The sequence below is a fragment of the Marmota monax genome, unplaced genomic scaffold (assembly GCF_021218885.2).
Source record: "Marmota monax isolate L192 unplaced genomic scaffold, Marmota_monax_Labrador192_F-V1.1 WCK01_AAM20220418_F8-fsc00017, whole genome shotgun sequence".
In the NCBI taxonomy this organism is placed as follows: Eukaryota; Metazoa; Chordata; class Mammalia; order Rodentia; family Sciuridae; genus Marmota; species Marmota monax.
The window spans coordinates 19,088,752-19,210,647 of record NW_026695241.1 but is presented as its reverse complement, the minus strand read 5'-3'; the positions used below and the strand labels follow the sequence as shown (position 1 = coordinate 19,210,647).

Below are 121,896 nucleotides of genomic sequence, written 5' to 3'. Positions count from 1 at the left end.
AAGGAGTACCTAAGTTGGGGAATGTTGCAATTTAAAATAGGGTGATCAGGGAAGGCCTTACTAGGCCTTTGAGCTAATTCTTACAGATAGAAAAGAAAATTATTGAAGTTATACCTTAATGGGGTATAGAGATTCCATCACTACCAAGTTGGTCTCTAGAGATAGGGCTCTGGCACCTGTTTTTCTAAACACCCCTCTCATTAGATTCAGTTGCTCATCAAGTTTTGAAATGTCTTATAATAGGGCTTCTCTCTACTCAGGGTGAGTGCTGTTCCTCTTTTATTTCCAGGGAGTTGGGGAGTTGGGCATGAAGTTCTATAGACTGACTAGAAGGTGGTGGAGGGATAGCTGTGAGACGACAAGAAATGGACAGATCCAAAGATGAACCCCTTCTTCCTCATATGGTGTCAAGAAAGAAGGGAACAAGTGATTCATTGGCAGATATCTCAGGCTGTCTTAGATTTTTGGCACCTTATGTTGCTTCAGATTAAAATCTTACAGAATATCCTCGCCAAGAAGCAGAGTAAGTAAGTAAAGGATCTTAGAAGCCCTCTCATTACAAGTGAGGAAACTGAGGTCCAGGAGGCTCTGCCCTGACTGCATAGTTATTAGCAGAGCTTGGATGAGAACTTGACTCTTCTGACGTCCTTGCCCGTGTTCTTGCCATTACTAGGCATGCTAACTCATAATCCTACCCAGTAATCGTGTGAAATGAATGCGTGAATCTATTAATTTGCTGGATATTTAAGAAATGTTCACAATTCAGTTTTAAGGATGCTACTCCCATTTCCAAGTCCTCCTTTTTTAAGGACAAAGCCATCCAGGCCTTACCCCCAAACTGGGGATATTGCTTGTTTTTAGAGCCACAAGCCCATCTTCAGTGAATCTCAGGGAACAGTGCCAGGGACCTGGCCAGTAGTGTTGATTTGGGGATCTTTTATGAAGTGTGAGTCAGTGAAGACTCAACTTGACTGTTGGCCTAGTACAATGGCTGGCACCCACTAGTACATGCTGGAGAAAAATACTCCTACTGTAATCTGTCTCAGCTGCTCAGCACTCAGGTTATTTTCCTCAAATTACTTCTTTGTGCCTCAGTGTCCTTCATTGTTGAATAGAAATATTACTGCTACTTGCTTTGTGGGGTTGTTGAAATTAAATGAGATCACCCAGGTTCTTGATATTTTGGTTCAGCCTCTCCATAAACTTCTTGAAGACAGATATTATATATATTGCATTTTCTGTAATTCATTATCAAACATTTATTGCACTTGATTTCATCTGTCAAATAGAAACAATACAATTTATTTTGCTTCCCACAAAGGGAGGCCACTGGGATTACAGGTTGTTATGCCCCTCACTTGAGCTAATAACTCTGAAGGCCCTCTGTACCTAGAAGGGATACAAATGGAAGGGATCAGAGTAGTAATTACTACTTTTAACAGTAATGCTTTGCACTTACCAATGTATTTAAACAGAGTTACAAATGTAGACAGTTACTAAGCACAACCCTTTTTCACTGTCTCACAGGAGCAGTCTTAGCGGGAGCTTTCTTCTGTAAATCAGACAAGGTAGGCTTAGGAAACTTTAAATTGGAGGGTGGCCTGAAGAATCCAGGAACAACGCGGCGGTCCCTTTAAATATTGGAAGGGCGGAGTCGTCGTCAGGGACGCGAATGGGACGCTTGGTTTCCAGGAAGTGACGTCATATGGCCGCGGAGATGGACGAGGAGCTGGACCTGGGCGAGGAGCGGCGCCGCAGCTCGGCCTTCTCCGTGAGGACCGAGGCGGGGGGCTTGGACCAGAACTCGGCGGGTGGGGAAGAACAGCCCCGCTGGACCGGGGCCGCTGAGGCCCGGCCCGGCGCGGGCGGGACAAGTCGAGCCGCACGGGGTTGCGGCCCGGAGGAGGCGTCCAGTTCGCCCCGCCCCCGGGGGTTGCTTTCTTTAAAATCCCCCAAATAGAAAACAGGTCCTGTCCCCGCTGGCCTCTGGGACCATGCGAAATCTCTGCGCCTCGAGCCCCAAGTGCGAACTCACCCGGACCGGACAGATCTGAGGGTGACAGGAGGGTCCCGGCCAGAGTCGCACTTATACCCATGCTCAGGTTTTCCTTTGGCACTTCTCACCCCAGAAGTTCTTGTAAAAGCCGCCCCGTTTTATGCACGCAAGGGAGGAAGCCAGGGCCTCTCTCCCTGTAACCCCCCTGGGGAGGCGGGCGCTACCTCACTTTTCCTGTGGGGAATCAAGACTTTATAACGTATGGGATGGTGGTGAGGGGTGCTCGGGCCCTGAAGTCAGATGGAGTATAAAGCTGTTGGTAGGTTTTAAAAAATTATCTCTGAACCTTGATGGTAAGCACTTGACATTGCAGGGCTTGGCATGTGCTAAGTTATCAGAAGAGATTAGCTGCAGTTGCCTGAAGCTGGGATTTACCCATCAAAACCTAAATTTAGTGTTTTTCTTACTCCATCACAACCCCCAGCATGCTTTTAAAATTAGTCAAGATTAAAAAGATATCACTGGATGTCCTCCACAGGGCCATAGAGGAGCACTTTTCTGAGGGAGGCAAATTGGTCTGGAGTGAAGCAGCCTGCTTGACTAAGTAGAATGAATATTAGGTCACCAGGCCTTTTTGATACATGAACTTTTTATGAGGGAGGGGGTACCAGGGATTGAATTCTGGGGCACTCAACCACTAAGCCACATCCCCAGTCCTATTTTGTATTTTTATTTAGAGAAGGGTCTCACTGAGTTGCTTGGCACCTCTCAATTGCTGAGGCTGGCTTTGAACTCTCCATCCTCCTGCCTCAGCCTTCTGAGCCACTGGGATTACAGGCGTGCACCACTGTGCCCGCCTTGAAATATGAACCTGTTTAATACGTGGATGTGAATGTGGTTATTTCTTCATTCTTTCCATGAATGTCTGAGCCCTACCATATCTCAGGTATTGTCCTAGATCACAGCAGTGACTAAAACATTGTGGAACTCATGTCTTTGTGTGGGAAGATGGAACCCAGACTATATATATAAACAGGTTATAAAGTGGTGTTCTATCCTATGGATTTATACAGCATTTTTAAAAAGTTCAAAATCTTAAAAATATTTTACAGTTATTAGAGAGACTATTTGTAAATAGCATTTAGAGACAAGATCATTGAATTTTTGTTTTAACACAGTCCCTGTATTTATGTAGTATGCAGTATTCAGATACCTGACACTATGACAAATGGAAGAGGGAAACCATGTCTGAAGGGATGGAATTGTCTGCCTTGAAAAGAAAGTGAGCTGCTTACTATCAGAAAAAAATGTTTCCATCCTCCCTGAAACCTAAACCATTGACATTACAATTTGAAGCATGAACCCTGAATAAGAATTCTGATACAGCAACTTGAAACTTCTTTCTTCATTCTTAGAACATTCTCAAACAAATCTCAGCTTGGCACAGGGAAAAGACCCAGGATTTGAAGTCAGAAGACTTCATTCTTGGACTTATGTCTGCCACTTAATACTGGGCCTCAGTTTCCTCATTTGTAAAATGGCATCTGTCCTAGCCCCTGCCCACGTTATTGTGAGAATCAAGCAAAGCCACATTAAATGAGATCTACAAGTGCCTATATTAATAGTTTTTTAAAAATAAGCAATCAAAATGATATGTATTTCAACACTCACTAGTGTGTCTCCAAGTCTTTTTGTGTATTGGGAAGTGTTTGAGACCAGAACCTCCACCCGAGGAGGGTCTTGGGAAACACCTGCAAATGGTGCATTTGATGACTCAGAATTTTAAGGTGCTCTAATTTTCAAAGTTGATGTCTCAACATTCTTGCAGTAGACTTCCCTTACTGTCTGTAAATGCAAATCCATTTAGTGTATATTTCAAAGCAAATGTTTTCTATATTTCTCTGGCATTAGTTGCCATGGAATTTAGAATTTTTTCCAGAAGCCTATTTAATAACTATTTTCAGCTGTGATATTAGGCCTTCATAAAATTCTGCTTAGGAACGTGGAAGCCATGGCCACCCCCTCTATGACATTAAGTCATGTGACATGGGGTCTCTGCCCAGTCTACAGGCATTTCTAACTACATTTCTTTGAATGGAAAAGTGATTTTGCTTTTGCAGTCCTCATGGCTATAAAAGAAAACCTCATGAGCAATAACCTGTGAATGTCCTGTTCCCCTATCAAGTAGAATGGATCTCAGCTGCTTTGCTTTAAGGTCAAAGATTGTTCTCTACCATAACATCCTAAATCCAGTCCTTGCTTACCTCCCCAGAATTGTCATCCTCATAGTGGTTCAAATGACATTTGGCCAGCAGTGCCCTTCATCTCTCCTTATAGGGGGCCAAGATGGGTCGCCGAGCTCAAAAGGAGCCAGCTCAGGCTGAGAATCACTTCAGTGACAGGAATGCCTCGGTGACTCTGACCAGTGAGGTAAGTGCCAAAAACGAGAGAGAGAGAGAGAGAAATGTGAAGAAATGCAGAAATGCAAGTTATGACTTAGTGATTCCTTAATGAGCAAGGATTCTGTATTCCACATTTCTTCTTCAGTGCCAGCCCCTCCTTTAATCTGGATATGGGAATTCCCATCCTTGACATTTGTCCCATTAGTAGCAAATGAAATGGCCTTCTTTAAGGCCAGACTGGTTTCTGTACATTTCTTCATAGTCTTAGTATAGAATTTTTTATGTTAGCTTAAACAAGGGACTGTGAAGTTTCAAAATGCAGTAGAAATATGGGTTTTTATTTCTCCTGAATGAACACTAGTGAGGCATGCTGGTGACGAAAGGGTGATGACACAACTGGACATTACTCTCAGCGGTGACCTATACTTTGTGCGGTTTTCAGGCAGGAAGAGGATCATTTAATGGACTTAGTTTCCTGGAAAATTTTCTGAGTGGCCTGGGATTATGGGAAATTACCCAGCTTCTTCATGGAGGGTGGGTCACCCTGAGGAGTGGTACGTTTTAATGACCAGGCACTATTTTGGGCAGTTGGCTCACAGTCCCTTTTTATCTTCCTCTGTTTGACTTTCAAGAGTCAACCCAGGGCCCTCCATTCTGTTAGCTGTCCCCTAAATTCTGCAAGTTAGGGCTCCTTCCTTTTAATTCCATAGTACCTCCTCTGGGGAAGGTCACATTCTGTGTTAATTATCTTATATGTGTCTGTCTGTCCCACCAGACAGAGTTCCCAGATGGTAGGACCCCTGACTTCTGAGTTGCCGGATTTGTAGATACAAGATAGGTTTACAGCAAATGAGGGACCCCTGCTGAGAAACCTAATAGGCCAGGCAGGTGCATGAGCAAAGTGTGCCAGGTACCCAGCACAGACATGCTGTACTGATATGTCAGATCTGCAGGAATATTCTTCATTTTCATAAGGAATACATTCCACTGACACCTCTAAAGGGGTAACCACTGTGTAGCTGAAGCTGGTCGATGCTAGGGGAATGCAAGATCAATATTGCCAGATCTTCCAGAGTTATAAGACATGCTGTCAGTCTAAAGTGTTACATGAAAGCAGCAAATTTTTAGAAATTAGCAACTGAATATGGAAATATAAAGTCATTGTGTGGGCTCTAGATTGGGCCAGAGGATGATCATTTTGTGACTTTGGCCATGATACCATATTAAAGTACTCTCATAAGATGTGAGTAGGAAGCTGGTGAAAGCAGACTTGTCAGAACCCAGCCTGGATCTCTGGGCAGCTTGAACTGCAGGAGTGTATGCAGCTGACCCTTCAGAGAAAAAAAGAGGAAGCAGGGAAGGGGTTGCAGGAAGCCTCTTCTTGCACAGGAGTTTAGGCGGATCCATTCTGAAAGCAGATCCTTCATTTATTTATCGAACAAGTATTCATTGAGCTTATTGTATGCTGGGTATCAATTTAGGACTTTGGTATACCTCAGGGAACAGAAGTCACAAGATTGTGCTGCAACAGAACTTACGTTCTCTCCATCATTGGCAACCAGAAAGACTAATTAAAAGTCTCCTTTATTGTGAAGGAGGTTATAAGCACTGTCATGGTAAGGTGAGAGAGCTGTGACAAGCCAAGGTGTCCAGGAATGTCTTGATGGGCCCTTGAAGGTGACCCTTGTCCCAGGTGGGCTCTAAGGCTGAGGTCATGGGCACTGCTCACCTACCATCTCCTTCCCTGGTTTCCCAGCTGAGAATCAGTGCACTGAGAACACAGCTTCACAGTCAGTGGCCTGAGCCCTTCAGGGTTCCAGCCTTTCAGGAAAACCTACTTACTTCCCCAGAGACATTTACCTTTTTATTTTTTTATTTTTTGACTCTGGGAGCACATGATTCAAAATCATTCTGTTCCTCATCCAGCTAGTGACCCTGAAAGCAAAATGCCAGCAGAATTCCAGGATCCCTTCTCTTCCTGGGTTAATCAAGGATTTAGGCAGCCTCCCAGGGGGCCAGATGCACTGGGCTTTGTGGGACTTTGGGGCTGTTTCTTTCTAAAATTAGATCCTAGGACTTGTGTGTGTGCCCATTTACATTCCAATTCTGAGTATACTACTTGATGTATTTATTTTTGTCCTCTCACTGGATTAATTGTCTGTGAAGATATCCATGAAAATGTAAATGTGGTACCTGGGAGCCGTCAGACATACTAGAATGAAGTGGGAATTAGTTTCAAACAAATAGTTATTTTAAAGTGAGGTTGTAGCATTGGGAACCCTGGTGAAGGAAGCAGAGAGAACACAGGACTTGGCATCAGGAGACCAGGGCTGAGTCTGGGCACTGCTAACCCTGGCCACATCCCCAGCCTGCACATGGGAGTTATTAACTGGACATATTGCTACATCCTAACATTGGAGTTTCTTGGTAAGGGAAGAGTGGCCATTGAGTAGGCAATACAAAACTCATGACAATTTTTAAAAATAGAATTTATATGTAGAGTTGGTTTTTTTCCATAGATAAGAAAGAAAAGACTTGTTTTTAATGGCTTAAAAAATTCACATTCCTCTCTTTAAGTTTTTAAATTTAAAGTTGTGTGGAGTTCAGTGAAAGCATTATATGTTCTGGATTCCAGGATACCTGTTTGAGTTGTTCAGGTAACTCCCTCCTCTACCTTTTCATCCCTTCGACTACCTCCTTAACCGCAAGTGCTTTCTGCCTACAGGATACTGGTGGCTCCCCCCAGGTAATTAAACTATTCCTCTGCCTTGAGAGAGGATGAAAGGTCTCTTGATTAGTTGGTCATTCTATAAACTTCAAAGAACTGTTTAATTTCACTGAAGTACCAGGTAGAGGAGCCCTGTGGATTATTTTAATAGCTCAGAGTTGGAGATACAGGTAAAGTTCTTAGCATAGTATGTACCAAATGGACCCCCCACCCTATTCCCAAGAAGTGGTAAGCAATAAGATAGCTTAAGACTCCACCTTTGTGTATGTGGTAGTAGCTGGCGGGGTGGGAGGGACCTGTCACACAAATCAGGCTTGGATCATCAGAAGCATAATTCAGTTAGCAATTCAGCTTGTCAATAATCCATGTTATTGAGGATTTTTTCTGGAAGATAGTTATAATTCCTGTCTACAAGTCTACAATATCAAACTTTCTCCAGGGAAAGCAGCTCTGAGAGTTACACTGGAATCCCCTACCTACGCCAGCGATTCTGTTGATTTGGATGATTCTGCTCTTATATAGCTCTTTCAGGGAAACACCCAACATTCTCTACCATAACGTTACATTATGCTTTATGTGGACAGAAGTAATCTTGGGCGAAGCCTGTCCAGGGCAGGCTTGTCATTGAACGAGCATTCCTCACTAGGCTCCAGATCCCTTTTTGGTTTCGCTTTTATTTTGTAGATGATCCTTTTGTTGATAATTATAACTATAGCGTACTCTGGAGCAGTGCAGACTCTCTGTGAGACACATGCAGCATCCTAGTGAAGCCTCAGAGGGCTCACCTAGTAGGTGTCGTTGTCATTTTACCTGTGAGCACACTGGGACTGGAGAGATTGGGTGATGGGTCCAGTGTTACTCAGCCAGTCTCTGACTCTGTCCAGGTAAATGCACAGGCTGTCAGTGCAGAGGTTTTTGGAGAGAGCAGAGAGACTTTGGGTTACTCTCTTGGAACCTTCTGCAGTGGGGGGGAGTTCTCATTTGATCACCCTTATTCGTCCAGTTGTAGAGAGCAGTGTTTGAGTCACAGCTGTCCCCCCTACCCCCATTCCCTCAGTTTTCCTCCAAGGACGCAGAACTGAAAGTTAGCCAGATTCTCTCGAAGGAATCTGAGAAATGCTGCTGGACTCATGTTCCCAAATTAGGCCAACTTCCTCATCCCCCGGCAGCTTCGCTCAGCCTGAGCGCCTGGGTGCTGTGCAGTACGTCCCTCACCCTCTGCCTGTTCCCTGACTGGCCTGCCAGCTGGGCAGTTATTTTCAGCCCAATAGGGTTATCTGCTGACCCTTTTTGGTGACATTTTTCTTCTTTCTCACAAAAATAACTCTCTTGATTGGTCACATTTTTCAGCCTTTTTCGTAGCTTCTCTCCAATCAGCCAGATTGAATGATGCTTCTGATAACGTTACCGGAGAGGGATGTGGGGAATTTGATATGGAGCTGTTCATAAGGAATGTGTTTTCCACACTTCATATTTATGTCAGGCTTTGCATGCTTCAGTTTTTGAACTCTCCCTTGGGGTGGGCAGATGTACATCACTGACCCAGCCCCACGGCCGGCCACTGTGTGGGAGGGAATGTCATGTCAAGGAGAGAGCCTGTAATTCTGAGTTGACACCTCAGATTCTCTTTCAGCACTGAGCCTGGCTCTGGCTCGGGCTGGGTGCCCCAGGACAATGCACTTTCTTGTTGGCTTCCTCCATGTGCCAGGGTGGACGCTACAGAGCACTTTAAGAGTCTCTTCCTCACCTCTAGGTTAGATGTATGAAGAGCTGAGGCCAGTGCTCCAGTTAGTCAGTTATTGTTGCCAGGATGTCACTATTGTTGTTATTACCTAATTTGATAAGCAGAAAAGATTATCATTCTGTATTTATTCCCATCTCTGCCCATTGCTAGGTGTATCTCCTGGCAAGTTTCTCAACCACTCTAAGCCTGGTGCCTCATCTGCTGAATGGAGATAATAGTTGTACTTATGTCACAGGGTTGTTGGAGGATAAATGGGAGAATGTATAAAGCTCACAAAACAGTGCCCAACACATGCTAGCTATTATCATCATTATGTGTATCACACATGAGAATAAGAACATATTACCAATTTATCCTAAATTTGCAGTTCTGTTCAAGATACAGAGATAATTGTATTTCATAGAACTAACTGGCCCTTAGGGCCAAAAGCATTTAGATAAAGAATCCTTTTGGTGAGATTCTGTGGGCCATGTGAGACCTGTTTTATTTGTCTCCTCTATTAACATCAGCCAGTTACATGTCCATCTTTACAACCCACTGTCTGTGTAGAGGTTGGAAGACTTTCCAAAATATAACCCTTAATTGTTGACTTGTAGTCTCCTATTGTTCTCGGGGCGGATAAGTAGAAAATGAGGAGGGCAGGAGAGACCTTTGTGATCTTAGAGTCTTTGGATAGACGGTGGTATTCATTAATTTATTCACTTTGAAAATGGGGTTAAAGTTTTCTAGGTGCCAAGCATTGTGCTTGGAAAGGTAGCAATTGAGTGATCAACCAGACATGTTCTCTGCCTTCCGCAGCCTTGATCTAGGGGCCTACAGAGAAGTGAGTGCCAGGTGGAGGGATCATGTAGATAAAGGAGGACTCACAGTGAGCCCTGTTAGTCTCATGGTCATCCACAAAGGCTGTTCAGGAAAAAACCATGCTTTAGTTGAGACTTGAAGGGTGAGTAGATGCTAACAGGGGAAGAGTCGGGAAGAATATTCCCAGTAGAGGGATGAGCTTGTGCCACATTCTGGAGGCAAGGGAGAGCATGGAACAACTGACCATACAGATGATGAAGTGGGGCTTGTCAGTGATTGTGTTTGAAACCAGCCCCTTTGCCATTATGCTCCTCTCTGTGCTTGTGTTTGCTAGTCAAGAAAACCTCTGAGATGTGCTCAAGAATTTCAGATCCTATTGTCATACTGAAATTTGGAATTTGGTTGACTTCTGTTTGGAGTGAGTAGACTACTGGCTTATGTTGAGAAATCTTTTCTTTTTTTTGGTTTTGAAATGTTTCATGGTAATCATACTTGTGTGGTGATGAAAATTGATTTCCATTTAGGCAAGGATCCCAGAGCAAAGACATCTCAGAATCTATGACTGTAAATAGCATTCTGCTAAGGGGACCAAGTGGAACTAGAGAAAAGGTTTGAGCCACTGTGATCACGCCTGGATTGCAGTGGTTGCCTGGTAACTGGTGTCTCCTCTCAATTCCCTCCCTCCTGAAGTTCAGCTAACATACTCTTATAACCATTTCACATTCAAAATCCCTTCATGGAGCTGGGCATACAGTTTAATGGTATAGCACTTACCTAGTATGCATGAGGCCCTGGGTCCCCAGCACCACAAAAAAGGGGGAAAAAATCCTTTAATGGATACTTACCGTACATAGGATACAAAAATTTCAAACCTAAATTTGGCTCTGTGTGGTATGGACTTTCCCTATATCTCTAGCTTCATTTCATAGCTGTCAACATATTGTAATCGAGCTAAGCTCTTTGCCTAGTTCCCTAGGTACTTATCCTAGTTCCCTAGGATAGTATAATTCCATAGAATAGAAGAGTTCACTAAATATACATCCACATCTTTGGTGGACTGACTCCTACTTATTCTTTGGGCTCAGCTTTACTTAAAAAATATTACCCTCTCTTGTGGAGAACAAGGAACACTTTTACACTATTGATGGTATTGCAACTTAGTATGGAAATCAGTATGGAGATTCTTTAAAAGACTAGAAGTAGAACCACCACATGACCCAGCTACACCACTCCTCAGGGTGTATCCTAAAAAATTAAGGTCGTCATACTACAGTGATACCTGTTTACCCATGTTAATAGCAGCCCAATTCACAATAACCAAATTATGTAAGCAGCCTAGGTGTCTGTCAACAGATGAGTGGATAATTAAAATGTGGTATATATACACAGTGGAGTTTAATTCAGCCATAAAGAAGAATGAAAGTATGTTATTTGTTTTGAGAGCATTAAGCAAAATAAGCCAAACTCAGAAAGTTGATCAAGAGTCATGTTTTCTCTCTGTATAAGCTAGAGAGAAAAAAGTAAAAGAAAGGTTTGGGAGGGGGGCAGGAGCTCATGAAAATGGAAGGGAGTCTAGTAGAGTAGAGGAAAGGGACCAGGAGGAAGCAGGGGGCTCAAACGAGGAGGAGGGAGAGGAAAGACTGGGAAACCACACTGACTGAATTATAGTGTTGTATTGTGTGCACGTATAACAATTAATTGCATTATTATATATAATTATAATTCACCAATTAAAAACATGGGGGGAAAAAGTTTAAAAAAAAGTATTACCCTCTCATTTAAATTAGGTCACCTTATTATACTCTTGTAGTATTTTGTCATTTTTTTTCTATCACCCTAACTAGTGTGTAATTACATTTGTGTAATTGTTTAGGCCCAACTCCAACACTGATTGCAAGCTCCCAAAGTGCCTGTTCTGCTTCCCCTGAGCCTGATGCTTGGCCAGTACCCGAAGAAGGTACTGGCCAAGTGAATGAGGAATAGGTGCAGAAGGGATGATGGGTTGCATCCAGGGGAGGTGCCAGTTGGAGGTGCCTATGAGACCCCCACCAATAGGGGATGCCCAGGAGGCTACAGTGTGTGGGACTCAGGTGTGCTGGGCTCCAGGCTGGAGGGTTGGAAGTCGTTAGCATTGAGGTGGTTCATGCAAACCCAGTTCTCTGCTTGAGTTTGTAGAATAAGCAAAGAGGCCTTCTCACAGAAGGTGAGGAATGGACAGAGCTGAGGCTTGCCCACATTTAAGGAACACTCGGCCAGAGAATGGATCATAGAAAGAAATTGAGGTGGAGTGGCAGACAGGAGGAGAAAGCCAGGACCCTGTGGTGTGCAGAAGCCAAGGGAAGTGAATGCCCAGATGGATGAAGGGGTCAGCAGTGTTTCACGCCCCCTAGAGGGACCAGGAAGGCAGTTTATTGGATTTAGCAATGGGGGGTGAAATGAATGAGTAGGAATTTTCTGACGAGAGGGAAGGGCAAAGGACATCTGTGACAGTGGGCAGGGCCCATTCTGAGGTAGGCCCCAGTGGTGGGAAGGCAGAGCATGTTGATGCCCCTCAACAGGCTGGTGCTGATACCCGGAGAGCACGTAGCTGGCTTGATCCAGAGTTTGGAGGATTCTAGGGGAGAGTAAAGACAGTGGGGTTAGGCACAGTGGGATGGACCTCAAAGTAGGCTAGGGTGACAGGAAAGGAAGTGACACCAAGAGCAGGTCCTCGTATATTTGGGGCATGGTGAGCAGTTTAATGTGTTTGCATATAGGTCTATGTTCCAGGGAGCAAAGTCGGGGTTTGTTTTACATTGTAGGAAGCCCACAAAGATTTTAAACAGAGGGTGATATTATTGAGTCTTTTTTTCCTGCAAAGATCAATCTGGCAGCTATCTTGGAGAACAGTCTAGAAGACTAGTCTAGAAGAGCTTGTTGGCAGGGAGATCAGTAGAATGCAGTTGGAGCAGTCATGAGGGATGGTGCAGTATGGACCAAGGCAGTGTTCCCGAACGTGGCATTCCCAGACTGTCTTTTTTACAGTTTTTGGTATCCACATACCACTTACATTATTATTGACTTAAAAAAAAAAAACCTCTCCTTATATTATTAAATAAATTTATTTTTAAAAGGAAACTTTGTCAGTGAACTCACAGATTGTGTTAGGTATTTCAGAAATGAAGCAGTTCCAGGTTATAATTGGGTTTGAAAAAACAGCACAGTCATTGGTGTTTAAAGGGTCAGGGAACCATGGAGCTAAACATCAGACATATGATGAGCTAAACATGAGCTAAACATCAGTTCATATGATCAGTGACTTTGCTTAGAATGATGAGACTGTGGAGAGGGAGCTAGATGCCCAGTTTTTGACCAGTACGTGCTCAGGAAGTTGTTAGTGACAGGAATGAAGAAGAGAGCTGGTTTGGCTGAATGGTATATATTTTAAAATGAATATTCTGTAATAGTTTGGAAGAGTAACAGTCTAGAGGGACTTGAGGGAGTGAGGTAGGAGTAGGGTCTTCGGACTCTGGGGTTTATGGGGATAAGAAATGAGCAGGCTTCTACTTGAAAGACCTCCAAGAGCAATGCTGTCCAAGGGAAGGCAAGGACCTGGAGGCAAGGTGCTGGGAATGGAGAATGTGGAATCTGCTTAGGAACCATAAGAAAGCCTCATTGAAATCATGAGCTAGGCTAGATTTCTCATTCTGCACATGTCAATAATTATCAATAATTACTGAGAAGGAGCAGAATGATAGTAAAATATTATTTTAATAGTGATGCTTTGCAGGAGAGGGGTACTAAGGTTGAAAGTCATCAGTTATAGACTAAAACATTTCTGTTCACATAATTTTACTCAGTATAATAGAGAATTATGTCACTGTGTTTAAATGATTGCTTTTACATTCCATTTTAGTTCCTTTATTGGCTTTTTGGGCATAGCTTCTTATATAATTTTTATATAAGAGTGGTTACTCTAGAGATTAGCATAGGAATCCTTAACTTACCACCAGTTACTCAGGGTTAATATTGTACCACTTCACACAGAATGTGAGAATCTTACAACAGTGTAAGTCCATTTATCCCAATCCATCTTTTGTGCTATTGATGTCATATATTTAAAAAATACCTACATTATAAACATCACTCTGACAATTGTCATTTTTACTTTAAATGCAGAAATTTTACCATTTATGTTGTTGATCCATTTCTATCAGTTATCATTTCTCTTTATTTTATTTATTTATTTATTTATTATTGGTTGTTCAAAACATTACATAGTTCTTGACATATCATATTTCACACATTTGATTCAAGTGGGTTATGAACTCCCATTTTTTCCCGTACACAGATTGCATAATCACATCGGTTACACATCCACTGTTTTACATATTGCCATACTAGTGTATGTTGTATTCTGCTGCCTTTCCTACCCTCTGCTATCCCCCCTCCCCTCCCCTCCCCTCCCATCTTCTCTCTCTACCCCATCTACTGTATCATTTCTCTTTAGTTTGAAGAACTTCCCTTAGCATTTCTTGAAGAATAGGTTTGCCAAGAACAACTTTTCAATTTACTTTATCTGAAAATGTTCTCATTCTCCTTCATTTTGAAGAATTTTCTTTGGATATAGAATTCTAGACTGAGACTTTTTTCTTGCGGAACCTTAAAGATTGCCATTCCTTTGACCTCTGACCTTCACTGTATCTCATCGTTATTCACCTATACGTAAGTCTTTTCTCACCCCTCTGGCTGCTTTAAAGATTTTCTCTGTTTCTGATTTTCAGCAGTTTGACTATGACATATTGAGGTGTGATTTTCTTTGTATTTGTTCTTTGGAGATTTGCTGAGGTTCTTACATCTGTAGGCTGATACTTTTTACTAGATTTAGGAAAAGGCTATTATTTCTTCAAATAGCTTTTTGCCCCATTTTCTCTCTCCTTGTTCCTGGCACTCCAATTTTTATATTAGATTGTTTGAAATTGTCCCATAGGTTTGTCCTGTATTTTTTTTTTTTTATTCCAGAAGTATTGTTCATTTTGTTCCCTCTTTTATCTTTTTTTTTCTCTCTCAGATTGGATATTTTCTGTTGATCTGTCTTGATTATTTCTTCTGCTGTCTTTAAGCTACTGTTAAGCCCATTGAATTTGTCATTTCAGATACTATATGTTTATCTTCTAAATTTCCATTTATTTTTCCTTTCATTTTTTAATACATTTTTTTAAGTTTTTGATAGACTTTTATTTTATTTATTTATATGTGGTGCTGAGAATTGAACCCAGTGCCTCACACATGCCAGGCTAGTGTGCTACCACTGAGCCACAACCAGCCCCAGCCCTCCTTTCATTTTTTAATATAGAACTTCTTTTCTCACTTAGATTCCCCATCTGTTCCTTGGTTGTAACTATGTTTTCCTTCAAGTCCAGATTCCTCATCTGTTCATTTATTATGACTATCTTTTCCTTCAAGTCTTTGAATATATTTAAAATAGCCTTTTTAAAGCCCTGACTCTTAGTTCTAACATCTGGGTCAGTTGAGGTCAGTTTTTATTTTAACTGTGGGTCACACTATCCTTTGCTTCACAAGTTTAATAATTTCTGTTTGTGCACAAGGCATTGTGGATGGTGCATTGTAGAAACTCAGATTATGTTATCTTCCTCCAAAAAGTGTTTTCTTTTAGCAGGTAGTTAAATTATTTGTGGATCTCTCAAACTTTTGGAGGCTTGGTTTTAGGTTTTGTTAAGTCAGGTCTACTTTGGTTTTACATTTGGTACTAGAGCAGATTCCGTCATCTTGGGTCGTGGTCTTCTCTCCGAAGGTGTGACCCTCCTGGGATTTTAGTGGTGTATTCAGAACACATACCAAGTGCCTCTAACCTGATGAAGCTCAAACTCCAACCTGTCTCCCCTTCAATGAGCAGCAATTGAAATCTCAGTCTCTGCTCAAATTTTGTTGGTCTTTCAGCAGTTGCTTTCCCGGAGTCTTGTCCATGCATATGCAGTTGTAAGTGTTGACTAAGGGTTTTAGGGGACTTTTTAAGGCAGATTTGGTGCTTCTATACATCCTGGGATTTCCTCCGTTTTCTATCCTCTCTGGTAGCCTGAAGCTTTTGTTCTCAAGCTAACTGAGGATTTCTGCTAGATTTCTTCTTCCTTTTTTTTTTGCAATGTTTTGGATCAAACTCGGGACATCACGCATGATACTAGGCAAATGCTTTTCCACTGAGCTACGTCCCCAGCCCTTCTGCTTGATTTCTAGCAGGCCATTTGTCACCCAGACTGGAGTGTGCACTTGGGGGACAATCCATTCAAACACTGATTTTTTACCCAGTGTATTACTTTTCTTTCAAAGATCAGATCCTTCAATTTCTACCTGCTTTTGTTTGTCCTTCAGTGCCTTCAAATAATGGTTTTGTGTCTCTTGTTCAGAGTTCATAATTCTAATCTGTCTGAAATTTGTTTGTAATTTCAGATATTATATGTTTAAATAAGTCCCCATTACCTGCCAATTGCTTTTGGATTTTTTCAGAATACACTGTGGTTTTTTTCAAGTTGTAATATTGGTGAGAAAAGAATGAGTCTGGTTGTTGCAGACAGATGGTATCAACATTCTCTTGAGATTAATGACAGAGACATTTGGGTACATCAGTTACTGAGTCAGAAAGTATTCTGACATTAGTGGTGCCCTTGATGATCAGCAACACAGATGCAAAAGAGGCCCAGAGTCCAGGAAAAAGTCACCAGGATGTAAGCATCCATTCAGACAGATGCCATGCTGAGCACTCTGAAAAGCTAATCTAAAAAGTCCTCTAGAGTTGAAGAGATTGGCAGTGTGCGATTTTAATGGAAAGAGCTCTTCCTGTGCAGCCTCCTGCTGAGTAGTAAAATTCATGGTTTAAGGGACAGAAAGTGGTTCATGCCTTTTGTGACTGGCCATTGTCACCTGGGAATAGTAAAGGAGAACTGGCCTTCAGCCTTTCTTATTTGAGGAATTAGACTTTTGGCTTGGACTGATTGAAAAGCTAAAAAAAAAAAAAAAAAAAAAAAGAGAGACTGTACCATGTTTATCACTGGTAAATGAGAAAGTATTTACCAAAATAAGAAAACAAGGACAATGTAATAAGTTTTTCATGAACTAAATTTATTGGATTTAGAGGCCATTCCTTATCCTGGTTTATGTCCTTTATAATTTGGGGAGATTGGGAAGAATCATTCTTTAATGAAGTGATAGTGAGAAGACATGGTGGTGTTTTTTGTTGTTGTTGTTGTTTTTTGTTTTTGTGACCAGGAGTTGAATCCAGGTGCACTTAACCCCTGAGTTATATCCCCAGCTTTTTTAGTTTTTATTTTGAGACAGGCTCTTGCTAAGTTGCTCAGGGGCTCACTAAGCTGCTGAGGCTGGCTGTGAACTCACAGTTGTCCTGCCTCAGCCTCCTGAGCCCCTGGGATTACAGACGTGTGCGACAGCTCCTGGCTTGAAATGGTGGTTTTTAAAAGAGGTTTTTAACAAAATAAATTAAAAGTTGTTAACTCTACACAGCTATCCATACCCTACTCCTCACCTCTGCAAACAAAAATTTATGTTTTGAAATATTGACAAGTTCATGAAATCTAGAAGCTTGAGAACCAGTTCTAGAAGTGTAAAAAAAAATTTTTATTGATCATTGGGGCCACTTTTGAAATGGTGCCTAGTAGGGCTAGTGAAATGTGTGCTGATTTGCCAGCCTTGACCTTGCTCTGTGCTTACAGCGTTTTCTCTTTGGGCTCTCACAACTGAAGCAAGATGAAAAATAGCCATGTGAGACCTGCAGCGTCCTGGGTCCCACCACATGGTGGCATAAAATGAAACAGAGCCTGGCCTCTCAAGGTCTCACAGGATGGGGGCCACAGCCCACGCATTAATAGTTCTTTTGAGCTAGCCCCACTCATCTCCGTCATCACCCTCGAGGAGTCTGGTACGAGATCAGCCTCTTAAAGCATCATGGATACAGCACTCTTCTGCTGCTCTCAACTCGCTCCAACTTATTCTGCTCTGGACTTGGTTGAGGTAACAAGTCTAGACTGTGCTTATACAAACTCATGAAGTCACAGGTGCCAGGAGGGGTTGCTGCTTAGGGTGCTAAGAATTCACAGCCTGACATCGTGCACATTTCTGACTACACACATGCTGGATTAATTTTAACAAATAGAAAGGAGTTAAGAGAATGACAAAAATGTGTAGGTTTTGATTTATGATGAAAGTTGAAAAGAATGTTTATGTTGGCTGAATGGCAAAAAGTGTGGGGGACGGGGCGCGTCTTTAGAAGTGTCTGGAAGGTATGTAGACCCAAGAAGAGGAAGAGAGGAGAGCTGATTTAGAAGGGCCCAGGGGATGAAATTGAGATCAAGAGGTTGCCATCCAAGATGGGAAAATCCAGGGTGAATTTTAAGGTTGATTTTCAGGACTGAAATCTGTTCTCTTCAATTCAGCCTCTCTAGAAACTGCTGACAGCCCTAACCCACAAGTGACACAGAGCGGGCAATTCTGTGCTGAGACACCAGGCTTGGGTCCTTTTATTTTACCATGTTTCTGGGGAAGGGAGACACCACCGGAGCATTTGCCAGACACTGTGGCTGTCCCAAGCCTCACATTTATGTCCCAGTGAGTGCAGGAGCTGTGGTTTCCTTCTCTTCTTTTGCATTGGGGAGGAATACCAGGGATTGAACTCAGGGGCACTTGCCCACTGAGCCACATACCCAGCTGTATTTTGTATTTTATTTAGAGACAGGGTCTCACTGAGTTGCTGAGCATTTCACTTTTACCGAGGCTGGCCTTGAACTCGAGATCTCCTGCCTCAGCCTCCTGAGCTGCTGGGATTACAGCATGCTGCACCCAGCTCTTTCTCTTGATTGGGCAACTTTAAAGGGTGTCTCTCTCTTTAGGGAATGTAGGCTAGATAAGAATTAGATCCCTTGGCTGAAACAATGTGCAGGACAGCCCAAATAAAAGACTTTACCATGTTTGACTACCAGAAGTTTCCCTTTGTCTCAACCCTAGGCATTAAGCCTTTCTTCTCTGAAGTCTGCATGTTATTACTATTATTATTTCTGATGATGATAATAGGCACTATCATCTCCATTCATTAAATGTCTCCTCTGAGCCAGGAAGTGTCACCGGGGTTTTCAGTAGACCTCCAAAGGACTCATTATCATTTTCATTTTACAAATGAGGAAAAAGAGGCTTAGTGAGGATGTGACCAGCCCAAGGCTGTGCAGCTAGAAAGGGGCAGTTCTAGATTTGAACCCAGGACTGTTCCCATCCCCTTTTTCCTCCCTGTCCCCAATTCCTGCACCTTCAGGAACTACAGCTTTCCCATGCTTGCTTCCCACTTGTACGCTCCCTTCTCCCCTCAAGTTAGTCCCTGGTTCTCAAAAGCTACTGTCCTGTGGGTGTGAGGAGTCTGGCTTGTGACATGCATTAAGGACCCAGTAACTTTCAAGTGCACAGATTTATACTGTAACCAGCCCTGCACAGTCTGGCACAGCGCTCCAGCTGTCACAGCTTATTTTTGGCATCACTTTCTAATCCTGACTCTGCCCTTAACCCTTCTCTCAGTGTCAGCCTTACCCACAGGGTAAGGGTTAGCCCAAGCTGCTTTCTCGTTCACCTGTCTTATTGAATGTATCTATACCATCAGTAGATACTCCATACTTTGTATCTTGGACTTCCGAAGTCTTCTCTCCACATCAAGCTGGATGGTACCGATCTAGGCTATCTTGTTCTTCAGAACTTTGTTCCAACCCAGATTGATTCCTCTGTGGCTGTGGATCCCATCCAAGCCAATGCTAGCTGACACATGCTAGCTGCTGGGAAGTCGTGACACCTCAGCTGATCCAGTAAAGATCTACCATCAGACTGGTCTGGGTTTGAATCTTTGCTCTACTGTTTACAAATGATGTGATTTTAGGTGAGTTAACCTCTAAGTTGCAATTTCCTCATCTGTAAACTTGGTATGTAGTTGTGCCCACCACATCAAGTCATGGGATTCAACAAAGTAATCTTTCTAGAGCTTTGGTGTAGAGCAAGCCCTCAATACGCGTTGGCCATTATTATCATTATTAACTGTGAGTTCGTTAACACGCGCTGTCTCACTGCCTAGATTGGCTTGCCGGCCTTTGATCAAGTCTCTGTTTTCTTATTGCTCTCTGTTGCCTTGACTTCTCTCTGTTTTGTTCCTGTTTCCTTCATACCCATTCAAATGTCATCATTGGCCTTTTTTTTTGGCTTAAGTGCCCTCTCCTGTCTTTAAAATACTACAAATCATAGGCTTGTAGAACTATAGAATTGTATGATTGGGAAGAATCCCTGCTGCCATGAAAAACCCAGTGTCGTGGGCTAGTTATTCATAGAGCTGGGTCTAGATGCCAGATTACCTGGTGTTCTTTCTACCACATTTTTTCCTTACCAAAACTTCACAATGTGTGTGTAGACAATTAAAATACCATCTGCAGCGAATTGCAAGGGATGAAGCGGGAGGCACTTCCATCTACGAGCACGTTTCCCATCTTTCCTGTCATAGCAGGGTTCTTAAGACCTGAGGTTTTGTGTGTAGAGTTATATTCTGGTGCTGAGACTTCTAGGAATTCCTGACAATTAAGTGGAAATTGTCTTCCTATTCAAATAGTTCTTCACTCGAGTGATACACCCATCAAAATGGTGCCCTTCTTTACACCAACTCTGCCTTTTTTCTCTTTTGTTAACCTAAACTTCATGCATCTACTTTCTTTCTTATTCGGCTCATCTTTTCACTAATATTAGAAGAGGAGAAAAAAATAGTACAGTTAACAGCATACACTCATCCCCTAGCTTGAACTGTTACTAGCGTTTTGCCTGAATTATAATTTACACAATATTTAAAAATATAATTGTTATGTTTTATGTATAATATTTTTCTGAGTTATTTCCACAAAGTTACAGATATCATGTTACTTAAACACTTGAGCATATTTCTCCAAAAAAGGACACTTTCCTAGGAAAAAAATGCCACACCTAACAATATTAACAATTTCCTAACATTATGTTATGCAGTCCGTATTCATTTTTCCCATTTGTACCCAAATGTCTTTTATAGGTATATATTTTTTTTAATCCAGGATTCAATCAAGAATCACACCATGGGGCCTGGGTCGTAGCTCAGCTGTAGAGCGCTCGCCTAGCATGTGCAAGGTGCTCAGTTCAATCCTCAGAACCACATAAAAATAAATAAATAAAATAAAGGCATTGTGTCCAACTACAACCATTACATTTTTCTCTCTTACAGTCTCTTTTTACTTTAGAGTAGTAGTCCCCCAACCACCACCACCTTTTTATGGCATTGAGTTTTTGAAGAGATTGGGGTACTATTCTATAAAATTTCACACATTCTAGATTTGTCTTATTCTTTCTTTTAAGTGTCATTGAATTTATTCCCCTCTCACCTGATTTCCTGGAAGCCTTAATTAGATTCCAGTGGAACACTGCAGTCAGAGTTTTTCCTGGATGGCACTGTATACTTCAAGGGATGGATGTCACTTCCCTTCATTAATGCTTGCTGCTATGTCGGATCTTTAGGGTAGGGTGATGATATACATCTCCCTGGCACCTCATATGTGATACCTGGGACAGTTCTTTGTAACTATTAGAATGCCCACTTCTTCCCAATCTTTCACCTAACACTTTAGCATCCATCCATGATCAATTTGTATTAAGATGCATCCATTTCGACTTGAGAGAATTGGGATTACTCACAGGGATTCGTTGAAAGCTCAGATGATCCGTTACCTTCCTTAACCTTAAATCTACTGTGGGAAGACTTGGGTGAGATCCAGGGTTTGGGGCAGGATGAATAAACGGGACAGATTAGAGGAGCCAGTGCCAGCCCCTGTGTGGTCTGCACCCATTAGTAAGCATCTGTCATCTGTCTTCTGGATTAAGAAAGGGAAGCTTGTGTTTAGTTAGGAGTCCAGGTTTGAATGTGGGAGTTGTCTGCTCCCTAGAAGCTGGAAGCTATTTAGGTGCGGCATTAGTGCTGGATCCTGCTTAACTAAATGTCTTTCTGTGGGGAATTTATGCGAGTGCTGGAACTGGCTTTTTGAAACAGGTTGCTGTTTGGATTCAGAGCTCTCGGCTGGTTCATATTTTGGGGGTGGACAGGGGGATTTCTCCAAGACTCCTGAGAGTGAGGGGGAAGTTTCTAAACTCAAAAGGCTCCTTTTTTGGCACTGCCAGCATCTTTTCTGTGTAGGCATCTTAAGAATCTGGGGGAACCATATAAAGATCAGAAATAAGTCTGGCCTGAAAAGCTCCCTCTGACACGGTCATTCCAGTTGGTTGAATCCCGGCCCATTCGGATGGGACCATATAAAGAGGCCATTTCCTGAATTTCCCGCGCTCTGCCTCGCACAGGCTCCTTTTTGTAGAGAGCTGGTATTTCAGGACCGCGGTCACATGCTCGCAGCTCCTCACTCGCCCACGTCCCTGCCCCTGTTTATTTTTGGAGCAGCACATTTTTGCCTCTCTTCAGGAGCTATGCAGGGTCCTGCCCCCTCCGTCCATCGGGCGGCAGCCCCGGCAGGCTCTGCTCATTTCCCACACTCCGAGACGTGACTCCGCTTTCAAGAGAGAACAGAGGGATGCGCTGCGAGGGCTACGTCACCCTTCCTATTTCTGTCCCTCTTGGTGTTGCATATTTTAAGACTCCTTCTATTTAAAAAAAAAAAAAAGTTGGGGTAATGTTACCTGGCAGTAAATCAGCCAGAATTGGAAATTGTTTCTCCAGCCGACATCTTGGGGCTGTGCCCCTGGATCTCAGAAGCAGAGTCATTTAAAGAATAAATCAGTGCTTTTCTAGGGTCGGGCCTACTCTTATTTATGGCACTTAAGGTCATTTGAGCTCTAATCTTATCTAATTTTCCCCCCTCTCCTCCCTATTACAGGGATAACAAATCAGTTTCTTCCAAAGCACACCCTGAAACTAATTGGCAGTGTGCCCCCAGGTGTTTGGTTCTGGAGATGGGTTCCAGGAACAAAATGCCCTGTTACAGCCCTAAAGATTGTATACAGAGAATGTGAGCACACAAACCCAAGAAAAATAAGCCCTGCATTTGTGTCTCTGACCCTACCAGAAAGGGAAGGACCCTGTCTCAGATGGAAGGGTCCCTGACTAAAGGGTTTTAACTTCTCATCAGTCCAAAAGGGACCTTTGAGCTGGTGGTGGCATTCAGGCCCCTGCAGGTCCCCAGAATCCTGTTTGCCACCTCTGGGAAGAGAAAGCACAGCAGTTGTGGCAGCTAGAAGGAGTCACCACAGTGGTCTGGTCTAGGTGTATGTCCTGTGTTTCAGACTGCACCAGGGAGGGAGTCCTGGGACTCTCTTGGGAACAGAGCTAACAAGGTGTCTAGACATCACCAGAGTTCCTAAGGAGAGCAGCCAGGCATTCAGGGGCTGACCAAGCTAAAGGAACCACCAGACCTTTTTGATGACATGACCAAGAACAGCGTCTGCTTCTGTTTCAAACAGGTCGTTTGCACTCAATTTCAAACTGCCGCATTATGATCTTGTTACATCAGCTTCCACTTAAGGCCTGTAAGTAAAAGTAATGGATGTTGAAGGGCTCAGCCCAGCGGTTTTTCCCGGGACCCCCACCACGATGGTGATGAAGTACGCGCTACCCCTGGTCCCACTCTACCCTTGGATCCAGTTGCTTTTGGAATGCTTTCTCCTTTACCTTTCCAATCCAGGGCAAGACCCAGTTCCCATAAAGCTTCTTTGGCCTCTCTTCTTGTCTGGACTTCCCTGGTGGGTAGAGTTATTTTTAGCTTTTGGTCATGCACTGCAAGCTGTGTGCAGGCTCATCAGAGCGCTGCTTTAATGATGCCCCAGGAGAAAGTGGCCCCGTAAAGTCCTCCAGGGTGACAAGGAAACTGCAGAAGTCAGTAGAGCTGCCCTGTGGCTGAGAGACTCCACCTCAGCTTCACCTTTGGACCCTGGAGGGGCCTTTCCCTGGAATAATGCCAGGCCTCCCTCCCTCCCTCCCACCTGCCACCTCCATTGTGTCCTCCTGGATTTCAGATTGATCCTGATCCAGTCACAGAGTTCACCTACCTGGTACTCCCTGAATTCTACCTCTCCTTGACCTCATTACTGAGTAACATTTGGGGACAGGGTGATGTCGTCTTTTTTTTTTTTTTTTTTTTTAGTTAGGACAGTGCCAGACTCCATAAAAAGGGAACAAAGTTGAACTCTAGGGAAGAGCCTTTATAATTTGGCAATAGTAATTAATTAAGCCTGCGTCATCCAGCCAGGGCATCTGTATGTAGACATGACAGAAACATTTCCAGTGTTTACAGAAACATTTCCAGGCCTAGGGCCCAGAATTCTAAACCATGAGCGAACGGAAGGATTCCCCATCAGGAGATTGACATCTCCCTAGATGCCCCCGCCTCACTTTGCAGAGAGCTAAGTTCTGCTTCTCTCTCCCCATCTCCCCCTGCCTCAGTGCCCTCCTGAGGCTTACTGGCAGTGGGGTAGGGTAAGCAGAGAGGATCCCAGTAGTCTCTAGCATGTTTCGCTCAGGATTTTTTTGTACCTTTTCTGGGCTTCCTCTCCTAGGAGCTCTTGATGTTTGGGGGAAATGAAAATTAGCAGCCTACACAATTTTTATAATATTATGTCAACTCTTGAAGGCATCTGTCCTTAGTAAAGAAAACTTCTGATTTTAGAACTAGTTATTAAACTGTACCAGATATGAAGGAGTGACTTGTATGTGCTGAGCTTTTTGCAGCTGCCAGCACCATTTTGTAATGGGGAGAAAATGAAAGAAAATGTGGCTTTGTGTTTCCTAAAGCAGAGAGGACTTTCACTCACCCTCCAGTAGCCATGGCTTCCTAGGATTTGGTTCAAGGAGACAAAGCAGATCATTTTGGTTTTTAGACTCTTAGGGAGCGCTCTTCGTCAGTCACGTGACACCCATTAGTAGAGTAACTACAAGATCAGGCCAGACATAAAGGAGTCTTTCCTCGCCCCCCCCCACCCCCGAATGATTGCATATTTTACTACACATGGTCTACTCTGTCCCATGTGGGTATAAGTAATAATGATGGCAGTGATCATGGGAAAGCTAGAGCTCTTATTATGTCCAGGCACTGTTTTAAGCTCTTAACATCGAGTCACTGATTGAATCCTCCCCAGTTTTAGGGGTTACTCGGTGCTCTTCCTCCATGCTGCCTAATCTTTTGCAATCCCGTCCCAGTTCAGTCTCTGCTCCTCCTGTTATCATTGTAACACACCCTACTATAGAAGGTAGAGGTGGTGTTAGGATTCACACATGCCATCTCCTGTTGTGGACCCTTGGCATTGTATAGATTGGGACACTCCCCACATCGTGGCACCATGGATTTTACTTGGATTCCTCTGCCCTTCCCAACATCTGGAGCAAAGAGAAGAAGGCAGAGGATCCTGGTACTGGGAATCTAGTTCAGGAGCCACACACCCAGGTGTCAGTAAGTGAACGGGACTAGGGCTAAGGCGGATGTGCTTTCAGTTTGCACACTGAACACGTAAGAAAGATCAACACGCTCCCATTTTTCTCATTTCCCATTTTTTTCAAAACATGTAACATAGTTTTCATTTTCCCACTTCAGGTGTTCGTAGGAACAAAGAGAGAATTCTATACTGAGAGAGAAAGAATAGCGCAACGCAATAATAATGGATGGCAGTGTCACTTAAAAGTAAGGAAGGAGACAGAAAGGGAGGGTGGGACCTGTGGCAAACTGCAGTACACGTGTCCTGCCTAGAGGGGGCAGCTCCTGCTCAACCCAAGCATTACTGGATATTCCAGTTTTTCATAAGCTGGAAAGTGACTTTTTTATGTGGAAATCTTCCATATTATAAACGGTAGCCTAAATTTAAAACAAAAAATTGTGTGGCCAAACAAAACATGGCTATCAATTTATGACATTACTTACATTATCACGAGATGGACCTATCCTTGGGTAAAGTATAGGATATTATTCACAAAAGCACAGGAAAGATAACTGCAGGCCAGACTCAGGGGATCTCAGTGTAGTTCAATTCACTTTATCATTTTGTCTCCCCAGCACTGTACCTTGTGCATTGGAAGAGTTCCAGACAGGGTCCTTGGATTCTGCCTACACCCAGCTCTGGCTTGTGGCGTTCTTAGGTTATTCGGATTCTAGGGTCCTTTTAGTTCCAGTGTGAGCCACCTCGCCTCTGTGCTTCAGCTCCAGATTCCTGGGACAGGGAATCCAGCTGGTTCTGATTGAGTGTTGTACAGCCCTGACTCAGTCAGTTGTGCAAAAGTGAAGGGGAATTATGGGATAGAGGGCTTCCCCTTCCAGCCTATGGATGGAGGATTATGGAGTGACTAGGGAAGCAGTGGTATAATCAGTTAGTACATCTTAGAATTTCCCTCCTGCATGGTCAAACAGTAGCTGGTTTCCACTTCAATATTTGTATTGTTGCTGAGGTATATGGGAGCCTTCAAGCAGCTCTTGTCTGCCTTTGGCATAGAGAGCTTCAGTTTGTTTTCTCTGAAGTGCTACTTACATTCCCAGAGGCTAAGTAGATGCAGGCATCCCAGGATTTGGATTCGCAACAGTGATTCCAGCAGGCTGTGGCTCAGGCAGCCTGTACACAGAGTACATGTACACAAGTACATGGAGCCTATCCTCGGCAGGCTGGAGCGCTACTTGAGAAGCAGGAAAAAAGACATATCTTGGTATAAAATTAAAATATCAAAAGTATAAAGGTGTTAAGGCACTTTGAAGGGGATATTCACTTTAAAAGTTCCAGGTGTGATTTTAAGCCACTTTAAAAAAGAAGGCCTCTGTGACACACAATGTAGTCCAGGGGTCAACAAACCATGTCCTTCCCTCCAAACCTGGCCCATTGCCTGTTTCTGTAAAGTGTTCTTGAACCTCAGCTACACTCCTTTGCATGCTTATTCCCTATGGCTGTTGTAGTTGCACCAGAAATCATGAGACCCACAAAATTTAAAAAAATGTGTTTTTATAGCCCTTTGTAGAAAGTTCCCCCACTTCTCTTCAGTCCTTTTATCAGTGTACCTCCTTAGACTGAGAGCCACAGTTATAATTCTATAAATTTCTCAGAAAAAGAAAATTGACAATTTCAGAAACCAGTCTTGGGAAAATGCTGAGCAAGTCAAACTAGGCAATGTTCTTTCTTGTTTTACCCCCCTCAAGCGACTCAGTGGATTGGTGGTTGTGCCCTTGGTATTTTCAGTTAAAACGTGCTGGACAGGAATTCATGCACGTGGGTTTCTGAATGTGTCCATTCTAGGCAAATAGACTTTGAACCCACGAATTATGTTTATGTCTTCGAAGCAAGGCTCAGTCATGTCTTTATTACTTTCATATGTACTCTACCATTTAATTCCTTATTGCTGACCATTTTGGTTGTTTCCAACTATACATTGAAGCAGCATTCATGTTCCTCTGATTATTTCCTTGGGATAAATTCCTGGGATTAGAATCACTGGCTAAGAAAACAGGAGCAGCCTGGAGCAGACCTCAGTGTTACAGTTAGTCTGTGCTTGGTATACATAGGGCCCTGGGTTCCAGCCCCAGTGTACACACACAAGTGTGAGCATTTTTAAGTCTTTCAGTGCACATCTGAGAATTGTCCTCCATGAACCCTGTGCCAGTTTATCTATCCACCAGGAAGCTCTGAAAACACCCAGATTTTCATAGTAAATTAGAAAGCTTACTATATATTTTTATTCATATACATTTTATTTTTGTATTTTTCTCAGGGAAGTGCTTTGATATGCTGACTGTTGGTTTAGATGACCTGAACCTCAGCCACATTTGAATGTGCACATCGAGTGACTGTCATTTTGGCTTCTCTTTCATCACAGGCTCCCCCTCCCAAGCCTCCTCGCAGGCTGGGCGGCTGGGCGGATGATTCCATGAAGGCGTCAAAGTGAGTACCAGCAACTCCTGGGGGTGGGTGGCAGTGGGCCGGTGGGACGGGGGTGTCACTCCTAAGTTGTTGCTTTATTTTTTTGTAGCAGCTTTATTGAGATAGTATCAATTCACATACCAATCATTCACGCATCACAGAGTGCAATGTGATCATTCTTCGAAGAAGCATAGAGTTGTGCAACCATCATCACAGTTAATTTTAGAACATTTTTATCACACCACTTAAGAAACCCTGTATCTGGTAGTAGTCAATTTCCATGTCCCCCATGCCCCCAACCTCCCAGCCCTTGGCAGTATCAACTTCTGACTCTGATTTGCCTGTTCTGGACATTTCTTATCAATAGAATCATACAGTCTGTGGTTCTTTTTATGCCTTGCCTCCCTCTGGGCATAATGTTTTCAAAGTTCATTCATATGGTAGCATTCTGTGTTCTTGACTTTCTAAGCAGAATGGAATTGCCTGTTAGTTATTGTGGGTGAATTCTGTAGTTTGTCCACCCCACACTGTTCATTCACAGAGAATGGTACAGGTGTACTGCCGCAGTCCGGCTGCAGCAGAATAACTGGGGGATGACGAGCAACTTGTGTAGATTGATACAGCAGGAGTAGGAGCCGTTTATTGTAGGACAGGAGTGGTATATATACATTCCACATAGCTTATCTTAATTAGCATAAACTAGATACATCGGTCAACCAATAAGGAACCTCCGCACTTAATGGCTCGCTGGCTTTACTTCACAAACCACTCCGTCTGGCATTTTGCCAGGCGCCATCCAGACTTGTTTACAGACTCTAACAATTCTCTGGGAAAATGCCAGGAGCCATCCTGACTTGTTTACAGACTCTAACAGTGTACCACCACCCTGCCTAGAAGATGTCTTGTGTTTACTGTAAGCTGTTGCTGCAAGCAGCACAAGTATTGATGCTATGACCATCCAGTATTATCTCATCGACCTATCTTCTTGCTTCAGAGTTCCTGGGAAGAATAATCTAATGTCAGAGTGAACATGGCAGCACTATCTGAGCAGCATGGGGCTTGCATTGTGGGGCTGAGGATGCAGATTCCATTATCGCATAGCTGGATGGTGTTGAGCAAGGTGTTTACCATTGCTGAGCCTCTGGATGGACGTACTAGTGCTCCCTATGTAAGGATAAGGATAAGTATAAGGGATAAGGATTGAAGAAAATTATGTATGCAGTGAGAATGTGGCTTAGCCTTCCGGCCTTTCTACTGCTTATACCAGAGGCTGATCTCTTGTTCTGTGTAGAGAGATGGCAGAGTGTGGTGGTTGAGAGGCGCAGGTTTTGGAACCAGACTGTATGGTTTTAAATCCTGTCTGTGCCATTTGTTATCTCAGAGACCTTGAACAAGTGTTTTAACCTATCTGGCCTCAATTTCTTCATCCCTCCAATGAGTTGCAGGACCTTCTACAGAAGGATCTGTTTGGGAGAAGCAATACCAGGTCAAGAAAAGCAAAGGTTATTTGAGTATCAGGAATCTTCCTTAACTGCAAGTTCCATTAAGAGCCTTAAGAATAGGCGTATCACTTTGCCAAAGTCTTAGCTTTTGGTGTTAAGGATTGGACATAACTATGAATGAGATACTCTGGAGCTACTATAAGCATCTGGGAACGCTCGTGACCTAGAGTGGCAACCGGCCCTCTTGGACCATCTAGAATGAATATCCATGTCTCTGAAATAATTTCAGAATCTTTGTTTTGAGTGAGAAGAGAGCAGTCCTCCAACTTGCTTCCACATGTCCTTCCTGCATTCCTCCCACCCTCAAAAGGGCAGGATTTGCCTGCTGATCCAGATATGGCAGTTATCATCTCTCCTGTTTTCCCCACAGGAAGCAGCATCACAATAAGTTTAAAACTGTGGACATCTGGTTCAGACTCACCTAGGTTAAAATTCAGGTTTCAGCACTTAGCTACCTGTATAAACTTGGGGAAATTACTTACCCCTATAAAGTAGCAATAATAATACATTTTGGGAAGAGTTATTCTGAGGCTTGAACATATGATAGAGGAAAAGCACTAAGTGTGATGCTAGTACCTGTGATTAACAGTGGTGCATAAGAAGGTAATAATGCAGGCCTCTGAGCTCTGCAACTGTAAAACATGGAAGTGTCATATAATGTGGTTCTAGAGAGTGGCCTCTAGAATATGACATGATGGCTGCTACCTTTAGCCACTTCTGTTAGCCTCTGTGGATTTTTAGGGATTTTAGAGCAGGTAGCTTCCAGACTGAACAGGTTTCCACTGCGGTGAGTCTTTGTGATTCCTTGTGGTTTAATCCATCTCTCAGTTTACCTAGGCCAGTCTGACACCATGAATGCTTTGTGAAGGCTGAGACTTTTTCTGGTCCTTGCCTTTCGTCCCATTTTATAGATGCAATGAGTGCAGTCATAGGTTCCTATGAGTTGGAGGGAACCAGTCTAAATGTCTGTTGGTTCAGAGTCCAGTTCTAAAGGCAAGATTACATATCATGTTGGTCCTTAATCCCTTGCACTAAGTCTTAAATGAAAGGTAAGCCAAAAAAAACTTTTTACCACATCATTGGGATTCTTTCCACATCAGTTTCTCTTATGATATACACAGGAATATATTTTATTTTTCTCAAAGAATAGACATTAAATTTCTTTCCAGTTGTCGCTTTCAAAATAGCACTATTAAAATTTTGTTCCTGTTCTTTCTACCCTTTCCCCTTACTTCTTCCAGCACCTCTCCTCTACTTTTCCCCCCTAAACCATTTGAAAGTAAGTTGTAGATGTCATGACATTTTACCTCCAAATATTTCAGCATGCATCTCTTAGGATTCAGAACATTCTCCAGATAATCACAGTATCATGAACTCATCTAGGTCATTGCATAGTGATTTAATAATATTTGATACATAGTTTATATTTAAATTTCCCCACCAAAGTGTCGTTTATGGGTCCTGGACCCAGTCAGAGTTCATACATTGTATTTGGTGCTTGTCTCTAGTCTCTCTTGACCTCAGCGCAGCCCCTAGCTTCAGCACGATGTTGCCCTTTTGAGGAATGCAGGCCAGCTGACTTGTAGCATGTCTCACACTCTGCATTTCTCTAAATTGTTCATGACTAGATTCAAGTTGAAGGTTTTTGGCAAGAATGAGTGATACTGCGTGCTTCTTGGCATATCAAACTGGTTCTTTATTGGTGTTGCTGAGTTTGATAACTTGGCTTAGGTGGTGACCTTGAGAACTCTCCAGTGTGAAGTTTTCTTTTTTTTTTTTTTTCCTTTATGATAATTAGTAATCACTGTGGGGTGCCGCTTTGAATTCTGTTCTCTACAATCTTTCACCTAGTAGTTTTAGTATCCATTCATGTGAGTCAGTCAAAGATTGCAAAATGTTAATTTTCTAATTCCATCATTTATTCTATATCAATTACAGGGTTTTTTTGTTTTGTTTTTGTTTTTTAATAAAGAAGAGCTTTCATTATTCTCTCCGAATTACCTTTTTTTTTTTTTTAATTGTAGACCCATGGATTTTATTGTTATTCATTGTGTTGTAGTTCATTTCCATCCTTTTTTTCCCATAATAATAATGATTAATGCTCAGATTGTCCCAGGTTAACCATGGAACTCCTTCAGGGTGGCCTTTATTCCTTTGCTATTCCTTATTAGTGTTTGAGCACCTGCTTGCTTTCTGCTACAGTAGTCATATTCCAAACTTACTTTGTATTTTCTTTGTCTAGTCCTTGAGTCAGCCACTGCTCCAAAGAGCATTGGCCCCTTTGGTGGAGAACACTTTTAGAATTCAAGACCTGAGCACACACTGCTCATTGCTCTTGGGACAGCATTGCTTCTAGGCTCCTTCAGTGAACAGAGCTGGGAAACACATTTTTGAAAATAGGCTCTGTCCTTTCACACGCTTGAAGTAGTTTTGTAATTACATCACTAATGAAATACCAATAAAAACCTCTAAGTAAAGCTCAAGATTTCTTTGCAGTTCTTCATGTCCTTAAAATATAGCACACTAGAGGTTTAGATGCTGCTTTCAGAAGTTACTTGAATTCTTTCTCATTTGGATTAAGAGCTCAAATTTTAATACACAATTAGGTTTACATAGTTGTTTAATTGACTTTTGCATATGTAAAACACTTACATGGATCAGAAATGGAGATTATGTACCAAGGTGTCCTCAGTCTTGCTCACGCCCTTCTTCCCTCTACCTGGTTCCCATCCATTCGCTGTGAGTAATCTCTTTATAAGTTTCTGGTGTTTCTTCCTATACTTTTTTTTTTTTCAAAAGTAAACATATATACATATGTAAGTTTTCAGATTCTTTCTTCTTTATTTCTATATATCAGGAAGTGGCAAACTATTGCCCACAAGCTTCCTGCCATTTTTTTTTTTTTTTAATCAGAGAAGTTTCTTTGGAACACAACCATATCCTTTCATTTTTGAAATTCACATCTCTGATCCATGTGGAATTTATTCTGGTATACGGTATGAGGTGTGGATCCAGTTTTTTCTTTTTCTGAGTGACTGTGTCCCAGCCCTGATGATTTTTTTCTTTTTAATAATCTGTGTTTCCTTTAGTGATCTGAGAAGCCACCCCTGTCATAGTCTAAATCACTGTATAAATCATGAGTCTACTTTTTGGCTTGTTCTGTTCTGTGGTCTTTCTGTGTATTCATATGATATATTGAGTCCCACACTATTTTCTTTTTATAACATACACTAATTTTTAGTGTTAAGGAAAAAACAGAACGCTCAAATGCAGTTCTCATACTAGTGAGAATCTTAGAAGCCACATCTTTCTAAGTTATTAGGAGGTTTTAGTGTTTGGAATATCTAGAATTCACTTTGAAATATAGACTAAGACAAATTCTGTGTCAAAGAAAACAAAGGTTGTCACAAGTTTTTATTCCTCAGTGAAAACATTAAAGATTTTTTTAGATCAAATCAGCTTCCTCTTGGAACTAGATGCTTTTCCTTTGCATGTGCTATTTCCCAAGGTGTTCCCTTGTTTGCCACCTCAGTCTGGGGCCTGTTCTGACCTCTCTAGAGTTGGAGGCCCTGGGGAATGGAGCTGAAGGAGAGGGAACCAGACCTGGGGGAGAGAGAAAGGAAGGTAGTCTGCATGTGTTTTGTCTCAGCCTGTCTGTTTTGGGCAGGTCCTCAGACCTCCCTTCTCTCTCAACACTCACTCTGTGTGATCTCAGCCAGTCTCAGGTTTAACTGTCAACTTAACACTGATGACTCCAAAATTTGTTTCATCAGAACAGACCACAGTCTGAGAGGCCAGGCAGGGAACACCTTGGAAATGGCACATGAGAAAGAAAAGCATTTTACTCCAAGAGGAAACTGAATGATCCAGGAAAAAACTTTAGTGTTTTCACTGAGGAATAAACTTGTGATGTTTCCACTTGAATTTAAGCCTAAGGTATCCAGATTGGTCCTCTTAATTTCCACCCTGGTCCCCCACCCCCAAACTATACCTCCACAGTCTCTCAACTCTGAGTAAACAGTGACTCCATCTATCTAGTTACTGAGACCATAAACCTTGGACTCATCCTGAGCCGGGGTGAGTGAGGTAATCACTAAGCCCAAGTGGGACCTGGAGGAGAAGATGGAGATCAAGCTGCATGACTTCTGATGAGCAGAGAGGACAGGAGAACATTCTGGTTTAAGATCTGGTGTTGGGGGATGGTGACCTTATTTTCACTCTCAGAAAGTGCACACGGGAAGATAGTGTACCCACCTCAAACCTTTTTTGGATGATAATGTTACTCTGTGCTCGGCACCTGTCTTAGCTGCTATAACATATTACTGTATAGTGGAAGCTTAAAAGCAAACATTTACTTTTCGCTGTTCTAAAGGCTGAAAGACTAATATCAGGGTGCAGCAGCACAGTGGTGATTTTGGCGACAGATCTCTTCCTGGTTCTGACCTTACATGGTCTTTTCTTGGTACCTATACATGGGGGGGAGAGATCTGGTGTCTCTTCCGCTTCTCCATCATGGGAACTGTACCCTTATGACCTTATCTAAACCTAATCACTTCCCAAAAGTCCCATCTCCAAACACCATCACATTGGGGTTAGGATTTCAACAAAAGAATTTAGGGGGGACCAGACACAACATTCATTCTACAGCAGTGCAGGTAGGCCCCATTCAACTCTGCCGGTGTCTTTAAGGAAAGTAAGACTTAAAGAGAGGTCTCCAGCTCTGTTGTCACAGTGGGAAGTGGGGAGACTGATCATGGATCTGGATGAGAAGCTCATAGCCTAGAAATGCGAGTTTCCCGGACACCTTTGCTTTATTTGTGTAGCACTCTCTGAGAGAGCACTGGGCATTTGTCGGCCATCTCACTGGCTGGAGATCATGGGTGCCAGGACTCTTATGTTTGCCCCAGACACAAGGAAAGGCTGAATTCAGGAAAGGCTCGGGACCTGGAATCACCAACTGTCCTTTCTCCTGGCACCAGGGTAATAGCTGTGCCAAAGATTCTGTCTTGGAGGCAGCTGTCCTTGGCATTGAAGTTGCCTGATTTGGGACACTTACAATTGATGGGTCACTGACTTGGCCATGGGGACTAGAGCTGAATGAGAGGGAACCAGACTTGGTAGTGAGAGGAGGGAAAGGTAGTCTGATTAAGTTTTGTCTCAAAGTGTCTGTTTTTGGGTTTGTCCCTGCATTGATCTGCAAGGGAATGAGGCAAGTAATGGCCCCTCGGGGACTTTGAGGACTTTGCTCTCAATGTCAGCCGTCATTTTCAATCACCCTCTCCCTCCCAGCCATTAATTTTGGCCCAGGATCATGGGGACTTGTCCATCTATCACTCCTAATTGACACTAAATGATCTGTCAGTTTATTGATGAACGGCAGGAGTGGAATTGTCACAATATATTTTACTTTCTAACAACTCCTCCTGACAATTTTACCTTGTCCATCTCACTCTCCTCACATAAATCTCCATTGGCCGCTCATTCCTCCTCATGGGCTGTTCTGGTGCCAGCCACTTCCACACCATCTGCACGTGTCAAGGACATCAAGATGGCGGGAGAACTGCCGGTGCTAGTCCCGAGGTTACCCCCCTTCCCTCCTCCTCCTCCTCTCTTTCTCTCTCTCTCTCTTTTTTTAATGGCATAGATGTTCCAAGAATACTAAAGGGCTTCTGTCCTCTCCATCTATGTCATTGCCATGTCAGAACCTTTACCTTCTCGTTAGCAGCGAGTAGTTAATTCTTATTAGGCTACAAAAGTGTGAAAGGCAAACCTCAGTGAGCAGGAGGGCTCCCAGCTCTGAGAGCAAGTGGCCAACACGTACTTTGTCCTCTTACACCAGCTCCGTCGCAGGCTGTCCATCCCCACAGAGGCTGGACTCTTAGGAAGGTGTCACGGGGGGAGGTCACTGGAGCTTCCCCTTCGATGAGCCACACACTGCACATGAGCGCAGGAGTGCCCAGATGCGGGCACCGTCTACCCTGGGCCCATTTGGTCATGTCTAGTGCTGCCAGGACCCCCGGGCTCGTTCGCTCTGCCCGTGAGAAGTCTCGCCCATCACCCTGGTTCACCATTTAACTGTTATTTGTAAGGGCTCCATGACTTGAAAGATGGGGAATAACGCAGCTAAACGTATGTGAGGCCGCATCATTATTTAGTCTTAAGAAGATGTACGGATGGAGGTGAAAGATCCATCATCCTCTGTGAGGCCAGTGGGGAGTGGAGGAGCCTGACAGTGTTGAACGATGTCATTGATCTCCTCCCTCCTTCCTTTAACACGGGAGGTAATTTCTGTTAATTGATAAGGGCTGTTTTTGTTTATTAACCACTGTGCCATTATCATACCTACCAAGATTAATAATAATTCCTTAATGTCATCTGATACCAAGATCCTGTTCAGTTACTTTCATTGTCTCAAAGATGTCTGTCAAGTTGAGCTGCAAAAAGGACAAATCAAGGTCCGCGTGTTGGCTCGAGTTGTGATCTGCCTTCACGTGCTCTCTGTATGCTCCAGCACTCACGGCTGCCTTTGTCCCCGTGCCATTGATTTTTTTTTTTTTTTTTTGGTAAGAAACTCGTCCTGTGGAGTGTCCCACATTCTGGGTTGGGCCCATTTCTTCTAGTTGTCTGTCTCCCAAGTCCCCTCTTAAATGGATGGTTAGATCTAGGTCAGACTGGCAGTTCAGCTGAGGCTCGTTGTTGAGGCAGGCGTACTCCGTAGGTGGCGCCGTGTGGGTCTCACTGCAGCACTCCTGAGGGCACAGGTGTCTGGTTATTCCACTTAAGCGAGTCTGTGATTGATCGGGGGTTGGGGTGCAGGATCCTGTACTTCACGGTCATTGTCTGACTCCCCCCTGGTGGTCGTGGTGTCCCTGGGTGACAGCTGCCTCGAGAAAGGATCTCATGAAAGGTTGTCAGATGGTGATTTTCTAATTTTCACTTATGAACAGAGAACTTTCTGTAAAGAACTTCCTCTCATCAGCCATTTGGTGGTGTGAAGTACAGTTTATGCTTGCAGTTTTGCCTCTTCCTCCTCCCAGATCCCCAAATCTTTTTATTTAGAAAATCTTCAAACCCATAAAAAAAAATTGCAAGAACAGTACAAGCTCCCCGGCGCTCTGCTCCTTGAGCGACCCACTGTGAACCTTGCATACTTGGGGCTCCTCCTCAATCTCTAGTTTTGTTTGTCTTTATTTTTGCTGAGCCCTCTGGAGTTGTAGCTGCCTTTGCCTTTGCATTACAAGTAACTAATTGCTGGTTACTGTTCAAGGGCTGTGTGTCTCTCGTTGCTTCTGGTCTGTGGCGCTTGGCACACACAGGTGCACGGTGTGAATTTGATCAGTGAGTGCATTTTGGATGTTTCTTAGGATCTCCAGTCATTAGGAGGGGGACCCTGTGAAGTAAAAGAACATAATCCCAGTGAAGTAAAACAACATAATCTTTGATCTTCACATTTTCATTGATAAGCACAATTTTGATTATTTGGTTTTCATGAAAAACCAAACAAGATTAGAAGAATTGAAAGTCTATTTGTCACAATTTTCTATCTCCATGAAGAGGACCACGATCAGACAGTTGGGGTGATATTTCCCCGGCTGAGAAGGCAGACTTCCGGTACTTACTCATGGAATAGCCATAACAGGACCCTTGAAAAGTTTCGTAAAGGCTTTAAATGTGGTACTTAGGGATCCTATAGGCTAGGGAAGAGGTAGGGAGTGTGCATCATCTTTCCTCTTGGTGTGATTTGAGGGGTACTTTCATGCCACTCCCCCTGGATTGACATGGGGATGTTTGGTGCAGAACAAACAGGTGTGCTAGGCTGTATTCATTACAGTTTAGGGCCTCGATGGCTTGTGTAGTGTCACAAAACCGATTTGCTTAAATGACTAGGCAGGAGATAACTGCACTCTGATTCCAGTGGCACTTGAATACTTTGCTTGCCTCTCTGAAAAGTGGAGCAGTCTACCTAACCAGTGGCCCTGTCACTCCTCTCCTCGGAGCAGAGGCAAGCACCTGAGGCACCAGGGAGGCAGTGAGGAGAGAACAGTGGCACCTGAGTTGCACACCTGCCTGTGCGTGTGCCCTAGGGACAGGACAGCTGAGCCCCCCAGGGACCCAGTCAGCAGAATTACATCTCAGTTGCCTGAGGAGAGGCCCCAGCACACTGCAGCCACAGGCCCTCTTCCTGCTTCCCCCGAAGCCTGCTCTCAGCTTCCTCTCTGCCCTTCACTTTTCTTCATGAAGATACCCTTGACCTTCACTGCAGTTGAAAACCAGGTGTACTTCTAGAGTGGGTTCTCAGCATGACCCTGGAAGGCTTTAACTTGGCCTCTGTTAGTCTCCGGTTTTGCAAAAGTGAAAGCCCCCCTGGTGACTGGAGCTGGTTGTTTCTTGGAGCCAGTGTTAGAAGAGTAGAGCTTGAAGGGTCTCTGGTGTCAGGAAAGGAATAAACAGTCCATAGAATTCTCTCTAAATAACAACAGCCAAAAGGTGGAGGTGGAACATTCCATTTGTTTCTCTGGACTGCTGCATAGTGCAGCTCTTCTAGACTGGAGGGTAGAGCCAGTGTCCTGTCCTGTCAAATTCTAGTGTTGCTGTAAGAGCTGGTTGGGGTCTGTGTAAACCCTGCATTGCTGGGGGACTCCTTAGAAGCAGCCTCATTGATTTTTTTTTTTTAAATAAAGTCCCTTTTAGTTTTCAAGCCAACTGAGAATTTTCATGATGTAAAATTCAAACAAGACAGATAAAACTGAATTTACCTGCAACCACCATCTCCACTCTTAGCCATCTCTCTAAAAATAAGTACTAGAAACATTTGTTGGTATCTTTTAAGAAAATATTGGTGCATTATAATTTTGTATAATAGTGGGATTCATGGTTACGATTCGTACATGCACACACTATACCAGTATAATTTGGTCATTTTTGTTCTCCAGTACCTCCTTTCTCTCCTTGTTGGTATCTTTTACACACTTCAACAGATGCACAGATTGTCCCCTATTTTTGATGGTTTGACTTATGATTTTAAACTTTACAATGATGTGAAAGCAATATGTATTCAGTAGAAATAGTACTTTAGTACTTTGAATTTTGAATTTGGATCTTTTCCTGGCTAGGGATTTGTACAATCCTCTCGTGATGCTGGGATGTGGCAGCAAGCACCCTCCACCCCCCCATAGAGTACAGCCTGTGTCACCTGTGTCACTAAGCCATAGTGTTCCATAGGTGAGGTGTGTTAAATGAATTTTCCACTTGCAAATCGGTTTATCAGGACCTAACCCCTGTAAATCTATCTGTACTGACCAAAATAAGTATTTTTTTTTTTAAATAGAAGTAAGATCGTATTCAGTGTCCTGCATCCTGTGTTTGAATTTCTTTTCCACTTAGCAGTGAGTGCTTCCTTTTCCTAATTGCTCCATAATAATCCCTCCTATAATAGTAGGAGACACTACTCCCCTCTGGGTGGACATGAAGGTTCTTTTTGTTCATGCCCCCATGCACCCCATGATCAAGCCTCTGATGGTGTCTGTTTTCTTTTTTCAACAGCTCTGTTTTTTAGGGAATTGACAGTTTCATCCTCAGAAGTAGATTCTGCCTTCTGGGGCGTCGCTGCCAAACCTGTAGCTGGATAGCTCACATCTTGCCAGCCCTCTTGTTGCACAGACGAGAACACACACGTGTGAACACACCACACACACAAGTAGCACAAGTCCACAGACACCTCCTCTCTTGTGACTTCTGAGCTGAGCCCTGGAGTCATTTGATCCTCAAAAACAGTCATTTGGTCCTTAAAGCAACCCCCATGGGGTAGGTGCTATTATTATTTCTTCTCTCAGATGAGGAAACTGACGTTCAGAAAGGTGAAATGACTTGCTCACAGTCACAGGGCTGGTAAGTCACCAGCCAGAACTGGAACCGGGTGAGTCTGATGCTCTTCGGTGCTCCACCACCCCCTGTTTTTTGCCCCTTAGCATCTGAGTGTCCCTACACAAGGTGGCACCTCAGCAGGCATTCCCATGGGATGAGTTGACACAGCTCAGCCGGGAGAGCGATGGTGGCCCTCCCTGACCTCCCTTGGCCTACCTGTCCAAGAGCTGCAGTCCAGCCACTCAGGCCCCCAGAGAACTGCCTGGTGTGTGTGGGACTAACCCCACACATCTGGTTAATGCAAGGAGGCAGCCAGCTCTTAGGGGCACAAACCAAGGCCATGCCAGCCCTGCCATTAAAAGGCTTATTAGGCTGGTCATTAAGTTCAGTTAGGCATTGGGAACGATTTTCCCTTCTAACACTGCAGTGCCCTCCAAGAACTGGATCCATTCCCAGGCAGCTGACTTGGGAGACAGGTACTAGTTTCTGTGGCCTTGGCAGCCCCCACCTCTTGTTTTGGGGTCCTGCGAGGCTGTTTCCTGAGCTTATTACTGAGCCACCCTCCTGTGCCAGGGCCACTGTTTCCCCTGACCTGTGGAGGAGCTGGACATCCGCCCTATGCTGTGGCTCTCAGGGTTGCATGATCTTGGAGCATATCATGCCCACTTTCTGGCCCAAAGTTCCCTAAGGAGTTTGAACTTGATGATCTCAAAGTTCCCTTTTGACCTGTAGGCTCTTATGATTCTGGGAAGTGAGTCCCACATTATCCACACTTCATGGAGTAGAAAGCTCAAGATCAAGCTTTGAGCCTTCTTTTCAGCAGGGGAGGACATCTTTAAAGAAGGGGACAAGGAAAGGCAGTGGGCATAGTACAGAGCCCTGGGTAGGACGTGCAAAGGGGCCAAGGCACAGGGTAGCCTTGAGCAGCCAGCTCAACATCCTTGAGCTCTGTCTTCTCAGTACTAAAACCAAGTGGTCTCACGGCCTTCCCTGACTCAGAAAGTGTGTGTGAGCACCTAACACACACTTTCTGGATGGCTGCTGGGAACAGGTCTTTGTAGTCTAAGTTATAGCCTGGAAATGAAGTAGCTGACTGTGAGGTGGGAACAGGCCTTCCAGGCATGGCCAGGAGAGGGGAGGTACAGATAAACCACGGTGTGTTAAGAGTGTTAGGATGAGCACACCACAGTGACTGACCCCAGGTTTGTATAGGGAAGTAGAAGGGGCCAAGGGGCAGGGTGGAGGGGGGCCTGCAGGCAGAGCCTTGAGCTGCCACTGAAGTGGGGGATAGGTGTGTGATCAGTGATTCAGGGGACATGTTATCACTCCTCTTGTGAATGCCTTTTTGACATGGCACCATCTTAGGGTATTTGCAAATGTAAAAGGAAATCCATTTCTCCCCAAGTAGAATCCTCTCTGTCAAATGAGAGAACGAACCCTCTTCTCCTACTATACTCAGTACTGCACTTCTGACACCAGATGTGTGGGGTTAGTCCCACACACACCAGGCAGTTCTCCTGTGGACACCAGCCGAGTGTCCTACAGAACCTCTCAGTCCTGGCACTGACCACCTGGAGTTAACATCAGACCCTCCAGGTTCAGTTAATTGGCTACAACAGCTTGCAGAACTCAGGAAAATACTTTTGCAGGTTTATTTCAAAGCATGTTTACTATACTTTGAATCTGGAATGTCTTTTAAAGGTCCATGTGCGCATGGTTTGGTGCCCAGCCCATGAAGCTGTTGGGAGGCAGTAGAATCTTTAAGTGGTAGGGCCTTTAGTGGGAGGAGATTAGGCCATTGTGGGTGTGCCCTTGAAGGGGACAATGGGTCTCCTGCCCCTTCTTGTCATTTTCTTTGCTTCTTGACTACCATGAGGTGAAGGCCTCTGCCACATGCTCCTGCCATGATGTATCGTGCTGCCACAGGCCCAAAGCAACAGGGCCAAGCGATCATGAACAGAAAACTCTGAAACTGTGAGCTAAAATAAACCTTAGCTCCCTATAAATTTATTTTTCTGGTATTTGTCATAGTAACACAAAGCTAACACAGTATTTTTAAATGATACAAATGAGCAGTTAGACAAAGAGATACATAGTATGAGGTTAGGAAGGGTCATGAGCTCAGGAACCTCTGTCCCCGTGGAATGAGGCATGCTCCTTTCTGTCATTCACTTGGACACTCTCCGAATCTTGTCCTTTTGAGTGTTTATGGAAGCTTCATTACATAGGCATGATTGATTAGGTCATTGGCCTTGGTGATCAACTCAGCCCTCAACCTCTTTCCCCAGAGGTCTGGATGTCAGGAATAGGGAGGTTGGGGAACTGGGACTGAAAGAAAGTTCCAGCCCTTTAATCACATAGCTGTTTCCTTTGGCAACCAGCCCTCCATCCTGAGGCTATCTTCACTTCAGAAATCCGAGGACTTGGGGAGCCCTGGGCCAGGAAACCAGGTACACATATTTCTTATTAGAAGTCACAGTGGCACACTCTGAAAGGCTCTCATGGCCGTTCTGTATAGCGGCTGTCCCCTCCTTAGGCTGCAAGGTTACAGAGGGGTCTGCCCTCCTTCTTCCTCCTGAGTGCAAGGCCTTCTTCTCTCACACATGTTGGCGAAGTCTCTCAGTCGTATCCTGAGAGTTGCACTCCCTGGTGCCCATTTCAATCCGCTGGTTTCTCTGCAGAGACCTGCATTAAGGTTATCCCATGATGCTTGCTTGGGATTGGTGTTCTCAAGCTGCCTGTTCCTGCTTGATGAGAGAGGTTCTCATCTGCCACCAGACGAGCTGTGTAGTGGGGTTGTGTCTTCTGTAGGCCCCAAACCCCATCAGCAGAGGCTTACACAGAAGGCATCAGAACCAGAAGACCAGGGCTCAGAAGACCAGGGCTGGAATGGCAGCCCTGTAGGCAGCAGGGACCCAGCTCTTTCATCTTTTGGCCCCACTGTCCTTGGTGTGTGGCTTTTGTCATGCACAGACCTCATGATTGCAAGCTGACTGCTGCCCCATCCAGGACTCACCCCGTTTTCCAGGAGGAAAAAGGGAGAATGACTTGGAGGTGAAAGAGAAGAACACCCCCTTAGAAAGCATCTGGCTTTTGTCAGTGAGGGAGACAGGCGTGCGCTCGAGGGGCTGCTGCCTCTTTCTCATTGGTCAGAAATAGAGCATATGCCCCCCGCAATGTGAGAGGCAAGGGAATGGAATATTTTTAGTTGGGTTCATCATCACCCCAAGCAAAATTGGGGTTTGAATAAAAGGGCAGGAAGATGACTTTGGGCTAGGTGGCAAACTGTTTTTTGTGATCTGACGCCATCCAGCTAAGATTCAGAAGTCCCTGGATGGTGCTGTCCTACAGTAACTACTGTGTCTTGTGACATGGAGGGTTTGTTGTGCTGACAAGCACAGGAGCAATTTCACCTAATTTTGGAATCTTTCTAGAAGTGGAGACTCCTTCAGAAAGAATCTGAATGCCAGAAAAGCTGCCTTTTAAACAGGGATGAAACAGAAGTAGCTGAAGTGAAGGAAGGGACCCAAGAGGCAGAAACAGTAAAGCAGGGATGGAAAACTGAGAGGGGGTCCAGTAGATTTTTCTGTTGAAACAGTGGCTGCTTGTGGCAAGGCTTCAGGAGCTGGCAGCAGGTGTCACGTGCCCACAAGAGTCTGTAGGCAGGAGCTGGCAGGTGGCGAGGGCAGGCTGCTGGGCATGTGACCGACGGTGCTCAGGCAGGTTCAGCAAGCAGTAACTGGGGCGTGTTGAAGCCAGGGGAATGGTGGTCCCTGGAGACAATAGGTACGAGGGAGACCTGCTGACATACCTCACCAGTATCTGTCTGGGGCTGGTCTTCAGTTATGATCATGGAGAAAGACAGCAGCTAAAGCACAGGAAATATAAACTGATGATCTGATGAGGGTTTGCAGAGCACTTCCTGCGTGCCAAGTACAGTGATGCGCCACACCGTTGACATTGGGTCAGCAACAGACCTTGTGTACAACAGTAGTCCTAGAAGGTCATATCACCTAGTAACTTCAGAGCTGACTCAGTTGGCGTAAGCACACTGTGCTGTTCCCCAGTGACGAAGCTGCCTGAGGACGCATCTCACAGAACATTTCTCCATCATCAGGTGACACCAACAGCACACTCTTCAATGCTTTGCCTGAATTAACTAATTTGATTCTTAGAAGAAAACTTGTGAAGTTCAATATGGTCCTCTCACCAGTGTTGCAGAGTTTAAGTGACTTGCCCACGAGCACACAGCTAGGAAATGGTGAAACTGATTTGACCCTAGACCCTCTGTGTTGGAGTGTTCATACTCCTATAACAGAGTACAACAGATCGGGTGATTTTTTTTTTTTTTTTTTAGTTGTAGTGGACACCCAATCTTTATTTCATTTTTATGTGGTGCTGAGGCTCAAACCCAGTGTCACGTGTGCTAGGCGGACACGCTACCACTGAGCCACAACCCCAGATGAGTCATAGAAATTGCCCTCTCACAGTTCTGGAGGCTGGGAAGGGCAGGGTGAGGCAGCAGCGGATTTGTGGTGTGGTGAGAACTGTTCTCTGCTTCTCGTATCGTGCCTCATTGCTATGTCATGGAGGAAGACAGGGCAAAAGGGCCTCCTGAGTTCCCTCACTGTTTTGTAAGACGCTGAGCCCTCTGCCCTCATGACCTAATTTATTTCATCATTAATCCTGGAGGAAATGTGGCCATCAAACCACAGCATCCTCTCACTTCAGAACCACTGGTGTCAGACCGTTAGAGCAGAGCTGGGCACGAGCACCTTGGCCAGCCGACCCTGGACTTATGCTGAGGTAGTTTGAGTCCCCCTGACCCAGAGGACAGGCAAATTGGTTTTGAGCTGCCTGTGTCTGGAGGCCTGGAGGGTTTAGCAGGTGCCCTCTTCCCAGCTATGTGGCAGGAAAGGGAACTGGAGTCACATTAAGTAGGAAGAAACAGTGGGAATGTCAGGAGCACGTGAGCAGTTTGGGAGAGGAGTCAGGGAAGCAGGATTTCTCCATGCACTTGCAAAAGTTATAGCAAGTTTCAGCCATAACTAAGAAAGAAGAGGATGGGCTGGGGAGGAAAGGCCTTAAGTTCTTAATCAGGAGGAGAGTTCAAGTTAACTTTGTTGTCCCTAAAGCTATTCAAAAAGGAAGAAGAGCTGGGCATCATGGCACATGCCTATAATCCCAGCTGAGGCTGAGGCAGGAGGATTGCAGGTTCAAAGCCAGCCTCAGCAACTTATCAAGGCCCTAAGCCACTTAGCAAGACTCTTGTCTCAAAATAAAATATATATGGGTGAGGGTGCTGTGGAAGTGGCTCAGTTGTTAACCCCCACCCCCACCCCCACCCCCGATCAATTCCTGATACCAAAAAAAGAAAAAGGAAAGAGGGCTTCCTTTCACGTTCTCGTTCCTCCCTGTTTCCCACCACCACCACCACCACCACCACCACCACCACATGGACTTGGAGAGCTCAGACAAGCATATTGTCCTGGCTTGACTGAAATTTTAGGGCAGGATAAACCAGTGAGGGGAGGGAGCTTCTAGGGGGCTGTCAGAAAAGGGAACAGGCGGGTCGGGCAGGATTGGTGATCATTCAGAGCTGGGCAGAGACCTGAGCAGTGTCGGAGTCCAGCCCCCTCTGTTTGCAGAGGGAGGAATGAGGCCTGGGGAGGTTTACTAACTCCAAATCATAGAATCTTAAGAGTTAGAAACGGCCCTTAAATGTCACCTTGCCCCGCTGCCCAAGGTCACACAACTAATTAGTAGAGTGGCGTGCGCCTCACATCCCACATCCCTGCCCCTTCACAGACCTCGAGAGCTGGGCCATTCATCTCAAGTTCACGGAGCGGCCGTGCACCGTACTGTTTGTGCAAGAGCGAGGCTGTTAGAATAGAAGCGCCTTTACTGCGATCCTCTGGGACCCTCACAGAAATGAGATGTTGATCATATGAAGCAATCTGATTGAACAGAAAAACTTTCAAGGAAAAAAGTTGTGTCCCCTGAGCCAGCTGCCTGTGCTGAGGGGGACGGCTGCCTTGCAGCGTGAGAAGCCAGAGACCAGGAGGGGAGGATGGGAGGCGCCCGCCATTGGTTAAAATTCTCCCGACAGAATGATCTCCTTGTTCTCCCTTTGACGGATCCGCGCTCTCAAAAATAAAATGCATCTGTGAACATCACACCTACTTCTTTCCTTTTCTTTTTGGTCCTTTATCGAGAAATAACCGAAAGCAGTTTTAATATAAGCAGCAGCAACGCGGGCATCGTAGGTTTAATATGCACATGAAATGGAGGAAGGCCCCTCACAGATCTGAGTTTTGTCTGACCTAGCAGGTTTTTGAGTGAGTTTACTTTTTGACCCTTGCTGTCCTGACCAGGGCTGGTTACTGGTGGCAGTGCCATTGTCTCCTGGTGTCACCGTGGTCATTATGCAAGAGGCCATGTTTAGAAGTGCCAGAGTGTCCTTCATTCTATTTACCAGAAATTCACCAGCAGGGACCATAAGCCTTCAGGAGGCACCCCATGGCCCTGCCTGATCCCTGGCCTAGCATGTGTCTCCCAGTAGCCCAAGTGCTTCCTCTTTGCACACCTCATCCCTTGGGCTATTTTAGTGTATTTGCGGCTTTAGTGGCGGGGAAGGTTGTGAAAAAGGAGCAGAGAAAACAACCGAGAGGAAAGAAATCTACCTAGGAAGTAGTCTTCACAGGTTCTCAGATAGCGAGCAAAACATTCTCTCCAGAAGTAGAAGACCCATTTATCCAGCAATTAAAAATGAATTGAAGCCAGGTGTCATGTGTGACACTTCCTGTAATCCCAGCGACCCAAGAGACTAAAGCAAGGGGATCACAAGTTCAAGGCCAGCCTGGGCAACTTAGGGAGACCCTGTCTCAAAATAACTGAAAAGGGCTGGGGATGTGGCTCAGCAGTAGAACATCTCTGGGTTAAATCTCATGTCTACCTGCCCTCAAGAAAATTTCTTTTAAATACATTTATTAAAGTAAAAGGAAGTAGGTCCAGAAAGGCTACAACTGGAGTGGAATCCCTGAAGGTGGCACTTGAGTACAGCAGATGTTTGAGCCATGGTGTCCTGTGGCAGCTGTCCGCTGCTTTGCCTCCTGTTGTTTGGGGGTTTGTGAGGGGGGCACACAACTTCTTCCACTTAACCCTTGTGCTGCTTTTACACTGCAGAGTGGCAAGCTGAGTGACGTTCACGTATGAGTTGCATGTTATTCATTGAAATCTCTTTTTGTATGTTGGCTTCAGTGACTTGAACTGGGGGAAAAAGAATCCATTGAAGATTAATTCCTAGCTGTGCAGCTCCCTCCCGATTCCTGATCAATGTATATATTTACAGTTGAGACTCGCAGGCAGCAGCATCTCATGTGAGTCAGCATTTTACCCACCGTGCCTGTGTTTGGCTACACCAGGGTCCCCTGTTGCTGCTTGAGCACACCTGGCCCCTTCGTGCCTCTGACCTTTGTTCAGGTAGTTTCCTTCCTTCCTGGAGCTTTTCTTACAAGCCTCCCCAGAGCAGCCAACTGGAGAGGCTAGTGTCCTCTGGAATCCACTACATCTTGCTAACACTGGCCTCCCTGTCCTGCTAAGTTAGGGGCATAGTAGAACCAGGGGCAGCAGCACAAACCAAGGAGTATGTGTGGACCTTAGTTTCTTTTCTTTTTGTACTAGGCATTGAACCCAGGGGCGCTTAACCACTGAGCTACATCCCCAGCCATTCTTATTTTTTATTTTGAGACAGTGTTTTATTAAGTTGCTGCGGCTGGCTTCAAACTTATGATCCTCCTGCCTCAGCCTTCGGAGCGGATGGGATTACAGGCATGCGCCATGCTTAGCTGTGAACCTAATGTCTAGTTCCAGCTCTGCATCCCGCTGACTGTGGGGCTTTCTTCAGGTCCCTTTATTGAATCCAAGTCTCCCATTTCCACTCTAGCAGCTGCAGTTTGAATGGTGGTAGATGTCATTTAGACCCTGAAGTTTGTGTGCTTATGGAGGTATTAGTGTTATTTCTATAATGTTTTTTTCTCCCACCAGATTATAATGTCCTAAGCAAAAATCCTCAATTCCCACACCTCCTATTTGTGCCTAAGACATAATTAGCAATCCAATAACTATTTCCTGAATAAAATAATGTTCACTCGAGATAAGTAAAGTCTAGAGCGCTGTCTCTCTTTTTTCTCTGTCTCTGCTACTTTTCTCTGATAGCATGTGTATGTGCAATTTTTATATAGTCCCATTAGTGTTTTTAGCTACTGAAACGGTTTCTTATATTTCAACCTTTTTTCCTGATAAATATTGTTTGAATCAAAACAAAGATGTTATTTTTAATCTACCCAGCAGGGGGCAGACTTCACCCAGAAATTGCCTTGTAATTCACTATCTCTTCAGGAGGACAGGCTTTGGCGGTCTACATTCAGGATGCAGACATGGGTTCTCATTTCTTTACCAGATACCTTATTGATGAACTATGCCATCAGGAGCCAAATGTGGTCCACTGTGTCCTAAAACCCCGGAGTGCCAAAATTTGGGTGCTAGGGAATTCTTGTTTGTCATTAAAGAAAGGAGAAAATACATTTTAGATAATAAACAGATAAAAGGCAAGAACTAGGAACTGAGGGGGAAAGGGTGGGCACTTTAGCTTTCAGGAGAGATTTGAATGAGAAGGAATTTGTTGGCCAAGAAAACTTCAGTTCATGAGAAACAGCTGGCTTTTCACCAGCACTATGTGAATGGGGACCTTTAGAGCTAAGGGTCCCCGAGCATCCAGTTTACAATCTGACTCTGAAGGGGTAGCGTAGCCACCATTACAGTGTCAGGTACCTCCTCTTCTTGTTTTCCTTGCAAAGGCTTGTTTGGTGGGTCACACAGTTTATTAAGATCCTTGTTTTGGGGTTTTGCTAAGTGATGTGATCTGGGACTGTCTTCTCTGTCTTAGGCCTGGATAAAATTTATCTCAACATGGTTTAGGAGCAAGTTGAAATTTTTATTGGACATTTTATAATCACGAGGGGAGAAAACTTTGCAAGAAAATGACATTTTGATCTCTCTTTCCTCCAGAGGAGTGATACGTTTTTAAAATGTGAAGTAGCTTTGGTGCCAGTTTAGTAGTTAATCTTATTTCTGATACTGCCCTTGCCAGCTTTTCCTTATGAATTTGGCCCCTGGCTGAAGAATGTCTTCTTTTCGCAATGGGCCATGTGAGTGCCCTGTGTTGCTTTAGGTTTCTTGCCCGCAACAGGTTGTAGTTGTCACCATTTGTCCAAACCCTTCACGTTTCCCCTGAGATCAGAGGCGGCAGCTCTGAGGAGTGGGCCCAGGAGGGCGGTCCCCTGGGCAGTCAGGGATCTGGCACTCGGTCTATCCGAAGCTGGTTCCGTCTTGCAGCAGGAAGGTGAGTCTAGGGTCCAGTATGTGCCGTGGGTATTAAAAGGCTTCAAGGACACTTCCCCCCATTTATCCCAGTTATGTCCCCTGCTAAAATAGGTTAACGGTGTCTAATTAACCGCTGAACATTGTCATGCTGCATAAAGATAGCATCCCGGCTGTCCTCTGAGCCATGGTACTTTATCTCCATTTAGATCTCTGCAGTGTTCCATTAGACACAAGAGGAACATTTCACCTGAGTTGATGTCTGCGTTAGCACTGCCTTTCAGCCTCTGGCACATAACCCAGGTGGTAGTACTCGAGGGATCTGGGGTGCTTCAGGGCCTCTCCCCTAGAAGCTAGTGGGGTCCCTGCAGTTGGGGTCATGACTACTTGTGTGGACTCTTGATCATGATGATCAGGACAGACCCCTCACAGCAAGAGGGTGACAAGGACAGACTCCATAGGAGGGGAGGATTTTTTTCACATCTTTACCGTTGAGCCCCAGAATGGAACCCTGAGGATTCAGGAGTTCACCAGAAGCCAGGCACAGTGGTACACACCTGTGATCCCAGCTACTTGGGAGGCTGAGGCAGGAGGATTACAAGTTTAAGGGTAACCTCAGCAACTTAGCAAGACTCTGTGTCAAATAAATAATCAAAAGGGCTGGGGCTATAGATCACTAGTAGACTGCCCCTGGGATTATTCCCAGTAAAAAACACACACACGCGCGCGCACACACACACACACATACACACACACATACACATGCACGTACACAGAAGTCTACTGGGCCTCATGGGGCTGTGGTCATGGGATACACCATTGGGACAAGCTTGTCCTTATCCAACCAAATGGATGTCAGTGTAGTCACTGAGTACCAAGGAAAGAGATTGCATTTAAGCACAAGAAATGCAAAAAGGAGGGAACATGGAGGGGAAGGTGACTTACAGACATGATCTCTTTTTTTTGCCATAACTCAAGGTGTCATGTTATAAATAATAACGTACATAATAAATCACACAGAATAATTAAACTAGCATTAACTACTGTATTATGAGGCCTGACAAAGCTGTATCCCTATGTAAGTTGAAATGTGTCTCCATTAGAGAAAATATTGATGGAATGGAAGTAGAGTCTAGAGGGAGCATTTTGGTTGGTGGAGCCGCTGGCCTGCCTCCGAACACTGGGCTTTTTTTTTTCCTGCTAGGTAAGTAACCTTGGGCAAGTTGACTTCGCTGAGCCCCAGTCTCCTCACCTGTAAAACAGAGCAAATTAAATAAGATAATGTGACCGTTCAGAAACGCCATGTGTAATACTGTGTGTGACGTAAGCTATGCCAACCACAGGCACGTATAAATAACATCACTTAGCCCAGTGCTTGACCGTCTTCCTTCTCTAGCAGGTTTGTGGGGAGGCCGGCTGCAGCCTGGGAGTGGGTTTTCCTAAAAATTAAGAGCGAGTAACTGCATCAAGCCGAAGAAAGAGAAATGGGGGTGAAAAGAAGAAGGGGCTGGCTGAGTGCTGAGCTGAGGGACAGGACTCTACAGACTCTCACCCTTAAGCACCTCTGCTCGAGGAGCCGATGTTTAAAGCACGGGGTGGCTTTGTGGCTGAGTGTTTTTGGCAGTTTGGAAAGGACCACACAGAGGTGGCCATGACTTCCCTTTGCCAGGCCACTGACCAGGAGGGTGCCTCCCTCGCAGGAGGAAGGCAACTAGTGGGTGGAGGTGAGGGAGGAGGTTTACCCCCGGTGTCCAGAGGTGAGGCCTCACTCTGCAAAATGGCCACAGCCATCAGCAAGTGATGGAGGAGCTCTTAAAAAGAAACCTGGCACTTAATTAACTTTTCAAAGTGCTGGTTCAGCAGCCTTCCAGCCACACATTCTGCATAGTGAACGCGCATCTCTAATCAGGTGTGAATTGCCCTGGTCCACCGCTGGGAGAGCGCCTGTGCTTTGGTGTGAGCACCGTGGGCTCCTGTGTGCATCTCAGGACGGCATCCAGGAACAGAGGCTTCCTTCCCTCCACTGACCACTCGGGGGCTCTGGCTGTTCCCTCCTCACCTCAGCCTTCAGGCCATGTCCAAGTTCATTAACACTTCTGGGGAAAGAAAGTAGGCGGCTCAGAAGGAGGGGGCAGGTAGGTTTCCGATTGCTGCTTAGCAACTGGAGCGTTCAGCCTCATATCTGAAATAAGGTTAGGGCAGAGAGTCTCACAGTCGTGCCTGGGGCCTATTTCTGGAAATTACTATGGGGGGGTGGTTAGCACATGTTCATTGAAGAAGCTCCCCAGGTGTGATTCAGTTAAGAGCTTCCTGCTTAAAGGACTCCAGCTTTCCGTTGTCACAGCCTTCTGTTGCCTTCTGGGAGTCAAGAAGGGAGTGGCTGCAGTCAATCCAGACAGATGTCTGGGTGCCCGGGGACACTGGGAAATCAGGCGGGATCCACTTTTTTTTTTTTTTTTTTTTTTTAAATATTTATTTATTTTTTTTTAGTTCTCGGTGGACACAACATCTTTGTTTGTATGTGGTGCTGAGGATCGAACCCGGGCCGCACGCATGACAGGCGAGCGCGCTACCGCTTGAGCCACATCCCCAGCCCCCCGGGATCCACTTTTGAAAAAGCTGGGGGCAACGTGTTTGGGACCTGAGTGAAAGTCGGGAGTCTGGTTTCAGCCTCGTCACTAACTAGCTCTGTGATTTGGGTGAAGCCCCCCTCCGCGGCGCCCAGGGTCCCTGGGTGTAAAGGGTTCTGCTGAATCCTGCTGCACTTCTGTTCCTCAGCTCAATTGACGGTGTCCTAGACGTGGGAGTCTAGAGGGTCTGAAACAGTGCTCTGTCTCTGTGGGGTGATCTTACTAGCATTAATAGCCACTTCTAGGCAGCCAGGCACGAGGTCCTGGGGGGCAGTAATGGACAGGAAGCCCAGGCCTGCACTCCATAGACTGCCTGCCGCCACCAGACCTCGCCGGCTTCAGTGACAGCATCAGTTCCCTCAAGTTGGGGAAAAAGTACATCTGTGAGGAGGTGACCCAGAATCCACGGTTCTCCTACCTCAGCCCCTGTGGGGAGCAGAACATCAGCACCAAACCCCTCTCTGGCTCACCCCTGGCAGGCTGGTTTAGGTTTTTGTTTGTTTGCTTGGTTTTTTTGAGGGGAGGGGGGCTGGTGTACCAGGGATTGAACCCAGGGGCACTTGCCACTGAGCCACGTCCCTAGCCCCATTTTATATTTTATTTAGAGACGGGGTCTCACTGAGTTGCTTGGCGCCTCCCCATGGCCAAGCTTTGAGCCCATGATCCTCCTGCCTCAGTCTCCCGAGCTGCTGGGCTTACAGGCCTGAGCCACTCGCCCAGCCATTAATTGTTGTTTTTAACCTGTCACCAATAATTAAAAATACACCCTACATTATGTTAGGTTGTATCCTGTTTGCAGTACACTCTTTTCTAGGGTGTAAAAAAGAAAAAGAAGAAAAGGAAAGAAAAAGGAAGGAAGGAAAGCAAAGCAGGCTGGTGGCCATCTGCTAAATTGACCTCATGACTCTAAGGGGCCTTTAGGAACCTGTGCTTAGATGCTCCGTCTCCCGGGCCTGTCTGTGCTGGCCCCAGGTGCCTCTGGGGACAAACAAAGTGAGTCGGAAATGGGTTTTACTTCAGATTCTGTTCTGAGACACCATGCAGATTGTCTGTGTGTTCACGTTTCTGTAGAAACACTCTCCCAGCTATTCTCCCAAAACATGCTTCCCCTCAGCCTCCTTTCTTCTCACATTTGACATCCCCTGGAGCTGTAGGAACCTCTCCACCCACCTACTGCCTCTTGTGAGAGAACCAGCAGCAAGACTCAGTGCTGCGGAGCTAGTCCTGGGCTTGGTGGGAGGGCGCCCTAGGTAGGGACCAGCGTTAGCAGAAATCTGAACTTTCATGAAGAAAATCTCCCCATTTGGGCAACAAATCTATGTTAAAACAAAACAATAAACAAACCAAACTCTCGTACACACTGGGTAAAGTCCAGAAGTGGCCAGTTTCCATCTGTGATGAAGATCAAAGGCAGGGGCTCCATCCCATTAGGCTCCCTGTCCACAAGGAGGAAGTACCCAAACCTGTTATTTCTGGCAGAGAGAGAGCATGCCACCTAAGAGATGCCCTGCTGCCCATTCCTGATAACTCCTTTTTTTAAAATATTTTTTTTAGTTGTAGATGGATATAATACCTTTTTTTTTTTTAATGCAGTGCTGGGGATCCTCACGCATGCTAGGCAAGCCCTCTAACCCTGAGCCACAACCCCAGCTGCCTGAAGACTCCTTTGAGCTCCCTCCTTCCTGTCTGGGCAGAGTCCTTGGGCTCCCTCTAGAGGGGGAGAAAACAGGATGTGGGCTCTCTGGCAATTAAGATGAATATTAAACTCACCCCCCTTTTTGGGTGTTGGGTGGATAAGTGGCAGTTAGTGAGACTCCCCCCCAAGGATTCACTGTCATTATTACTGTTTCCTTCAGACAAAACCGCCACTGCTTTTTCCAAGCACATTGCTTAGGAAAGGAACGATTCAGCCACGCTCCTGAAGGCAGTCACAGCCGAGTATGTCCCTTATGTACAAAGTGAGGGTGGGTCTCATCTGCCTCACCTCCATTACCTGTTTTTCTCTTACCCCTCTTCATTCAGGCATTTCCACCATTCGTGACATGTTGGCCAAGTCATTTGAAAAGTAGGCTTAGCAAGTTTGACTTGAGGATGGTTAGAGGCAGTGGTTCTAGGCATGACAGGAACTAGGATGACTTAGTCCTCCCACACAGAAGGTGGTCGTGGGGGCTCGGAGCATTGGCTCAATGGTCCTCTGACTAGAACAGGCATTTTGTGAAAAATGTGAATACACCGACAATCTGCATGGTGTCTCATATTCATGCATCCTGCCTTAGAATATCCCATGTCACCCAGCAATAGGGGCGATGCCCAGGGCCTCTGGTACAGCCTGCCTTGGCTGCTTGCCGCTGCCCTCTCTGTTCCGCCTCCCTCTACCCTAGCCACTGGGCCCCTCTTCTGCCCTCCAGAGCCAAAAGCTGCAGCCTGAGAGGTCTCTCTGCAACCCCCAACTCTTTCCTCCCTCCTGGTGTCAACCATCCTTTTTTTTTTTTTCCTAAATAGTCCAGTTGATGTAGTTTATATTTCATGGAAGTTACTCTATTTTAAATTCAGGCTTAGCATATATTTTATTTTTGGCTTTTTTTTTTTTAATAAAAATGAAATTATGGCTAGACTCTCAGGGAGAATCATTTACACCTTGCAGGAATTGGTGGTTGGCTTCAGGACAGCTCTTCCTGGTGAGGTCCGTGGTCCCACCCTGTCAAGGGCTTTCTCATGCATCCTGCCTCTGGGCTCTAGGGACATGGCCACCACCTCTTTGAACCCTGGCTCGCCATGCTAGATTTCTGGCCCAAAAATTCATTTAAACAACACACAACTCTTATTGTAGGAATTTTTAGACTAAAAATGTGATCACCATGCCCACAGCACCCGGCTTTATCATCATCAGTAATTTGCCAGCCACAGTTCGAGGACTTTAGGTTGGGGTTTCGCACAGTGTCAGTAGTACCTCCTTAGATTAGAATTATCTGAACTTTTTTTTTAAAAAATGCATAGTCCTAGGCTCTTCCTCTCCAAACCAGCTGATTCAGGGACTTCCCACTGCTGGAAAAGCAGTCATGTCTAACTGTTTCCCCAGATGTTTCCCGTGCCACTGGGTATGTATCAACCATGCAGCCTATTCCTCGTGGAATGTCATGGGGGCACTCCTTGGGTGGAGGACACAGATAACTAGTGGCCGAGCCTACAGGCTAAACTTCTGCCCCCAAGAAGCTCAACATGCTGACAGTTACCACCTCCAAATAAGACTCAGAGCCTCAGTCTAAGAAAACACTTTGATTTTCAATGGGACAGTTACTATTGAAAGGAGAGTGCCATATCATTTGTGTCCTTTTCGGTTTTAAGGTCCTTGTTGAACCTGCTCTTAATCGTGACAGTTTCACTTCTAGTTATGCTAGAATAAAGCAGTAACAAGGCGCTGTAGCATCTGTGGTTTGTTTGTGCTGATTATGGGGCTGGCCTAGAAAGAGGAATACGATAACTAGGCATGGTGGCACACAGGTAGAATCCCAGCTACTCAGGAGGCCAAGGAGGGAGGATCACAAGTTCAAGGCCAACCTCAGCAACTCAGAGAGACCCTGTCTCAAAATAAGAAGGGCTGTGAGTGTGGCCCAGTGGTAGAGTATCTCTGGGTCCAATCCCCAGCATAAGGCAAAAAAAAAAAAAAAAAGAGGAATCAGATAATTAAAGCACTGTGATATACTAATTTGTCCCCACCTTTGAAACCCTTTCCCAGAACATTACCCCAAATGTGAGACTCGTGTGTTCTCAGAAACCTCATCTTCTCTTTTGCAGGTTTGGGAGGAAGGCTTCAGAAGAGATAGAAGAGTATGTGTCCAGTTTTCCTATGGCATCCTCTGGTGACCTTTGTCAACAGCATAGCCCTAATGGTCATTATGTCTTCAGCCTGTGGTGAACACAGCGTTTAGAAATAAGATAGCACAAATCTGGCTGTGGACCAGGGCTGGTCTCATGCATACTGGGTCAAGGGCTTGGACAGTGCTGCCTCCCTGGCTGACGGTCTGGACTGTGGCATCGGTGCCCACATCATCTCTCCCACCGAGTGGTCTCAGAATTGCTGTGTGCTCATCTCAGGATGCTGACCTAAGCTTGACAGAAACAGGCAGAAGCAATGCCAGCTTGCTAAGCCTTACCTCCTCCTCAGACTTACCTCAAAAAGAAAAAGAAGTTTCTAGATAAATGTGACTGTAAAAGCAAGGCCACCAATGTCACACCTCCAGGGGCCGGGGAGCATTCATGTCATGATGCGTGAGGATGGCCTTCAGAGTGGAGCATCAGGCAGGCTGTGGAACCATACATGGCAGAGCCAGTTGCCCAGTTAGGTCTGACCACAATGGGGAATGAAAGCTGGCGTAGGGACATCGCCACCTAAGAGAAACAGTGGCTGCAATAAAAAATGGGTAGTTCCTTTTGGGGTTTAAAACTCATCATCTTCTCTCTTTTTCTTCCTTTTTTTGGGGGCAGCCACCGCCTCAGACGGCACAGCCTGGATGGAATGGATGACGGAGGAGGTAAGATGACCTTGCAGGAAGTCAGGCATCTAGAGAGGGCGCAGAGTCCTGGGCATTTCTTGGACTGCAGCCTTTCTGAACTCGTGTGCAATGGTCTCCTCACGCACAGAGTCCCATCGCCATGCCTTGCTAATGATCTTGCCTCTGCTCGGAGTACCTTACCCCCATCGTTATCCACTGACCTTGCTTGTCCTTGAAAACCTAACCAAGTGTCGCCTCCTCTGGAATGTCTTCCCTTTCCATCCTATCCTCTCTCTCAGATGTCCTATGTGCCCCCACAGCCTCCTTGGCAAATCTCCACCGTAACGACAATAGCTAGACCTTCCTGGGTGCTCAGTGTGCACCAGGCACCAGCACTGCCAGTTCTGACAGTTTGTAGGTTATAACATTGAACCTCACCACAACTCTTCAGATGGAGAGTACCATTGTCATCCCCATCTCACAGTGATGGGAACTGAGGCACCAAGAGAGTGCCTGAGGTCACAACGCTGCTAGGATTTGAGTACACTTAGGAGGTCCCACTCTGAGTCTTTGTTGACTTGGTTGCCCCCTCCCCATCATCTGCCCCAGACACTAAGCTCCTTGATGGCAGACACTCTGACTTATTCACTTGGCATCTGCAGTACTGACACATAGTAGTCGGTTAATACTGACTGTGGAAGTGAAGGACAAATAAGGACTAGAAAGGCCAGCGGTTGTGGCTCCGCATCAGCTTGTGTTCAAGACTCAAGGGAAGAGATGTAGTCTGTGTGACTCTCTCAAAGCAACCTACTAGAGGGGAGCTTATGTTTGGAACCTAAAATTACTAAAGCTTTTTTAAACACCTGCATATTGGGTTGGGGCTATAGCTCAGTTGGTAGAGTGCTTGCCTTGCATGCACAGGCCCTGGGTTTGAGCCTCAGGACTACAAAAAAAAAAAAAAAACAACTTACTTATTTACCGTTTTCATACTTCTCACTCCTTTATGGAGATCCTGGTTTCTCCCTGGCATCCGTTTCCTTCAGAACTTGATCCTTTTTGGTGGAGCAGGTCCTCAGCAGCACCGTCTTCCTGCCTGAAAATGTCTTCACTTTTCACCAGACACAGAACTCTAGGCTAATGTTTTGTTTTTTTTCTTTTAGCACTTTAGTTACTTCATTGTCTTTGGTCCCACATTCTTTCTGGTGAGACATCAGTAGTCGTTCTGTCTTTGTTCCCCTCTGTGCAATGTAGTTCTTTTGTGTATGCGTCTATTCTATTTGAACTTCCAGAGTCTGTGGATTTATAATCTTCATCAAATTCAGAAAACAATTTTAGCCAGTATTTCTTTCTTTTTAAAATAGTTTTATTAATTGTTGAAGGACCTTTATTTACTTATTTATAAGTGGTGCTGAGAGTCGAACACAGTGCCTCACACATGCTAGGTAAGTGCTCCACACTGAAGTGCTCCACACTGAGCCCCAGCCCCAGCCCCAGCCCCAGCAGTATTTCTTTATGTATGTTTTTCCTTCCACTCCTTCTGGGGCTCTAGTTATGTTTGTCCACACTGTTGTCATCGAGGCAGTGGTTTTTCTGTTATTTGTTTGTTCTTCAGTCTGCTTTTCCCTTTTCTTCTGTTTGGATGGTTCTTTTGCTGTGTAATTGCTCTTTTCTTTTTTGTGATTTTTTTTTAATGTCCAATCAACTATTAAAATAGCCCATTCAGGGACTGGGGATGTGGCTCAGTGGTAAAGTGCCTGCCTGGCATGCATGAGGCCCTGAGTTCAAATCCCCAAGCACCAAAAAAAAAAAGCCCATTCAGTGAATTACTATTTCTAATAGACTTTTCAGCTCTAGAGACTTCATTTATTCCTTTTGAGGAGTGGTTACTGGTGGTTAAGCTGAGGAACACTCTACCACCAAGGTATATCCCCAGCCTTTTTTATTTTTATTTTGAAACAGGGTCTCATTAAGTTGTTCAGCCTGGCCTTGAACTTGGGATCCTCCTGCCTAGCTTTCTGAGTAGCTGGGATTACAGGCCTGCGCCATCCTCTTGGCTGTTTTTCTTTATTCTTGATGATAGGCATTATAGTAGCTGTTTTCACGTCCTTTTGCTGCTAATTCCATTGTCTCTATCTTTTCTGAGGCTGTTTCTATTAACTGATTTTTCTTCTGATTACAAGTCATATTCTTCTGCTTCTTCACACAATTAGTAGTTTTTGACTGGATGCTGGACATTGTGGATGTTCCTGTGTTGAATGGCTGGATTCTGAGTCTTTCTTGAATGACTGACCTATTTATTTTGGTAGGCAGTTAATGTATCTCTTCGTTTTGAGAATTGTCTTGGAGCCTGATAGGGCAGGTCTGGAGTTAGCCCTAAACACTGAGACACTAAGGGGTCTCTGCTGAGTGCCTGTTCTTCACTAAGGTCTGTCCCCTCTGGCTGGATGGAGCTGAGCCTCTTGCAGTTCCATACGGCTCTGGGGATTGTTCAGCTCACATTTTCCTGGTGCTAATTCTTTGCCCAGCCTGTGGCCTTTCACCTTACATAGGCATGGCTTACCTACAGACAGTCGGATCCTGAAGCTTTTCCTCTGCACAGCTTCCCAGTCTTCTCTTCCCCGGCCTTGTTCAAGTCAAACTTAACTGGGGCCAGGGAACTGAATTAAGTTAGCTAAGCTGCCCAGGTGAGTATTTGGCACACGAAAGATTGCAACCTGCTTGCTGTGGTGCCCCTGAACATCAGGACTGAGCACTGGAGAGTATAGGGGTCATGTGAAAAAGTACTTCTACCTCATCTCATCCCAAAGGGGTTCCAAAGCAGAAGAGTCAGCACTAGAGGTGAGACGGGCAGCCTACCTGTGGGAGCAGGGGAAGCTCCTGAGCATGCTCTCGTCTTTCCTCCGCAGTTTTCTTTACTTTCAGTATCTCCTGTTGACAAGCTCGTTCCTTTTTGCCAGATCTTCTTCCTTTAGCTTTGGCCACTAATCTCCTTTCCGCTGCCAGACTTTATCCCTAATAATTTCCAGTGACCCTGGTAACTAAGACACCTGCATTTCTGTTCTCGAAGTCTGTTTTCTCAGACCTGTACCTGGGATGTCCTGCCAGCCCTGAACTGGCAGCTCGGTGATTGGTGGTTGCTGGCCCTGCTTTTGATCTGACTGTCCTAACAGACTGTCAGCTGCTTCAGCCATTAATTGCACAGGACAGTGAGGTGACTGGGAGGACGTGCCAAGGACTCAAGGAAACAGGGCCTCCTCTAGATGTTAATAAAAGTGTTAGCCAGCCGGGCGTGGTCGTGCATGCCTATAATCCCAGCAGCTCGGGAGGCTGAGGCAGGAGGATCATGAGTTGAAAGTCAACCTCAGCAAAAGCAAGGCTCTAAGCAGCTCAGTGAGACCCTGTCTCTAAATAAAATACAAAATTGGGCTGGGGACATGGCTTAGTGGTCAAGTGCCTCTGAGTTCAATCCCCACCCCCAAAATAAAAGTGTTAGGAGGTTAAGGAGCAGCATGTGAGAAAATTTTTATAACACTAGAATAATGGTTCTGGAGTCTCAGATTTGAACGAGGGAGAGGGAGATGGTGATGAAGGCAGGTAGTTCATAGCATGAGGATCGGGCCAGTTTGGGATGGCACATAGGAGTGAGCATACTGCAAGTCAGCTGTGGGTCTTCTTGGGATAGCTTCAGTCCCCAGTTGCTTGTGTATTTGTCAAAACATTGAGAGACTTGTGATGTAGGGAAGAAAACATTACATTTCAGGAGAAAGATTTTAAGAGTTTTTCAGCCAAAACTTCCAAATGAAAACAGTTAAAGTCACTGTCCTGTTGGAGGGCTAGTCGGCTTTCCCATACTCTGTCTTTTCAACTCCCTGGAAAGGACTTCAGAAATCCTACTTTCTCCGCCTTTATCATCATAGAAAATGGTACACTTCAAGGAGTAACCTTAAATGTCACAGCAAAACTTTCTGAATGCCGCCGTTTGCCCACGTGATAAATACATGCTATTAGAAGGTTGTATGGGCTGCCATGAGAGATGTCACTGTAAAAGCAAATTGTTGTGCTGCAAGGAACTCTGTAGGCCCTCTTGACCAAACCTGCCATGTGGAAACATATTAAGAAATAGAGGCTTACAGATTATTATACAATATAGTGGGACTCAGGGAGACTCTGGTCTTCTGACGCCCAAGAGAACACTTGCTGTTGGACCTCAGTGTCCACTAGCATTACCATTGTCAGGTATTACCAAGCATTTATGTGCCACCAACCAGGCCTAGCGTTTTACGTTTTCTCTTGTTTCATTCTCAAAACAAATCCATGAGAAATTTTTTTAAATGATCTTTGTTGATATCTTATTTATATATAGTAAACTGTATCCATTCAAAGTGCATAATTTAAGTTTTGACAATATACATGTCCTGTGTAGCCATCACCGCCATCAACATACAGAACATTCCCATCACCCTCCCGCTATAAGACAAAATTTCCTCATGCCCCTGTCCATCCCTCTTCTGCCCCTGGTCTCAGACCACTACTGATGTGTTTTTTATCAGAATATTTTCATTTTATGTAATTTTATGTAAGTGAAAGCATAAGTATACATGCATCTGTGCCTGTTTTTTTTTTTTACTTAGCATAATGATTGTGAAATTCATCCTCATTATTGTATGTTGTTCGCCTGTTTGTTTTTATTGCTGAGTAGTATTCCATTGTATGGACATACCATAGTATGTTCACCTGTCAGTAGACATATGAAAGGTTCATTATCCCCATTTCGAAGATGAGCAAACCAAGATAAAGATAACTTTTTCTAAGGTCACACAACTAGTTAATGGCAGCACCAGGATTTGGAGGTGGATCTTGAACCCCAGAGCCCTCATTCTTAGTCTCTGTAACAGATGCTGGGACCCTCAGAGAGGCTTCGGGTGTCTCATTCAATGAGTTAATTTGTACTGATGTCAGTTTCCAGATTTATAACATAGAGCGCCTCGAGTGATTGATGGGGTGCTTAACAACAATTTCACTAAGGAAGGAAAAAAGAAAGATGCCTATTTTCAGAGAACACCTCTAGTATTTTTTTCCCCCTTCATAAACTTGCAACATGAAATTCATGATTCGGCCTTTATTTGGGCGCTGGAGGCTTGAAGCATGAAACCCTTCCTTGTCAGAGAGCGCACGTGCTCTCCCCTCCTGGAGGAATGCCTCTTCTCCAGCATAAATCTGTTTTCCATGCAGTCATGCTTGGGCCCTTTAATGGAAACTCAGTTCATATGTCACACTTCACACTCGACTTAGTCCACTTCACTCTCTGTGAATGTTTAGAATCCATTATGCAGTAAGAATCATATGTTACATATAGCTAGTTTCTAGAATTATCTTTGCTCAGAGAATTACTTGGTTGGCTGGTGAAGGCTGCTCCTTTGAACTTGGAATATCCGGTGGGCGAGGAGACTCCAGGCGGATTCCCCTCAATCATCCATGGACGCTCACTCAGTGGAGACTTTCAATAGCTCTTTGGACACCTGTCAGGAAACCTGCTGGTTCTCTTAATAAAAGTCACATCCAGGTTCTTCGAGGTTGTCAGTGCAAGGACCTGGGAGGGGACTGATCATTTCTTACATTAGTGGAGGTGGGTGATGGGTGAGAATCCCAAAGGAGAAATGAAGACCAGAGGTCGGGTCTCCTTCCTCCTCCGTGGTCCCCTTCCACCAGCAGACTTGGAGGTGTCATTGAGGAAAGCCAGCAGGTTTTGGTGCAGTCCCTGTCCTCTGGGGCTTCTGGTCTGGCGAGGAGAGAGCCTCACTCCTTTCTTTCCGTCTCTCATGGTGAACTCTCGGGAGCCATGTCCCTCTAGATGCACTTGTCAGTATTCAGGCTCCCTGGCTTCACCCTTGGTACACGCAGCTCATTCTTCCCTGGGGAAGGCACACTCTTCCTTCCAAGCTCCTGGTGCCTCCGGAGAAAAGAGAAGCATGGCCTCCCTCCACTGATGCCTCCTGCTTCCCAGGGAAGAGAAGAGAAAAACAGGGAGGAGAGAGCTTTGGAGGTAGATGAGGCGTGTCTTCAAACTGAGAAGGGGAAGAGTCAGTGATGATCAGAGGTGGCTTTGTGCTATGTTGGTTAACAAGAATGTCCTACGTGGGGACTGTTGGCAAGACCACGGCCAGGCTGTCAGCCCAATGGCTGTGTGGTCCAGGTGGATGATCTGAGCCTGCGAAACGGCAAGGTAGAAGGGGAGGGGGCACATCCTCAAAGTTTTCAAATGTATCTCTGAAAAGTGACAGGTTGGGGGCACAGCTCATGGTAGAGCATGCTCTGGGAATGCACAAAGCCCTGAGTTCAACCCTCAGCACCAAAAAATAAAAACTGGGGCGAAAAAATGACTGATTTTTCATTTCTTGGTCCTGGGGATCGAACCCAGCGCTCTGCACATGGTGAACAGGCTCTCTACCACTGAGCCACACTCCAGCCCCCAAGAAAGAATTTTATAAAAGCACTTTGTAAACAGAATGAAATGCATCTACCAGTTGGATTAGGCCTTTGGGAACTGGTCCGCAGGTCCTTCACAAGACCTTATGGGCCTCTGCTGTAAAGGAACTTAGGACCTTATTGGAAGATAAAAGATCAAAAGCACTACAAGAGTTAAGTAAAGTAGCCAAGGCAGCCCCCAGTGATTGCCATGTCTGTGGGTTATGTTACTAATGGCCTTGAGCTGAGGAGAGGAGGAAATCCCTGTGGGCTGAGAGCACTTCAGGGAGAAGGAAGAACTCGTACCAGATCCCGAAGGATGGGCAGGGCTTGGTTAGCTAGAGAAAAATGAGAAATGCCTCCCAAGGTAAGACGCCAGATCCGAGAGGAGACTCCAGCTGCAGAGTGAAGAAGGAATTCAGGTGACCAGAGGAGAACTGGTTCTGCCGAGCCAAGCCTGCGTCTCATCCATCCTCAACTACAAGTCTTTAGCCACTCTACATGCTCTGCCTTGGATGCAGTTGTAGAGACCAGCAGTCATCCACCTTGATGATTCCAGGTAGCCTCACTCCCAGCTGTCGCCACCGCAGTGCTTCAGGGACATTGAATTTGTAACAGAAAACAGCTGGAAGATGACAAGACAGACCCCAACATGACAGTAAGGTCCCAAAATTATAGGGAGGTAAAACTGGTCTTGAAATGGCCATCTTTCAGTGGCATCATCGTCCATTCTGAGAATCAGGTTCCTGCTTTGTCCAAAGGCCCTGGACTCCTGTCATGGAAAGGTTGAATGGCATTAGAGAAAGGTCAGAGCTGGAATAGGGTTGAACTCAGCCTGTCCGGGTGACTTTGGGGAAGTCACTCATTGACTCTTTCAGCAGCTGTTTGCTGAACATTCCTACCTGCGATGCGCGGGGCTGGGCTCTGGGGATGCAGTGGTGAAGGAAACGTCACCGTCCTTGTCCCGTGCAGTTTATCCAGTCAGGGAAGTAGGGATCAAACACACAATTGTGATTGAGTGCCCCAAAGGAAGAGTGCAGGGCCCTATGAGAAAGAAAATCCGAAAGACTGATGTGGATCAGGTGATGCGGGAAGGCCACTCTGAAGCAGGGACTTTCAAACTTCAATGTAAACTTCAGGAGAGGTGGTAGTGGGGCTGGGTGGGGAGGAGGGAGAGAGCAAGGACCAGGTTATGTCACTCCCTAACCTCTTGAAGGCCAGCTCTAAAACCAGCTCACAGAAAGTAAACTCGGGGCAGAATGTGAACCTTTAACAAAAGAACATCACAGGTTGGGGACGGAGCTCAGTAGTAGAGCGCTTGCCTAGTGTGCAAGAGGCTCTGGATTTGATCCCAGCACAGAAAACAAAATGCATTGAGAGGCCGTGGATAGAAGAAAGGAAATTCCTTATCTTAAAAAAGGATGAAGAATATTCAGGATAAAACAACAAGTGAATGTGCAATTAGACAAGAACTCAACTTTCAAATCATTTACTCAGAGCTAAATTCAAATTAAAAAAGAATTTGTGAGCCCCACAGTATGTCTTTAAAAAGTAGAAGGTCTCTGAAAGCACGAGTTAAAATTTTAAAAAAGCCATCAGTGATTCTTGTGTTTAACCATGGCCCTTTGGTGTCGTGCAGGGCTGTGAGTGGAATCCCCTTCCCAGCAGTCTTGGCTCTTGGGCGTGCCTGGGCTCCACTGGAGATGGGGCTCCTTTGCATTCTAAGATACAGTTTTGACAGAATTGAATACCTCAAAACCTTAGGAACAATAAATCCTTCTGGCCAACCAAAAAGTATTTAATTCCTAAAGGACAAGCCTAGGCGAGCCACTTCTAGCCAGGGGCAATTGGGACTTAATTCCACAAGTGCAGCAATCTGGATGATCTGAGAGCTGAGTTTAAGGGTAATTGCTCAATTTTCTATCCATGTCAACAGGGAAAATAGGTAAAAGTGGCTGAACACAGCCAAGCAGCCAGGCTGGAGGAGATGTGAAGTGCTGGGCTGTCAGTGGGATTGGAAATATGCTATCTCTAGAGGACCATCTCTCCGCCACCCCTCCATGTCCTCCACTCGCTGTTCATCTCTCTCTTGGGCTTTCTGATTCTCTTTTGGGCTCTTTTTCATTCCTTGCTTAACCCTTGACTATATTCTTCATCCCTTTTCTTGCAAACATCAGAGTCACTCTGAGCCTAAACAGCATTAATGTTGAGAAAGAAAAAGTAGAAGAATTCTTTAAGATCAGTTAGCCAGGTGCAGTGGCGCACACCTGTAACCCCAGCATCTTGGGAGGCCGAGGCAGGAGGATCTCAAGTTCAAAGCCAGCCTCAGCAATTAAGCAAGGCCCTAAGCAACTCAGTGAGACCCTGTCGCTAAATAAAAAATAAAAAGGACTGGGGATGTGGCTCATGGTTAAGCGCTGCTGGGTTTAGTCTCCAGTACAAAAAATAAAGGACAGATGAATTGGAACCCTGGTGTCTCAACTCCATTCTCCCTTAGAACATTCCACCATGTACTGCATTCCTTCCTCAAGCTTAAGACAGCTTCTGGAACTTCCTAGGTGGCTCCTAAACCTAGCTCCTTTGCCTCCCTGATTTTATTTAAACTACTGTAAGTACCACTGATGTTTTATTAAATAATGCTTCTTCAAAGAGGTTTGTGTTTTTGAACTTCAAAGTTATTGGGACTAGTCACTAAAGTCTTTCAAACCCCTGCCTGTCTCCCCTTTCCAAGCACAGGAGCAGGAATTGCAGCAGGGGTGGGGGTTTGCACTCACTTGTTCCTGGATTAAGCTGCCCTCTCTTGTGTCTGTGCTTGGTTCTATTCATAGGATCCTGGTAAGCAATTTGAAAAAGAAGTCATTCTTGTAGGAAGTGGTTCTGACAGTTAATGTTTGTGTTTGCCACGCACCAGGCATTGTGCCTTACCTGCAGTACTTCAGTTAACTCCCCCAGCAATTCTGAGAGACGCTGTGATTCTCACCATCTAATGGCGGAAGAAATCAAAGCTTTGTGAAGTTGAAGAACTCACTGAGGTCACATGGCCAGTAAGCCAGGATGTGATGGCAGATCAACAGCCAGCTTTCCAGGAGAGAAACAGTCATGGTTGTTAGTGTTTGCCAGTTTCTGTGGTGCAGATATTCCCACCACAGCTGGTTTTGAGCTACTACCATGACGTCAGTGTCCACAAAGTTAGGACGTCACAGTTGCATCATATTTCCACCCTGTAAGTACATCGTATGTAGATAATTTCGAGAGCACAGGTGAAGTAAAGTATATTAGTATATAGAAAGTCGTGAGTTTGAGGATCGGTTATCTTGGTTTTAATATAACTTAATTATAATCGTATAACCTCATCTTCATTGATGTTTGTATTTGACAACCTGGCTTTCGTCAGTTTACCATTACTATAACCAAATACCTGAGATAATTAACATATAATGAGAAAAAGGTTATTTTGGCTTATGATTTTGGGTGCTCCAGTCTAAGATGAGGCCCATTGCTTTTGGCCTTCAGCGGGGTGTTGGTTGATAAGTGCAAGAGGCTCATGCCAGAGCAAACTGTTTACTTCATGAGCCAAGAAGCCAGGAAAAAGAGAAAGATAACAGGATCCCACAATCCCATTCAGGGAAATGACCCCAATGACTTAAGGACCTCCTCGGCCCTGTCTCCTAACATTTCCACCAACCTGGCACCAAGCCTTTAACACAGACGCGGAGAGCTGTTTATGATTGAAACGACAGCAGACTCACATGCAAAATTCCTGTAAGTTTAGCGGGTGGCTTTGTGCTAACTGCTCAGCTTGCCCGTGCTGGTAAGCCGCAGAGCTGGGGTTCTCATGTGGTCTTGCGTCTCCTAATCCTTCTGCCCTCACTCGGCTAGTAGTGGCTCCAGGCTGCTCTTTGGCCTCACTTACTGAAGCAGCAGCCTCTGCGCGATTTTCCAGCACCCTGTTGCACATTTGCTCTCCTCCACTGGTTCTCAGAGTCACGCGTTGGTGTCCTCTTCTCTGCTGATCCTCTTCCTGTGAAGTCTTGTCCACAACAGTGTCTGGGCTGAACAAAGAAAAGCTAAAGAGGCCAGGTCGTTAAAGCTGTTGTCCGGGCTGGGGATGTGGCTCAAGCGGTAGCATGCTCACCTGGCATGCCTGCAGCCCAGGTTCAATCCTCAGCACCACATACAAACAAAGATGTTGTGTCCGCCGAAAACTAAAAAAAATATTTAAAAAAAAAAAAAAGCTGTTGTCACACGAAACAGAATTTTCAGGTTTGACCAGTCCTCTCTTTCTTGTTATTCTTTCTTCTCCATCAAGTCCACTGAGATTACTTTTGCATAATGAATTCCTGTGTCTATGCCAAATCTTTCAGAGGAGAGAACCTATTTTAAGGCAAGAGGATGGAGTTTCTGTGGGCTTGGATGGGTTGGGGAAGTTTGGGAGGTTTGGTGAGCCCAGAGGCTCCCCAGGGTACCGCCTAGGCTCTGAAGTGCCATGTTTATAGCTCCCCACAGCCCACCTCTTTGAGACACAGCAGAAGAAATAAAGCAGCAGCACAGAGAGAGTGACATTTGAAAGACTGCATGGACTGTAAGAGGATGCTAGGAAGTGGTACAGGTGATGGTGGGAATACCGAACAGAGTCCGTGATGGATAGAGGTGGAATCGCTGGCTGATTGCATTATAGAAGAGAGATTTTTATTACACTGATGCTTTACAAAAGGGGTAGTGCTCTATTTGCATGCCATGGCTGTGACTGTGGAATATTTCGAAGGACTACCATAGATGAATCTAAGAGACAGGGTCTTGCTTGTTTTTTTGTTTTTAATCTCATGGATATGTGCCAGTGAACACCCAGCTGTCTTAGAGACCTCATTTTCGTAGTAAGGAACCTTAGGACTAGAGTTGCCAAGCAATTGTGTAAGATCCGCCAATTAGGGGCAGATTTAGGACCCAAGATTCCTGATTCCTAGTGGGGTGCACCTTCTAGACCAGGGATCTGAATTTAGTTCTTTCTCGATAGGTGGTTACAGCCAAGTTCCTGGCAGCTAAAAAAAAAAAATGAACTCGTAATAGATGTAGATCCTTGAGGTCACAAGGGCTAGGGTTTAACCAGAGTAGGGCCCAGAGTGAGCAAGACACTGCAGAAATTACATGGACTTCCTAAGGGTTTCTTTAATTGAGAGAAGTGGTTTCCACTTGGCTCTGGATTTTGCAGGAGGAGATGCAAGGCAATATGACCCTAGCCTAACAAGAGCGTGCGTCATCACAGAGTAGGTTTCTGGAAGTCCACCGGAGGGAGAGATGTTGGGAATTACCTGATTCAGCAAGTAGGATAGAGACTGGTTTGCTGTCTTCTTTTGGCCCCCTCCGCTACAAAAGGCAGAATTCTAGTTTGGAGAACTGTGTTAAGCTTGGTTTTAGTTCCTGGTCAGCTCAGTCATGTTCTTCCTTACCTTTGCTGCGCTGCACAGCAAAGCCCAGAGTCCTGACCAGACCCCCCGCTGCACTGATGGAGCTGGAAGGGAGTGCGTTTATGCCCCAGGGTGGGGGGTGCCCCGAAATCACTTAGGTCACACCTGGGAGCCCCGAATTACCATCATTACATCTCTGCCCAAAACATGCTGGTAGTAACCTCCTCTGGGATCCCATTTTCTTTGTTTCTGTGAGTAGCTTCCTTGCATGTGCCCATCTGAAGAGGTGGAATGGGAAGAACGAACAGAAAGTCTTGTGCCACGCACACGTGCATAACCTTCCTCCAGGAACTAGGAAAACGCCATCAGCAGCCTGTGGTCTGTTTGGAGGAATGTGATTAAGAGCAAATCATCTGACAGTAAACGCCAACAGAAGTAAAGAGTTACATCTCCCTGAAATCATTACAGAGATCAGGGTATTTGTTCTGTGACTCCCTGGCTTCTGTCCTCAATGAATTCAGAAGACAGGATCAGGATAGGACAGAGTTATACTCCCATTCAGTGTCACATAGCTGCCCATGCATGGCTGTGAGCTGGGTCTCAGCCCTTGGGGAAGGACGGGGACACTTCTCCATGAAGTTGTGAAGAGAGGGGCAGCTAAGGGATGAGAGCAGGTGACATCCTAAACACACAGGCCCACACTGGGGAGAAGCACTGTTCAGGGAGATCTCAGACTCCTTAGATTTTTATTTGACCAGAAGGAGATAGAGGGTCAGTGTCCTATGAGGTCTCTTTCAAGTGATGGGAACTGTATAAAGAAAAAGCCTAATGCTGGCTGCCATGGAAAAAGACAGGTTGCACCAAATAGTCTTTGTCCAAAAACAGCAAGGTGTTGCCCGGATGGCTGGTGACTGTTCACACACTCCTGGACCCACAGCTGTGGTTCACTTTCTCAGTTTGAAGCCTGACAACCAGGTGAGCTCAGGTGAGATGGGAGGGGACAGGGATGTTTATGCATCTGAGGTTGGACTTAGGACATCACCTAGCCCTCAGCTGGAGAAACATTTTCCTTCTGATGCTCAAAATGGAGATTAGTTTCTAAAGAAGGACATGAGCCCGCAAAATCTAGAGAAGGCAGAGATCTGGGGAGGTGACGGGATCCTCCTACCCTAGCGAGAGGCAATCATGATGGGCAGCTGGTGGATCTTCCTTCCTCTCTTCACAGGTGTCGCTGTGCACGTGGTGCACATGGACTCACGCAGGAGGACACACTGGGAATGTGATTCCCAAGTCCATAAGTGTGGTTGACGGACTAGGTTTACCTAAAAGACCCTTTAAGAGAAAGCTCTTGAAAGATGATTACAGAATTGAGACACCATCATTTAAAAGTGCCCGAGGCAAACTCCTTTGAAAATTGCAGCAGCATAGGGACAGAGAAAGAACCTCGCAGCCCTTGATTGTTGCGCTGTTCCCTCAGGACCCTGCCTCCCCCTCCCCCTCCATTTCTCATCTGATAAGAGAGAGAGCAGCAGTAAGACTCCTCATCTATCTTATGAAAATCCGATTCGGGATGGCTGTGATCAAAACCAGCTGGCTGTCACCAGCAGTGGCCTTGCGCGGAGGGAACCGCTCAGAAGCGTTCCGTATGTGGGGGTGTCACGGGTGGCACCGATCAAAGGAGCATTTTTTTAATAAATATATATAAGGAAAAATACAAAACCCGAGGATTGGGAATGAAAGCAGTGTAGTTTGTCTTGTTTTTCCCAGCGAAACATGAAGAGGATGAAATGGAATCAGATGTGCCCGTCTCTAACATGCTTGGACTGGCGCCCTGAAGAAGGCGCTCTGTCACATTAGTACCGTGTCATTCATCCCGGGCCTCATTGAACAGTGGGGAGCTGCAGCTTTCTGTTCCTTCCAGCCACTTCATTCCTCCGTCCCATTTAAAGTCCTTCCCCCCTCCTTGTCCTTAACACAGCTCTGCAGATGGAAGCTGGAGAGAGCCGCTCGGAGCTCATGGGAGCTCGCGGAGGGGCCTTGCTTCTTGTTTCCTTCAGTTGTCACTCACGGTGTCCCCAGAGGCCACCCTGGCAGGTGACACTGAAGTCTTCTCAGAATCACATCACTTAAGGCTCTTGGGTGAACGGAGTCCCTCTCTAGAGAACCCTGTGGGGACCCGCGTGTCGCTCCTGAGCGCTGGCTGTGGATTGCTTGCAAGGTGGGGACCTGGTCAACGACCGGCTGTGCTGTGGACACCCGTGGCCTTCAGTAGGCTTGGGCAGGGTGGTGGGGAACATTTCCATCCATGGCCTTGTGCCCATAGCTCCTTCAACATTCTGCGGCCTCACTGGAGGTGCAGTAAGGAGGTCACCCACCACCCGAGCCCACTCACCGCTGTTAGCAGGCCCTGTTCTCTGCCAGAAACCCACTCTGGAGAGGCCAGGCAGGGACCACGCCAGTGCTCTCAGCCCATCGTCCGCTGAGAGTCCTCCCAGTGAGGGCTGAGGGAAAACCACTTTGACCTTGCTCCTCTCAAGGTCTGCCGTCTCCTCCGCCAGCATCATGAGAGATTCACTTTGGCAGGAGCGCAGAAGTGTCTCAGCACATGGGACACAGACGTAAACGCCCACCCCAAGCTGGCACCATAGGACGGGCACCTGCTTTTTGTCTCCCCATCGCAGGCTTCCCTAGGGAGCTGCCCGTGCACGACTCCTGCCCCCATGTCCCACTCTGTCTTGAGGACTGTGTGTGTGGTCAGCCCTGTTTCTCCACTTGAGCAGTGTGGCTCTCTGGCCACTGTCACAGCTTTCATACTCTCTCCTCACCTGCCAGACAGATGTAGCAAGGTCCCAGTATTAATCAGTCAAAAGCACAAGGGACAAGTCTTCCTAAGGTGGACCTGCCAGGGACCTGGAGATGCATTTGTGCCCCTCGTCCCTAATCCAGGGAGCACAGGGGACAGCTCAGTAGCTCCTTCGAGACCGCCTCTTTCCCTTGTTCCTTCGGGTGTTTGAAGCCTGTTGCCTGCTGCTCTCTCTTTTCTTTTTCTTTTTCAAAAATTCTCCATTTTTTTCACTTAGAAAAAAATTATTTATACGATTGAGATCCACTAATTAAAGCCATTTTCTGGTATTTGGTTACTGGAGCGTTTGATGTCTCTCTGACAAGACCATGAAATGCACGGGGCGTCCACAGGGACAGAATTTGCTGAACACGGCTCTTTGTAAATGAGGGGACATAGTGTCGCAGCAGCTCATGAATATGAAACGCCCATGATGCCACCTCAGTGGACTTGGGAACACAGATGAATCCTGTCATGTGCTAAATGAGACCAATTTCTTTCACTTAACTTCATCTTCAATCAGACCTTCTTCCATTTGCCTGTTTAAAATTCCCCATACGTGATGCAGAAGGTAACAGCATTCAGTAAAACAAAGTTTTGCAGCTGCAGAGAAAAATCATAATGATCTCTAGTTTAAAGTTGCCATCTCCTAAAAATATGGACGTTGTTTTGTTTCGGTCGCGAGCTCTGCTATTGTCTGTTGACTTTTGGCCCAGAATTAGGGGTTTGTCGGGACTGCTCTTTTTTTTGGACATGAGGCGGCATGTCCAAATTTCTTTCATGTGGATTGGTTATTGAACTTGGCTGTGAATGGTGGCCGTTAGCCCTCACAGCCTGTGATGGACACCCTGCGGTGGCCAAGGCCAAGTGAGAAAGAAGCTTGAGGAGACTGTGTGGCCCAGAAGGGTGTTTGAGGTTGGGAGCTGAGTTAGTAGATGAAGTGAGAGGACAGATGTCATCAGTAAACACCTAAGGGACCCAGTAAAGGAAAGGTAAGCCAGCCCCTTGTATCGTTTACTAAGGCGACAAGGTGAGAGAAAGTGCTGGGAGCCAGGCACGGTAGCCCATGCCTGTAATCCCAGCAACTCACAAGGCTGAGGCAGGAGGATCGAAAGTTCAAAGCCAGCCTCAGCAACTTAGTGAGGCCCTAAGCAACTTAGTAAGACCCTGTGAAAAAACCAAGGCCGAATGTTCTCTCTCATATGTGGATACTAACTCACAGTAGGGAGAGGGGAGGGTATGGAAGAATAGAAATACTTTGGATTAGACAAAGGGGGATGAAGGAAAGGGAGGGGGAATGGGAATAGATAAGATAATAGAATAAATTGGACATTGCTATCCTATATGTATATGTGATTACACGACCAATGTAATTCCACATCGTGTACCACCAGAAGAATGGGAATTACACTCCATATATGTATAATATATCAAAACACATTCATTCTACTGTCATGTATAACTAACAAGAACAAATAAAAAAATTAAAAAAGGCTGGGGATGTGGCCCAGTGGTTAAGGACCCCTGGATTCAATCCTTGGTGCCAAAAAAAAAAAAAATAGTGCTGGGATACAGAATAGACTCTATGTAGCTCTGTAGAAACCACCCACGAGGTCAGTGGTAGAGCGCCAGCTTGGCATTCGCAAAGCCTTGAGTTCCATCCCCAGCACTGGTCGAGAGGAATTTTTTTAAGAAAGAAGAAAAAGATAAAAAGGAAATCATCAAAGACTAGAACCCGATGGGACACAGAGGAGGGGGCTTCCTGCTTGAGACACCTTTGCCTGGTTGGGACGCAGACTCAGAGCCTGCTTTGTTTGCTCCTTCCTGTGGGACTTTAGTGTCTGCCAGGTGAAGAGCCTGGGTCACCTGTGACTAGCTGAGTGCACCTAAGAAATCCCTTTCTGTTCCAGTGTTTCCCAAACAATCAAGGTGGGAGTGCGGGCTGCCACAGTGAGGCCACCTCACCAGAAGAGGCAGCTCGGCTTTTTACTGTCAGGCCACGGAAGCAGAACAGGGTCCCTTTGGGATTTCTGTGGGTAGTTAGCATCTTAATCCCCGCACGTGATATTATTCCCAAAGAACATATTTCAGGGCGAATGGCAGCTTCTTGCATCTTTGAAACCAGTTGTAATTGATCTTTGGGTGTTTCTGTGCATTTCTATTTGCTGTTTATTTGGGCACCACTTATTTATTTCTGTGGTTTCATGTGTTGGTTTGCTAAGGACTCTGTTAGGTGGCAGCAGTTCCAGTATTAAAATGAGTTCCCTATTTGGTGATCTCTCATTTTGAAAGAAATTCTCTGGGCTGTTGCCCGTGTTAGCAGGCCTCTGTTGCGTGCTTCTAGAACATGGAGATTGGTGCAGAGCAGTGCAGCCCAGCCTTGGGACAGAGCCAGAGGGTCCAGAGTTCACCAGATTTGAATGACTCTTTCTCTGCCCCTTTCATCCGTTGCTTCTTGGATATTCACTGACTTTCCCCATGGGCCCAGCTTGCAAGTGAGGCAGAGTCTTTGCCATGATGTGATCAAATCCGAGAAGTCTCCATGGATCCTCCTTGGTTGACCTTGGGGAGTGACTCCTACCGAGGCACCATTGGGACTGTACTGTAACTGAACTATACAAAGGGGATTGACCTTCTGCACATGTGACTTTTCAGATTTGAGGGGCCTCTCTTGATTCAGTTCTGCTCAGTTATCCTGTATTTCACCAGCCCTTGGGAATGCAGAGGTGACTGGAGTGTGTCTCTGCCCTCAGCCAAGGGGCCGAGGCAAATTTCACTTCTCCTACTTCCTGCAAAGTGAGGTGCACCTGTGGCCATGAATGGATTATAGAAGGACACAATAGTGAGCTCTTAATTCTGCCCATTGGGTTCAGAGATATTCACAAGGAGGGGGTGTACATTTTCCTTTTTCTCTTGATTAATTATTAATTTTTTTGTAGCAAACGCTTTTTTTTTTTTTTCAGTGCTGGGAATTGAACCCAGGGCTTTGTGCATGCAAGGCAAGCACTCTATTAACTGAGCTATATCCCCAGCCCGATTTATTATTTTTTATGAACAGAGCTTCCCTTTGTAACCTTGCCATACTGAGTCCACCTTGGTCATCCCTAATTGCCTCTGTGGGATCTCACTTATATCAGGTACCCAGCATGAGTCCCCCAGCTGATGTGCAGGGCCTTTCTCTCCTGGTCCCATGCCTTTGCTCCTGCCTCATCCATATAGCGCTCTCCTGGCCGTGCCAGCCTGCTTTCAGGTTCCCTAATGCTGCAAGTTACTGCACCTGCTGTCCCCTGAGTAGCTCAATCCAGCTTCTCCTTTAGCTCTTAGCTACTTTGTCCCTCACTCAAAGACCTTGCCTGGCTCCTCACACCACGCCCCCAATTCACCCTTCCTGGACTGGGTTGAATGCATTAGGGAGCATTTAATATAATACAAGGTGGCCATAGAAAAGAATGAGATACTTCGACATATGGACAAGGACAGAGGTTTCAGAACAACTCATAAGTAGCCTGATCCCATTTGCAGACATTTCTAAAAGGACACATATTCTGGGCGCAGTGGCACACACCTGTGATCCCAGCAGCTCATGAGGCTGAGGCAGGAAGATCACAAGTTCAAAGCCAGCCTCAGCAGCTTAGTGAGGCCCTAAACAACTCAGTGAGACCCTATCTCTAAATGAAATATTAAAAAAGGGCTGGGGATGTGGCTCAGAGGTTAAGGGCGCCTGGGTTTAATTCTTGGTACCAAAAAAGGGGGGGCCATATATACTATGATATGCATAAGTGCTTTTCAGTAAACATATAAGAAATTGAGTGATTACCTCTAGGGAGATGAGATGACTGGATCTCATAGAAGGAAGGGAAAATTTTCATGCTAAACTTTTTTATAGCATTTGAATTTATAACACCCATCCTGTAACCTGTCATGTGACTTCTACTTCAGAAAAATAAAACAGTTAGGTCTCCCTGGTATTGTCTATCGTGGAATTCAGTTAGTTTCTTTCCCACTGTGTAATTTTCCCACTGTGTATTTTGATTCATAAGCAGGATGTTTATTTGTGTGTGCCGTCCTATCTGGCTGGTGCTCCTGAAGACTGCAAGCTGTGTTCTGTTTGCCAATTATTGGCACCATCTCTCCTGGCTTCTTGCTCCTGGTGGGTGCTCAGCCGATGCTCCCCAAATGAATGAACTGAGGGAACAAGTAGACAAATAGCATCTCCCAGAGTGTGGCCAACCAGGCACCAAGTGGGGCAGAGGAGCCTGTGGAGCAGCTTGCAGGAGAGCCGAGGGGCAGGGAGAAAGCGCAAGGCCCCGAAGGACTCTGGGTTGAGGGGTCTGAGCTGGGACCACACAGCAGATGCTGGGTGGGAGGGTGGCACTGGGACAGGAGGGGAACCTGCATCCCAGGGCACTGGGGCCACTCAAAGCTCTCTTGCCTTGCCATCTCCCCCGGGGCTGTTCCGGTACCAGGCCACCTTGTCCTTCTCAGAGCTAGTTTAGTAAGACATGGCGGGTGGCATTTCCAGGTTCTGTGGTGAGTGCATTTTTACCATTCTGTTTCATTTGACCTTGAGGGAAGGAGCAAGTCAGGGCTTGTGAGAGAGAGGACTTAGTTTATTTACAGTTATAGGAATGAGAGAACTATCCAAGAACAAAGGACATTAAGTTTTAGGCAAAAATAAAGGTGTCCTAACTATAGGCCTTGCCTCACCCCTCCACTGTGGGAGGAGGTGTCTTCAAAGCCATTTTGCATTTAAAAGAGTAGGGTGCAGAGTAGGGTGGGTGCCCCTTTGGAGAGGGAAGCCTACCCTTGCCCTGGCGGTGCATTATTAATAGTATCATTAGTGGTTTCACCTCACATGAGTTGCTTAATCTTGATTTAGTCTTGTTGTCTTCTAAAAAATGACTGGACTGGGCAGGATTCAATGAGAAAGTCAAGGTAGGAGCATCTGGGTTTTCTGGATGCACAATATTATAGTATTTGTTAAGAATAGTGAATATTATGTACTGAGCACAGTGCTTAGTATTTTACAAAGTTTATTGCATTTGATACTTTGAAAAACCATATGAAGTGAATGTAATGATCTTAGTTTTACAGATGAAGAAACTGAGGCTCAGAAAGGATAGAGTCACACCACCGGTATGTGGCGGAGACAGGATTTGAAATGGGCCATCCTGTCTCCAGCCTGCTCTCTTAAGCTGTTGATGGGAATCCTGCACCTACTTTATTAATCTTGTTGATACTGTTAATGTTCTTTGAGTAATATCAGCATAGAGGGAAATGAGAACAAAGTTAATATAATTATTGGATTTTTAAAATCGCGAGATTTTTCCCAAAAAACTAAAGATTGAATGTTTTCTCTGATTAGTGGATACTGATCTATAATTGGGGGGGGGGGTGGGAATAGGAAGAATGGAGGAACTCTGGATTGGGCAAAGGGGAAGTGGGGAGGGGTCATGGGAGGGGTAGGAAAATGGTGGAATGAGATGGACATCATTACCCTAGGTACATGTATGACTGCATGATTGGTGTGTCTCTACACCATGTACAACCAGAGAATTTGAAATGTTGCGCTTCATTTGTGTCTGATGAATTGAACTGCATTCTGCTGTCATGTACAACTAAATAGAACAAATTTTTAAAAATGCAAGATATAAATAAATTAAAAATAAAATAGTAGGATTTTAAAAATAGCAGCAGATGGGTTGGGCATGTAACTCTGTAGTAAGAGCCTAATGTGCTCCAGGACCTAGGTTCAGTCCCCAACACTGCAAAAAATAGAAACAGTGGTAGCTTTTCAACAGTACCAGTACTCTAGTACTCAATTCCTCTCATCGGCTCTGTTAAAACTATGTGCTTTGCATGTTAACCTTCCCAACCTACAAGACTTGGTCACCAGGCCACATTTGCCGGTCAGATCACTGTCTCTGATGGGAAGCAGGGCTGGATCATCCCTTGTGGGTGATTTAGTGAGGAAGCAGATTTATCAAGTTCATTTCTTTTCTCCTAAGTTTGTTCATGGTAGATATGTCTTGGGGGTGTGGGGGACAGAGAGAAGCAGGTCCCCAGACCATCTCATGTACACATAAGCAGACACTTGTCTGCGACTGTAAATCAGAAACTGTAAAATTGTGAAGTTCTTTGAAGTTTGCCCAAAACCTGCTCCACGGCCACCTGTTCCACTGGGGGCGGGGAATTGGATGGGCTCCCTCCGCTGCGATGGCTCAAGCTGTCACTGCACCGGAATGTTCCAGCTTGCCTTGGCCTGGCTGTCATCGCTGGCTCTGTCCCACTCAGGCGGTTCACCGGGTTCTACTGGGCACCAGGCTTTCCAATTAGAGAGAAATCCCACTGTGCGGCCAGCCCCGCCAGCGCCGCTCTGAGCAGCCCCTTTGCCAAGGCCCGCGCTGACCTCTGATCTGTCACAGATGGGCCAGCCCCACATTCTTTTGTGCACATTTGGAGGAGGGGGGTGGGTACCAAGAGGGAGGTCCACGGGGAGTGAGAGTGGACATTGGGCAGAAGTGCAATTCCTCCGAGCTCAGAGAAGCTGGGCAGAGCTGACAGGACCCAAATGCTAAAGTTGCGGAGGGAAAGGGGAGTTTGAGAAGACCCTGTCCTGGGCCCTAAACTCAGCGTGGGGCATTTCCTTACCAACTTCTGAATATTCATCTCAGGCTGGACTCCACACCGAGGAGAGCCACTAGTGGCAGCTAACTGGCTCATTCCAAAACTGTCACACTGCTGATGGCACGTGGCACAGCCAGCTTCCCCCGTCCCTCTGCAGGGCCTGTGCCATCTCATAGCCAGGGAGCCCCACACAGCCTGGGCTCAAGGAGCAGAGCAGCCTGAGCAGCCCACACAGTGGATTGTGTGAATCACTCAGAAGGGGGGCGAGAAAGGAAGCTAAATTTCTATTAGCATAAGAAATAGATTCTTAGCAAATTCCATCTCTAATTCTCTCCAAGGCCAGGGAGATAGGATCTAAGCTTGAACAGCTTCTTTATAGACATTGGACTTGCTGAACCTGGTTCATTATTTTGGGGGCGGTGTATGTGTCTCTTCTTTATCCCTATCAGCAGTTTCTCTTTATTTTTATCCCTTTTCACTATTTCCTTTCTCTGCCTGTCTCTTTCTGTGTCTCCGTCTCTCTCTTGCCCTCTCTCTCTCTTTTTCCAGGTGCAACAGCTGTGAGTCTGTAGTGAGAAGTAGTAATGAAGGCAGCAGCTTGAATCCGACGTCTGTATACTTGGCTGAGCTGGACCAGAGCTCTCACAAAGTCTAAATAACCAGGGGGCTGACAGTGACAAGGGTCTTCCCAGCTGTTGCTGGAGTGAGCGTGTGCCTCTTTTGGAAATAAAATAGAACTCAGTCCTTGGAAGCAGAAGTGAGGGGTGTCTTCACTTGTCTCCTCTGGAATGTTCCTCGTTTTGGTGTTTGCAGTTGGTTTGGGAATTGCTGGACTTTCTTACCCCACTTGACCTTTTCTCCTGCCCCACCTCTTTTAGTTGTTTTCCTGATTGGTTAAAGCGAAACCCCTCAACCAGCCAGTGATGCTCATTTGGAGCTGGTAATGACTGTTTCTTTAGGGAGTTAATTTGTCCCCATGAGGGCAGGCAGTTTTGGGGAACTGAAGCAAGATGCCACAATGAAGTGACGCACCGTCTCTCAGTCTGTGTGTGTGACTTTGTTAGGCTGATAGAAGGACTGGCCTCGGGTCTCCGCATATGTCTCTAATTGTGTCTCAGAGAAGGAAGCCCCGCGAGACAGCCAGAGAAGTGTGATGATTAGACTGGGTGGTGTTTGTTCTCCCCAGCCTGCCAGGTGGAGCCCCGAACACCAAGACAAAGTTGGGGATCCAGGTTGCATCATTGGTGTAAAAAGTCCTTTAGATGCAGCTGAGTGCTGTGACCCAGACTGTGACGGTTGCTTTCTAGTCTTAATGCATGCCTTAGTATTGGTCATGATCAGGTGGTGCTCACAATGACACGATTTTGTGACACTACACATTCTCGGTTCTGTCTCTGACCATGCCAGGCTCATGCATCTGTTCCTTTTCCTTTTCTTCTGTTCCAAGCCCCAAATGCTGTCTGGGACAGAATGGAGGCTCTTCTCATTTCTTTCCTTCTCTCTTTGGAGATCACCCCAAGGCTCCCAATCTGCTGCATGCATCAGAGTCACTGAAGAAATCTTAGGGAAAAGTACAGATGAATGAGCCCCACCAGAGGGTTCTCCTTCAGCACATTATGGGGGAAAGGCCTGGGGGTCACAAATTACTGAAGCTCCACTTTTTTTTTTTGTACCCAGGATTGAACTTAGGGACACTCAACCACTGAGCCACATCCCCAGCCCTATTTTGAATTTTATTTAGAGACAGGGTCTCACTGAGTTGCTTAGGGCCTCACTTTTGCTGAGGGTGGCTTTGAACTCAGGATCCTCCTGCCTCAGCTCCTAAGCCACTGGGATTCCAGGCACGCACCACCCGCCTGGCTCCACTTTTGATTCTAATGCGTGCCCTAGTTTGTACCACAGTCCTATGCCAGGAACTCCTGGAGGCCAGAGACTCCATTCAACCCCCAGCACACAGCCCCCCAGCTGGGTGTGGAAGGTGAATCCATGGTAAACGGAGAAGCTGGCGAGATCCCATGTGCTGTGGACCGCTGAGCCTCCTCCTCTCCTTGCAGATATTCCCATCATCCCGGATCTGGAAGAAGTGCAGGAGGAGGACTTTGTTTTGCAGGTGGCATCGCCTCCGAGGTAGGTTCAGTTAGGTCAGAAACTGGCAACTAAATAGAACAGATTAACACACCCAGCCACCCTCTGGAGAGGGCCTTGCTGCCCCCCAGTGTAGAGGCAGTCTTTCTGGTGATGGCTCCCTCCCGAGTTCCTAACTAGTTCACACATTTGATTCCCACCCTGGTCATTCCCAGCTGCATACCAGGCTCTGGGCACAGTAGCCCAGCAACAGTCCTGGATCCTGTCCTGCCTGTGGTCCCTCCTCACACTTCCTGTCCTTCAGCATCCAGGTGAACCGGGTGATGACCTACCGCGACCTGGACAATGACCTCATGAAGTACTCGGCCTTTCAGACCTTGGTGAGTGGAATGGCTTCTGCACAGAGGGGCAGGTTCCACACAGCCTCTGTAGAGAGATTTCTCAGTTCCCCCAAAGCCGTACAGCACCTTGTCCACTGTCCTGGGAGGTGGTGTCCTCAGGGATCTCGTGGCGTGCCCAGGCCCACCATCCTCCAGTGTGTCCCAGGGCCAGGCCCTGCTGCTCTGTTGCCATGCCCTCTTTCACCTGAGGACCCGCACTGCCTCCTGGTGTGGCCCTTCTGCCAACACTGCCCAGCGTAGAGCATGTAGCCTTTCCTCCTTTCTCAGTGGCCCTGTGGCCCCCTCAGGTGTTGACTCTGACGAGGGCGTGTCCCTGGGTCTGTTCTTCGATCGCCCTGTCCTTGCTTTACAAGAGATTGTTGCCTGACCGCCCTTGAGGTCCCAACTGGCTTTTTGTGCATTCACAGGATGGTGAGATTGACCTGAAGCTCCTCACCAAAGTGCTGGCTCCAGAGCATGAAGTGCGAGAGGTACGGTAGCAGAAGCCACTCGCCATTGTCCCTCCAGGCTGGCCTGCACTTCCCTGGGGCCTAGATGCATGGGAAGGTGACTGCCATTGAGGGGAAAGGCCATTCTTTGTCTTACCAAGTGATACCCTTGTTGTCAGGACGATGTTGGTTGGGACTGGGACCATCTATACACGGAGGTGTCCTCGGAGCTCCTCACCGAGTGGGACCAGGTGCACACTGAGAAGGAGGACCCCCCAGGACCACCTCAGAACACCTGAACGCATTATCTCTGCCTCAGACCTGGAGCAATGCAGTAGGCCTCAAGCCAAGGAAACTTACAAGCGGATGAGAATTTCTATATGGAATATTTTGTAATAAAAATATTTTCAGTAGACCACACTGGGTCATTCACATGCAATAAATGGCTTTATTCTGTGGATGCCTCTTCGGTTTCTTTCCAGCCCCGTCTTGGAAAGACTCTGTGAGCAGTCTGAGGGCAGCTCTGAGCTCCAGGGAGCTGAAGAGCCCAAGGAGAGCTCCGTGTGGGAGGAGTGGCCCCCACTGGCAGTCGCAGCTTCTCTCCCTGCAGCACAGGGCCCGGGTAGTGCGCCCTGAAGGAGGTTGCAGACAGTTGCCCACCGTGGTCCTGGGAGGGCCTGGCCTGGCATGATGCCTTCAGACTTGCCCTTGAGCGCCATGGGGCCCTGTGGCGGGACTGTTGCTTTGTTCTGTCTTCCAGGCAGCTGGCGCTGAGGAGCAAGCAGGGGGCGTGATGAGTAGGGTCACCTCAGGGCCTGGTGGCTGTTGGGATAACACTCTCCCTTCCACCACCGACCCCACCCGCCTGTACCCCACGCCTTGAGCTCTAAGGCCCACACCTCCCTTCTGCCACATGGTCCCAGAGCCCCCTTCCAGATGCTCCTTGGGAGGGGCAAACCGAGTCTCCCTGAGAACACCACAGAACATTCTCCCAGGAGCAGCCCTCTCCCCACCCATTGTCGGGAGCCTCTGACCAGCCTCTGACCGTTGGGTACACAGCTGCTGCTCTGCTCTGCCCCGCACCCTCCCGTCTCTCCCACCACGTGCTGACAGGGAGCAGAGCCCAGCCTTCCCCTAAGCGGATGCTCTTGTTTTTGTTTTTCTTGCTTACTCCCAGACACATCTCAGGACAGGGACCTTCCCCTGCCAGCCTCTCCAGGCCCCTGCTTTGGCTCAGGCCCATGCAGGTGGCCGCAGCTGACTGAGGCCCACTCCTTGGCCACAGGGAGCCCTGAGTGCTTCTCTCATCCTGCCTGGAAAGCCCTTCATTAAAATTCAGAAAAACAAAGAGGCTCCACACATCAAAAACCCGCTGGGGGGTTATTTTTGTGTGACTAAGGTGCCCTTCCCTGGTGAGCCATGTGTTTGGAGCAGGCAGAGCAAATGCTTGTCTGTTAATTAATAAACTCAGGGACTTAGTGGCTTGGGGGTCCTGTTTCCTCCTTTTCCAGAGTCCCACTTGCAGCCCTAGTCAGGCCCTCTTTGGAATGATTCCTGTGGCCACTGAGAAGTTTCCATCTGGGCTGGTATTTCTTGAGCCTGCCTCATTCTGAAACCCAAAGGAGAAGGGCTGAATTGCTGGTCTCTTAATTACTGGCAAATTCCACTGCCTCAGGACTTGGATAACCTTGGAGGTCTTCAGCCAGCCTGAGCAAGTGACTGGGGTTGACTCCTTCCTCCCTTTATAACAGTAGTAGCTACAAGTTCTGTTACTGAGCTCTCACTACGTGCCAGCTACTAGGCTCAGCGTGTTGGGTGCTCCCAGTGAAACAAGTACTGTGGTTGTCCCATTTGACAGATGAGGAAACCAAGGTTCAGAGAGGTGAAGAGGTTGCCCAAGATCATCCAGTACAGAGCTGGAATTCAGAACCAAGTTTCCTGACTGCAGCACATTTTGACACCTGTGTTGTTGTTCACCCCTGCTGCCTTTGGTTTAGGAAAGTGCTGCAGATTACAATGGGCAGTTCCCTAGGAGGAACTCCTGCTACCGCCCACCATCCCCAGAGCAGATGCCATTCTCGTCCCTGGAGTATATTCAGGCCTGCAGTGTGAGCCCTGTCCATGTGGCTGAGCTTAGGAGGCCTGTCCCTAGGGAGAGGGGCACGAAGCCAGCAGACCAGGTGAGGCACAGTAGACCCAGGTGAAGTATCTTCTGAGCAGATACCCTGGAATCTATATTTGTCCAATCCTTCTCCGAAGACCCCTTCCTTATGTGACAACCAGCAGTGTCACATAGCCCAGACTTCAGAGAACCTCCCCAGCAGATGGCCTTCAGGTGTAGGACAGACTAGACAAGTATCCGCAGGTTCCAGCCCTGTGGTGTCCTGCAGGGCTCCTGAGTCTGGGTGCTGCTCCTCCGTATGTCATACTAACTGGCTCCTTACCCACTTCTCCTAGGCTGGCTCCTGTCACCTCTGAGTAGGCTTGGTTAGTCCCTGCTGGGCTCAATGAAATCCTCCTAGTGTGTTTGGCTGATAGCTGCAGAGATGCTATTCAGAGGCTGGACCTGATGGGGAAGTGCATTCCTCATGAAAGGTTATTGCCACCTGCCACCTGCCAGGTTCTGTAGAAGGCTGTGCAGATCCAGAGCCAGACAGAACTCCCTTCCCTTATCGAGCTTATGTTGCAGAGGGGAAGTAAAACACAGGCGCCTCAGATGGCAGTGGATGCTGTGCAGAAGAGCAAGGCAGAGTGGAGAAGGCCGCGCTGGGGTGGGACCGCAATTTCAAATGCATAGTCAGAGAGGCCTCCCGAGAGGGTGAGGTTGTGCAGAGAGCTGAAGAGGGTGAAGGTCCAAGCACTGGTGTTTCCAGTAAAAGGAACAGGAAGCCAGGAGGGGGGCGGGGCCCAGCCTGTATGGGGAGTATCAGGGGCTCCTGGTGCCTGAGGTGGAAGGGACCAGGGGAGAGGAGATGCTCTGCCTCCTCGTGCCCGAGGCTGGCTCATCTCAGAAGAGGCCTTTGGGTGTGGGAGTCCCCTCCTCCCGTGTCACAGGCATTCTTGGGCCTGTGCCAGGCAGTCTTACAAAGACCTTCCTCCAACTACTGCATGTCCCTGCGTGGTCGGCTCAGAGGGGCAGAAAAGCTGACTGATGCTTCAGGGGAGCGGGGCAATGGCCCCTGTTGCACAGCAGAAAAGAGGATGGGGCCGCCAGCTCCCTGCCAGGGCGGGTGTGCCCAGTGCACAGGGCAGGCGGAGCAGCCAGTTCTAAAGCCCCAGCACGGAATGACCATTCCCTGGAAACTCGCAGTTCCTGATGAAGAGCCCCAAGGAAATCCAACTGGGCAGGCCTGCGGCTCAGCCTGAGACTCTCTCCCTGGCTGTCGGTTCACCTTGACGGAAGCCCAGCCAGGCTTTTGCCACTACGTGCTCCAGAGGTCAGCTACCACAGTGACAAGTGACCACAATGTGCTACTTGTATAAATCAGGCCATGTCATCAAGGCCACTCTGCCCAGTGATTGGGAGGGCATGTGGGCCCATGGCTACCAGAGACCTCATGCAAGCCAACGTTGGCGACAGAGAGACAAGGAAGCTTACTGCATGCCCAGTGGCACCGTGCTTTTCTCCTTGGGACCAAAGAGTTGGTGGCCAGAGGACAGGCAGGAAGGGTAGGTAGGTAGCAAATAACTTGGCAAAGAGCACAGTTTCTGGAATCAGGCAGGATGAGGTTCCTGTCCCAGCTCTGCCACGTAGGAGCTGTGGACCCTTGAGTGCGTTGCTTTCCCTCTCTGATCCTGACTTCTTTTCTGGAAAATGGGATAATACTAGCCATCGTCCTCTTAGGATTGTGGTGCCCAGTGAAAACTGGCTGCTGTTATTGGGCATTTGAACTGAATGGGATTGACAAATGAGTCCAAGTGAAGTCACGTCGGATGTTTTATAGCAATGGCACCCATGTTTTGCTGGGGAAACCACCTCAGTCTCCCCTCCTGCAGCTTCTCTCCGCCCTGCACAGAACAATGGTTTGCACCAGGTTTTGTTCCATTTTGTTATTTGTAGCATCTTTATTGAGATATAATTTTCATATCATAAAATTGAAAATATATAATTGAAAGTGCACAATTCAGTGATTTTAGTAAATTCAGGCAGTTGTACACCATCGCGGTAATGCTGTTGGCGAACATTTCCATCACCTCCAATAGTCCCTTGTGTCCACTTTCAGTTAATCCCTGCTCCCATCCCCAGCCCTAGGCAACCGCTGATGTGTTTCCTGTCTCCATAAATTTATCGTATCTGGACATTTCCTAGAATTGGACTCACACCATAGGTAGTCTGCTGAGTCGATGCGACACTTATCAGTAGTTTTTGTTTGTTTGTTTGTTTTTGATACCAGGGATTGGACCCAAGGGCACTAATCACTGAGCAACATCCCCAGCCCTTTTTTATTTTGTTGAGACAGGGTCTCAGTAAGTTGCTCAGGGACTCACTAAGTTGCTGAGGCTGGCTTTGAACTTGCAATCCTCCTGCCTCAGCCTCCTGAGTAGTTCTTTTTCTTGCTGAATGGTATTTCCTGGTACACACGAACACCACCATTTCTTAGTCGGTGGATAGTTGGGTGGCTTCAGTCGAGACCATGATGAGCTACACTGCTATGATCTCCGTGTGCATGTTTTCACGTGGACAAATTCTTAGGCTGATTCCAGGGAGGGAAATTGCTGGAAGACATGGCATGCTTATGTGTTCAGGTTTAAGAAGAAACCACCAAACGTCTCCAAGGCATGGGTTTTATTTTTGCATTTGCTTGGCTTTCAGTGCTTTAGGGTATCAAGGTTAATTTTTCACTTAATTTTTTTCTTCTTCCTTAGGTTTTTCAAAGTTCTCTATTGGGTTTGTCAGGGGCACATTCTCCTGATCCCTCCCTCTTTTCCTGATTCTGTCATGGAATTTATCTGTTTTGAGAACTTTTTCGCCTTTAACTTATAAATTCTTCAGGTAGAAGACTGGGTGGTTTGCATTTCTACCAAGTTCCATTTGAAGAGTTCAGAGTCCCAAATAACATACGGTCCTGACCCCAAGGAGCTCCAGTGAGTAGAGAGAGAAGCTTTCTGCAGGAATAGCAAGTGGAGCCCCCAGGGTCTGCTCCCAAGTGCAGAGGAGAGGAAAGACCCAAGGAGCTTCGTGTGTACACCAAGAAATACCAGAGGTGGGTTGATTTGCTTTGAGGAGAAGTCAGTTAATTCCAGCCATGAGCCAAATCCAGCCCCTGACTCGTTCTGGGAAGTTTTCCTGGAACGAGGCTCTGCTCATGGTTTACATGTGGACCATCTCTGCTTTTGTGTGGAATGGGCAGAACCTAGTTGCAACATAGACCATCTGGCCCACAAAGCCTCCTTCAGAAAAAGTTTCCAACTAGAGGAAAAAGATGAAAATGAGAAATAGCAGCCTCCACATGCTCCCAAAGTTCAGTTGTTTATTTCTCTTCAGAAAATCCACTGTAGCATGAACGATTTGAGTTAGATGGAAGAAAAGACTGGAAGGGTGGAGAGACTCCGTCCCCTGAAAGAGAGATGAACTGCCCTTAAGAAAAGGAGAGAGTCCTCAGGAAAAGGAAATGAACACCATCCGTTTCAAGAAAACTGGGATATGAACTATCTGGAGATAAGATGGGGGGACTTCTGGGTTCCCTCTCAGCCCAGATGTGGAGTGGGGGGGGGTCTCTGGGAGTCCAGTGCCTTTGGCGGTGGGCTGAGGGTTATGAAGTGGAGGGGGTGCGAGGCGCCACGCAGGCAGGGAAAATCTGACTTTTCTTCTGGCGAGGTAGCAATCAGAAGGCAGGGGAGGTGGAGGCCGACAGCGGAAGAGGCTGTTCCTCGGTGGCTGTGCCGGAGTGAATTAATTCACGGCATATGTTCCCAGCATCTGTCATGGTGACCTGGACTGGAGGGGTCAGTGAGAGAGGGGACCACGCCAGGGTTGAGCATTAGCCCAGAATTCCCGTGCTGCAGGGGCTCTTGGCTCCCACGGCAGGATGGCTGGCCAGCCCGCCCAGCAACATCTGCTGCAGCTGCAGTGCACAGTCCCTCCTTGAGAGGAGGGACCGAGTCCCCTCTGCTGCTCTCGGAAAGAAAGCACCTGTCTGGTGAGGGGGGGAGAAGACCAGGAAGGGCCTGCAAAATGCTCCCTTCCAGACCATTAGTTGCAGTGGACTCAACCCAGTGGCCACATGGTCTGCCATGAACTGCAAGGGACAGTAGGGAGGGGAACCCCTGCTTGGATGGAAAGACCCTGGAATCAGGAACTTTCTTTTAAGTACAGTCCCAGTATTCCCCCTGCATGCTATTTGGGGTGCCTGGTGCACCTCGGGAGCTGGAGGTCAATGATACCAGATGTCCTCTTTGCTCTTCTGCACCATAGCAGACGACCTTGACAGGTCCCCACACCTCTGTGAACCTCAGTCCTCTCTCTATAACTCCTATCTCATGGGCCTGTTGTGATGATTAAATGAGCTAAGATCTGGCTGGCCCGGAGCCAGCCCCAGCGAAGGTTAGTTCTGGTCACACTGAAGGGGCAGGTGATGGTCACTCATTGCTTCTGATTGTTGGTGCACTAGGCACCCATAAGGCCAGTGGGCATTTACCCCAAGGTCACAAACTGGAGACCCACAGGCTTCTGCTGACCCACAGGGCACGTTCCATATGACTTACATACTCTTGTAATCATTTACTTCCCTACTGCCATTTAAAACAGAAAGGTTTCTTATTAAAACTTGAATTCCCAGCTTGTCCTAGAAAAGCAGGAGATGTGTCCATCCTGGGCTTTGGTTCCTTTGGTGGCAATGACTTGAGTGTTAAAGCAACAGCTCCTGGAAGCAGTGGTAATTCAGCAGCCACCCCTGGGTACATTGCTGCCTGGCCACTGTGAGCGCTGGGCTTGAGGATTCTGTTCCCTGAGTCATGTTCCTCAACCTGGAACTCAAGTCCAGATTTGCAGGCCTGCGCCCTTTGTTTACGACCAGGACTTTGGCCTGATGGACAACTGAAGTCATGTGAGCTCTGTAGGAAGTCCAGCTTACCTTCCCTGATCCATCCTCAGATCAGGACACCTAGCCTGTGTCTGCACAGATCTGACAAGAGTTTAAGCAGAGTCATGGGACATTTCCAGAGCCAATAGCTGCCAGGAGCCTGTGGTGTCTCTACCTCAGCAGTGACAGGAAGGTAGAGAGTTTGCTTTCTTCCTTCTATGGCAGTGCGAGGGCCTCAGTCATGGTACAGAGCCATCATGAAAATGGGGGTAGTCCAAGAACATACCCAACCCGTTGGCCAGCAGGGCTCCAGTTTCCTCCAGTCCCTGTCAGGTCTCTTCCTTCTGGCTTCTGGGACACTTTGAGTGTGTGTCCACTGGTTGAAGGAGATGGCGATGTTAACACGGATCAGCACCCGCGCCTGGTGACCAGAGCTTGACAAGGACAATTCTGGTGCACGCTTCCCTTCTGTATGCAGGTAGCATCTTGGTCCAGCTTGTTGAGCTTGTGGGGAAGGCACAGACCCACTTTGCTGCTGTCTGTCTTCTGGCGGCTGCTACCACGTGTGCTTTTGGAATGATTGAGACATGAAATGTGCCCTGACTCCAGGTCAAGTACCCTCCCTGGTTTAAAACCAGTACAGTCCACAAACCTCCAGGAGAGGCTCACAAGATGCAGATGCCCGGCTCCATTCCAAACCTGGGGCCTCAGGATCCCTGTGGCAGGCCCTAGGAATATGCATTTAAAATGTCCCAGCTATGAGGGCCCGGGGTCTTCTGGAGGAAAGACTAAATGTAGGTTAACTGAACTTCTGGCCAAATCGGCCTCCTGGAGGCAGAGGGCCCCGGGGGGCCTCCCCCACAATCCCAGCAGGCTCCTCTGGCCTCTTCCACACCACACCTCCCAGGGCAGCGGCACCCGGGCTCAGCCTCCTATCAGATTCCATCTCCTGTCACTTTCAGAGCCAGTTCATTAGTCCTTTATTATTCCCATTCTCCTGCTTATCGTTATTAATAATCACTCTAGACAGGCCAGGTGCTGACAGCTCCCTGCCTGTCCATTCTTTCTGTCTGTCCTGCTCCTGCCTGCTTATCTGGCACTGACCTGATCTTTTCCCTGTTTAATTAAGCAGGACTGGTCGGCCCACAGCTGCCCAGGTGGAGATGGGGACGATCACTCTCCTGATAGGCAGGGGAGGGCTAGCTCTGCAGCCGGTGCATTCCACCTCCCTGGAGGGGCACTAGGGCAGGATGAGTCCCAGGAGGGCCATATGGGGCCTGGAGGGCTGAGAGCGAGGTGGCTGATGACAAGTACCTATTGAGAAGTAATGCTGCCCAAACCTCCATGAGCCTCAGAATCACCCAGAGGGACATACTGGAACCCAGGTTCCTAAGCCTGATGCAGTAGGTCTGTCTGGGGAGAGACCACGACTCTAAATCCCTAGTGAGCTCCCAGGCAGTGCTGCACCGATGGCGTAAGGACCACACTTTGAGTAGCCCTACCTTGGCAGGCCGATCCAGCTTAGTGGTGAAAATGTGAGGCCCCTTGTTCAAAAAATGATTAAGAATTTCAAGACAGGAACAACAGAGCATGAAATCAATGTTGGGCCCTTCCTCTGGGCAGGGTTCTGTGCACCTGTACGAGCCAAATACCATCAAGTTGACCCTGGCTGAGAAAAGAACAGGCAGCCACCTTGGCAGCCTGTCACTCACTCTACAGTCCCTTAGGTGATTGGCATGTCCATTTCTAGTTCCATATGAGACAAAACAGGAGGTCACAGGGCCCAAGAGTCATAAGTCAGAGACTTATGGGGGAAGGGCCACAAATAAAAAAGATTGGCAAGATTCTCAGAGAAGTTGCTGGTAAAGGCCAAGGATGGGAACCAGGGCCGGCCTTCCCTCAGGGCTCCACCTTCAGGAAGAGAAAATCAGAGGTCGTCTGTGGGTAAACGGTTCGTTGTTTCTGCTGTCACTGATTCCACACTCTGTCCTTGGCATTGCAGAAAGCCCTTTAATAAATTACTTCAGTGAAGTGTGCATTATTGTCCCCCTTGATAGACCAGGAAACTAAGGTAGAAAGCAATACAGTAACTTGCCGAATGAGAAAACCAGCCCACCAGGCCTGGGTGTGTGTGTGGGGCTGGGAGCCGCCGCTGCCTCTGTTGGGCTTACGAGTACAAAGGACCAGAAATCGCTGAGCCTGATGTGGGTGGGGGCACCGTGGACAGGAGCTGCACACTCTTGTGTGGAGGAAAATGCATAGATGCCCAAGTGCCAGCCAAAGATGGAAGGATTTATAGCAATTAAAATGTTTTGCCTGGGAGCTGTTTGGAGCCTTTTTTTTTTTGAAGCTGGAGTTTTCTGACTTCAAGGTGTTAACAGGCCCTCTAAATGGTTTTGTTTTTTAATTGCAGCAAATGACTGTAGAGCCATTAGATTTTGCCTCTCTGCGGTTGTTTCTGAGCCCTTTCGGTCCTCCTCCTTCTATTTATTCTGTTTAATTCAGTCAGGTAGCTCCGGGGCAATGGAGATCAATACTTCCCTTTGATAGAAAAGAGGCAGGTTTGAAACCTAGAGATAAAACTGACACATTTTGTATAAATTTAATTAAAAATGCACCTTTCCTGGCTTGTTGCAGGCACAAAGCCCAGTGTCTATCTCTGTATCTGCCTTTCTCTCCCTCCTTCTCTCTCTCTCTCTCTCTCTGTCTCTTCCTCGGCTTCTCTCTCTCTTTTCTTGTTCCTAACAGGGAGATCTCTAAAGCCGCCTCCCCACAGTCCCATTCTCATCTCGCAATTTGGGACTTGAAGCTTCTGTGCTGAAGCAGGCCGAGGAAGGGTGTGGAATTCCAAGCTGGGCACTTGGCCTCCTGAGTGGACCAGAAGGGGAAACTGAGGGGGGACCTGGGAGGCGAGGCCGCGGGGTGAGTTTGCTTTTGGTTTAACACCTTCTTGGGCCCCCACAACCTGGAGGCTGTGGGCCTCCTCTGGTCTGGAGCCTGCAGCTCCTCCCCAGGCCTGCCATTGCAGCTGCAGGAACGGCTCCTGAGGTGTGATGGAGCCCGAGGGCCACGTGCCCCTCTCTCTAGTAACCCCAGGGCTGCTGCACACATTCGTCTTGTGTTTTACAATCCACCCCTTCACCTCCTTCCCCGCCTCTCTCCCCCTTGCCTTCCCCTCAATCCCATCTGGCTCTCCTCATTTTTCACTTGAGTGGGTTTTCCTATCCCTGATCCGCTCCGGCCCCACTCTGCTCAACGCCAATAAAACACACTCAACACAGGTAGAACAAGGTGCCCCAGCTCCGTGTGACAAACGACCCGCCCAGCCCTGGCTAAGCGCGGCTGTAAATCCCGCCTCTCGCTGGCCTGGTCTCAGAGGCCCCTGGGTGGAGGTGAGGATGCCAGCCTTTCTCAGGGTCCTGGGTGTCCAGGAGGGTGGCAGGGTGGCACCGCTGAGATGCTTAGACCTTTGGCTTTGGTGGGAGCAGCTTGGCGTCCTGGGTTTATTGGGCGACAACTCCGAGGCCAGGCTTGCCAGCACCGTGCTGAGGTTCTACATTTGATTTAGAGGCCTCACAACAGCCCTGTGGGGTGGAGGCACCATGACTGTCTCTGTTTCACAGATGTTGACCCTGAGAGAGGCTCAACAAGGTCACACAACTTGCCCAAGGTCATCCGCCCTAGCTGAGACAGGGCAGACCTCCCGGGTTTAAAGTCGGGGCTTTTCATCCCTGGTCCCTTGTGGGTGACACCAGGCGGGGCATGCTGGGAAGCTAGATGTGATCTGCATTCTCCAGATGGGATGACTGTGCTGGGGGACCAGGGGCCGCTGGAGCCAGCCCTCAGGTGTGCTCCTGCAGTTCATGAAGCAGCGCCCCCTGCTGGGCCCCTGCAGCCATGGTGGCTTCTTCTCCCCAGAGCAAGGGATCAGATTTGGGGGAGCCATGCTCCTGTTCCTCATCTGTCCTGGAACAGGGAGGTGCTGCCTCCTTGGAGAAGCAGGGGCTGGTCACTGGCCCAGCTCATTCTGTTGCCAGCAGAGCCTCTGGACTCCTTTCAGGGCATGGGGCCACTGCACTTGTGAGTCCAACCTCACCCCCACAGGCATCGCCACGAGGGTCCCGTCTTTTGCTTTGGGTGCCTTTAAGGGCCACAGAGGCAAGTTCGGTCTGGAGAGGTGGCCATCCAGAGCTGGAGGCCTGGACTTCCTCTCCCTGCCTCCTTCCTCACTGGTAATTACAAACACCGGCTGCTTTGTGTCTAAAATGGCCGAGATAATTGAAATGGAATTCAGAATCAGGGCCCTGCAGGCAACACTTGTTGAAAGAAGAAATAAAGATCGTTTAGGTCACGTCTTTTGTAATTTGCGTTTAATAATCGTTCCAGGAGGTGCGCACAAAGGGAGAGGCGGCCTGTGAGCAGCTCCCAGCCTGCCCGCCACCCTCCCTGGTCTGCTGGGGAGGGAGGGAGGAGGGAGCCCCAGGTGGGCAGCGGAGGAGGGGGCAAATGCAAGCTGGAAAGAGGTCTCTCCAGAGACAGTGACAGTGACCGGAGACAGGGCGCAGCCTGGGGCAGGCCTGAACTGCTAGCTGGGATGGGGGGGCACTTCCAGAGCTCTGCACAGATCCTCCACCCACAGGGCCCATGGCGGTAGGAAGTGAGGTGAAGGGGTGCGAGGCAGAAGGGGACAGATGCGGTGATTTCCACAGGCTGCAGTGATGCTCTCTTTGGACCCCAAGCTCGGGACCCTGCCACTACTCAGTTGTGCCAGCTGCGGCGCAGGGTGGAGGGGCCGCCCATCCGTGGAGGAACTGCAGATGGAACTCGAAGGCTGTGGGTGCGTGGGCTTTGCAAGGCGTCCCCCATGCACCCTGCCACCCACCACTCCCTAGAGTGGATGATACTTGGTGTCCTCAAGGACACCACAGATGCAGTCACCTCCACCAGCCCAGGCACCACTCATGCCTAGAGGCACATTGTACACTGCCCAAACGTCCCCTTCCTGTCCCCAAGACATTGTGGAATTAGGATCTCAAGGGCTCCCCAGTGCTGGCACATTCTCAAGGGGTCGGGGAGCAATGGTGTTATGGACTGGACTCGGTCCCCCCATGATTCACATATGGAAGCTTTGACTCCCAGTGCTCCTGCGTGTGGCTGTACTTGGAGAAGGGCCTTTAAAGAAGTAATAAAATGAGGTCATAGGGTGGGCCCTCCTCCAATAGACTGATGTCCTTGTAAGAAGAGGAAACTTGGAGACGCAGAGACACAGGGATGGGTGTGCGTGCTGGAGGAAAGGCACATGAGGACACAGCGAGAAGGTGGCCATCTGCAAGCCAAGAGAGGCCTCAGCAGAACCAAGCTGTCAGCACCTTGCTCTTGAACTTCTAACCCACAGAAGTGTAAGAAAATACATTTCTGTTGTGTAAGGCGCCGCGTCCGTGGTACTGCGCTGGCCCACAGTGCTCGGCATGCAGACTTCTGTCTGCGGGCCCCTTCCTTCTCCTGCCCAGATGTGCTTGAAAAGCTCCAAAGAGCAGTTCTGGCTGCTCCCCTTCCCCAGGGGGTTGGAATCCAGGTGGCACATGGCAGAGAAGGAGACCTGGGCTCTGGTCTGTGCCCGTGGTTCCTTTTCTCTTGAGGGTTAGTATTGCCCACGCCAGGCCCTGAGCTGGGATGCTCACGGTTAGTGATGCCCCACTTCTCTTCTTCTCCACTCCCAAGTCTCTTTCCCTTAGCCTGCATGAAGAGCCTCAAGGTACGGCTGGGGTGAGCAGTGAGCATTCCCTCCTGCCTGCAGGACCCCGCATGGGGTACACGTCCCTCTCAGGGCAAGGCCCCTGAGGACAGGATCCCGGAGCAGCTGGCAGAGTACACTGAGCTGGCTGTCCACCATGGATAGCTTGGACCATCCGAGGAGCAGGCACTGGGCGACAGAGGAGGCAGCACACCAGCAAAGAATGGAAAGAGGCCAGATGGTCTTGGATATTGGTTTAGAAGGTCTTTGGGGAGAGGGTAATCATGGACCTGCTAAGGTTCCTATGAACTGCCCCTGCTGCCAAGAGCTGATGGATGCACTCTGGAATCTTCTCATGTTAGCTCCTCCATGCTGGGAGAGGAAGGTAGGGGGTGGTATCTCCACTGTACAGAGGAGGTGATGGAGTTCAGAGAGGCTAAGTACTTGCTCATGATTGCACAGCTAAAAAAATGACAGGACAATAGTTCAAAGCCTCAGGTTTCTAGACTCCCAACTCAGGCATTTCTTTCTAGAACAGGGTTGGCAAGCTATGGCCCACGGACCAAATGAGCCCACTGCTCATTTTCATGTGGCCTGTGCACTAAGAAAGGTTTTTGCATTTTGAAATGGCTGGGGAAAACAATCTAAAGAAAATAACATTTCAGGACAAGTGGACATTGCATGAAATTCAAGTTTCAATGTCGGTAAACAGCCTCTGGTTGGCACGCAGCCACGCTCATTCACTTACCTATTGTCCATCTGCTCTCGTGCTGGGTGGCAGAGTTGAATGGTTGTGACAGAATGTACAAGATCCTTGGGGCTGCCGCCTGCACTTCCTGGGCCTCTACAGAAAGCCTTCTCCCCGCTCTAGGTTAGTCACAGAGCATAGACCCCATTGCCCACCCAGGCTGCCCTTGGTCCCCCACCGGCTCAGGTTCCACCTCCCCTGTGCTGCTTGCTGGGGGGGCGGGGTAGGCGGGGCTTAGCACCTTGCACCTTGGCTCCGTTGCCACCTGTGCGCAAGGCTCTCAAGGGGCTCAGTTGGCCTCAAGTTAGTCCCCAGGTTTGGGAGCTGTAGCCCGTGGAAGGCACCAAATACCAGGGCCAGAGGGACCATCACCTGGCCAATAGAAGGGGACACAGGTTGCAACGTGGGGATGCTCCACGGGGCTATGGTTATGGCAGGGTCAAGTCTGGCTCTTGTGATCGGGTGAGTCCCCTCGATATTCTGTGCCTCCGTCTCTTACTTGGGAAATGGGAAGCCTCGTGGCACCTAACCCGGGTTTGCGCGAGCATTAAACAAGTCAAGGCTTATAAAGTGCTTGGAAGGGCGCCTGGCGCTGCGTGGGCTGCGTGGGCGACGGTGATCGCTATTGTCATTTGTGTGTGTGCGGGTGCTGCTACCTGGGGATGGAACCCAGCGCCCCACATGCTGGCTGCACCCTCCGCCGCTGAGCTACACCACCCCACCCCCACCTCCCCCCCCCACTCCCCATCCTCCCCACTCCCCCACCCCCGCCCCGTGGTCTATCATTAAAGGCCTGTCTGTCTCGCTCATTATTTCAGGCCTACTGGGCAAAAGCAGGGATTTCTACAGGGCCCCCTAACTCAGGGCCTTCATAGGAAGGACACTCTGGACCACATTCCCCCGGAGTCTGTCTGGAGTGAGGGGCTTAGGGGCACCAGAGGTCGAGCCATGGGCTAATGCTGTCTGGGGGTTGGGATGCAATGAAAAGTAAGAGCAAAATAGCAGTAAAAGTGGGGAACTGTGCACCCAGGGGAACCCCATAAACACAGCACAGAGCCAGAAAGGCAGGGGAGGAGTCGGGGAGCCGTGAGTAGCCATTTGTGGAGACAAATGTGCGAGTGCGGGACAGCCCTGTGGGGTGGTTAGGGGTCCCTTCCCAGAGGCTGAGAGACTCCAGGAGCAGGCAGGGCTGGTCCAGGCGGACCTCAGGCGGGGGTCCCCTAGTGGGAAGGGAGACGGGCCCAGGGCTGCAAGAAGGTCTTCTGAATTGGAGACAAAATGTGCAGTTGCTTTGGTTGGCTAGTGAATGCATGAGAGGCCTTTATAAATATATATATATATATGTCTTGAAATCTTTCTGTGGGTCTTAAGTTGAAATAAATAGTTATTTATATAAAATTTATTTGTATGAATAAATATTTATTTATGCAAAAAAAATATATATATATATATATATCTTTTATGCAGGCAATTTTAATTTTGCAAACCCAGTAGAATTTACCAAAATGCCTCAACATTTTACCAAGACTCCCCAAGGACAGCTCAGTAGGGGTGATTGCACTCCGTGGGCACGTGCCCCGGTGCTGTACCGCTCACACCTGACACCATGGCCCCCTCCCCTGCACGGGCCTGATCCTCCCCCGCCTCCTCTGGGTGCCAGCAGCCCCTCCCCATCTGCTTGCCGGGCTGTTTCTCGCTCCAGAACTCTGTCCACGCTGGGCCCTGGAATGGCGGAGGCGCTGGCCCCGTCCCTGGTGAGGCCGCAGGCTTTGGAACGGGTGTTTCTGGGAGGCAGACACCAGCTGGTTGGGAGGCATTTGCATATTCCAGGGAGCCCCCAGGGCCAGGGTGGTGAGGGGCGGGGGGGGGCTGTGGCAGGACAGAGGGAGAGGGGAGGCTCTGGTCAGCTAGGGGTCAGCAGAACAGATTTCAGATTGGAGAGACAGATGGTTAAAGCAGAGAGGGGGAGGAGGGCGGATCCTGACTCCTACACGGGAGAACTCACTCGAGAGCCTGAAAATGCCTCGTGTCTTTGCGGGGCTTGGCGGTTTCCAAAGCATTTTTTTTCACTTGATTTCCCACTGAACCAGGAAGAACATGATTGCCATCTCCATTTTACAGATGAGGAAACTGAGGCTGGGACGAGCTACCCCCCTTGTGGCTGGTGCCTGGGGTGAGCCCTCTGGTCTGTGGCCTAGGGCTCCTCACGACACCACAGAGCCGATGGCACTTACTGTCCCCGCTTCCTTCTCTCAGCCCACCCCAGAGGGATGGCTGACTCTCCCATTCCACAGACCTGCTGTCCTAGAGGCCACCAGTGACCCCCGTCCTCATGCTGCGGCCGATGTCCTTTCCCTGATCTCGCCTGACTTCGCCTCTCCGCAGTGTCCCACACAGGTGACCGCGCACCCCCACTACTTCCTGGAGCTGCCGCTCCTCGGTTCCCATGGCAACCTGCTCCTTGCCCGCCCTGCTCTTCTCCACCTCTCTTCTGAGTGTCCGGAGACCTCGGCCCTGTCCCTCAGCCCGAGTCGCCTCCTGTATTCTTGGCACTTCAAGGACCAGCTGTCCCAAAGCCTCCCAGATCCGTTTCTGTGACGTGTGCCTTGCCTCGGTCTGATTCTCACAGAGGTCAAGAGCACCGGCTCCGGAGTTGCGCTGCCTGGGTTCTAATCTCTGAGCCGCCATTTACTAGTCCTGTGACCTTGGATGACCTCTCCCTTCCACTCTCTGTGGAATGGGGTGTCAAGCCCCTCTTCTGTAGGGTTGCTGTGGACCTTAAATAAGTTGTAATTAGGACATCATCTGCCACATTATAAGCACCCAACAAATACCAGGCACCATTGCTGTACACCTCCTCCTCCAACATGGCAAACGCCTTCCACCCCAGGGCCTTTGCATTAGCCATTAGCCCACCCCTCTATCTGGAATCCTCGTCCCTGATTTTCCTAAGTCTAACCCTTTCATTCAGACTCTCTGACCACCGGGCCTAAAATTGTCCCCCAGCCACCCAGCCCACCTCCCTCTATTTAAGGCTTCTGTGCAACGTCATTATTGCTGGGGACTTCTTGTGTCTTTGTTTGTATTTGTTTCACCAGCACAGAATCCTCATAGGACAGGGAGTTGGGTCTGCGGCGTTTATTGGCTTCTCGGTTCCTGGAAGGTGCGTGTGGTCGGTGCCAGGAACAGATTTATTGTAATAAATGAAGTAAACATTGGTCTAAGCCTCCAGCCAGGGAGTGGCTGACCTGACCTGTGCTGTGTCCACGGCCATTCTGGTCATCGGCAGCCAGGACAAAGGTGTTCCCCGCTGGGAATTCACTAAGACGAGGTTCCTGGGTGTGGGAAAGCCCCGGAAGCATTAGAAGTCCTGTAAATGATCCTCCATTCCCTCCCAGAGCCCAGTGGCAGCCACCACACCTCCCTCAGGACGCCTCCTGTCGCTCTGTGGGGGACCGTCGATGCCAGCGAGTTCGGCCAAGGGAAAGGCCCAGAGACCCCGGAGCACTGGGAGGTGGTCCCTGCTCTAGGGGACAGCAGAGTCAGACCAGAGTCGGCGAGGCAGAGGTCGTGGCCAGGGCTGTGAGGTCCAGCTGAGCAGAAGGCGGTGCAGGGGACAGTGCCTGTCACCCCCACGTCAGAACACCCCCCCCCCAGCTGCCATGTCCTGGGGCAGGGAGCAGGGGCTGCCCACAGAGCCCTCCTGCAGGGCCCACCCCTCTTCTCGGGTTCTGCCTTCTCTCTGGCCTGGCACCCTCCAGGGATGGGGACAGGCAGTGGGACTTTCACAAAGCCAGGCCTACCAGGGTCGGCGTCCACTCCCTTGCAGGCCCGCAGCTGGGCAGCTCAGCCTTGTGTTCCCTCAGGACGGGCTCCAACCTCCATGATTGCAAGACCCGACTCCACGACTGTGTCATTAGGGCATCCGGATGGGGCCGAGGCAGGCTCTGGTTTTAGAGCTAGACGCTCTGCTCATGGGCATCAAAGAGATCTGTGTCCTTGCCCACCATGGGAGGAAGGTAGCCTTGGGTAATGTACTGGAGAGAATGCCCTGGGAGAGGGATATTAAGCCTGGGAACCCCAGAGTTCCAGAGCAGGTGACTATGGTGTGTTCCAAAACACACCAAGTCATCACTGTGAGATTCTCCTGGGGATGAACCAACATGCTTACTTCTATGTCTCCTAGTGTGCCATGGCCCCTGGGTCCTCATCTTCTCAAGGTGGCTGCAGCTACTCCAGCTGTAGTCTTCGAATCCATTGGGAAGAGCTTCATTTGAGAAATGAGAAATCATTTTCAGAATTTCTCAAAATAGACTTGGTGCCCTATTGACCTGTTGAGTCAAGAGTGATGGATGCTGGGATTGGCTTGAGTGAACATTACCTGTTCTGAGCTGGGATTGGGGACTTCCATGCAGACAGCCTAAGAGTTGGAAATGACTGGATCCCCAGAAGGGAATTGGGATAATATTGCTATAGTGCAGTGCCTCAGACTGGGTAATTTATAAAGAAAAGAAATGTATTTCTCATAGTTCTGATGATTGGGAAGTTCAACATCAAGGTACTGGGTCTCGCTTCCTCTTCTCATCCCATTATGGGGGAGGGGTGCCCTGCCCTTGTATTCTCATCCAGTGCTAATTACCTCCCACATGCCCACCTCCCTCCCAACTCAGATTTCTAAGTGCCATCCACCTATGAATTTGGGGATTCCCAGCCCATGAACTTTGGGGGAACACACTCGAACTATAGCAGATACCAAAATAGAAAGGAAATAAAATTTCCTTTAAACATTTGTTTTTTAGTCAAAAAATGGCTTATTTTCCTTTCTGAACACCCAGATACTTCAGTTGCCCCCACACGGGTGATTTAGGAGCTTGTTCCCGACCGCGAGTGAGCCAAGCCCAGAGGAGCCACGTGCTGCACAGACACCTGAGGAGGTGAAGGCCCGGCTGTCGGCTCTGCGGAGGCTGGCGGTGGGCAGAAAGGACGAGGGCAACCGGCAGTGTTCCTGTGCCATCTTCCCTGGCCTCTGTGTTAGGTGAGCACCTACAGACTGACCGGACAGAACAGCAGACTTGGGTTTTTACGTTTGGAAGTCGGGGGGCTGAGCCAACCCAGGCGCCGCACCCTCCCAACTCTCTCCAAGGTGAAGGGTTCAAACCTGCTTTCTCCTCTAGCCCACGAGGAAGATCGGGTGAGCCCAGTGGGTTCTTCTACCAAGCCCATCTCACACCGTTTTCCAAAGTGTCTTTAAGCACACGTGGACCCGAACGTGATTTGGGGAAGGGAATCAGAAGTGGGGAGGACCTAGACAAGGGGGCTCTGTGGGTCGGTCAAAGGGACGGGGTGCCCTGGGCCTGCAGAATTTTCTTTTTTTTTTTGCTATGGGGGTGCTGGGGGTACCAGGGATTGAACTCAGGGGCTCTCAACCACTGAGCCACATCCCCAGCCCTATGTTGTATTTTATTTAGAGACAGGGGCTCACTGAGTTGCTTACAGCCTCGCTTTTGCTGAGGCTGGTTTTGAACTCACAATCCTCCTGCCCCGGCTTCCTGAGCCCCTAGGATTGCAGGCGTGCGCCACGGCGCCTGGCAGAGACTTTTCAATGGGCAGCGTGGCTCTGCCTGTGTGACTCAGAAAGAAGCTTACAGTCAATAGCTCAAAGGTCAGTGGGGCAGATGGGCTTGGTATAAACAGCGTCCTATGATGGATGGAGGCCCCCACGGGACAGGGACAGGGACAGCCCCTGGATGCACATCAGGGTGGCGCCCAGGACCTCCCAGGTTCTCTCCCGCTGCGTGGTTCTTCTCGTGGAGGCTGAAGGGGAGGAAGCTGAGGTCCAAGCTGAGGTCCGCCTCCGCTCCTCCCGCAGACCTGGAGTCTGCGGGTCCTCGTTGGTTCTGGAAGCTTCTCTGCAAGAAGGAACAGGCAGGAGGTGTCGAGGCGGCCCTGCCCGTGGGCTGGTGTCCAGCAGGTTGGTCCTGTCCTTTCCCCGGGTCGTGCAGCTCCAGCAGGGCCACGCGGCCAGCTGTGCCCTGGAGCTCGTGGTGTCCCAGGCAACGGGAAGCAGAACCTGCTCTCCTGGCCCCGCCTCCCGTCCTGGCCAGCGCTCCAGGCTGCAGGCCACCGAGTGTGTTCCAGGTGCCCAGGTCACCTTGCGGCCCTCACCCTCCAGGCCTCCAGTCCCCACCTGGCCTTGTCCCAGGGCTTCGGCCTTGCTGGCTTTGTGTTTCTGAGGCTGGGGCCTCTTGCCAGCTCCCTGCAGGGTGGCCGTCACTAGAGGTCACCCTTCCTCTGTGTGTGGAGTCAAGGGCAGAAATGAGGCTGCTGCAGTGCATTCTGGGACCCCCGGCACCACCCGGGACCTGAGGGGGACTGAGCCAGGCCCAGGACCTGCGTGACCTGGTGCTGATTGGGCTCCGGGGTCCAAGGCACCTGCCAGCCCTGGGGTTCTGCTTCTCACTTCCTGTTTTCCCCAAGCCACAGGCAGTGGGCACAGGTTTGAGCGCAGGTGTTATGTGGCTGGAGACTCTGATTTTCATCCAGTAGGTCCTAAACCTGGCTCAGTGTGACCTGTGTGGCAGTGGAGGTTGCTTCCTTCTCTCCTGGAGTGACCTGATTCAGCACTCTCTCTTCTCCAATCACACTGGCATCCCCTGTGCCTGCCAAGCCCTTTCATGCCACAGGACCTTTGCATGTCCCTTGGCCAGAATGCACTGCCCAAATCTTCACATGCACCTTTATTTGGAGCTCAAACATCGCTGCTTCAGAGTAATGGTCTCTGACCTCCCGGCTCCATCCTGGTCACCTTTATCTCATCATCCTGATTATCTCCACAGGGCTCTGACACCACTGTAGTCACGCCTTAGCTCACTTTGCTATCATCCACCTCCCCTTGCCCCAGCCTCAACTGAAGCAATGAGAGCACAAGGACTCCTCCTGGCTTGCTCCCTCGTTCCCTCCCATCTCCTAGATTCCTGACACGTAGCCAGGGACAGGACACCCTGGGCCTGCAGAAGACTTTTCTTTTTTTTTTTTTTTTGCTGTTGGTGGGAGATCTGAGGGTACCAGGGACTGAACTCAGGGGCACTCTACCACTGAGCCACATCCCCATGAACTGTTTTTATCCCCATATTTGTTGAACAAATAGACTGAACTTAGAAAACAGATTGCTGACGTCCTGCTCTGTAGAGAAGTCAGGGAGAATCAGAGGCTACAAGGACCTCCGAGGGAGGAAGTGGCTCCGGCAGGGACTCTATCCCAGGTCTCAAACTAGACATCCGTGCCCCCGCCCTGTCCAGTCTCTGGGCAGTTTCACAAACTCAGGCCAGACGCCCTGTGGCCTGGGGGTCAGCAGGCCCCCACCCCCACTGTTCCCCACGGCCCACCTTGGCTATGGGATGGGGTGGGAGTGCACAGCGAGAGAGAAGAGGGGATGCGGGTGGCTGAGGGACAGTACAGGCCTTTCTCTGTGGGCTTGGAGGCCCCGGGACCCCCACACTGAATAATTTCCAGGAGAAAAAAAAATGTGTGGGATGTCGACTTTTTCAGATGGAAAATGCAAAGTGACCACAGTTCACAAGAGGTGCCTCGCTGCTCAGGGCAGCTGCACCTCGTCCCTGCCTGGGGACGGCCTCAGCAGCCCCTGGAGCACCCAAGAATGCAGAGGTCAAAGAAGGTCAAAGAAGAAGCATGCTGAGACTCATCTCCATCCCCTTAACTTGCCAAAGGCTGGAAGGACCCACCCTCCAACCCCAGCCCCCAGCCCCCCTCGCACCCACGGGCATCTCCACTGAATCCCAGCCGCACCTCGCAGCACAGGCTCTGTTGGTCAGGCCTGGGGAGTGGGCTGAGCGCAGGTAGAGAGACCACCGGTGCTCGGAGGCTAGTGGAGTCTCCCTGCTGGTACGCAAAGGAGAAAGGGGTACCTCTCTGTGACCCACGACCTCACAGGGTTCCAGAATGGGGTTAGACCCAGGCAGAACCCACATAAGATTTCCAAGGGGCACAGAGACCCCGCTCAGTGAGGGAGGCCCAGCACAAGCAGGCAAGCACAAAGTTCCCAGACCAACCTATCCAGGCCCTGCCTTAGCCTGAGACTAAGATAAGTACCTGAGCACCTGAGTGCTGAACTTAGTCCCTCCCTTTCACTGACCCTGCACTATCCTCTTAGCTGCTCTGAAAGCTGAAGGAATATAATATAAATAAAAAGTGAATATAAATCATAGACATCTATAAATAATTGTGCTCCAGCGAGGAGTACTAATGAGCTAATAATGCAGTGCAGAAGCTTAGAAGACTCTGAAGCTGTGTGGAGGAGGAGATAGGCCTAGCCTTCCCCTGAGTGTCCACTTTTCTGTCATGTCTGCTCAGCCAGGGGACAAGTCTCACTAGGCAATGTGTGGCCCTGGGCCTCTGTGCTAGTGGTGTGCCAGCTGCTCAACGCACCTCGTTCCTCTCTCTCCTGGTGTGTTGGTTTTCTGTTACTATAGCAAATACTTGAGATAGTCAACTTATAAAGGAAAAAGGTTTGTTTTTGAGGCTCCCGTCCATAGTCGGCTGGTTTTTAGGCCTGCAGTGGGGCAGTCCATCAAGATGGGAATATGTGGCAGAGAAAAATCACTGCTGGCTACACAGCCAAAGGGGAAGGAACTAGGGTTCCATAATCCCCTTTGAGAGCACACCCCCAATGACCTGAAGACCTCCCACGAGGCCCCACATCTTAAAGTCTCCACTACTTCCCAGTTGCACGAAGCCGGGGACAAAGCCTTTCCCACGTGAAACTCTGGGGGACACTGAAGACCCAAACTAGCACCTGGCATGATGCAGAAGATGATTTTTCTCCATCTCCTGGAAGTCAGGCAGAGTCCTGTGATAAGTCTCAATTGCTGGGTTGTGAGTAACTTCCAGGCTGGAGTCTGTATCTGACCCTCCAGACTTTTGCTTGAGGTGGAGTTCTGTCAGCTAGGGTCTCTGTTTAGCCTCAGTAAACAGCACTCCCTGCCAACTTGTACTGGGCATGTAGCTTGAGCAAGAAATGAATAGACATTGTTTTAAGCCGTGGGATTTGGGAGCTATTTGTTATAACAGCGCAACCTCGCCTAACCTAACTGATACAGAGCTCTGTCAGCAAAGTTTCCCAAGGTTAGTGTTCAGGGACCAACTGCCTCAGAATCCCATGGAGCAGTTTCATTTAAAATGCCAATTCTTAGCTGGGAACAGTGGCACACACCTGTCATCCTAGCAACTTGGGAAACTGAGGCAGGAGGATCACAAGTTCAAAGCCAGCCTCAGCAACTTAGCAAGATCCTGTCTCAGAATAAAGACATAAAGGGCTGGAGATGTAGCTCAGTGGTAAAGTGTTTCTGGGTTCAATCTTTGGAGCCCCAAATGCAGATTCTCAGGCCCGCCCAGAAGCCCTGATTCACACTGCCCAGGAGTGAGGCCCTGGGATCTGTAACTATAATTGCAGTGATTGCATCTTCAGAGGCAGCCGGCAGGGTCCCAGGCTGGAGGGCAGTGGGGAAGACCTCTGCACCTCTTCTCCCTCTGATATACTTCAGCAGGCCTGCTCTGTGGTCTAGCTGGGCTCCTAGGTGCTGCTGGGCCTAGCTCCCTGTTTGGGCCATAGCGCTCCACCCTCTCTCCTCTCCCCTCCCACCCCCAGATGCTGCGGATCCCCTGGGGCTGGGGCTGGGGGAAGGGCTCTGAGCGAGTGCCATAGAAACCCTGTGTGATGGATTGAAGGAGACGAGACCATTCCCGGCTGATGGCTGATGTGTGGCGGCAGTGACAGGCGGCGATGTTTGTGCTCTGAACCTGCAATCTCAGTTAATGGGAAAGATTGAGGGGTTCAGAATGAGACGCGTCGTGTGCCGCACGCAGCAGCCCCACGGGCCTGGCTGAGATGCTGCCGGCGGGGACAGTGCAGCTAGGGTCTTCCTGGGGGAGGGGCTGGGGACACATCCCAACCCGGCCCCTGCGCAGGTGGAGGAGGCCCCTGGCAGCTGGGCTTTCCCGTCAGGCCCGACCTAGGCTGCCCCGGTGGCCGAGGAAGAGGGGCTCCTGTGGGCGCCGTGGGCAGCTGCCAGGGGGCTCTGCCGCCCACGGGCGCCCAGGCGACAGGGCCTGGTGAGTGGGGGCAGGGGCCTACACCCTTACTCTTGCTCCCCATGGGGGGAGCTGCAGGGGCACTTCCAGGGGGTTGTGGAAGCCACATGGCCCTAGGTTTGGATTCCAGTGCTTCCGTTTCCTATCTGTGTGATTCCGGAAACTGCCTTCACGTTTCTAGGTCTCAGTTTCCTCATCTGTAAAATCTCTTTTTGGATGGGGGATAGCACCGGGGATTGAACTCAGGGACATTCGACCACTAAGCCACATCCCCAGCCCTATTTTGTATTTTATTTAGAGACAGGGTCTCACCGAGTTACTTAGCACCTCACTTTGCTGAGGCTGGCTGTGAGCTTGCGATCCTCCTGCCTCAGCCTCCTGAGTCACTGGGACTACAGGCCTGTGCCACTGTGCCCGGTTGTCATCTGTAAAATTTAAAGGAAAAAATAGTCACTTCCTGGCACTGCACTAAGGACAGAGACAGGGAGGAAGGCTGTAAGGTGGAGCTTCTCAGGCCTTACCCTCCATCTCCCAGGAGCCCACTGGAATTGGATTCAGGCTCAGCATGTGGGCTCAGCAGGCCTGGGTGGGGCCTGAGGTGCTGCATTTCTAACAGGGTCCCTGATGCTGGTGCTGCCCGTCCAGGGATGGCGAGCTCAGGAGCCTGGTCTAGGGTAGTCAGAGCTTGGTACTTAAGTCCTTCGTTGTCATCATCGTTGTCCAAGCAGCATGGCTGAGGCTGTCTTTCCTGACCACTGCCCATGTCTTGCTTCAAAACTGTCCCCAAGTTTGCCTTGACACCACCTGGACAGAAATATTGGAGGAGCCAAGGAGCGTTCATCCTAAGCCTTACCCAGGGCTATCCTTGGGCCCCTCCTGGTGCCCAGGACCATTAGGCATCTTTAGGGGTAACCATGGTTGCCGGTGACTCCTCGGGTGGAGCTGAAACCACTCCCTTGCGGGAGCGCCCTCCTCCCTGAGAGTCCTGGAAGGGTGTGTGGCTTACTGTGAGCTGTCACTGTCACTCCAGGATGTGTGGCAACGTGCACAGGGCTCTGTGCAGGCCCTGCAGGGAGAGGCCTCAACGTCACCATGGATAGGCTGGGCTGCCAGAGCCCCCATTCAAGGCCTGAAGGAAGAAATGCTGGGAACCTCCATGACCCTTGGCTCATCTTCTCTCAACTGCAGTGACTGAGCCAGCTGAAAAGGGGGTTTGTCAGTTGTGTGAATGAGTGTATGTGCCCCTGCGAGTGAGTCCTGGGTGTGCCCAAGTGTATCAGTACCGTCTCCCTGTGAATGTGTTTATGTAGCGAGTGCACATATCTGTGCACGAGTGTGCATGCTCCTGTATACCTGTGAGCATGTGTGTGCCTTCCCAGGGAGGCCCTCACCCTTTGTCACTTTCCCTTCACTCAGGGATTCCTTCACTCACCCCTTCAGACGTTCCTCCTAACCAACCACTAACTAACCACAGAACCAAACTAACTAAGCCATCACAAAATGATGGGTTCTAATTTTTGCTAAATGCCATGGGCCATCAGAGTACATAATGGGGACACCTGACTGTCCCTCACTGTCTGAGGTCCCAAGCCCATGAGATCTCAGGGACATCACACCTGTTCCTGCACTTCCCAGGCGACTCCGTGTGTCCTGGGGCACTGGGCCCTGCCTCCACACCCACCTGCACCTGTGGGGTTGGGCCACCCCTGCAGGGTGACAGCACAGAGCCCTTGTTCCTCTTGCTGCTATCTTACCCCATCAGGCATGCCTGAGGGCCATCGAGGGTGTCTGTGTCAACTCACTCCAGGGGTGTGCGTCCCTGGATAGATGCCTACGCACCCCCTGGGTGTGGGATGGCCAGCTCCTGGGCTTGAGGTCTGGGGGACTCTGAGTCATTCTGGGAGAGGCCTGAGCATCTCCAGGTGTGTGCGCATGCCTCTGAGCTTGGCCCGGGCTCACGGGGTCCCAGAAGCCCCGCTGCTTTGTCCTGCCAGTAATTACAGCAGATAAACTGCTCCAGTTGAGGGCTGCTGTCCCCGGCTGGCTGCCAGCCGCGCGGCCCCAGGCTGCGCCGTGGGAGTCCATTCATTTTAATAAGAGGTACACCCTGTGTTATTAAGAAGAGTGTTTATTACTGTCGCCACGCACTGACAGCAACTTCCATCATCGTTAAATGGCAGATGGGGGGAGGGTAGGGGGCTGCGCACTGCAGCTTTCCAGAGGCCCGGGCCCAGCTGGCGAGGCTGGAGAGGGAGGGTCGGCCTCCCCCTCTCCTACCCCAGCGCTGCGTGGCCAGCCCTCTCCAAGCAAGGATGCAGCTTCCACCGACCCTGCCCGGGGTGGGGGACGGGCTGGCAAGGGGATTCTGCAGGGGCCTCTGCTCAGGATCCACAGCTTCCCAGAGAGAGAAGGGGCCCCTGGGTCTGAGGTGCCTCCCTGGGACTGGGCAGGGTGACTATGTGGCTTCCCTGCCCAACAGTTCCTGGGTCCACCGAGGGCAGGCCCAGCTCTGATTAGGCCTGGAATGTCCCACCCCAGGCCTTGCCTGGCTGCTCCCAGGAATCCTGCTATTTCGGCTCCTTCCCAGGGTCGGTCATCCCGTCACCGGGTGTGGGAGCCACTTCTCATCTGTCTCCATCCTGGTAGGAAGCTCCGTGGAGAAGGGACGCTTCAGTCTCATCAGGGCTTGGTCCCCAGTGCCAGGAACAGGGCCTGTGACTCAGAAGGCCCTCCAGAACTGTGTCCTTGATCACTGAATAGATGAGGCCCTCTCCCTCCTTCCCCTCCTGGGGTCTTCCAGGGCATCTGCGCGTGGACAAGCTCTGCGTGCAGTAGGGACAAGGGCGCTGCATTGGAAGAGAAGACAGAGGTAGCCAAGCTTTCTAAGTTCTTAGCATCTGGGTAACTTTTTCATGGTGCTCCAAGTCTAAACACACACTCAAATGTTGTTTTTTAAATAACAAGGTCTAAACTTCGGTGTGCACGTCTGAATGACAAGCCATTTGGAAAAAAAAAAAAAACAACTGTACACACTTTTATTTTTTATAAGTTTTTTAATTGTATTCCTTACATTGATTTTATACCAGTGGGATATCAGGAAGGTAGGGTGCTGCACAGCTTCTCAGACCTTGGGTCACATTGGACACTGTGTTATTCAGATTTCTGCAACCGTGACAAAATACCTGAGAAAATCAACTTAAAAGGAGGAAAGGTTTATTTTAGCTCACTGCTTTGGAAGTTTCAGTCCTTGGTCCCATGGCTCTGTGACTTTGGGTCTTCGGAAGGCAGCACATCATGGCAGGAGGTCGGCTCACCTCATGACAACTGGGGAGCAGAGGGCAAGGCTAGGCGAGGGTACACCCCTGATGACTTAACTTCCTCCCACTAGGCCCCATCTCTTAAAGGGTCCACCTGCTCCCAGCAGAACCACAGGTTGGAGGCCAAGATTTTAATATGTGGGCCTTTGAGGGACAAACGTAGAGAGGACACTGCCACCCTCACTTCTGGTTCTACACTAAATGTTGTCACGGCAACCACTGAACACCCAGCTTCTAGAAGATGTATTGGGATTCCTGAAAAGACTGAGACGCATGCTCTTGTATTTCAGGGTGCTTGATAAAACCTATCACAGTGTTTTGGGGGGCCTGATAGGGAAATGTGGGTTGAGTAATAACGTGGTGTTAGTTCCGGTCTCCCCGTCTGTCAAACCCTACTTTGTTCAGTGAACGGTTCCTGTTGCTGCCAGAGCCTGGCCCTGGGAGGAGCTCTCCCACTGGACCATCTCGACAATCCTGTGAGAGAGGAGCTGTCATCCTTCCCAGAGAGGTCTGGTCATCAGACAGATATGGGCTACAGGGAGCGCCTGGTGGCCGCCCCCAGCCTCTGCTCTTACCCTGTGCTGGCCAGCCCTTTCTGAATCAAGGGCGTGGAGAGGAAACCCACGGCAGTGACCATGGTTTAGAAAGAACCCCGTGAACTGGAGCGAGGCGGCCGACACGGAAGCTGAGATTGAATAGGATCCCAGGGGAGGCCACTCGCCCTCGTTAAAGGTGGCCACCCTCCGAGGGGACATTGGGGCGGCCTGCAGCCCCAGGGAGTCAGAGCACAGTGTGGCTGCGGTGTCAAGTGGGAGCCTGGCTCCTGCAGAGAGCAGGGTGCCTGGTGGTGCAGCGGGAGATCCGGGGCCACGCTTCACTGTTGGCACCACACACGGGCTCAGCTCTCTGAGTTGCACCCCACAGAGAAACAAGGGCACCCCAGAGTGGCCAGAAAGAACGACCAGGGTGGGCTGGGCCTGGAATCTTCTAGACACGATGGCAAAGGTAATTTTGGCCCAATCTCCATTAACTTGGAGAAAGTCTGTAGTCGGGATCTCTGGGCCACTGTCTGTCTCGCACTAGCCACCCGTGGGGGCCAGAGCAGCCGGTCCACCCTCAGGCTCATGCTCTGACTGTCCTAAGTGGGGTAGTGCTGCCTGCTGGGGTTCATGCCAAGGCTCAAGTGCAACAGCCAAACTTGTATTTTTATTTTATTTTATTTTTGCACCAGGGATTGAACCCAGGGGCACGTAACCACTGGGTCATACCCCCAGCCCTTTTTTATTTTTTAATTTAGAGACAGGGTCTCCCTGAGTTGCTTAGGGCCTTGCTGGATTGCTGAGGCTGGCTTTGAGTTTGCCATCCTCCTGCCTCAGCTTCTGGAGCGCTGGGATCACGGGCGTGCGCCACTGTGCCCAGCTAAAGCTCTACGGTTTTGAGGAAGTTCCTGGGCTCCTCCCAGGTGGAGGTAGAGGCTGGTAGTGAGATGGTGAGGTGGAGGAGGAGGTGTAAGGAGGGTGGAGGGTCTCAGTGGGACCTTCCAGAAGCCGGGCCTGGGCTACCCGCCCTTCCTCGGGGTCTACACTCCCTATGGAGAAGAGGTGGGAGATGTCCTTGAAGGGGCCAGGTGGCAGGTCTCTGTGGAGCCTGCGTTAGGAGAGCCTGCCCTGCCTGAAGACCTGGAAATCCTAATATGATAAAAACAGAATGCCAACCAAATGGAAGACACCTGTGGGCCCGTCACTGGCTTCTGGGCACCCACCAGCAGCCCCTGGGCTAGACTCAGTGGGGAGGTCAGAATTACCAATTCACCGGAGCTGAGCCGTTGGAACGGGGACACGCCTGGCCAGCTCAGGGGTTCAGGTTGCCACTTCTCAGATGGCCTAGTGGGACTTCATGCTGGTCAGAGAAACTTAGAAAGACCTGGACACACCCTGCACATACCTGTGAAGTTACCCCCCGCCATCGGTACCCTTGGTCTAGGTGGCCTGTCACCATGCAGGAGACCCCACATTAGGCTCTCTAGAGACTCACGCCCTGACCCTGCCCATGAGGAGTCCTGACTGATCCCCATCTGGGGAGGGGCCAGGCTGGGTCACTTTGCTTGAAGCCAGTCCTCCTTGACTCCTCCCCCTGGCGTTCCTGTCGCCAGCCCAGTAGCCAGCTGCCTCGGTCCTCAGCCCACTCCTGCTAGCCCTCCCTGGGGACCTCAGGGGGATGTGACATTGGGACTCGCGTGGAGGCCGCTGGCCTTGACAAGGTTGATTGGGACCCGCGTGTCAACGTGGGCCACCTCCTCATCACCGTAACTCTGGGCCAAATAACCAGACCCCAGGACCCGGCCAGCGCAGGCCCAGGGAGCACACTCCATTACTCTCTTTTATTCACTCGGGAGATTTATGTGGCCTATCTCCCTTCCCTTTGTCCACCTGCGAGGGCCTATAAGTCATGTCCCCGGGCTGACAGGTCACAGGGCCTGTGCTGCTGCTCTGTCAGAGTGAGTGATGCTGGGGGGTGATTAAAAGAGAGGAAGGGTGAGAGGTCAGCAGCAGACGGCATGATGGGAGTTTGGAATGTAATTATCACTCCCGTGACATACTGCTGGCTCCTTCTCCCTTCTCATAATAGATAGACACACTTGGGTGCCGCTCGGAGAGGAGGAGGCGGTGATGCTAGGAGGTGTCAGAAGCCCCTGAGCAGAGGGGCTTTGTGTAGTGGGTCTCCCAGGTGAGCCGCTGCCGCGGGCCCCGGGCAACCTCTGTGGCACGCTGGGGACAGTGTCCTCCACATCCTGAGCTGCTCCCCAGAGCCCTGAGCATGCAGCCTGGGACTTAGATGCAGCTGTCCTTAGATCTGACAGGATCTATCGGGCAAGGCCTGGATCAGGCAAGCTCAGGGGGCCACTTGTGGGCTAGCTGGTTACACAGTCACCCCCAGTGAACCACGCCTCTCTCAATTCACCCTCCAGCATGGTCGCCTCCCCTTCTGAACCTGGACTGACCTATGGACTTGCGCCATAATGAGGTGTGCAAGTTCTAGGGCTGGGTCTGAAGAGGCCTGACAGCGTCAGCTTGGAGCTCGGAGTCATGGAGTGAAGTCCAGGTCATCCTGCTAGAAAAGTCACGTGGCAAGAAAGACCCCAGAGGATGAGCACCTGGGAGAGGAGAGACAGAAGTCCCTGGGTTCCACCCCGCCTGCCTGAGGGACCCGGTGTGAGAGGGAGGCCAGTTTGGAACTCTGAGTCTGAATTGTAGATGGACGGAGCTGGTCAGATGCCACAGAATAGAGATGAGCCATCCCGGCTGAGCCCTGCCCTGCTGACCCACAGAATCACAAGCAAGAACATGGCCCTTGTTTGTTATGCAGGTAGCTGACAGTCTGGGCTGGGATGCCTGGAGCCACCCCCTCTGCCACTTTTTGCTTCCTGCCTGGGGCCAGACTCAAGCCAGGACCCCTTATTGGAGCACATGCCCCTGCACCAAATAGAAATCCTTCCCGGGGTGTACCAGGTGGGATGGGAGAATGGGCCACCTGAGTGCAGGCATTTAGAACTGAGACCAACGATTATGCCTGGGGAAGGGTATTTATCACTGACCTGGTCTAGAATGGCTAACACTTGGTAATAATAAAAAGCAGATTGACCCCAGTGGCTCAGGAGGCTGAGGCAGGAGGATCGCAAGTTCAAAGCTAGCCTCAGCAAGAGCAAGGTGCTAAGCAACTCAGTGAGACCCTGTCTCTAAATAAAATACAAAATAGGGCTGGGGACGTGGCTTAGTGGTTGAGTGCCCCTGAGTTCAATGCCAGTACCCCCCCACTTAAAAAAGAGCAGATTTACTTTTAGTCAATTTCATTGTTTCTAAACAATGAAAGGAGGCAACATACACCCCCTTATTGCCAGCACCTAGGGCGGACTGGGCTCTCTGACTGTCCTTGGAATGCCACTGCTCCTAGTACTTCCACACAACGAGGTGAGCTTTGAGCAGACAGAATTGGGAAGAGGTCGAATCTGCAGACAGCCCAAAGGCCAAAGGAAGGAAGGACTGGAAGCATTTGGGGGCCTCCAGGTGGTGCAGGGATTTTGTAGCCATTTCTGCTCAATGGCAATGATTCTTCTGGAAGTCCTGCCTGCATTTTGACAAAGGAAGAGAAGGTGCATCTTCAGGGTAGGAAGTTTGCAAGTTTGCAGAGCAAGGAAGTGGTGGAGCTGGGGTGTGGACACAAGTTTTTTGGATTCTGGACTCCAGGACTGGCGGAGCTGAAGGGAAGAGTGGTCCCTGGTCTCACAGGCTGGGACATCCTATACAGAGCTGGCATGTTCTCTGACAGAGGCTATGGGGACCTCTTCCTTGATGCTTTCTTGGGAGGCAACGGAGAGGTTTTTTTTTTTTTTAATTTTTATAATTTGTTCTAATTAGTTATACCTGACAGTAGAATGCATTTTGACACATTGTACACAAGTGGAGCACAATTTCTCAATCTTCTGGCTGTACATGGTGCAGTGTAATCATACATGTGTATAAGGTAATAATGTCTGCCTCATTCTACCTTCTGATTCCCACAACCCAACTCCTCCCCTCACTTTCTCCTACACAAACCAAAGTTCCTTCATTCTTCTCTATCCCCCTGCCCCACTATAAATCAGCATCCACTTATCAGAGAAAACATTTGACTTTGGTTTTTTAGGATTGGCATATTTCACTTAGCACGATATTCTCTAGTTCCATCCATTTACCTGCAAATGCCATAATTTCATTTTTCTTTAAGGCTGAGTACTATTCCATTGTAGTATGCTGATTTTAAGTCCTTTGGGTATAGACCAATGAGTGGGATAGTTGAATCAAATGGTGGTTCCATTCCATATTTCCTGAGAATCTCCACACTGCTTTCCATAGTGGTTGCACCAATTTGCAGTTCCACCAGCAATGTATGAGTGTTCTTTTCCCCCACACCCTCGACAACACTTATTGTTACTTGTATTTTTCATAATTGCCATTCTGACTGGAGTGAGATGAAATCTTAAGAGTAGCTTTGATTTTCATTTGTCTAATTGCTAAAGATGAACATTTTTTTTCATGTTTGTTGATTGATTGTATTTCTTCTTCTATGAAGCATCTGTTCAGGGCAACTGAGAGTTTCACCCCACCTTCCACAACCATCCTAAGAAGTAATCTGGCTGATTCCTCTCCCTTTCACACATCAGCATACAGTGCCGTGGTACATGAGGCTGGACAACCTGGACTCAGATCTTAGGTGCTCGTAAGAGCTGTGTGACCTTGGACAAACATCTCAATATCTCCTTGGTCCCATTTCTTTTTCCAGCACATGGAATTGACAACAGTAGTTACCACATGAAAACTGAGGTGCAACTCAAGCAAGTCGTTATACACAAAGCGTGGCGTCTCTGGCATTGTGTGAGCCTGTGTTTCATCACTATGACCCATATGCCCAATCAGAACAACTTCAAGGAGGAAAAGATTATTGGGGGCTCACAGTGCCAGAGGTTCAGTCTGTGGCTGGCTGGCTGCATTGCTTGGGGCCTGAGGTGAGGCTGACCATCATGGTGGAAGGTTTGGTGCCTGCTGTGCTCATAGTGACCAGGAAGCAGAGAAAGGGGAAGGGACCACAGGGCAGATGAACCCTCCCAGGGCATGACCCCAGTAACCCTTCTCTTCCACCCACCTGCCTGTAGTCACCACCTGGTTAGTCTATTCACAAGAGGATGGACTCTTTTAATTAATCACTTTACCTCTGAATATTTCTGTATTAACACAGGAGTTGCGGGGGCACCTCATAACCAAACCATAACAGACATAGAATATTTTAAATTATCTAACAAATATTATTATAGTGCTATGGACAGGCTCTTTAAAAAACTTTACAAATATCAGCTTATTTAATTCTTCCAGCAATCCTAGGAAGTAGGTACTATTATCCCCCATTTAACAGACAGGGACCCAAGATACAGGATGGTTAAATGACTCAGAGACTCACAGTTAGAAAATATCAGGATTCAAACCCAAATAAGCCTGCCTCCCAGGTATGTGCTTAACAGGTCCCCAGAGCTGTGCTCAGTAAATGTGGGCTGTAATAATTTCACCCAGTTTCCCCGAATAAACTTCGGGTTTCCTTTATCTTTTCCTCCCCTTTTCTTCCACAGAAATTATACTAGGAGCCCTTTGCTCTAAGTCATCACAGGAAAAGAAAAGGTAAAAAAGCTACTGGGGTATCACCTTCCACCCACCAAATATGCAAAAAAAAAAAATGTAAAAGAATGGTGATATCTGATGTTGTGGAAAGGAAGAGGAAGTGGGTGGAGTATAAATCATATATCCTCTTTGAAGGAACTGTTCGGAGGGACAGTTAAAACCCGGTATTCCCTATGATCCAACAATGCTGCTTCCTGGTTCCTATCTCACAGAAACACAGGTGACATGGGCTTGAGTGTCACTGCTGCATTGTGATGGGGACAAGCTGGGAACAACCTAAGTATCCATTGATAGGGGAGGGCCGCACAAAGTACAGAGCCACACCCTGCCCCACGCCGAGAGCGCCACACAGTGGTGAAAAGAGTGTGGTAAGTCTCTAGGTGCTCTGTGAAAAGGCTCTCGGATTCAGTGTTCACTCATTTATCCAGCCAGCGAGTATTTACTAAGTACCTTCTAGGTCCTAGGGACAAAGCTACGGACAGGATAGACACGTAACCATGAAACCACACCAAAGAATGATAATATGTATTCTCTCTCTCTCTCAATAAACAACAGACATTTATTTGTCACAGTTACAGAGGCTGCTCTGGCAGACCCAGTGTCTGGTGAGGTTCATCATTTCAAAGATGGCAGCTTGCTGTGCTGGACTCACCTGGCAGAAGGGTACATATCTTGTGTAAGAGCACACACGTATATAGGTAGGTACACAGAGAAAGAACTGGAAGTTTACACCCAAAATTGCTACAGTGATAACCTCTAGAAAAGTGGGAAGAGATCAAGACTTGAAGTTGGTCGTTATTGATTTTTTTTTTTTACAGTGAGAGTTTATGGAGTTAAAATTTAACACTAAAATGGAAAAAAATCAATCAGGGAGTGTAGCTTTCTGTGTAGTGGACCTTGAAATCAGACAAACCAGATGTCTTTTGGGTTGCCAAAACAAAAGGCTACAGACAGCCTGGTTTAAAGAAGAGTTCTGGAGGGTGGGTAGTCCAAGGTCAAGGTCCCCCAAGCAGATTCCATTCTTTGTTAGGGATTTCTTCCTGGTTTGCCAAGGACTGCCTTCTTATTGTGACCTCGTGGTGACAGGAGATTAAGAGTTTAGACCTCCCTCTTCTTATATGGGAACTAATCTCACCACAGGGGGCCCCACCCATATGACCTCATCTCAATCTAAAGACATGCACAAGACCCCAGGTCACCTCCATATACTATCACTTTGGGTGGTAGGGCTTCAACATATGAATTTCAGAGGAACACCTGAGTTAGAATCCCAGCCACTTACTGTGTGACTTTGGCAAATTATTATTCTCTCTTGAACTCTGTTTAATCTGCTCTAAAATGAGGTCCCCATTTCTTACACTACAGGGTTGTGGTGAGTTCTAAAGACTTATAAATGTAAGTTCCATTTTCCTGGTCACTTGAACCCTGCTCTGTTTCCCTGGTAAACCCCATCTCCCTCCAACTCCCCCAAACTTCCCTCACCTCCTGCACATGACTTACTGTCCTGGGGCTCCTCCTGTATGAGTGTTTGTGTCTGGGAGAACCAGGGAGCATGTGCAGCGTGCTCCAGACAAAGCCACGGTGGGTGGGTGGCGATACCTGAGATGAGCAAAGCTGGGCTTATGACTTGTTGCAACCCTGGGGAACTGCAGATCTCAACAAGAAAATGAATTAAATGAATTCCTAAATGATGTATGTAGAATTAGGAGAGGGAATGCTTTCCGGAAGTGGGCAATTCTATAATTTGGCCATCTTAAGGAATCTTCTCTAGAAGAAGAGACTAGATCTATGCTAAAACTGTCACTGTGAAGAGGCAGCAGGTATTCTGAGCCAGGCTAGGGGGAGAGGCAGTTGCCTTTCTTGCTTTTGCCGACCTTCAGACATGACCTTGAGCGGTCTTGCTTTTACCTCGATTCCTCCTGGTCACAGAGTGGTCTAGTCGGGTTTTGGTGCGTGTGAAATTGTTTCAAGTCACCAGGGAAACACGGTGGCCTAACTGTGAACGTCAGGCGGGCTCTCTGAGGTCAGAAGCCACCTCTCTTTCTCATGGGTGAGCAACTTTGAAATCCCTCAAGGTGTCTGTAGGGTCCTCGATCAATGAACTGAAAGGAACTCTACCATTCTGGCTCTGGTTGGAGGAAGAGGATGATATTAGTCAAGGTCCTGTCCCTGTTCTTCTACCTGGTCCAGGAGTAGCCAAGGGCCCCTCCCTCAAGTAATCCCCTATGGCCACAGAGCACCCAAAGGGCAGGATTGTGCACTCTCAGCAGCCACCCAGGCCAATAGGCCTGAAGTCAAAAGTATAGAGAGGGCTCTGGCGAATGGAGATGCTCGCTGTTGAGAAGGTGGAAATCCCATCCCCAGCACAGTGTGAGGCCCAGCCAAGGTGGGAGGGAGTGACAGAGTGACAGGGTCACAGAGTGCATGCTGCAGAGGCCACCTGGAGCAACAGGGGAGCAGGGACTGTCTCATTGCAGAACACATGAAGTCCTGCACAGAAGCCTGTGCAGAAGACTCCGGTGGAACTGAGGGCTGTCGGGAGGTCTGCCCACTCCCTCTCCTGGAGCCCCCTTGTCAGTAACCCCCTAAAGCATCCTCAGGGAATGTATAGATCTCTTGGGACAGCATGGCTAAAATCCTTCACCTCATGGAACATTGCCCTTTCCAAAAGTCTACAAAAGGGCAGTTTTTCATCCAAGGAACTAATTCCCTCCCCCATCAACCTTCTAGTCTCTTCCATGGGTCCTCCATGGCTTGAGAGGGTCTGCTTGTATGTTATTTGGGGGTTCAGACAAAATTCCTGCTATCAGAAGCTCCCCTAGATGGTGAGTGGTTACAGTGAGAATGTTGTCACTACAGCATGTCTGGCTCTGACCTGTGGCTACATGAACAGGTTCTGCCCTGTGCAGCTCAGGGAGGCGCTGTATCTGGCTCACTCACAGAAGCTCACTCTGTGCATCCCTCCTCTTGTCATACTGGTGGCTGGAAATCAGCCATAGTGGCGGTAATTTTGTCACAGAAATAGGCAAAACTTACCTTCAGAACTTTTCTCCCACTGATGGCCAGTTACATGTTTACCAGCACACTGCTGGGTGTGGACATACATCAATATCTGTTAAGCTGTACACCAGCATGTGTGTTTTCCTGCATGAATGTTGTGCCTTGATGAAAAGAGCTGGGATCTCCAAAACTCAAGTTCCGTGATGAACCTAAAATGGTGTATTGTCAAGGGCTGGGGATGCAGCTCAGTGGCAGAGCACTGGCTTAACTTGCCTGAGACCCTGCCGCAGTCTGGCTGGGCACAAAATCATGAGCCACCACACAGCTTGTAGATTCAAACAGCAACTCTTTATTCCCGAACTCACACCAGCCGTCTACAATCACGTTCTGGGGAAATCCACGTTCTCTTCCCAAATCCACCTTCTCTGCCCAAATCCCCCTCCACTGGGCTTCTATCTCCAAAATATACTGTCTGAATCCCGTGAGAACTCAAGGGGAACTCAGGCAGCAGGATACGCCCTATTCCCAGCAGGAATAATCTTAAACCTTAAACCTGGAACCTAAACTGGGAACGCCCTAAACACGATTATCTTAAAACCGGGAACACCCTAATCTGCCTTGGTCCTTGAGCAAGGTCACCTACATTCAATGTCATTGCAACATGTCAGCAACATGGGGTACGCTGGCAAGGAAATTGTCATACCTACTTCGCTAATGGCTCCCAGCAAGACCCTGTGGATCCCCATCACCACATGGGCGCACACACACACACACACACACACACATATGATTATTTATTATCTGCCTTCTTCCCCTAAGTTCTGTGAAGGCAAGAGCCTCGTCTGCCTTATTTACCACCCAGCAATTAGTGGTTGGATGATAAAAAGAATTTCCATGATGCCAAGGAAGCTTGGGCCATCCTAAGGGTATGCCTGTCTAGGTTTTTGCTAGGGAGTTCTTGGGTTGTTGTTGTTGTTGCCTTTGCATCCTAGATCTTGTCCCCTCTACCTGCCAATTTTGGAAAACGTTGTCTCCTTTTTCAGTCTCCCCTGACCCCCATCGATAGACTCAGCTACCATTTCCTTTTTGACTCTGTATTCCTCTAAAGAGCACTTAACCCTGTTGAATGGAGATTGGAGGTCATGTTTCCCCTGCAGGACCAGAGGTTGCTAAGGAAAGACCATGTTTGATTTATCTCTTCATGGAGAATACTGCAGTGCTTCATCCACCAGACCCTCACCAGGGGACTGTGGAATGAGTGAAATGGGCTTCAAGAAGGAGGCGTATTAGAGATATGATAAATTATGATATTACAGTGTATTAAGAATTGTAATGCAAAAATAAATAAATAAATAAATAAAACAGAAAAAAAAAGAAGGAAGCGTGAGAAGTTTGGAAATAAACTGGTCCTCTGACAATATCACTCGTTGCTGAAACAAGGTGACTTCAGAAACAAGAAAGGCTAGTGGGTTTTGAGCTCTGGGGTCTAACCAAGTAGTTTTCCCAGCCCGTCTCCACTTCTAAAGCAGAGCAGACAGCTGTACATCCAGGACACAAGGTCAGGACTCATTCTACCACTGGACGCCCATTGCCTGAGGCTCTGCCTTGCCCAATGCAAACCTTCTAGATTCTTCTGGATCCTCAGGCGGGAGAGATTTGTTCCAGTCTAATCCAGGTCTCCTTTCAAGGAGGGTTTTTATTCTCAAACATCTCCTTTACTGGGAGGACCTGAGGGAGGGAGCTAGGGTGCTAGGATATTCTGTATCTGATGCAGTGATGCCATCGATGGTTGTATTTGTAAAATGTCATCGCGCTGCACACCTAAAAATTGTGTATTGAAATGAAAAGGTAAAAGAAACAGCAACAACCACAAAAATAAAACCCTCTCCCGGTGTTATCCCTGTGGCTCCCGCCAGGGATCCTGGGCCTGGGGCCAGTAGGCAGTGAGGGTGCAGGAGGTCGAGCTCACTCAGAGGCAGGACCTAGGAGAAAGGAAAATCCCCTAACCCTTCCCATGGAAGACAAGGACGCTTGGGCTTTGGGAGAGAGGAAGGCCCAGGCCCCAGGAAGGCGTTGGGCATCGTGCAGACTTGGAAACACCCCGGGTGGGAAGCAGAGGGGCCGGCGCGCCGCGGACCCGCCAGCCGGCGGGAGGTGGGTGGGCGCGGCGGGCGCAGGGAGGAGGGGGCAGGCTGGGGAGGAGGGAAGGGAAGACAGCGTGACTGCGTCTGATCTACAGTGACGAGTACCAATGTTAACTGTCACCTCTCATCTCCAAACTAAATCACACCTGGAATTGGAGGCACCGAGGAGCTGATAGAGTCAGCCTCGCAGAGGCGACAAGTCAATCAGCGCAGAGATGCGCGCAGAGACACCGGCTCCACCAGGCCGGGCGCCTTCATTCATTCTGGGATTTACACTTGTCAGGCTGCCGCCTGGGGGTGGGCAGGAGGAGGGGTGGACAGGAGGCTGGTCTCACTTCAGCTCCACTTAAAACCAGATGACTGGCGGCTTCTCCCAGGGGTCCTGCAGGCCGGGCCGCTCTTCTTCTCTATCCTGTGGGTCTTCATCAGAGGCTCAGGTGGGAAGAAGCCGGGTAGTGGGCAGATGGGGAAAGATGGGTGGTTCTCACCATGCTGGGAGCATATGAGGGCAGAGAGAATCCTGTCCTAAGCAGCAGATCATGTGTTTGAAGAGAGCAGGGGGCTTTTATGGGAAAGAAAGATGGATTTAAATTGACTACTTGGAGCAATTCTGTGGTCAAATGAAATGCAAAAAGATCTTTTCACTCATTCTATTGCTAAGGACTTAGCAGCACAGAATCATTGCATCCAGATAAAGGGGAGAATACAGATGTCAAAAACTTCTCAGATTGCTGTCTACTACTGTCTTAGAAGTAGTGACTGAACCTGTAACCCTCCCCCTCTCCATCACTTTCTCCACCATCATAATCCTCAGCACTGTCGTTCATAAGAGAACTTTTCACCCCATAGACATAAATGGGCTAAGTGTCGTGCATAAAGAAAATGCCCAGAGATAAACTTGAGATAGAGGGGAGAAAAAAAAACCCACTGAGGTTCCATTGATGTTTGATTATCTATTTTATTTTCAGCACCCTGAAAGTAATAAAACTTCATTACAGAACATTTGGAGCAATAGAGGGAAAAAGACTCACTACATATAGGGTTAACATTTTGATGTCCTCCTGTCTAATCTTTTTTCCTATATCGTTTTAACATTTTTTTTTCCTCAAAAGCCCTTAGCTCAGAGCACATCCTGTGTCAATGAACATGTAGTTAGGGGTGGAAGCTTCGTATTCTCCTCTGACCCCCATTCAGACTGGCCCCTGAGGATAAGGCTTCATTCTGCCTGGTGCCCAGGCACAGAAATGGTGATACAGGCATTCAGCAGGCTGATCTCTTAATCCAGATTGGTGTAGTCATTTGAAACTGAAAGCAGCTCCTTTTAATGTTGCCTGCTTCTCGGCATTAACTTCTCTTTGATGTAATTTTTGCTTCCGATGCTCTCTCCCTTCATGGGTTAGATTAGTGTGAAATTGGCCTGGCTCCTCTAGAGACTGCAGTGTTAAGCTTCAAATATTTGGTCCTTATTGGAAATCCTTAGCCCACATCAGGGGAGAAAAGTAACTGCCTTACTTAGGAGTGAGTGAGTGTGTGTGTGAGTGTGTGTGTGTCTTGAACACATGTGTGCAGGAAAGAAGTGCAAGAGGGAAAGTGGGGGAAGTTGAGGCTGTTGTCTTTATTGACTGCTAACGATCTGCTGGTCTTGATCTTGGGTAGAAGCCATCGGAATAAGTCTTAGGGAACTTGAAAACTTCATAATGGAAGAAAGTCTAATTAGTTTGCAGAACTCTAGCTGGAGCTGTCCAAAGTTCCTGGTGCTGAAGAGAAGAAAGAAAGGTGACAGTATTCTGGGAAAGTAGCAGAGCAGTTTGGTACCCCTGCCTACATCACTGGGGTTCTGCCTGCTCCTGTAGGTGTGCCACCTAGTTTAGATATGACCTTGGAACACACACAATATAATTTCATTCTGAAAAGACCGGCAGGTGTGGTCCCTTCAACAACTGTGCAAGAGTGGTAACTGGACAGAAGTATTCAATTGAGAGGAAGACTCAGCTGAGCACCTGACCACCCGAGGGTCCCCTTTGCTTTTAAGGGAGAATCGGAGGGTCATCTGCAGTAAGTGATTCAGACAAATTCCGAAGGGAGAGGTGTCATGACCCATCACACCTCCACCTCACTCCCTGGGCAGCACAGTCTCAGGCCCTCTGCCCCTAAATTCACGTTGCTGTCTGAGGGGTATCACTGGAGGACTGAAGCTTCCACAGGCAATTCTGACTGCCATGTGGCCTGGGCTAACCATAGTGGAAGTAATCACCCAACTATCAGACCACCCGAGATCTTTTGGAGCAATTGAGACTCTTCATTCAAAAGCAGTTAAGCTCCAAATGTTTGAAGCTTGTTTTCAGCCAGTCAAGTATCCCCCTACAATCCACCATCAACTTTCTCTGACCTGCTCTTATTATTATTTTTTGTTTTTGTTTTTGGTACCAGGAAATCAAACCTGGGGGTGCTTAACCACTGAGCCACATCCCCAACCTTTTTCTTATATTTTATTTAGAGGCAGGGTCTCACTGAATTGTGTAGGACCTCGCTAAATCGCTGAGACTGGCTTTGAACTTGCAATCTTCTTGCCTCAGCCTCCTGAGCCAGTGATTGAGATTGCCCACGTGGACCACCGCACTGGACTGCTTTACTACTATTCTTGACCTTTACTTTCATGTCCAGTTCCTACCTGCGTTTCTGTTCTTCACACTATTCCTTTCCGTGTCTTGGCCCTCTGTTCTCACAGTTAGTATGCATCTGTGACCTTTCTTGGCTTTGCTCTGCCAGGTCCCCTCACTCCTACACGATCCTTGCACTCGCCTGGGTCCTTGGCCTTGACCTGGTCCTCTTCTGGCTTGCCCCACTCAGTGGCCCCCCTGCCAGGTCTCTGCCTGGAGAAGGGCCTCTACCCATTTTGGCTTAGCCTTGTGCCTCCCCGTGCTGGGGCCCTCCTCGCCCCTTCTCAGGTCCGCAAATCACTCCTTCCAGTGTCAGCCGGCAAATTGGTTTATCCTCCCCCCAGCCCGGCTTTCATTACCTTGCCGAAATGAAGCGATATCTCCTCGGCGGAGGCTCCCCGTCCGTGCCGCCGCTGGCATAATAAATGAAGACAAAGTGCCGGCGGCAGAGACCATCTCTCCCAGCGCACCACCAGCCGCTGCCAGCTTCATTATTCGCTTAAGTTGCCGGAGAGAATTACTTAACCCTGACCCGTGTATTAGGTGCCTGTATTAATGCGGCGACAGGCGCCTCTTACGGCAGAGAACAATTTATTAGTGCCGAAACAGGCTGCTTTTCTCTGTCATTTTTCCAATCTGAGCTTTGAACACACATCATTAAACTTGTCTGACTCTCTCCCCTTCTCCATCATTCCTTTTTCATTTTTTTAAGCAGAAAGCACCGTAGAGAATGGAGATTGTTCTGAAAATCGGCTTCTCCCTCTCTTTCCTTCTTTTCCTACTTCTTATTATTTCCTTGGGCTCTTTTTGGTCTTGGTCAGTCCCCTAGCTTTGGGAGTCAGAATACGTTTGGAGGGAGCATTGGGTGTCTGGAAGGAAACGGGATGGTCCTTTGGGTGTGGGGTTTAGGGGAGAGAACAACTCGGGTTCTCTCCATCCAGGCCTGCCACAGATGTCTCTGATCAGATGCCTCCACCTCTGTCTCTTTTTGTGCCTCCAGTGGAGCATCTTACTTTGAAAGGAGTCTTGGAGCCGGGCAGGCCTGTAATCCGGGTGAGGAGGGAGGCTGAGGCAGGAGGATCACAAGTTCAAGGCCAGCCTGGGCAACCAACTGAGATCCTGAGACTAAAAAATAAAAAAGGCTGGAGATGTAGCTTAGTGGTAGAGGGCCCCAATACTTAAAAAAAAAAAAAAGCAGGCCCCAAGATGGATTCTGGGAGCTAATGGGGC

At 48.1% G+C, this 121,896-nt stretch overlaps 1 protein-coding gene across 2 annotated transcripts; it reads left to right on the top strand.

Moving 5' to 3' along the window:
* Nucleotides 1-1,673: 1,673 nt before the first annotated feature.
* Ift43 (intraflagellar transport 43) lies at nucleotides 1,674-80,188 on the top strand. Of its 2 annotated transcripts, XM_046440794.2 has the most exons (10): nucleotides 1,674-1,771; nucleotides 4,334-4,426; nucleotides 25,307-25,393; nucleotides 27,562-27,626; nucleotides 54,778-54,810; nucleotides 55,468-55,514; nucleotides 78,869-78,941; nucleotides 79,204-79,279; nucleotides 79,708-79,770; nucleotides 79,908-80,188. In XM_046440794.2, exons 1-10 carry the CDS (start codon nucleotides 1,706-1,708, stop codon nucleotides 80,025-80,027), a joined length of 723 nt encoding a protein of 240 aa, XP_046296750.1. In that variant the 5' UTR covers nucleotides 1,674-1,705; the 3' UTR covers nucleotides 80,028-80,188. The 2 variants fall into 2 exon arrangements, with proteins under 2 accessions (XP_046296750.1, XP_046296751.1); XM_046440795.2 differs by lacking the exon at nucleotides 25,307-25,393 and having other exon boundaries at nucleotides 1,675-1,771.
* The last annotated feature ends 41,708 nt before the right edge of the window (nucleotides 80,189-121,896 follow it).

Bases quoted from the DNA above. Each gene is read 5' to 3' on its own strand.
- Ift43 (XM_046440794.2), top strand. From the start codon at position 1,706: ATGGCCGCGGAGATGGACGAGGAGCTGGACCTGGGCGAGGAGCGGCGC. The intron at 4,427-25,306 runs GTAAGTGCCAAA...TTCCCACTTCAG, and splicing joins CGGTGACTCTGACCAGTGAG to GTGTTCGTAGGAACAAAGAG. The intron at 79,280-79,707 runs GTGAGTGGAATG...GTGCATTCACAG, and splicing joins ACTCGGCCTTTCAGACCTTG to GATGGTGAGATTGACCTGAA.